General features: G+C 35.1%; 5 protein-coding genes across 7 annotated transcripts; 1 reads left to right on the forward strand and 4 right to left on the reverse strand.

Annotated features, from left to right (window-relative positions):
• The first annotated feature begins 4,952 nt into the window (after positions 1 to 4,952).
• LOC134671020 (T-cell leukemia homeobox protein 3) lies at positions 4,953 to 9,236 on the forward strand. The gene is made up of 3 exons (XM_063528837.1): positions 4,953 to 5,607; positions 8,646 to 8,815; positions 9,082 to 9,236. Exons 1-3 carry the CDS (start codon positions 5,133 to 5,135, stop codon positions 9,202 to 9,204), a joined length of 768 nt encoding a protein of 255 aa, XP_063384907.1. The 5' UTR covers positions 4,953 to 5,132; the 3' UTR covers positions 9,205 to 9,236.
• A 1,125-nt stretch (positions 9,237 to 10,361) lies between these two features.
• Positions 10,362 to 16,612, reverse strand: LOC134665306 (protein jagunal). 2 transcript variants are annotated; one of them, XR_010098355.1, is made up of 5 exons: positions 16,356 to 16,612; positions 15,620 to 15,761; positions 14,716 to 14,949; positions 13,307 to 13,987; positions 10,362 to 13,065 (listed from the first exon to the last, which is right to left on the reverse strand). XR_010098355.1 is itself a non-coding variant. In XM_063522224.1 (4 exons), the coding sequence occupies exons 1-4, from the start codon at positions 16,442 to 16,444 to the stop codon at positions 13,856 to 13,858; spliced, it is 597 nt and encodes a 198-aa protein (XP_063378294.1). In that variant the 5' UTR covers positions 16,445 to 16,612; the 3' UTR covers positions 10,362 to 13,855. The 2 variants fall into 2 exon arrangements, 1 of the variants encoding a protein (XP_063378294.1); XM_063522224.1 differs by having other exon boundaries at positions 10,362 to 13,987.
• A 3,625-nt stretch (positions 16,613 to 20,237) lies between these two features.
• On the reverse strand, positions 20,238 to 27,844 carry LOC134665317 (fibroblast growth factor receptor homolog 1-like). The gene is made up of 12 exons (XM_063522241.1): positions 27,742 to 27,844; positions 27,112 to 27,342; positions 26,090 to 26,290; positions 25,430 to 25,611; positions 25,058 to 25,208; positions 24,512 to 24,747; positions 23,988 to 24,234; positions 23,711 to 23,900; positions 23,509 to 23,608; positions 22,194 to 22,387; positions 21,325 to 21,462; positions 20,238 to 20,614 (listed from the first exon to the last, which is right to left on the reverse strand). Exons 1-12 carry the CDS (start codon positions 27,809 to 27,811, stop codon positions 20,506 to 20,508), a joined length of 2,049 nt encoding a protein of 682 aa, XP_063378311.1. The 5' UTR covers positions 27,812 to 27,844; the 3' UTR covers positions 20,238 to 20,505.
• Positions 27,845 to 36,456: 8,612 nt separating this feature from the next.
• LOC134665658 (fibroblast growth factor receptor homolog 1-like) lies at positions 36,457 to 41,347 on the reverse strand. The gene is made up of 12 exons (XM_063522600.1): positions 41,202 to 41,347; positions 40,952 to 41,086; positions 40,400 to 40,563; positions 39,606 to 39,735; positions 39,116 to 39,372; positions 38,536 to 38,779; positions 38,234 to 38,423; positions 38,034 to 38,139; positions 37,747 to 37,940; positions 37,452 to 37,589; positions 37,156 to 37,251; positions 36,457 to 36,671 (listed from the first exon to the last, which is right to left on the reverse strand). The coding sequence occupies exons 1-12, from the start codon at positions 41,305 to 41,307 to the stop codon at positions 36,617 to 36,619; spliced, it is 1,815 nt and encodes a 604-aa protein (XP_063378670.1). The 5' UTR covers positions 41,308 to 41,347; the 3' UTR covers positions 36,457 to 36,616.
• Positions 41,348 to 47,054: 5,707 nt separating this feature from the next.
• LOC134665498 (fibroblast growth factor receptor homolog 1-like) lies at positions 47,055 to 118,481 on the reverse strand. Of its 2 annotated transcripts, none has more exons than XM_063522479.1 (15): positions 118,211 to 118,481; positions 89,851 to 89,994; positions 57,848 to 57,998; positions 56,360 to 56,481; positions 54,518 to 54,811; positions 53,808 to 53,996; positions 51,670 to 51,854; positions 50,491 to 50,626; positions 49,313 to 49,572; positions 48,757 to 48,997; positions 48,443 to 48,632; positions 48,225 to 48,336; positions 47,914 to 48,107; positions 47,667 to 47,804; positions 47,055 to 47,546 (listed from the first exon to the last, which is right to left on the reverse strand). In XM_063522479.1, the coding sequence occupies exons 2-15, from the start codon at positions 89,951 to 89,953 to the stop codon at positions 47,336 to 47,338; spliced, it is 2,526 nt and encodes an 841-aa protein (XP_063378549.1). In that variant the 5' UTR covers positions 89,954 to 89,994; positions 118,211 to 118,481; the 3' UTR covers positions 47,055 to 47,335. The 2 variants fall into 2 exon arrangements, with proteins under 2 accessions (XP_063378549.1, XP_063378545.1); XM_063522475.1 differs by lacking the exon at positions 51,670 to 51,854 and adding an exon at positions 53,339 to 53,544 and having other exon boundaries at positions 47,315 to 47,546; positions 118,211 to 118,420.
• Between the last annotated feature and the right edge of the window lie 3,357 nt (positions 118,482 to 121,838).

Here is a 121,838-nt window from a genome sequence, read left to right on the forward strand (position 1 = left end):
TAGAGCCGGAATGGAACTGGCCGCACGCTGTAACGCAATACAAAGAGCAACAGAGCGGGAATCAATTACAGGGATCGCTTCATTAGCCGTCGATACAACCCCGAGCGGGCCGGGTTTGTTGGCCCCTGTCACATACACACAGTACATTGCGTAACGGAGTGAGCGCGCAAACGAACACCTCGCGAGCATTGCTCCGAAATGCAACGCAATACGACGTATGTATGTTACTAAGATAGATAGATAGATAAAGCATTTATTGTCACAACAAGGATTTTAGGTTACAATTATTCTAAGCATATAGGTACTTACAAATTTCAGGGTCCAGTTTTCATAATGCATTGCATACGTTGCGTGGGCTCAGTTTGTCCCTATTACCTTTAGGCCCACTTGCACCATTCCACTAACCCGGGGTTAAGCGGTTAAACCTAATAACCTAATGTCAAATTGTACTAGTAACCAACCATGGAAACTCCAGGTATAACCGGTTATCCCCAGGTTAGTAGAATGGTGCAAGTGGGCCTTACTTGGTTTGGCACAGACATGTCCACTGTCCAGCCTTGAAAAGCAATATTATTTAATTATTTAAATACTTAGTTTATTTCTTTCTGATTGAATACCTAAAGTAAAGTTTACGGTTAAATATAAACATATTTATAAGTTTAATTGAATACCTAAAGTAAAGGTCTTTGTGTTTTTTGTACGACATACTAAAAGAGCCAGCAATGTACGGTTAGCTTTGGTAACAACCGCTCTTAATAACACAGTAGGAGGAATCGAGAATCGGTGGACAGCGGCTGAATCGATATAGATAATGGCCGATTACTTAGAGCTGACAGCCCTACGGAATTATAGAGACGCCACCATTTAATTATCGATAAATTAATATTTTAATTCAAAGTATATACCGTACATGTTTTGTGATTTATACTATTTTGTCATTGGATTCTTATTTTTTAACTTGTTAGGGTTCCATAGTCAACGTAGAAAATAAAAGTGGCACTTAAATCCCCTCTAGCAGGGAAGAAAAAGTCCTTTTTCGAATAGGTATCGAATAGGTATGTAATTTATGTATGATGTAAAAACATTATTCACTGTCATCGCCTGCGATTTTTATTTCCGCAATAACACGTTATGTTCTTTATTCTACTAATGTGTGGCACCTGCACTCAATAAATGAGATGTATTCCACGTATATAATTTTCCACGTATCTAATTTGACATTCCTCTTTTCCTAACTGAAAAGTTTTGTCGCCTGTAACTCCACCGATGAACAGCTGCCAGATGGATAGCAACTAGACTAGAGGTTTCGTTACTCTCTAAATACTTAGTTAATAATTTCCGTGGCTGCCTCTTAAGACTTTTAGGTAAATTACTTACAAATCGTCGGGTGACGAGCAAAAATCACTAAGTACCACCACTTCATAGCCAGAGTGAACCTGAAAAATATTAGTACGGAAAGATGGTCGATTTTTGTTAAATTTTTTTTGTAATTAGGGACTTTTGCTTGTCACCTGACGAAACACATATAATAATATTGAAACAAATGAAATACCTAAATAATTATAAATATCGATAACGTCAACCATGTCTCAGCACTAATCTATCTTGCAAAGCATTGTATTGATTTTGTGCCTATTTTTATTTGGTCGCAGCCCACCTGGGGAGGTTAACCGTACGATTTAAGAAGTCATTGGGCTTTATTCAACTCTAACACTGATACATCATTTCTAAACCAGTCGAGTTGCCAAAGAGATGACATGACACAGGTTCATTGACTTATAAACTTTATTCCTATTGCCTTAAGGTCGTAAATTGTGTTTCCTTTTATTGATTTGAAAATAATTTGAGAATATTTTTCGGCTGCTATTTAACTGATCACCAGATTTAATAAAATTTAATACCAAAAAAATCTACTTTACCACCCTAAAATAATGAATGATCACCAAAATTATAACACCATTTTAATGTGAAATGATTACCAATTTTATTACATTTTACTATCCTATTAAAGGAAATGACACCAACTTAATCATTATTAACCCAAAAATTGTAAATAATTATCAAATTTCAAACCCCAATTTAATGTCAATTGATAACCAAATTATTACATCGTGCTATCCTATTAAATAAAATGACACCAAAATAATCATTGTAAACCCAAAAATAGTAAATGACCACCAAAATTAGAACTCCATTTTAATGTAAAATTATAACCAAATTTTTAAATCTTGCTATCCTATTAAAGCAAAGCAAAATTTTCTAGTAGCATTTCGTTTCTGTATGGGTTGCAGTTCAAACCTAACCTAACCCACTTTTCTAGTAACATTTCGTTTCTGTAAGGTTCGCAGTTCAAACCTAACCTAACCCACTTTTCTAGTAGCATTTCTTATCTGGAAGGGTCGCAGTTCAAACCTAACCTAACCCACTTTTCTAGTAGAATTTCGTTTCTGTGTGGGTCGGAGTTCAAACCTAACCTAACCCACTTTTCTAGTAGCATTTCGTTTCTGTAAGGGTCACAGTTCAAACCTAACCTAACCCACTTTTCTAGTAGCATTTCGTTTCTGTAAGGGTCGCAGTTCAAACCTAACCTAACCCACTTTTCTAGTAGCATTTCTTTTCTGTAAGGGTCACAGTTCAAACCTAACCTAACCCACTTTTCTAGTAGCATTTCTTTTCTGTAAGGGTCGCAGTTCAAACCTAACCTAACCCACTTTTCTAGTAGCAATTCGTTTCTGTAAGGGTCGCAGTGTTAACCTAGCCCACTTATTAACTGATAGCAGTACAAACCTAACCTAACATACCTACTTTTCTAGTAGCATTTCAGTATGCCTACCTAAGTTATGCGGTGCGGGGTACGGGGGTTGAGCGGGAGGGGCTAGTAATTTTGGCATCATTTTACTTTATTTGGTAATATGTATAAATTTTTTGGTATCATAGTGGTTTATTTAGGTGAAAATATCGCATTTATTTGGTCTTCAAGATTTGGTGATCATTAATGATTTTTGGTAATCATTCAATATATTTGGTATTCAAATACAATTTGAAGTGCAGTCGTAATTAAAATGGTGGTACATTTGTAATTTTAGGCCTTATTTTTTTGGTGTTCAGTAATTTTTTTTGGTAAGCATGATTTTTTTATTTAGGGTACCAAAATATTTTTTGGTGGTCATTATATTTGTAGCCATATTTTTCTGATAGCTGTTAAGGGAGAGTGTGTCTTTATTTTATGGGGTTTATAGATCAATAGTTATTTTGTTAAGTGTACACGCCTTTATTATTTTTCTGTAACAAAATAAACAACATACACGGTGTACGCAGATCGATGTGCTTTGATGTGAATACCTATTCTTGTAAATACCTTATATAAATTAACCCGGGTAATCCTAATTAGTAATTAATATTCACAACTTGATCACTCATCAAGTATGTAAGTACCATTGAGGCGAACATTTGTTACAGATACGATTTTGCCTAAGGGCCCGCTTCGGATTTTGAAATAGACATCTATTAGATACCTTTTAGACATCACCAAGATACGATAACGATATGTTTAAGATTTAGCCTGTCAAATTAGACATTTGCGCGATTCTGGAGATACTCTTGAACGATTTCCACAGGATATGACTTAGAGATCCAATTCACATCTAATAGGTAGATATCTTACTCTATCTAACGTAAAAGTGACATTGGAGTAAGACTAATACTCTAACGTAAAAGTGACATTGGTTGCCCGAATTGCGCTGCAAAAGAGAACTAGTTGATATCTAAACTATAACGTATCTAGAATGGATCTTGAATTTCGAATACGGCAGTATGTCTAGCTGAGCTGCCGGACTCCGTAAAAACAGGACAAGTAGACATGAGTCCGACTTGCGCCCCAAAGTTTCCTTAATTTACTTTGTATTCCTTAAGATCGACTCACGCTTAACCGTTCCTGTAGGTTTTACGTGTGATTTATGTAGGTAGTAAACGATTTTCTGTATTTTTATTTATTTTTTTATTGTAGGCCCAATAGTTTAAAAGATAAAGTGGGGAAGGAAAGAATCAATATTCACCTATCATCTTAAAAACCTTAAATAATTTTAAAATAATCTGTACCTTAAAATTATTTAAAAATATATATTTTAAATCCTCACAATAAGCCCTTTTATTTGTCATGCGATATATTAGTAAGATGGCAAACCAGTACCTACGAATATGACGATGGTCGTTGTTGTCTAGGTACGTGACAGCGTGATAAAACGGTGTCCGTCATTTTCTATCCCACGGTGTTAAAAAGTGACTGTTATTTTTTCACGTGGATAAAGATGGATAAAACCATCCATAATACGCCGGCAGGTTTTAGGTTTACTTTCCGTTCATGTCATACTGTCGACCCCTCCTCCTTCTGACGCAATCGGGAAAAATAGTGAACAAACTTCAAAAAGGATAGGCAACTGATCTTTAAAGTCGGTGCCAAGTCAATTAGAATACCGGTACTATTAAGTATTTACCTCATTAATTTCTTTTTTACTCCGACGCAAAGAGGACCCTCTCCGCACATGTCCATTTCTTAAAATAAATACATGACATGGACAGATAGCTAGCTCACAACAACCTTTTAAGTAAGTACCTAAGTGTCCGATCCTGTCAAAACTAAAAGCCTGAAAGCTAATAAGCTCAACTAATTAACGATTCCGCTGATAAGGCAATCACTGAGAGCTGAGTGCCATCAAAACTCTCAAAAACATGTTCAAGTACTAAATTGCGTCAAAGTGGTAGTAAAATTATAAAATGTGTAGATAAATCATGTGTACCATAAACACACCTACCTACATGTCTACATATGAATAGGCAGTGAAATCATTCCCATATTTACTTACTTTACCTACAACGGATGATAACAACGAAAGTGAGACAACTGAGATACTAACTTATTTTAATATTCAATCGTTATTGATCCGATCAAACTAAGATTTAGATGACTAAATCTATAAAGTAACGCATCTACAGCCCCTTTCATCTACCTATCACATAACACTAATCGTCACCTAGATTAGGCGTGTCCATTTAATAAGTAGCTATCAATTACCGAGTTCTACTGATAACGTCGTTCACGATAACAATTCGGCAGTGCCAACCACACCGCCACCATGTGTGCGTGTCGCCAGAAGAAGGCTTCGTTCTTCATCGAAGACATTCTGAAAGATGCCAAACCGTACAAGAACATTAGCAGTGCACCGAAAGAGCCACTAACGTGTTCCGCCCGAGAAGAACCGGTCCAACGCGAAGCTGACGATTTAAAACCAGAGACTGGCTTCAACGATGCAGCTCGATTTGAAAGAATCGAGAAAGAAACCCAATTTAATGTGATTTGCGAGGTTGAAAAAGAACTAGAATATGGTAAAACTTACCTGGAACACAGGAGAAACACTTTTCCACTATATCCCACAGCCCTAAAACCAAGTTTTCCTTGGCCGCCGTACAAGAAAGACACAGCCTTTGTTGACAGGTTGTTCAGCTATTACAGTGACTCTATGCTGAATTCGGACCATATACTGAGGAGTCAGCTAGCTGCTAATAGATTCGTACCGCCATATGTCCCGCAACCATATGGATTTAACAGAGGTGAGAATTAAAAGGGACACTTTTGAACTGAATTCTCAATATTCTCATCAATGCGTGGTTTAAGTAAACTTACCTACCATGTTTCACACAACTTCTTAATGATAGTACCTAGAACTAATTGCATCAGTCATTTCTTCCCAGACAGTTAAGTACGCATAAAGTTAGCTGTCTATAAAGTGCTGGTGGTGACCGATATTTCTTTATTGGTATATAAATAGCAAACATGCGGCTAATACGTTACCGCATCATTAATCGCAGACCCTTAAATAAATATCGGACGACCACCAGTTGAAGCACAATCCTCTAATTCTTCATTTCATTTTCTTCAATATAGTTTCATAACTGTAATTATACTATGTAATTATTTAGCTATTAGTGGGTAAATAATCGCGAGGAAGTGTTGTCTTGATGATTGGGTGGCCACCGAACAATCTATCCTCCATTGAATCCATGAACGGAGCGGTTGTTGGTAAGTAAATATACACACTATACAGTACATCTCCTCATTCACCTCTTGGGCTGTCTAAGGGTTAAGGATGGGTTAAAGATAACTAGATAAGTTGATAGAGCAGAATCGAGGTGCGGCCGATTATAAAATGATAGACAGTATTTGCGATTTTCTACAACCTACAATTCAATGGATAAAAGTAATCCATACTTTTTGACATATTAAAAGATAGTAAGTATTTATCTTTAAATAAATAAAAAATAGATGATTAAGCTATACCAACTACAGATAAGAGAGTAATAAAGTAATTCAGAAATGCTATCAAAATTATTAAAAATCACGCACTGTTGGGTATATAGGTACTGTCTGAAATTTGAGTGCACTTTACTCTTACCCAATCAAGGGCCCGATTCGGATTTTGAAATAGACATCTATAAGATATCTTTTAGACATCACCAAGATACGATAACGATATGTTTAGATCTAACCTATCAAATTTAACATTTGATCGATTCTGGAGATACTCTTGAACGATTTCGACAGGATATGACTTAGAGATCCAATTCACATCTAATAGGTAGATATCTTACTCTATCTAACGTGACATTGGTTGCCCGAATTGCGCTGCAAAAGAGAACTAGTTGATGGATCTAGTACGTGTCGTCTCTTGTGAATATCTTGAAGTTCGAATACGGCAGCATGTCTATCTTCATGTGTACCTAAGTATACGACTTTAGCTGACTGTAAATAGTTAGTGAAGTTAATGAGGACACCCTTTTAAGATTATTAATAAGTCGCGGATAAACATTAATTAATTTTAAATGAGACTTTACTCTTGACGATTTTTAAAATTAATTCATTACCTACTTATAGGTAAATAGATAAATTTGTTTCAGCTAATTTAATATCAATATCTCCTCACTTTTGAAGAAAAACAAAAAAAAACATAACGTTACTAACAATAATGGTAGATTAGATACTATTTAGTAAAGTAGGTACACGAGTGTGATTGTGAAATCTGTAACTAACAAAAAACCGTACAAGTGCGAGTCGCACTCGCCCACCGGGGGTTCCGTACTTTTTAGTATTTGTTGTTATAGCGGCAACAGAAATACATCATCTGTGAAAATTTCAACTGTCTAGCTATCGCGGTTCATGAGATACAGCCTGGTGACAGACAGACAGACGGACAGTGTCTGTCTTAGTAATGGTCACGTTTTTACCCTTTGGGTACGCAACCCTAAAAACCAATAATTAATGTAGGTACCTATAGGTAGGATTACCGAAGTGTCATTTATTTTGTTATCATATTTTATCTTTAGTACGTATCTGTAGAAAACTAATTTGGACACAATACTTGTACGATTATTGACTGTGACTGATAAACGAAGCCATAAGTAAGTCGAATGTACAATGTAACATTACCTATTACACACCCTCTTAGGTTCCTACTTGCTGTATACCTAGGTATAGTAGTGTACCCTATGATGGGCGTGGAACCAGTAATGGGACAAAAAACCAAAAATCCTGTAAAATAAGTGTCTAAAAGTAGTTTATAAACACTGCCTGTATATTATCATAAATAAGAGTCCTAGAGCTGTTTCAGTTTGAATTTTTATTAAATTTGGTTGTTTTTTAAGAAATTGGCGTCAACCCAAAAGTTGTCGTGTCACTGAAAAAAAATACCACTACGAATTCTTAACAACTTCGCTAAGAGAGGTGAGTTAATTTATTAAATTTTAAAAAAAATGTGTTTTGTTAATTGCATTTACCATGAGATAAGGTATACAACATACTATGTTGTGAGTCCACAGATGTAAAAAAATAGTGGTATTTGGCCCAATCCCATTATAGGAGCTGTAAAACTGCATACCTCCTATAATGGGAAATTTACATAATGATGCTTGCCATGCCATCATTTCATGTTTAAACAATACAGAAGTAAAATGTATTACGAAATATGTCAACCAGGAGGTATGCTCGGACTTCGGATAAATTAATATCGTTTTTTAGTGTGGGTCAAATCTTGGTAGCCGAGTTTGAGCCACTTTCCCGTTTTCCGATTGAGTTGAAATTTTGTATTCGTAATTAAATATGCAAATCGGATGATAATGCAATATTATGATAACATGGACCAGATCTGATGACCTATTTCAATATTTTATACTGATAGAGCAGTGTCCATTACTGGGGGGCCCATTACTGGAGCTTTGGTGTCCATGACTGGAGAAAAATAGCATAGTTTTAATTTGTTAAGTATGTGGAAACTAATTGCAGTATCTTTGATACAACATGCCTGAAACATGAAAGACGGGTAGGACTTTCATCTTTCAATACGCTAAGCGGTAGACCATTCACATGTATTAGGGAAATATCACAAATACTCCAAATTCCCTCTTAAATGTCCCATGACTGGTGCTGTTACTATACCTATATGAAAAAAAAAGAAAATGAAATGATAACAAAACACATCTTTATTACAAGCAATTAGTGGCCCATATTCTCTATGCCCATAGATAAATAGGTACTTAAACTTCCCCTAATGAGGGCGCCACTGTCGACCCACTCTTAAACATAGCTTCTCCCACAGTATCTCCTGGGTGGAACACTTGGTGGGTCGGAGGCAGACGCAAGGGAGGGCAGGTGCGGTTCAGCGCAGGGCAAACCAGCGCTCTGGAGCGCAGGTTTAGCGCCTGCAAGTACCTCAGTCCGGACGAGAGGCGAGCGCTGGCAGCCAACTTACGGCTAAGTGACAGGCAGGTGAGACAGTACTTTTATCTACAGCTTGGCAAAAAAGAGTAGAAATTAAAAAGTGGCAGCACTGTAGTGTCGTCCCGTTTTCTTATATATATTGGTTTGAAAGGGACGACAGTACAGTGTTGCCACTTTTTAATTTCTACTCTTTTTTGCCAAGCAGTTTGAGCTCGTGGGGAAAGAAAATTGTACATAGACACAAGGGTAACCACAGACTTATCAGAGAATTAAGCTAATACTACTTTACTAAATACTACGACCATTATTTTCAGGTCAAAACGTGGTTTCAAAACCGTCGTGCAAAATGGCGTCGCATGACACCCGACTCGTCGGATATAGGCAGCCCGCCCACAGAGGATAGCGACGACGACGTACACGTCGCAGATGGGAGCTGACTAGGGGAAATTAAGGAATGGACTTATAGGTATTGCACCGTGGACAGGCCACACAACTCAACATGCGTATAGACATGAAACTGGCCACGCTAATTAATATATAATCTGTTCGGAAAGAGAAGAGTCGTGGAATGTATTGGGCCCAATACATTCCACGACTTTTCTCTTTCGGCACAGACTAACGGTGTATCAAATTCCAATCATTTACCATTCGTTCCATTCGCACGATACGTATACTATGCACGATTATAACATTGACCAAAAAATTGACTTTTTTTTCGCTGATTTGTCATTATTCTAGGACTTTGGATGACCTTGCCTAAAGCAATCAACGCAATAACCGTATTTTGCAAACATTTATCTCTAGGTAAGTACTTAACCTCGTAAAAAGCAACGCAACCAGGCGTGTCTCACTCCGCGATTTCGTCGCTTTGCTACAGGTAGCTAAAAGATCATCCGTTCGGCCCCAATTTTGGGATTTGCCATAAGCCGCGCGTGACGCTGGCGCCACCTAGCGGCCATATCTGTGCTGATCGTAACAGACGCGTTTTGTTAGAGTGAGTCTTCTGTACTTAGTACTATTATTCATTCTGTGACGCAACATAAAATACTTAAGTAGGTACTTTTACCGTTTATAAGGTAAGACCGTCCACAAGCACTTTAGACGCTTCTAAAACTTGCATTTGTACACATACTCCTCTCAAATTGACTCAAAGGTAGGTAAAGAAGTAGGAGCGAAGCTCTACTTTCTCAGGTAGGTACTTGTCTAAGCGAAGTACGTCTACGAGAGTTCTTGCCCTATGGCGGTTTTGTGGGTTTTCCCAACCAAGCATTTTATACGCCGGTATTTCCCACACTGCCCTTCATTATGAACTAGGTAATAAGTAGGTACCTATTACCTACTTAGAGGAAACTATTTTCTAACAGTTTTTGATGTTGCGTTAGGAATAATACCTATGGATATTTGTTGACGACACCAATTTACGTCGATATGATTAGTCGGTAATAACTTACCTACTTAGTGACATAACATAATTACATTAGCGATCTAGCAATAACAAAGCATAAAATGATAAAAATAATAAGCTCAAACAATCCGATAATTAAATACCTAATACAACCGTAATCCACTTGGTATAGATAAAATTGATACAGTATTATTTTTTTAAATATTTTATTTTCATATAAAAAACAAGTTTAAGGAAAACCTCAAAACAAACAACACCATTAAAATCGGAGGAAAACATAATAAATAAACTCTTTATTTACATCTTATTTAACCTAATTTAAATTAGGCCCTTAGACAACTTGAACAGTCAGTATTAGAAATATACCTACTGTAAAAATATTATTAAATAATAAATAAGTAGTCGACATTAAATGTGCACACACATTTTTCGCCTTCATTGCAGGTGCAATAAAGTTTAATGGCATTATTCTTCAATCTTGTCAAGTACAAGCCCTTGATAATCGTTTGTCTTATGTTTGTCCATATCTGTCATTGTGACATTTGTGTTTGTTCGAAAAGGGACAAAATTTAATAGCGGTTTGCTAAGTTTTCTGAACAAGGGGGTAAAACGGTAAGCATTAGTTATGTTACATTTTGTGACGACTGTAGGTACTGAGAAAATTTTTCATTTCACTCTTTTCTACTACTAACGATGTTCTAGTGGAGATGAATTAATTAATTAATTATAATTAGTGATTTACCAACTACGTAATTTAAAAAATGTTTAAGGAGCTACTAACATTATTAAAAATATTTTGAGATATTTTTTTGTAGGTACGTATACCAACATCAAATTTTGTAAACATATTTTCCATAATGTTAATATCCAGAGAGGAAACTGCGGACTACGTTTGTATGGAGAAGCGGCCGTCCCCTTTCCTCTTAATGAAAATAATTGTGTTTAAAAAAAATGTTACACTGCAAATAATTAATTGTTTTTGTTAATCTGTAACTGTAACTAATAACTAAAGTTGGCCAAGCAGATCTTGTCAGTAGAAAAAGGCGGGAAATTTGAAAAATGTAGGCGCGAAGGGATATCGTCTCATAGAAAATTTGAATTTTGCGCCTTTCTCTACTGACAAGATTTGCTTGACCATCTATATTTATTAATCTGTGCCCTTACCAATTCAAATATCAAGAATAGTGAAATAAATGTGTAAGAGTATATCATGTTATTTGCGCTTCATAAATATCACATCTAATAAAATTCTACTTCATTTAAATATTTATCTAAAATAGACACCAATCTACAATGTTATAAGTGTATCCACTATGTAAAATTGTATTACATATATTAGAGTACCTAAGAGATTTGTAGTTTTAGCATTAAGTATAATTGGTTCATTTGACCCGGGCAGTTCACTTGGATTGCATTATTTGCATCTCTTTCCTATATATGTCAAACAAAACTAACACCACCTTCGCCACCCAGTGACAAGTGAAGGTTTAACGACGAATACATTTCGTCCAAAATACAACAACTATACATGTATATGTACCTGTTTAATAAACTTTAAACTTAAACTAGAAATAAAGTCGTCAATGATGTGCTAACCGTACCGTACTAATATACATACCTTCTTTTACAGTTTATTTACAAAATGGCTAGGATATAACAGACCAGAAATTGTAAGCTTAACATTATTGAAAGGTTATTACAAACCCTAACGTCTTAAGCAAATAAGTATCGGATAAAATAACAAGTATAAAAACAACGCACAAGTATTGAAAACAGTTATTAATTATTATACTATTATGGTATAGATATTTTACATGGATTCGTCTTTTTAAGTCAAGTGCTACATTACAATAAAATTGTCAGTGTTCGTAAATCATTCTCTCACTCATTCACACAGGCAGTAGTTTTTTTTCCACAAGGGAGGAAAAGCTTAGCTGTACTATTTAGCGCATAGTGGGGATTAGAGAATGAAATAAAAGTGTTTATCAGTCTGGGAATTATAGAATGTGTACTGACAGAGACAGTGCATATAATATCATACATTTGATTTAAAATGGCTTCAAGAATGACTGAGGAACTTAAGTACATTTTGAAGTAATTATCAGTTATGTCCATGTTAATGTAATGATCCGAAAAAAACAGGTCTGGCGCTCCAGTTGCGTTACGATTTTGCGTCACTTCGAGTTGCTCCTTTATAGTAGGTAGAGTCAGACCAAGAAAAGTCTGCAGCGGATTTGATGGCCCACGCAGTGCACGTGTTTTTTTAAACGTCAAACTTCTATCACATTATGACGTATAACAGACACTTACACTGCGTGAGCTATCAAATCCGCTGCAGACTTTTCTTGGTCCGACTCTATGAAAGAAATAATTACGAAAAATGTTTTTTTCTCAATTATTTCATTGACTGTATTGACACTTATCTCCCCAAAAACTATAATAACATTATAAGGTGTATTCGGGTAATACCGAATGTCGGATAATTCCGAAATTCAGATGAAAATCACCCTAAATTCCATCATAATAAAAGTCGCTTTTCAGAATTATCCGACAGTTTTTGACATTCGGAATTACCCGAGTAAACCTTACATACATTATAATTTGTACTTAGTCGGTACATAGAATAGGTCAAATATTTATACATTTGTAATTATTTCATAAATTACAGTTTTATCGAAGTCACGTATGTTTCATAGATATTGAGGAGTATTGATAGTACACCGCCCCATTGCCGGCATTTAGCAGATGGTGACGTAAACTTGTATCAGTATCACCAATGTTCTCAGAGCGCTATCAATGGCGTAGTATATTATAGTACCATATCAGGATTCAAATCAGTTTTAATACTATATAAGACAACCCGAGACTATAAAGACATGAAGAAGTTATAATCCTATAGTTCGTTTTTATTAGCATTAGAAAGAACTTGAAAGAAGGTAAGCGATCTTGACATGTCTTTTTAATTGAAAAACGCTTTTTACAAATCAGTAACTATTACTTATGAAAGCAGAAGAATAATCGTATTAGATTCATAATTGTTACATATTTGCCGTAACTTATTTTTAAAATGTGTTTTTCAATTAAAAGACACATCATGATTGTTTACCTTATTTCTAATGCTAAAAAAAACGAACTATACGTTGTCATGTGTTGGCATATTTGACCCGTTATACAGCAAATATATTTTACACCATCTAAATCACTCCCAAATTAGATGACTATAAGCATTAAGTTAACTCTTATTTTAGTACGATAATTAGAAAACCTAACTACTGACAATGTCCATCGGACTATTCGACAAAAACATTAAAATTTGTAAAGTGCCCCAAAAATCTGTCTGTCAGTAGACATTACCTAGAATACGGTGTTAAGTGAGTGTTCTCAGCGGAGTCCCGGTAAAGTAGGACTGTCCGCCTGACCCCCTGATTGAGCAACACATAGTGATCCAAAAGTCTCGAGCCTTTTCGCTCTTTTTTTAGGGCTCGCCTCATCTCTTGACGCCTAAAAGGCTAAAAGCCTATTTCTATTTAATTAGCAAAATAGGCTTTTATCCAAGAGATGAGGCGAGCCCTAAAAAAAGACCTAAAAGGCTCGAGTCTTTTGGATCACTAGCAACACATGGCGCAGCTAGAGCCGTCGCCCGTCGAGTCGCGGAGGCTCCACACACACTAACACCTCGAGCCCTATTCGGCTTTCCTGAGCGCGCCGCGCGCGCGCCACGCCTTCAGTAGGTTCATTGAGAAGTACAGCTGGAAGAAGTGCACCTGCGATGCCAGCAACACGAACGCGTACCACAGCACGCCATAAGGGAGGCCCTGAAATGTAGACACAACTTTTGAAGGATTTTGCATTTCACGTGTCTTTTTGGTATAAATAGGTCTGTTTGTCATTAACTTTGAATTCGTCAATTCACGTATTATAACACAATCGTTTAATATAACACACGGCCGCTGCGTCGCCAGTTCTTTTTTTCTTTTTAACTCGGCTTGACACGCTACCGCGTGTCTAGATACAAATCTTAACGCAACAGCGACACAAGGCGTAAATCTCTTGTTTAACCCTTTATAAGGCCCGTTGACAGGGACGTGCTATCGCAGAATTTGTTGCAGCTATCAGAAGCCTACATTTCAAAAATCTATTTTAAAAGCAAGTTGAATATTCAATTAATGCAAACGATTTTGAGCCCTATTATTAAAACAGTATGGTTGAATTTCTGATTGAGCGTATGTGGTCGATATATCGCCTCTGCCTTATAAAGGGTTAACTGCTGTTTTTTCTGTATTCTTGTCTTTTATCGAGGTGTGTAATCATAATAAACATTAATTGTATTGTATTCCTACAAAACATATAGGTATTTTTTATAGCTGGCCAAAGAAGAATTCTAAAATTATTCGTAATTTTTTTCAAAACATATTTAAGTTACAGTCATGCAATATACACTTATCCCTACCCCAAATACCAGTTTCTCTATACTAGAATAACCTTTGCGAACTACTTGTATATTATGTATACTTGTAGAGAGAGAATTTAGTAGAAGACCAACCTGCCACAGCTCTACCTCAACCTCTGAGCTGTCATCTTCATCTTCATCCCTAGTAAGGTACCGCCAGACATCCCCACAGTAGTATATCACGCAATACAGCAGGGGCCCGAAGCCCAGCACACCAATGCCATACATGTAGCGTCGCAGTTGCCGGATGTTGTTGCGCTTGATGGCAGCCAGGCCCAGAAATGAGAGCAGTAGGGACAGGCACCAGATGTACTCCCACCAGAGGGGCTGGAATTTGTAGAATATAAATTATAAACTCTATAAAGTGTGTAATTAACACTTTCAGTGCCAAGAGCCCCAATTCCAATTCAAAATGAACCCGACTATCGGGTTCTTGGCACTGTAAGTGTTAATTATCCATCAAATGGATTCAAGTAACTAGCTGCAGTGAATTGTTGATAGGCTATTTGTAACCAAGCCATATGGGCCTGGTAGTCACTTACAGTTATCAATCAAAGTTCTACATTAAACAAAATGAGCATCAGGTTTTTAGCATTTTAATTAATTATGTACAAGTGTGCCTTATGTTATGAAAGCTAGTCTTACCAATCCAGTCTTGGGCAGATATTCACATCTACTTTTCCAGTAATCAACTAGCTACTTGACACAACAGTAAATAATTTTAATATTAGTTTAACATATATTAGATAAACTATTTCTACTAGGCAAGTATTTGTAGCCTAATAGTAATAGTGGGTCTTTGACTTTGGCATTGGGGAGGTGGCGGCAAGGCTTTCCCCTCTGGGTTGGCATATCAGATGGCAGTCACTCTAGTACAAGTTGCCTATGCCAATTCTTGGGATTGCATTTCCCAGGCTCCCATGAGCCGTGGCAAAAAGCCAGGATAATGGATTTTGTGCTAGCTTTTTTTCGGATTCTACAATAAATTACTAGTCACCTGTGGTATCTGTAGTTCCTCAATCTCCAGTATGAATATGTCAAGTTTGTCCAGGATGTCTGCGGAGAGCTTGGCAATCATCACAAAGAACAATACATGGTGAAAGAACACACAGTACTTCAGCCGAGATTTGTTCAGCGCACTGCAACATAAGGGAAAAATATTGCTGCTCATTCAAATGTCAAGAGTAAGTAAATAAACTAGTAGTAGTAGAAAACCAAGTAAATTGAAACATGATAATCCTTTCACACACATTTTTTTCATTCTTTTTTGCTTTTAAGACTTTAATTGATGGCTTAAACCTCAAAGGAGACTTAACAGTAAAAAAGTTTGGAGAACCTGGTTAGTGGTGTGGAAAAGACTCTGTAAAAAAATAAACCCTAACTTGTCAACAGAAATAAAGTTGCATGTTTTATGCATTATAGTAAAACACATATGGGACATACCCATTCAATGTGATATATAGAACAGAAAATACAGCATACCATCTAATTGTTATCTTATACCATAACAATACAAATATTTTCATAACGCACTAGTGTATTCTATCTGTATTAATGTTTCAAATAAACGGTGCGAAATGTTTCTGTATCTTTGGCTTCTGTCTAAAAATAATTTGAGTGAGCGAACCGTCCCCTGTCACAAAGCTATGGGTTCTAACCTTTTAAATGATTTATAAACTTCTAAACACATTCTTTATAGGTCACAAAATGTTTAAATAACATTTATATCTCACCTTATTTGATACTGAGCCGCTATTTTCTCCCTATGTTCGAAGTCAGCGCCGTTCGTACCTGTTACCATAACACCACCTCTTGAAGCCATTTTCGTAACTTAATCGCTGCTCAAGGCAGACCGATGTATACCAGACCACTGTACAAAAACACTATAAGTACACCATTAATATAGATTCGTCGTGAATAAGAATTTTCAGTCAAATTATGAATATTTTCTGCCAGCCGAAAGAAATGAAGGATCGAACTGCCAAATGTGCCAACGTTTCAAGGTTTTTAGATCTCGTTCGGAAATAGTGACATATGTTTGACAACCAAATTTTTACAATAAGTTAATAAAACAATAATAGAAAATAAAATTAACATATTAAATTGTATCGTTAAATTAATATGTCTGTAAAACGAAGCAAGAATTAAATTAAGAAGATGAATTGAATAAAAAAGTCCTCTTCCAGATTTAGCGCTATCTACTGAGTATACCATTAGACAATGTGTAGACATGTCGACTGACACATGATCGTAGTTTGTGTGTTTTTCGCTAGGTAGCGCTTTTGGCATCTAATTGAGATTTGTATTGTATTGCCTAGAAAATAAAGGTTACTGCTTGTAACACTGCCGCCTTAAGAAAAAAAACCATAACTGACAAAAAGTAAGTTTCGAGAGAAAGCCAAAAAACTTTGCACTCCTGTTCAAATAGGTTAAATTCAAAGTACAAAGTTGAAACTTTTGTTTATGAACAAAGTAATTGTGTAGAATTTTTATGCGTTGTAAATTATTCGATATCTATTTATTTAAATAAGTTATTTAGAAAAAATAGTTACTGCCTCGTGATATAAATAAAATAAAAATATCTTTACTAACATTAAATGACATACGTGTGTACTTATGGTTTTTGTGTTAGTTTTGCACTACGATGTCTAAGAAATAAAAACACAAGTACACAGTTGTGCTTATGTTACTGACCGATCTCGAAGCTGAAAAAGCACAATTGGGTACTTTATGTTTTTTTTGCTTAGTTAACGTTATCAAATTATGATTTATCTCGTTAAAGGAGTTCTTAAAAATACGATAAATGCTTCATAATTATTTATTTCAAGAAAAAAAATTAGATATTTCATTTATAATACAATATAAAACTAATAAAATGCACAATTAGCTTGCACTACCTAAGTAAAAATGCTATTAGGGATCTTTAAAATGTCATGAACATGATGTAATACAAAATTGAAATGAGGTACAAGTAGATTGTACTAAGTACTAGTCCTTAATTTATTGAGATGATGCTGATGTTTGTGGCTAGACATTACTTTCTTGAATGTCACATCTGGCCATAAGAAGCAACCGTCTGCTCCTGGACGACTGCCGCATCGTTAAGGTGATAGTCCATTTCCAACGGCAGCTGCAATACTGTTTATTTTACTATGGAAATTGACAATGACAGCGACGCGTTCAGTACCGGTAGTGCAGCTACGGTTAGAAATGGAATGTGTTACCATTAGTAATCTGATAACCAAAACAAAAAAAACGCACCCACAGCCAAGAAGCAAGCACAAACAGCCTTTGCGTTCTAGAATAAAATATGGTTAGAATTAAAATGTTAGATACAGCTCAAACACTCAGAAAATTATCAATTTTATTTCATTATAACAAAACTTGCAATCATAAAAATAACAACAAAGCGATACTCATGAAACAAACATAATGAAAAATAAATAGTTGGGAAATGCCTGTTTCATGAACAAGTATGACATTGGGCGGTGTATCCCATACTAAAATTAAGCTATGTGCCAATGTAAAACTGTAAGTGTTATTTTGCAACATACATAAAGCTCGGTGGTGCCGGAGTGATCACACATAGGACCGAAAGTATAAGCCACGTTATTTTAAGCCATTGTACCTTAAATTCGTGGTTAGGGTTATAATATGTTTTAATCTCAATAGACAAGTTACTTAACACCAATATAAATAAAGAGATAATGTTAATTCCAGATACGCATATGTATACATTTGAATACGCGCGCCAAGCCTTAACTACCTACTAGAATGACCGTGACAAATATACCTAAAGTTATTCAAAAATATAGGCAAAATCTGGAATACGCGACGAGATGAGTAACGTAACATGGATATAAGTATACTTACAAATAATTTTTGACACTTATTACAATCACGTATACACATTAACACTTCTAATATTTTTTGAAGTAGTCACAGGAGTAATTAATACGTGCGTCGTACGCGCAACCTCTTCCGAAGGAAAGTAATCAGGAGTGAACCGGCCAAAATCTGTCCTTATAGGGGGACCGGAGGGGGACTACCTACTAGCCTGATAAAGCATAACTGACCACAACGTTTAATAAATAAAGCACAAGTTTACTTTTTTGCAACCGATAATAAGCAGAAAAAGCATAAGGAAGAGTCATACGAGATAGAAAAAACATAACGTGCAACTTATGTTTTTTCAGATTTCCAGAGTTATGACTAATAATTATTTTATACTAACAAGAATGAACACTTCTGTCAACTTATGGGTTTTTTACATAGAAATTTTGTAGAAAACCAATATTATGGTTTTTCTTCTTGTGAAATAATTGTTTGGCTCAAATTCAAGACAAAGGAAAAAAACACAAGTCGTCAATTTAGTACTTTTCTGTCTATGAATATATACTTATGCTTTTTCTTTCTCAAAAAGGCAGTAACTTTACCAAAATGGTGTGTAGTTATGCTTGTCTAAATCGTGACCTGTTACAGATAAAGAAATAACTGCTAGATAGAAAAATCACATTTTTCTTCCTGATTTCGAGGGTATCAATAACTCAATTTCGCAAAAATTGACACTTATGGTTTTTTTTCTTAAGGCGGCAGAACAGTCGTAACTATAGCTGGTCAAGCAAATCTTGTCAGTAAAAAAGGCGCGAAATTCAAATTTTCTATAGGACGATATAACTTCGCGCCTACATTTTTCAAATTTGCCCCTTTTTCTACTGACAAAATCTGCTTGACCAAGTATAAAACAACAATGTTTTCCTTGGGTACAGAAGTTTAAGCAGTTGCATTAGAAGCACAGATAACTTTCCAATAAGACCTCACGGTGTTTATTTAATTTAAGCTTAACCCTCGGAGAAGCTATGTAAGTGTGAATAATTAAATTACGATACACATACCTAACAAAATTTAAACTTTCGATGTTCGCGGTATACCAATCTACCTTTAAAGACCAATTTTACAAAAATCTAATTATATAAAGCGGCCAAGTGCGAGTCGGACTCGCCCATGAAGGGTTCCGCAGCAAGTAACATAATAAAATTGCGGTTTACGATTTATGACATATTAAAAAAAACTACCTTACTAGATCTCGTTGAAAGCAATTTTCTGTGAAAGTTTGCATAGTAATGTAGGTACATCATATATTTTTTTTTAGTTTTATCATTCTCTTATTTTACTTTACACTTACCAAGTTTCAACAGTATGGTTCTTATAGTTTCGGAAAAAAGTGGCTGTGACATACGGACGGACAGACAGACAGAGAGACATGACGAATCCATAAGGGTTCCGTTTTTTGCCATTTGGCTACGGAACTCTAAAAAGTGTCCAAATGCTGCCTATCTCCCCTAGGTACTATTAGGTAGGTATAATATTACCTATGAGGCCTATGAAGGTATAGGTAGATATTATGATATGAACGTAGGTGTCATAGGTAAAACATGGGTAAAACACATTAAACTTATTTTTCATATACTATAACCACAGCACAGAACTTACATACTTATAAGTAGGTATTCACCTACTAAAATTTCCACTGTTATCACTATGAAATACGTAGTCGTATCATATTAGTACAAGTTTTACTTAATATTTGCAATTGGGTGACAAAACAATAATCATTAAATAATACTGTATTTATTTATATAGGTAATTATAATAACATTTCTTATATACAATAAACAGTCATATCTTATGTAGATAGGTAGTCAGACCTAGATAAGTCTGCAACGATTTTGAGAGCGCACGTGTTATTTTAAACGTCATTAAACTTCTATGAAATTATGACGTATAAATTTATAACACTTGCATTGCGTGTGCTATCAAAATCGTTGCAGGCTTATCTAGGTCTAACTCTATCTATCTTTTTCCACTATCAATACGATTGTTTTATAAATGTTCTATACTGGCGACTGTCTCTTCCAACTTCTGCTTAAGCTCACTGAATGACGGCCGGTCATCTGGATTGAAGGAGCAGCAATGCTGTATCAACTGGTACCTGCGGACCACAACAATTATTAACATTCTTACCTTACTGAAGTAGGTAGTCACCTGCATTAATATGTTACTCTTCGAAGGCCTCAAAAATATCTGACACGATCTTATTTGTAGAGCCATAAGACCGTGTCACATATTTTTACAGCCTTCGAAGAGTAACATATTCTTGCAGGTGACTGTACTTACCCCGTTCACGGTTTTAAAGGACAATGATAGAGGGCCTTTCAAAAATTACCGATTTGATCCCGATGTATGTAAGTATGTAGGTTCCTAGCATGTAGTTATAAATGTCTGATCTAATGGTTTTATAAATGTATGGAGCCAAATTTATCCTCTTGTAGAACCTAATATGCGGATTAAATCGGCATCTCTTAAGGTCCCTTATTGCTCTGTACCCACAGAACGCGGCAATCTATATTACAGTAGTGAATGACAGGAGTTGCCTAATTTATAGTACCTATTTGTCGGGCTTGGATGAGCATCCGAAAACCTCCATTGTCATTCATAACAAGCCGACGGCCTGCAGGACTACAGGGACTATCGACTGATTGAGGGACTGCAGGACTATCGAATATCGACGAACTATCTTTTTATACTTAGCTCATACAATATTTAAGAGATAGAAAAGCAGATTGAGACTAATTTATTTTTAATGTTATTGGTAGCCCCTCTGAGAAGGGGTATTAGATCTTATAAGACACGAATACCTACATGTTTTCGCTGCAGTTGTCCGGCCGTTGCATTCGCTTGCCCTGTCTCAAATAATTGTACAGAAAGTGGACGGGGATTTTTGCATATGGAGTTTCCCCGTATGTCATTATTTCCCAAGTGAGCACGCCAAAGGACCATCTGCAAAGTCAAAATAGGTAGGTAAGTATAAAGTAGTTAAATACGATTGTACATGATAAATTAAAACTTCAAGATAATATTTTAAAAGTAAGTACATAGGTACCCAGTGGCGTAGCTAGGGGGGGGGGCGGCGGGGGCGGTCCGCCCCGGGTGTCACCCATATAAAAATTCGTAAAATGAAAGCGATGGAGTAAATCCTAAGCTATTTAACAAAAATTACAATTACTCTTTTTAAACCTTATTTTACAATTTTGATTGAATTTTGGGGTGACACCCACAATTTCCGCACCGGGTGCCACCCATGCTAGCTACGCCACTGTAGGTACCTAACCTAACATTACAAAGCGTTTTGACGAAGTTTTTGTAGTGCTCGTGGTAGAGCAGCGTACCTGCCGTGTAGTTCATGTAGTCATCAACATACCTAACATAAGTATGTACTTAAAATAACAAGTGTACTGAAGCATCGCTTGTACCTATATGATACACCCTCTAGTCTCTTCTGTATATACACTCTCAGTCACACATTAGACTTCGTGGTGTACCTAGTAATATTATAGTTGTGGCAGAGCGACTCGAGGCGGCCGCCATCATCCACTGCACACCACGGGCAGCTTCCAGGCCGTGCACTTGATGTAGTCAACATATTTAAAGTAACAAGTGTACTGAAGCATCGCTTGAATGTCGACGACTAACAGAGCATTTAGATGAATGATTAACTTAACTTCACTCACACATCTGACTTCGTGGTGTAGTAGTTGTGGCAGAGCGACTCGGGCGCCATCCACCGTACAGGCAGCTTGCCGGCCGTCCGCTTGCGGTAGTAGTCGGAGTCGCGCACGTCGCGCGCCAGCCCGAAGTCGGCCACTTTTAGCACGCGCGAGCCCGACACCAGCACGTTGCGCGCTGCTAGGTCGCGGTGGATGCACTAGGATAGGATAATGATACGTTTTTTATTTACCTATAAGTTGTCACGTACAATAATTTGTTACACAATGAAGGCCGCAAAAATATCTGACTCGAACTTATTTGTAGAGCCATAAGAGCGTGTCACATATTTTTGCAGCCTTCAAAGAGTAACATATTATTGCTGGTGACTGTAATCTAATCGAAGGGTGGTTGAAGAGATCCCTTATAGGGATAAGTTCGCCTTTGTACTTCCATTACTGTAATTTATTTTTGTAAACCTGTGTTGTGTACAATAAAGTGATTACTACTACTACTACTACTACTACTGTACCTAAGTACAGTTGGCGTTCAAATGTGCATGGACATGTTTGAACCGGAATATTAAGGCATTACGGTCGACTTCTATCCATGCACTTTTGAACGCCACTGTACTTACCATGTGACGCGGACAACGACTGATAAACTTTAACAAAAAAAACTCTTTTATCTACACACATGTCATTATTGCTCTATAATACGTTCAGAAACCGTAGGAAATGACAAGTTTTATTACAACCAATTTTACTATGAGAACTTTCTTATCTGTGGTAGTAGGAAAATTTGTACTTTAATGTACATAACGTTATAGATTTTTGTAGGTTATGAGTTTAAATTTGGAACAGCAGTCAAAACTCAAGTAGGTCTCTATTCTAGTATCCATAGATATTAAAACAGTTATCGATACGAAACGTCAATTTAGTATGTTTTTTTAATATAAACCGCACGACATTTGATCTCGAGTGACATGAGAATAGGGACTTCATTCTTTTGTCTAGAATTTTAAAAAAACTAAGGATGTGTGACATGCGTGAAAAAAGTTTTCATTCACCACAATTTGACGTACAGTTTATCTTTTAGTTAGTTTTAAGTATGTGTTTAGATAAAGTAGTGTATGTAACTGTACATAATTAGGCATTAAAACACTCGTGTGATCCTATTAAGAAACTCACTAACGTTCGTTTCTTAAACCCACACTCGTATTTTAATGCCTCTCATTATGTAGCAGTCACATAAACTACTATAAATAAATAAATTAATTGATTAACTGTTTTCTTATATACGTAAACGAAGAATTTTACACAAAAAATACAGCGCACTTACGCCTCGTGATGCTAGGTAATCCATTCCTCTGGCCACCTGAAGAGTAAACTGCGCTAACTCATGATGCTTCAGAGGCATTTGGTCTCCGCTTGGACCATTACTGCTCATGTAAAATAAAATAAATATGAAAATATTTTTTATTTTCTAGTTAAATACTTAAGTAGGTACTTTAGAAACTTGCTAGAATTCAAATAGAACTTACTCTGTATTAGGTTTATGTTTCTTGAGGTAGTCGCGCAAGCATCCGTTGGCTGCGTATTCAACTACAGCATAAAGCGGACCACCTTTGGTGCAGCATCCCAGCAAGTTAATGATGTTCTCGTGCTTTCCGATCATCTTCATTATCTCTATCTCCGACACAAACGATATCATGTCGGCATCAGAATGACCCTCTTAAAAAGAACATGTAATTATGTCACTAGAGAATATTAGATTTTCTGTGTTAGGTAAATTTTAGACTTTCAGTAACATACTCGTACCTTTCAGCATTTTAACAGCAACAGTACTGGGAAAATTGCTGTACGATTTTCCACGATATTTTGCCTGGACTACCTTTCCAAATTCACCTTCACCAAGGTCTTTTCCCAAAGTTAAACATCGTCTATCAATTTCCCATTTATTGTCGGGAGGAAACGTATACTCTGAACCGTTTAGGATATCATAATCAGGATACCTGTCAATTATGTCTGAGACACTTTGCTTTTCTATCCTCACCTTAGGCATTTGCTAAAAAAAGTGAATAGTTTACTCTCGTTTCGTGGGAAAATTAGATTAATTAGTACCTATATATTCATACTAATTTTGCAGTAGGTATACTCGCAGTGTTTCCACACATGACACATGTTAATTCAATGTTACGTTTCCTACTGCTTATAACTTAAATGGACTAAACATTTTTAATGCTCATTTGAAAGTTCAAGGAAGGAAGGAGCTTAGGAGGAAGGAAGGAGGAGAAGAAGAAGGAAAGTAGGATAAGGATCCTACATTACGGGAAGTTACTTACCAAAGTACCTTCAGGAGTATAACCGTTGCTCCTCTCCCTTTCTATAGAGACAACTTTCATCCATTGCTCAAACATCACCTCTCTTGCCGTCTCAACGGCATGCCGCTTCAAAAGCCTCTCTCTATTAAATTTTAATAATACCACTACCACTACTATGAAGCTAATAATCAGTAATGTTGACAAAATAGCTGTAATAAGCCATTTTGAAATACTTCTCTTTTTATTTCCAGCACCACCTTAAAACAAGCCAGATTTAACCTTAATTTAAATACATGTTTAATTACAATGTACCTATCATTTGATTTACATAAATTTATGTACGTATTATTTACATATATATAATTATCATAATAAAGAAATAAAGAGTGATAAATATTCTTGAAAATAGGTGAAGTACCTACCTAAGCTTGAAAAATAACAAAATAAAATTTTGCCTTAACTTTAAAGGTCTAGTCTAGTTTATTGCACTAAGTAATAAGTATCGACTCATCACGATTGTTTATGGAAAATGCAGGTAGGTAAGTAATAAAATAGTACTAAATTTACCATTTGACGGTTTGCCCAAAACTGTTACTTTAAGATAACCTGTAGCCTGGTCTGAGCCAATAGAGTTATTGGTGATGCATAAGTACCAGCCTTCATCCGTCTCCGTGGCATTGCGTATTGTCAATGTATTATCTGAAATAATGTATTTATCCTAAAAACAAAATTCTCATTAATACGATTCATTTTACTTAGAATAAAAAGATTAAATGATTTAAAGCGTACGGACAATACGGATGATCAACTTTTATATATATTTAATATATTACATATATTTTTAAGGCACAGTTCTAGAGGAACATTCAAGCGCGCGTGCATGCATCCAATTGATATAAGCAAAATCCAACATTTCGATAAGGTAGAAAAGTAACCAACTTCCTGAGTTAAGAACTCTTGTGTTGCATTATGTCCAGATCCAGAGATCAGCTTTGCCCATTTGACAGAATACTCTGTAAGGTTCACCGTGGGGCAAGCCCAAACAACGGAGTCCCTGATTACGACTGTTGTGTTTCCAGGATAACCTTTTCTGATGGACGGGAATAGTTTAGGGTAGCCGGCTAAAATACAGGTAAATTGTAATAGTTATTTGTTTTACAAGCGGGCAAAGTTGTTGTTTAACCATTCGTGATAATATTGATATCCGATCAAGCGAAAGGTTCCAAAATTTAACCATGAGCGCAGCGAGTGTTTCGAAAAGTGGAATCTTGAGCGTTGCGAGAGTTTCAAGGTACGAGGGTTAAACATACTTTGTCTCCGAGTGAAACACAAAATTTTTCACCACACCAACGAGATGAAATTACTATTAACTATGAAATAGCAAAAAAATTAAACCTAATCAAATCCAAGTGAACGTAATAAAAAATCATTCGAAATCATCATTTAAATGTAAATTCTAACAGTTAAGATAAGGAAGCAACTCAAAATGCACATCTAATAAAACAGATAATAAAACCGATAAGCTTGATAAATGTAGTACTCTCTGGTACTATCAACAAGGATATATGATATATGTTATTTGCGTATTTTCTTTCTTACTGATTATTAACCGATGAACATGCTCCGTGCAACCGAAAGGGTTACAGATACGACACGTGTAATTCCCGCTATCTTCAGCCACTAGATCATGAAGTAATATACTCCATACGTCATACGTTACTGGAAGAACTCCACCACGGTTTGTCCTTTTCACAGGCGTTATATTATCTTTGTACCAGGTAATGTTTGGGGCTGGTGTACCTGAAATAAAACTAATCAATTTTATTCAACTACTAAAATAACAACATCTTAGCCAAACCAATCAGTGTTTAATATCCAGCAACGGAAAGGCAGCTTACATTCACGCGGGTTCATTATACATTACGAGTTATACCTATAGGTACGACGAAATTAGCGCCTAAGGCCCTATAGCGAAAAATGAAAATCAAAATTTCTTTATCTGCATCTCTATCGCCCCAATACGCAAGAGAGATAGAGATGAAATGAGAGAGAGAAATCTTCCTAGGATAACCTGACATGAGTGAGTGCGAGTTATCCGAGGACGATATTGTGGACAGGGCGAAGTGGAGAAGGTTAAGCAGGAAAGCTGATCCCTCCACTCCATCATGTGGGATATATAGCTACGAAGAGATAGATATAAAATAATTTAATGCTGCATTTGTAACGTTCTTCTAACGCAGAAATTATATACAATATACCTACCAGGTAGGTATATAGGTAGGTCCTACCTATATCTTAACTCAACAATACCTCCCTTGAAATTAGAGTTGACACGGTGTATATCTTCAAAAATCCGCATGAATTCATATAATTAATTTGACCTTAGTAGGACATCTAGTTTATCGTAGGGTACCTAGTGCATAATTTATACCATGAGCTGTTATCCAAGTATATGGAAAAATAAACTATTAGCAGGAAAAAACAAATGAGTCGATTGTGACGTACCAATGGAAAAACCTTCTATTAACGATTCTGTGTTTATTATGCTATTTACCTTAACAAAATGCATCGAGAATTAAAATATTCGATCCTTATTCCAAACCAAAAGTTTAAGACAGTACCTTCAGGTTCACATTTCATTACGGCTGAATGTCCTATATCCTTATACTCTTCTTCAAATTCATGTTCAACATTTTTAAGAACTGGTGCTGCACTATTCGATGCTCTTCTGATTCTTGTTTTCGTGTCGTTTTGAAAAAAATCCACTTCTTCACCATAAGGTATATAATATACTTGCATCAAAGGTTTAAGTACACTCCGCGGTAACGAAACTGTATATTTTGCCGAATTCACTTAAATCAAACAAAAAATTATCAGTTTTTGCCCAATTCAGATTTAAAGCATTTTAAGGGGAGAATGGGAAGTTCTTTATCAATTATGAATAGATCTATAGAATAGACCTAATTGTAGGTAATTGTTATGAATTATTCATAATTAAATCGCATTTCAAATTGTTTTGTGTGGTCAGTTTTTTCCATTACAAATTATTTATTTTGATTTCAATTATTTAAATACAGGAAGTTGAAACAAAACTGTTAATTAAAATATCATAGGTTACTATTATGTGCTTAAGTGAAAGTGACCAAAGTGAAGTAGGTATAGGTACACCCAATATCCAAGTAATTAGAGTATTTTATTTATTTTATACTCCTCACTCATCGTCGTCAATACATATAATAAAAAAAACTTACCCAAATAGAAATGAATAATGAAATTAAAACTTATTATAGACACAAATGGTAGCATCTCCTTAAAAACCATAATAATCGGTAATAAATTTTACAAGGGCACAACAATAATCACTCAAATATAATTCAATAAAGGGCACAACTATATTAAAAATAAACAAAAACACATAACTTATAACAGTTATAACATGGCAGTAAAACATGCTGCAGCACTGGCAAAGAATAAATGACTGGATTTTACAAGGAAACTGTGACAAGTATGCATGATTCAAACTATGTAATAATCGTATATATACTCCGTAATTTCGTCGCACTTTCAAGACGGTAGGTTGGGGTGACAACCAGGTTAAAATTAGTATGAAGATCTAACTTTGCCAAGTCATTATACGTATTAAAAATTAAAGATATCTTATTGATACGGTTTAACACCCCCTGGCACTGACTAAAATAACCGACTTGGTTTCACATAATATCTCAAAACTTTTTTGTAGTAGATGAATTGCATTGCGAGACTTGCATCTTTTTACATGTAATGTTTTTGATGGTTTCATATTTATTTGACCGTAAAATAAATGATCTTCAACCAAAAATGGAAGTATATGTACCTATATTATTTGGTATCGAAATGATCTTTCACATATTATTAATCTTAATATCTGGGAGACCGGGCTTTGCTCGGAAAACATAGAAAAACTCAAAAATGCGTGTTTTCCCAGAGATAAGACCTAGCTAGATCGATTTTTCGGGCCCGACCTACCTACTATACCTACCAAATTTCATCGAAATTGTTAGAGCCGTTTCCGAGATCCCCGAAATATATATAAGTAAATAAATAAATATACAAGAATTGCTGGTTTAAAGGTATAATATCCTACCTACATATATAATCATATAGGTATTAAAACAAAAATAAATTCAAACTTTTGTTTTTTTTTTTAAGTAATTAGGACTTAAGTACCTATGTAGGACATAACATACTCAATACAGTTAGAGAATATTATCTTAAAACATTCACTGCCAGTGACCCGCCAGGCGGGGGTACGTAGGCGGTTTTTGCTACAAACGAGAAAGAACGTGCTAAGTACCGGCTACGCTCATAGCGCGTAGCTCTCGCTGCGCTGGCAGTAAATGTGTTAAGAAACGGTTACAACGATTTAATATAACTTAAAATTAAAATACATTACCTTCATTTATTTATTTTTCGTCTTAAGTTAGGTTATTTATAATATGAATATAAAAGTAAAATATAAAAACATTTACAAAACAATAAAAAATACATATAAACACATTATAAAAAACGTAGCCAAAACATTTATTATTATTCGATATTATTATTCTTATTTTCAATGGCTTAAATTAACCCATTATAAAGTGTAAAATAATAGTATTGATCCAACCTACCGTAAAATATTCAATAATAGGTACTTAAGTTTCGTAAGGTAGCTCGGTAGGTATATTGACAAAACCATGATGAACACAGTAGATCGAAGGAGAAGTTTAATTTATTGTACTTATATTTTACAAAATAAAAACAATGGTCGGTGCCGACAGTATTAAATATTTCATTACAACATTTATACATCTCTAACACTTTCGAGATTACGATACGTAGAATAAAACTTATATTTGGTAGTAATTGCTTTGGTTTATTTTTAATCATTAAATAAACTAAACAGAAGAGGCAGTTTATTTTATACATATTTAATTTAAGTATATTTAAGTTTCGTTTTTAATTCCTTTTAATTCGTTAAAAAGTTTATAATCTATATATATATAACGAGGAGTAGATAAATTAATGGTAATCCATGAACGGCACAGCTAAAACGATAGAATTCATAAAATATTAATTGTAGGAATGCAGCGAGGTTGACTGCGACACTTTTCCAATTCAAATCTGACTGACGGTTCCACTCAGGATGTCATCTCATTTCGGGCTGTCCTCAGAATCAGCCAGGAACCAATCCATTAAAGAAGCTGTTCGGGTCATTCATATAAAAGTCACTGTATCGCAGTCAAACACACTCAAGCATAGACTATTTCAATACTTGACATTCCATCAAACGCAGCCGTCATACATTCATTATGACGGTCTGCGACACGGCCATTCTGACCTTTCACACGTCCTCGTGGGAAGAATACTATCCAAGTCTAAACTCCACAGGAATAACAAGTCCACTCGGCTATCCTGACCACAATCATAAGTGCAAACAGACTTTACATACGTTTGCTCGATCAAGTTCATTCGAATTTTATTTATGAATATAAGAATTTCAAAGCCGAAACAAGTTCAAGTGCAAGTTCGCAATAACCTTATTTGCTTAGGGCTTTATTATCAGCAAAAATGGAACAGGTTATTCGACTAGTAGTATTCTGTCTGCGTCATTGGCTAAACCACCAATAAAAAAAACCACGACATATTGCGTAACCCGCAATCTGCATCATTGGCTAAACCACCAATGACAAACCACAACATAATGCGTAACCCGCAATCTGCATCATTGGCTAAACCACCAATGAAAAACCACAACATATTGCGTAACCCGCAATCTGCATCATTGGCTAAACCACCAATGAAAAACCACAACATATTGCGTAACCCGCAATCTGCATCATTGGCTAAACCACCAATGAAAAACCACAACATATTGCGTAACCCGCAATCTGCATCATTGGCTAAACCACCAATGACAAACCACAACATAATGCGTAACCCGCAATCTGCATCATTGGCTAAACCACCAATGAAAAACCACAACATATTGCGTAACCCGCAATCTGCATCATTGGCTAAACCACCAATGAAAAACCACAACATATTGCATAACTCGCAATCTGCATCATTGGCTAAACCACCAATGACTAACCACAACATAATGCGTAACCCGCAATCTGCATCATTGGCTAAACCACCAATGAAAAACCACAACATATTGCATAATCCGCAATCTGCATCATTGGCTAAACCACCAATGACAAACCACAACATAATGCGTAACCCGCAATCTCCATCATTGGCTAAACCACCAATGAAAAACCACAACATATTGCGTAATCCGCAATCTCCATCATTGGCTAAACCACCAATGAAAAACCACAGATGTACTACTAGTAGGTATCATTCGCGTGAGAATATTAAACATTATATCAACTTATTAATTAATGATTTATTAATTATTCGAAGTCATCATTGCGAACTTGCTCCAGACTGCATTATCAATTATCATCGTCTAGATTTCCCCTAACCAATAGTGAGCATACTTGTAGGTACCTACTGTAGGTAGGTAAGCATGAATTGTTTCGATATGCATCTATCACCTTTCACCACCTATCAGGTGATCAAAATTGAAATTAAGTTAAAATTGCTCAGTCGGGCCTTATCTTACATCCTCGGTCCTTAAAAATCGGTTTCGCAGCGACTATTACATCACCTCACCATTCCACTCACCGTTCGTTATTTTTTATAACCATTAACGAAAAGAAAACAATCGTACAAAACACTTATGCTGGCTTACTGTCATGAAAATATTTTTCATAAATAAATAACTAACATAAATAAATAAACTTGGACAACTTGCTTTGTTTGATTTTAAAAACAAGATCGTTATGCTTAATCATCGAAACACCACTTCAACTTAAAAGCACGGAGGTAGGTGTTTCATCATCACTTATATAGGTACCACATGCAACATATGCTATAACGTCTTATGAAAGTGAAAATCGTGAAGCGTGTTTCATCTGTGTACCAATAGACATTAAATTTCTAATTTCAATCAAATCAAACTTATTACAAACTTGACAAACGTATTACTTTCTTGATCGATCCATCCTACCCCTGGGAAAAAAAGAACAAACAAAGGCGGGCTTTGTATAAGTAATTGCATCAAAGCAATACAAATTCGGGAATGTGAATAGTTCTACACTAACACTCAGTGTCCAAAATATCTCCATATCATAATTAAAATCAAATTAAAATAATTACCCGATCGGTATGCCTTAAGTTAATTGACAGCAAATTTCAGTACCTAGTCCATAGGGCAGACGACGACGAGTTGACGTTACTGAAACACGATTTAAGTCGCTCTTTAATGTACATGTTCAAATGAAAATACACATTTGTCCATTTGTGCATCATTCTAATATGTCAAATCTGTATGTAACATTAACATTACCCATTATGTCAACAACATTATTTGTCGTATTGATGACAACTTCTAATTTCTACATGCGTAAATAGCTTTTCAGTTTACGGGTGGATCAACTATTTTGTTGCCACTCTGTCCCGCTGCTCAGGGGAGCAAAGTGACAGTTTGTAGGAAGGATTCTACCGGTCGTTGTCGTTTCAAGGAAAAATAAATAAATTAAATTAATTAACACAATCTTAAACACATGCCACACATGCATGCATACCCTCTGCGCCATCGGAAACGGGGAAGCGAATGCTAAATTGCAATCTATGTTTGACTCATATATACATTGCAAGTTAAATTAAAATTTGTCAAAATCCATTCCCAGCCCCGGACACTGGAGGCCTCGGTAATCGTTTGCTTTCGGATGTGACGATGACGTCTAGTTCAGTTCATAGTTTCGTATCAAATGGCAAAGAGACCACAAGATCAGTTTTATATGTTAAAAACTTAAGTACAAAACCTAAGTACTGTTACACGATACGTTTACCCCTTTCAAATCGATCAAATAGATAAGTAACTGATTAGTATAAGTACCCTTTGAAACCAAACAAATCAATCTTGAATTTTATATAGGAATTTTGGTGCATTGCTCCACATATCAATCGATACCATATATTTTGATTAAACTTTAAATAGCGAAAACTTGAAATAAATAAATTTTATTCGTAGTTTCGTAATTTAATTTGACATAACAGATCATCACTAAACAGACTTGCCAAATATTGACAGCATTCTAAATGTCCTGTTAAGAAAATAAAATGAGAACTGCTCACCAAATAAACAAAGTCTGTCAATGTCAGCTGCGATATACGCATCGTGGGCAGGAGCGATCCTTCAGCTCGGTCTCCACCACACCAGCCACCACCACCAGCAAATTAGAAAGCTGCGGCAGCAGCATCAGGCTAGGAGCTTCGGTTTTGTAAAGCTGGATTTCCTGGAATCGTTATTTTTAAGCCATGAATTCCAAGCAATGCGAATTGGCATTGATTCCATTACTTATGCAGATTTAACATATGCATAATGCGTGTGTTAATCATGATAAAACTAAGTTGATTATCCTTATTTTACCAACTTATACCAAAGGTCTTTTATATTGTTGCTCATGAAGTCATAAGAAGTAGAATGACACCTAATTTGTACCGTGTAAGTTGAATTAATGAATGAATGTTGTAGTCGTAGTAACCTTAGTTCCTTGCTAAGTTTACTACCAGCTATAGAGGCTATGCGCGTTGTAGGGCCCGCCATCCTGCGGCCCAAATCAGAAACATATGTGCACATGTACATTGCCAAAGCAAGTGCTACCATCAACTGTTCTCGCCAGCACGCCTCCTTGTGCACAGGCTCCGCCATCCTGCGGGCCACATCGGAAGCACAAACGACACACTCACGCCTCGCGCCAAAAATCTGACGGCTCCTATACTGCCCCCTATAGTTTATATATGCACGGGGCCTATCAGCATAATTACGTTATTTAATTATGTGTAGGAATAATATCAAATATAGCAGCTGCAATTTCCTGTTAAGTTTAGCCGTCAAAATCGGCCTAAATTTATGAAATTGGAACGAAACCTGTCCTTGTATTTTAGTTGTACAGGTTGCACTGCCAGAACACGGAGGCACGCAGCATACACGTTGTTCGAGTCCGGGGGTCGCGCTTGTCCGTCACAGTAGGTAGATCCAGTACGGGCAGCACCAGGCGAATATCACATTAAGAGATAGATCACTTTACCCCTGGAAGGTAAATTTTTACATGCGTAGCACACGTTTAGTGTATAAGCACAAGCACAGTATATAGGGTTATAATAGATACGGGCCATACCTGATCTTTAAAATTAATAGTGGAAGCTAAATATGCGTATCTGACATATTTATCAAAATAGTAAATAACAGTTGCTAAGCAACTATGTAACCTTTATGAATATAAAGGTAAAAGGTAGAAAAAGTACGCAATATAATAAGATTATAACCTTTTTAATAGTGCTAGACCCAGTCCTGTACTAATTGAGCAATAGGATTGCCTTCCATTACTTTATGGAAGTTTATGGAATAAACCATTGAATATTATATGCTCTAAAGACGTATTAACACTGTTATAAATCTAAGAAACATAAGCAGCAGAGCATTGAAACTTTAGCATTATTTTTCATACAGTTTAATGGGCTTCCAAGACTTCTTCTTCCTCGCGCTATCTCGGCCTTCTGCCACGGCTCACGGAAGCATGAAGTTCGCTTGACAACTCATCCCAAGAATTAACGTAGCATATGAGCGTAACGTAGCATAATGTATGATAGGCACTATTATTTTGAATCAAACTTTGACATGGGCAAGACGATCCATGACGATTCCATAATACCTTACACTCAATTTACTTATCCATATTATACATCGAAAACAGTTTCAACTCACCTGATGTATTTTCATAAAATATTTTCAAATTTTTACGTGTATACCTTACTAGTGGGCTCACCACCACTATATTTACTTCTATTTATACTTTTCTGTGGGAAAAGGGTAAAGGGAGCCACTTCTGATAACGAGGAGTAGATAAATTAATGGTAATCCATGAACGGCACAGCTAAAACGATAGAATTCATAAAATATTAATTGTAGGAATGCAGCGAGGTTGACTGCGACACTTTTCCAATTCAAATCTGACTGACGGTTCCACTCAGGATGTCATCTCATTTCGGGCTGTCCTCAGAATCAGCCAGGAACCAATCCATTAAAGAAGCTGTTCGGGTCATTCATATAAAAGTCACTGTATCGCAGTCAAACACACTCAAGCATAGACTATTTCAATACTTGACATTCCATCAAACGCAGCCGTCATACATTCATTATGACGGTCTGCGACATATAAATGCAAGTGTCCTGACTGACTGACTGACTGACTGACTGATTCATCAACGCAGAGCCGAAGCTACAAAAGCCAGAAAGTTGAAATTTGCACACCAGATTGCATTTATAAAGTGTACAAGAGATAAGAAGCGATTTTGAGAAATTCAACCCCTAAGGGGGTTAAAAAGGGGATGAAAGTTTGTATGGGGTTAAAGTTTTCTTTTAAGCTAGGAATTTAAAACTTCGTAAAAAGATATGTCATTAAAATACAAGAAAACTAATTTCAGAGTTTTTGAAAATTCATCCCCTAAGGTGGTGAAAAAGGGGTTGAAAGTTTGTATGGAAATCAAAAATTTTTTCGAGTGGTGGACTTGAATCTTTGTATTTAGGGATATTATTAGAAGACAGGAAAAGTAATTTCAGCGTTTTGTAAAATTCATCCCCTAACAGGGTTAAAAAGGGGTTGAAAATTTTAATCCATTACAAATGCTTTGAAACTTCTTAGAAAGGCATAATAGCCGATTACAAAAAAAAGTGATTGCAACGTTTTTGGAAATTCAACCCCTAAGGGGGTTAAAAAGGGGATGAAAGTTCGTCTTCGGGTGCAAATTTTATTTTAAGCTAGGAACTTGAAACTTTGTAAAAATGTATCAAATTCAAATACAAGAAAACTAATTTCAGCGTTTTAGAAAATTCATCCCCCAATGTGGTTAAAAAGGGGTTGAAAGTTTGCATGGATATCAAAATTTTTTTCGAGCGCGGGACTTGAGTCTTTGTATTTGGGGATATTATTAGAAGACAATAAAAGTAATTTCAGCGTTTTGTAAAATTCATCTCCTAACAGGGTTAAAAAGGGGATGAAAGTTTGTATGGGGTTGAAGTTTTCTTTTGAGCTAGGAATTTGAAACTTCGTTAAAAGATATATTATTAAAATACAAGAAAACTAATTTCAGCGTTCTTGAAAATTCATCCCCTAAGGTGGTGAAAAAGGGGTTGAAAGTTTGTATGGATATCAAAATTTTTTTCGAGCGCGGGACTTGAATCTTTGTATTTGGGGATATTCTTAGAAGGCAATAAAAGTAATTTCAGCGTTTTGTAAAATTCATCCCCTAACAGGGTTAAAAAGGGGTTGAAAATTTTAATCCATTACTAATGCTTTGAAACTTCTTAGAAAGACATAATAGCCGATTACAAAAAAAGTAAGCAATTGCAACGTTTTAGGAAATTCTACCCCTAAGGGGGTTAAAAAGGGGGTGAAAGTTCGTCTTGGGGTGTAAATTTAATTTTAAGCTAGGAACTTGAACTTTTTGCAAAAAAAAAGGTATTAAAATAAAAAACATGAAAACTAATTCAAGCATTTTTGAAAATTATCCTTCAAGGTGGTGAGAAAGAGGTTGAAAGTTTGTATGGAGATCAGATATTTTGTGAGTGCGGAACTTTAATCTTTGTATAAGGGCATAGGTACCTATTATGAGAATACAAGAAAAGTAATTTCAGCAACCAACATCAAAATCCACTTGAAATAAAACTTCATACAAATTGCTAAAAAAGAAAAGTACTTAATTTCAACATTGCTTGGATATGAAAATTATAGGTACTAAAGATGTAAAATGTTGAAGATAAGATTCCACGCGGACGAAGTCGCGGGCAACAGCTAGTCTAGTATATATGTATATTGAATAAAAAAAAACGGAACGTGCTAAATTTATATTGATACAGGGGGCGTGATATTTTGATTCCTTCTGGTTCCATAAGACAATATTAGGTTAAACTTGAAAGATTCGTTACAACAGCGTTACACAGTACCCAAGAAGGTAGGTATGTTTCATGACTCGGATTAGATTCGTTATTTGTTATGCCAGCATTGTCACGTATTCATTCATGTTTTCTGGTGGCGGCTCGTTTACCCTGAAACAATATAACAACTTCCTATTAGCAGCTCTAATTATTTTAGTCGGGAAGATCACTAAACTTTTCAGTGTTATGTATATGCATGATTCTAATCATCTCTTGTAATGTCTTCTTAAATGTCAAACGTAGAAATTCGTAGTTGTTTCTTGTAATGGGTTTATAGCATTATTATTATATAGTATGGCTTTATTCCTGACAGTCTTAATTGCTACACGCATTGGCCGTATGTATGACTATGGTGACACCTGGCGATCATGGCAACACAGGTCACTCTTATTTGACAGAACAGAGTACATTATGTACTTATGTATGACACATTATATGAGAGATTTGGAAAACGAAATTTTACATTTTGCTACGACGTGTATTTTTTGCTGTCCTTAAGTAGGTACCTAGCTTTATTAGATGCCATAAAAGACCAATATAATTATAGACCAGGTTGGTCATTTACTAAAAGTGAATAATACTTCAAGGGCCTTACGGAAGGTTCAGCATGGACTTCATAGTGCCGACGATTTCTTCGAATGTCGGCCGATCTTCGGGTTTGAAGGCCCAACAGCTTTTCATCAGATCGTACCTTAAAACAAACAGTCACGTTTTACTTAAATACACGTCCGGATTACTTTGTTTTTGCCTAAAATTATACCTATTCAAATATCGAATTAAAAATGGTATAGATATTTGCGTATTATGTACTCGAATATTTAAAGAACATGTGAAAAGTATATAAGTGACATAATTTTCATACGTGATTATCCACGATGTAAGTATACGCACATTTCATTACTGCAGTCAGCTGGCTTTTCGAGCCGGTTATTAGTTTCTAAATAGTTGTACAGCTTGTAAACTGAAACTTTGGCGTAAGGAATTTCGCCAAAAGTCAGAATCTCCCACGTTATCACGCCAAAAGACCACCTGCGAAACATAAAGCATCAGTAATCTAAACTAATAAATACTGCGTACGCGTGTTACACGTCTATCAAGAATTTTACTAGTCCATTTGAACACACTAATGGTTAATACATGTATGAAAATATTTTTCTATCACACTTGCAAAGACCTTCCAACTTACACATCAGAACGCTTATCATAATAATTCTGTGATATAGACTCCGGAGCCATCCACTTCATAGGAAGTTTGCCAGCTGTGCGCTTGCGGTAGTAATCAGTATTGTGAACATCGCGCGCCAGCCCGAAGTCGGCGATCTTCAGGACGAGGTCAGCCGATACCAGAACGTTGCGTGCCGCTAGGTCACGATGGATGCACTACAAAAATGTTAACATTAGAATTTCGTCAACAGATTGCAGTTACATAACATATTCATTTTCGTTATTTACACAAAACCTTTAATAACTTACACCACGCGACGCCAAGTATTCCATCCCTTTTGCCACTTGCCAAACAAAGCCTGTCAGCTCTCTCTGCGCTAATGGCTTGTTCAGCAAATTCTCCGTGGAGCCAGCGCTGTAAAAGTAAAATAGTCCATCAGCAAAGAAGACGTTAAATATAATGTTTGAACTTTTGTAGTAGATGTATGGTGACAGTTTCAGTAAATTACTTCTTGGGGGGTTTGTGTTTCTTGAGGTATTCGCGCAAGCTACCATTACGCGCGTACTCGACGACAACGTAGAGCGGGCCGTCTTGCGTGCAGCAGCCCAGAAGGTTGATGATGTTCTCATGCTTGCCGATCATCTTCATTATCTCCATCTCCGACACCAGCGATTTCATGTCTGCGTCCGTATAGCCATCTGAAATACGTCTATATTATAACAGCTTCTATGATTGTTGACCTAAGCATCTTACCTTTTAATATTAGGTAATAATAAATTTTTTATATAATTGTTGACTCCATTTTCTTACCTTTTAACATTTTTACTGCTACCACAGTTTTATCATCTTCTGCAACTACTCCATGTGCTTCAGCTTTTATCACTTTTCCGAATTCACCTTCTCCCAGCAATTGTCCAGTAAGAGAAATTTTGCATCTTGGTATTTCCCATTCGGCGTCCACAGGCATCTGATATTCTGACATTAATGTAGTGTCATTTCCCATGATCCCAACCTGGGTTAGTCTTTGCTTTTCTATTCTGACTATCGGCATCACCTGATTTATTAAAACTACATAATTAACAAGCTGGTTAGATTAGCAACTACTTATTTAATATTATACCTAGGTAAAAAAAAGATAGTATATCGCTCCTTGAGAAACATAGTGTCACTACATATACAAAATTAAGAACCATTCGAATAGTGACGTTCCATTTTTGAAATGTTGAATTTTCAAGCATAAATCATTTTGTATAGTGACACTAATATGTTTCTCAAGGAGCGATATTTTACGATCGCAGTATTTACTTAATTGAGACGGCAGGTTGGTCTCCATCACATATGCGATTTATTTTGTTGTTTGTATAATAGAGCTTCAAACATATAACTTTACCATTTCTCCTGCTACCGATGGTGGTTTCTCCACGGTAACTTTTTTTAGCCAATATTTAACAATTACGTTGCCATTTCGCCTTCTGTAGACAGTTATACCAATGATAATAATGATGGTGAGGAGCAACACTACAGCGGCAGCTATTATGCCGGCTAATTGTTGGGTTTGTTTTGCTTTTATGGCCTTGTTTATTATTTCCGCCTTTTTTCTTTCACTCTCATTGAACTCTTCGCCTTTATAGTGGCTTAAATCTTTATCTGTAAAGATTTCATTTATCCAATAATGTATATGAAAGTGATCTACTTTATTTTCATCAAACCTAAATTTATATTCCAATCATGTTAAATAAAACTTTAATATAATTTATTTTTAGGATACCAGTATTATTGACGAGTTATAAGGGGCCTACTCCTAGTAATGACTGTGGAACCCAAAAAAGGGATAATATGGCATATCTTATTTTTAAATTAGTAACGATACGTTTACTTACCATTTTTGACGGTTAGATATTGGTAAGAAATCTTTGCTGAGTTGTTTTTAACCAAAATACACACGAAGTATCGTTGTTGGTATCCCGTTAAATTTGCAAAGGATAGCTGGAATCTGTTGTGAAGATCGCCCTGAAATTAATGCATTAATGTATTCAAAGGTATCCAAAAGGTACCTTGACATCAAGCTGAGTGAAAACTTTTTAGTAACGGTATAAAAATTGGTGACATGAACTAGCTAAGTTTTTATTGTTTAATTTAATCGTCCTGAATAAAAAATATTCTATTATATTCTACTTAGGTTCTTATATTGAACACCAGTCTGGCCTAGTGGGTAGTGACCTTGCCTATGAAGCTGATGGTTCCGGGTTCGAATCCTGGTAAGGGCATTTATATATTTGTATGATGATGATACAGATATTTGTTCCTGAGTCATGCTTGTTTTCTATGTATTTAAGTATTTATTTATATATCATATATATCGTTGTCTGAGTACCCACAACACAAGCCTTCTTGAGCTTAATGTGGGGCTTAGTCAATTTGTGTTAAAAAAAATGTCCTATAATATTTATTTTATTTATTTATTTATATTAGACGTTACATTTAATTTCAACATATAGTTTCAGAATGATTTCAAATCCATATTACTTAAGTTATCACTGACTTACTCATCGATCATAATTATTCTAAGGTACCTACGCACTCTTACCTACTTATAGACACATAAGCTCCTGATGTTGAACTCTGTTGCTTTCTGACTGACGGTACATCCCTGTTAATAAGAGTATGCAAGTACCTTGTAAAAGTAACCTTCTGTCACGGAAAAGTGGGTGTTGTTGTTGGTGACATTTTCTCCTCTCGCACCAATCCAGTATATCATGGTATCGTTGCCAGAAGAGAGCGGACATTCCAGTGTCACGTTGCCTTGAAATTCCCTTGTAATATTTGGTCGGACGATGACTGTTGAAAAGAATTTCGCTTTAGTTATCGGCGTTATCTGATTACTATGGCACAATGCCATAGTAATGACTAATCGGCTATAAATACTCCTGAGTCATAAACATTGCGATCCTGATTTAGTTAAATTATGTTTTATCCCTTTCTTACAAATACAAAAGTCAAAATGACAGATAAAGACAAACGATTATTTGCTAATCGAGGTTCGTAGCGCATTTATGAATAAGGGGGTAAGTACCTACCTATATATTTTATTATGTAGGTATATGCATTTTTATTTCCGATAAAACAATTTGAAACTACCTATATTTCTTTTTATTTATCTGTACCTAGTATTTATTAACTGATTAAAAATTTCAAATTGGAGAAGTTACTCAAGATGAATACTTACTATCAGTGAACGAGATATTCTTCATTTTGAAACATCCTAACTCTCCACATGCCGCAGTAGTGTCGTTATTTTTATTAACTACTAACTCCACTCTACGATGTTCACCGTACATTGTCAGTTTATTCGCCTCTGAAACTACAACCATAAATTGCTAGTATAAAACAAATCCACTATCTTTTTTTAATTATATAAATTTTGTCACAAAATGAAATTTCAGAAATTATTTTGCACACAGCTGTAAGTAACTTACATAAGTTGTTATATATTTCTGCAAGCCCGGATAAAAGGATTCCAAAGATGAGTACATAGATGAAGAGGTTTTGGAGCGAACACGCCTTTTTATTGTAGCCAAACATTTTTCGCACCGACCAACTTTAGTTTAATTTGACTGCCAAAGCTTCCTGTAACAAAAACGAGGCAGATAAAGTGACAGATAACTACATATTTAGTCCTGTAATCTTTTGTCACATGTTGGTCCTTGACTGACAGAAATTATGTTTAATGCTAATAAGGTGCTGTGGGTTTAGCTAGCAGATTTTTTGAGTTAAGCCGTCTTTGAGACCTTGTTAGCAAGACCTGGGGCCCATTTATCAAAAGCTTGTAACTTGTAATACAAGTGGAAGTCCCTTTCTAATAAAAGCTGTTAATAAGTGACATCCGCTAGAACTTAGACGACAGTGGCATGCAAAAACGCGACACACAGTAGGTACCTACCCATACTAATTTCCAGAACAAAAGTAGTACCAAAAGCCTTAAGCAATAGCCTGAAAACACTTCAGATTAACTATACTACTACTTACTTAAGCTATAGGAACTTTACAAAAAGCCACAATCTTAAATAGGTACCTACATGTGACATAACCAGGAAGTTTTTAACCTCATCGACTATTCTGACACAGTGTATTTTTTTACCAATGTTGTTTATGACCCCTATAGTCTACTCGAGAAACCTAAAACGAATAAAAATAGAGATACAGCTCCTAAAAATACGTGTGATACCTCATTCGATTCGTAATGATGGCTAGAAAAATGTATTCGAAGCGTATATTAGCACACAAAAAATATCAAAAGTTATAAACAAAAAAGGGGGAAAAAAGTAGATGTTTTTATTTCCCCAATATCTCAAAAGTACTAATATTTATGAAACCAAAATTTATATTATAAAAGCGGAGGATATTTCCAATGAAATATTCCTTAACTTTTGTTTTTTTGTTTCTAACTTTTGACGTTTTTAATACACGCTTCGAATACATTTTTTTAGGCATCATTACGAATTGAATGAGGTATCACACGTATTTTTAGGAGCAGTATCTCTATCTATACAGTTTTCACCGTTTTCAGTTTCTCGAGTGAAAGATTCTAGAAATATAAAGTGGAATATTGAGCGTTGCGAGGGTGCCTTGAAGGCACGAGGATTAAACTTTGTGAAACACAAAATTTTTCACCACACCAACGCGATGACAAAACTACTGTAAAATATTACAAATCAAATCCAAATGAATACTATTAAATATTTATCATTTCAAAGTCAACTCTAGGTAAGGAAAAACAACTCAAAATTTGCATCAACTTACATTATTGCCAATTTCTCGGTTTTTGAAAAATAAAGAGAGCCTTTACGAGCTGGTGGGATGAAAAATATATTAACAATTATGCTTGAGATAAATAATGCTGTTTTAAATCCAGGTATTTAATCAATAAAATATTTAAAATAAAAAGACTCACCCTTCGTTCCCGTTTCAAGCGTCACTTCAACACACTGAACAAATGAGAACTAAGAATGATTGCAGCTAATTAATAATTTATTTTCCTTATATAAATTGACTCTTGCTCATTTGCTCGTTAAGTAACATTACATATATTTATCCAAATTATGTAATGTAGGTATATATTCGTTACCAAATATATCTACATTTATTAATAATTATGAAGAGTCAGACCGAGAAAAGTCTGCAGCGAATTTGATAGCCCACGCAGTGGAAGTGTTATGTTACTATGAGAGTTATGAGCGTCAAATAAAGCTACACAGCATATAGACGACCGGTCTGGCCTAGTGCGCAGTGACTCTGCCCGTGAACCCAATGGTCCTGAGTTCGAATCTTCGGCAAGGGCACTTAGTGTGCCTATTTGTGTGATGAAAACAAATATCTGTTCCTGAGTCACGGGTATTTCATAAATATATAAGTACCTATGTATGTATCTACTCGTATATATTACAACTTTGTTCCTTACGGTTTCGAGACCCTCAGTCGTTGGGGCCCGCTTGTTCATGGATTTGGCCAAACGGCTGGTTAATTGGAGGACGTTTAACACGATACAGTGTTAGAACGTGTCTGTTACCTAGCTGGTCAAGCAAATCTTGTCAGTAAAAAAAGGCGCGAAATTCAAATTTTCTATGGGACGATATAACTTCGCGCCTACATTTTTCAAATTTGCCGCCTTTTTCTACTGACAAATTCTGCTTGACCAAGTATATGTGTCGGCGGCAGATCGTAAAACCGGGCATATCGAGATATTCCTAGGCATATCATGAAACGCCGCCATTTCATGATCTGGCTATGATTTGCCCAGGCATATCACGATCTGCCTTATAAAAGAGGCGGCAGATCGATCAGAGCATTGGCATTCGTTGATATTCCTAGCTTCATACCGGGCGCATCGTAAAATAACCTCGTTAGGATTGCACGATATGGCTGGTGTTCGCTAGGCATATCATGAAATGCCGGCGTTTCATGATCTGCCTAGGAATATCACCCTGTGAGGCTTGCACGATATGGCTGGTGTTCGCTAGGCATATCATGAAATGCCGGCATTTCATGATCTGCCTAGGAATATCACCCTGTGAGGTTTGCACGATATGGCTGGTGTTCGCTAGGCATATCATGAGATGCCGGCGTTTCATGATCTGCCTAGGAATATCACCCTGTGAGGTTTGCACGATATGGCTGGTGTTCGCTAGGCATATCATGAAATGCCGGCGTTTCATGATCTGCCCAGGAATATCACCCCTTGAGGTTTGCACGATATGGCTGGTGTTCGCTAGGCATATCATGAAATGCCGGCGTTTCATGATCTGCCTAGGAATATCACCCCTTGAGGTTTCCACGATATGGCTGGTGTTCGCTAGGAAGATCATGAAATGCCGGCGTTTCATGATCTGCCTAGGAATATCACACCCTACTTATTTGATATGCCTAAACGTAGCCAGGCAAATCGTCAAACGTTGAGGTTTGAACGACATGGCTGGTAGTCGTTAGTCAGATCATGAAATGGCGGCGTTTCATGATATACCTAGGAATATCTCGATATGCCCGATTTTACGATCTGCCGCCGACATATGCACCAACTTATGTATGTCATAATAATACATTAAGTATTATATGTAAATTGATGTGTGTAAGTAGTCCACTCCTCCTCCTCTCTCGTATAGGGCTTTACAGCCACGAACGCAACTGTAGTAACCAGGATGCTGCTTAAAACATCTGACACAGATGATAAAGGCCTATTATTATTATTAAGTAATCCATCCAGCCTTACCAAAATCAACACAATGTTTTTGGCTTTGGGAGCATTTTCGGAGAGTCAATAGGTAATAAAACAAAACAAAGATTTTCAGGTATTTCATATATATTCCATAATCCATTTTTAGGTACAATATATGCAGGACATTTATTGTTTCCAATATTGCCTCTTATTCTAACAAAATATACATAACATAGGTATCGTACAACGATTAAATTTTTTTAACCCAATTATTATCTTTATAATAATTTAAAATAATAAAAGGTTTTTATAGATAATACAATTTACCTTTCAAAATGCCCTGACCACATGACACGTCAGAAGTTAACGCAAATACATTTAATTACAATTCATGAGGCAAATAAAATACATGGTATAGGAAAATAAAATACACACGAATAAAATGCAATTTATTTTGTTTTCATGAAGTTTTGGTGTATTCCCATTTGTCCCCGCTCCGCGTAACCGCCGCCATGCATGAGGCGGGGACAGATAGGAATTATTTTTATAAGCTCACCTATTCCCACCTGTTCCTGGCGGGGACAATTCAAAGGGGACACCATTCAAATATAATGCTACTTGTAACAAGATATAGACGAATTTGGCGAACTTAATTATAGGTCCATTATCGCGAAGCGTCTGGTTGACGTAACTGGTGACTGAAGAGCTGGCGGCTACCTCGCACAACGTATCAGTATTGCGATACAGTGGGGAAATGCCGCTAGCATCCTTGGTACAATGCCTCAGGGGCCTATTTTAGATTTAAGCTAGTCATTAATTTCGTTTAGTTGTACCACTGTAAATATATTGTATGTAAATAAATGATTTAAATAATACTTAATTATTTCATTGTACGAGTAGTAGCTGCTAGTTTATTTGATAAAAAGTTTTGATAATTAAATCAGATGCTAATACGTATTGATCATCTAGGTAATTTGTAAACCCTGGACGAATAATCACTACGCCTTATAAAACATAGTCCCCCGCCGCGTCTGTCTGTTTGTGTTTGTATGTTCGCGATAAACTCAAAAACTACTGAACGGATTGCCATGCGGTTTTCATCTATCAATAGAATGATTCTTGAGAAAGGTCTAGGTGTATAACTTGTCAACCCGTGCGAAGCCGGGGTGGGTCGCTAGTGTGTATTATTACCATATATGTATAGGTATAAACAAAATCGTACATTTTCCTTTCAGTTCATTTCAAGTCCGCAATTTTTGAACAGGGGCAGGGCTAGTTTACATACATGACGTTTGTTTTTCAAAAGTTATTGTAGTGTTAAGACTCTGAGATTTTGTAATAATTATTAAATAATATTTACAATCAATTTCATTGATAATCCTTATTACATTTAAACATATCCTACGAATACTAATTTTAATTAAAATATTTAAGTACAACAATAAACATTTTTGATGGTAAAATGCAATGTACTAGTCCATATTAAACTTGCCTAAATTCCTGATCATACAGATTGAAAAAATCCTGACACAAACAACCAGGCATATTACAGTTAATTTTATAAAAATGCTCTTAAATGTGTAAATAAGCTGCGCTGGTACAAGGAAAATGGCTACTGATTACAAAAATAATAATGGTACCTCATTAAATCAGGCAAACCGCAACACGGATGTTAACTACGTTATTAGGATCACCTAATTCCTAATATCACTGAAATCGTATAGACAACACATAGTGCTATACCTACTGTATATATTATGCATTAATTTGATGATGTAGACCAACATACATTGGACACTTTATTCTACAGAATATTCATTGTAAAACCGCATCCATAATTATTTATTATACTGAGCTATAGTTCGTTTTTTTAGCATTAGAAAGAAGGTAAACAATCTTGATGTGTCTTTTAATTAAAAAACACATTTTAAAAATAAGTTACGGCAAATATGTAACAATTATGACTCTAATACGATCATTTATATTCTTCTGCTTTCATAAGTAATAGTTACTGATTTTTGAAAAGTGGTTTTCAAAATCAAGGACAAGATCGCTTACCTTCTTTCAAGTTCTTTCTAATGCTAAAAAAAAACGAACTATAGGTACCTACTCATATTTAGCAAGGATAATACAGACCACATTTTTTTATAATCTTATACGAGTATTTCATGTTCATATGATCTAAAATTAATATTTACAATAATTTACATGCCAAATTGCAGACTAGATCCTACATATTACATATTCTTCTACCTATTCTTATACTATTCGTCATGGATATTATTTCGATAGCTTCTGCATTTTCACATCAAACAATCTTTAAATTACGAAACTACTTAAACATATATCGTAAAATAAATAAATGTATGTACGTTGTAAAATAAAGATTCATACTCGTATTATTTACACTAAACTAAAATAATAAATATAACATAATCCATAAGATAAGGTGTAACATTCAGGTTATTTACAATATTGTTACCAGATTTCATTATACCTTTAATTGCTTCTTTAGATTATAATATGTACACACCTTTCTTACACAAGGTGAAGCTGAGGTACTTCGACTATCAATTTTTCGTCCATAACAAACGTATATCGTGGTTTAAAACACATACACACAGTTACACATATACATACAGTTTCATTGACCGAGAAAATAGTATAAATAGGTATATATAGGTGACAAATGTCCAGCAAAAACTTAACTTGCCCAAATCTGAACCCGTTAACGTCATACCTAGTTGCCAAAATTCAAATAGACAAAGTCCACATTTTTGGCAGTGCTTAAACACAAATCGACGATGTTTTGTGCTAAGCGAAGCATTTAAGCTGTCAACCATTTCCATAGGTTGGATTTGATTTTCTATGTATGTCCTTTTCTCCTCGAAATGAGGTACATTAATTGTTAATAAATGGAAATTCACTATCGCTCTCTTCGTCTGAAGACCCATCGTAACTGGATGGTGGCGTGTCTAACTGCGGCAGGCCAAGGTCTAGGTACTCCTGATTAGCAGTGACTGTAAGGATCTTGTCCAAATACTCTACCAGCTCTGCGAAGGACGGCCGGTCGTCGGGCTTGAAAGACCAGCAGTCGCGCATCAACATATAACTGAAATTTAAAAAATACAACTTATAGCATTTGTGACTGTTATATCTAAATCATTCCAACGTAATTTAAGAGATTATGTTGTATCTATATAATACCTAGTAAAGATTTTATTTGACTTACATTTCCAGACTACAGCATGGTGGCTTTTCCATGCGATGTCCAGCGCTCAGGTGCTGGTACATGTATTGACCTGCGACCGTAGGGTACGGCGTGCCGCCGAGAGTCATGATCTCCCATAAGAGCACGCCAAATGACCACCTGCATAACAATAGGTTTAATATTAAGACAATTATGTATATCTTAAGGCTAAAATTCGAATTAAAACTACATTTTTCTTTTAGCTATTGAATAATTAAGCTGCACTTACACGTCAGTTTGCGTAGTGAACACCTTGTGGTAAAGCGACTCCGGGGCCATCCACCGCACAGGCAACCTGCCTTCAGTCTTTTTTCTGTAATAGTCGTTGCTTTGGACGTCTTTTGCGAGCCCGAAATCGGCGATCTTGAGCACGCAGTCGTCAGATACGAGAACGTTGCGTGCGGCTAAATCTCGATGAATGCACTATAAACACAAAAAAATACAGTGAGTTAAAAATAATTCGATTTGTTCTCTAGAAGTAGGTACCTATGTAATTAGTTAGGCGACGATTTTAAGGATATTAATTTGAATATTACTTACTCTTCTTGAGGCTAAATATTCCATTCCCCTTGCAACTTGATATGAAAATGATACCAAGTCCTTCTGAGTTAGAGTTTTCTTATCTTTTAGATCTTCTGTTGGTGATTCGTACCTGAAATACGGAAATTAAGATAAGACAAAGACTTGGAATTGAGCTTGATTTATTGAAAATAATTATTTGCCTTAATATATATCTGCCTCTTGTCATTAACACATACCTGTTCCCGGGTCTGTGATTCCTCAAGAATTCCCTTAAGTTGCCATTGGGCGCAAACTCTACAATTACGTACAGTGGGCCATCTTGAGTGCAACAGCCCAGCAAATTGATAATATTTACATGCTTTCCTATCATCTTCATCATCTCCATCTCGGACACTAAAGCCATCATTTCTGCATCAGTATGTCCCTCTGTAACAAAATTACGGCTTCTATTAACATGTTTTCTAAGTACATATTATGTTTTGTAACGCCTAACCTAATCAAAATTAACCAAATATTGTAAATTACATTTCTGAAGAAACAAAGCATTTACCTTTTAACATTTTAACAGCTACCACCGAATGGACACCTGGTTTCAAAATACCAACACATTCTGCCTTTACCACCTTTCCGAATTCACCTTCTCCAAGTATTTTGCCCAACGAGAGTGTTTCCCTGGGTACCTCCCAGTCAATGTCTACCGGCAACTCGTACTCTGACATTACCATAGACTCGCTTGTGTTACTTTGCACTTGTTGCAGTTTCTGTTTCTCGATTTTCACTACAGGCATCAACTGGAAACATATTATATATTAATTTATATATACCGGGTGTGGCCTGTAATACGAGCAAAAAATTGAACTGTTGGCTGTACTCCTCATACTGACCAACATTTGTTCAGCGACTTTTAAAAATAACTTATGGTTTGATTTTTAATACACTGTAAAGTTTATTCTAAGACGCAATGTATTGCGAATTTTGTTAAGTTTAAGGCGTGACAAGCAACGTTTAACTTGATCGTGATCTCGGAAAATTTTTATGATTATAGCCTAGTTATAGGTAAATAATTTTACATAAACACTAGTTCTAAAAATCTTGTCTAAGCTTACCAAAGCTTCTTCAGCGCTACTCGGTGATCCATCTATCTGTGGTTTTTCTACTGTAACCTTCTTCGTCCAATGCGTCACTATGACTGCCCTCGCAGTTTCCATGGCAAGTTGCTTCTTGATCTTTTCTTGTTTGAGCTTCTTAAATATCATTACGACTATTATGGCAGCCACAAAGAACATAGCGCCGAGCACAGCTGTCAGGATGTTAACGAGAAGAGTGTGCTTGCCTGCATGTTCTGGTACCACGGGAACTGGCATCGCTACACAAATAAAGATAAGTTGAGTATCAACTAACTATACGGATTAATGTATAGCCTACTAAGGCCCAAAGTCCTACCTATAGTACTTATTCAGTTCGATGAAATTTAAATCATATTCAATGGGAACAGAGTCTCATTTCTTTTGTTTCGTTCAATTTTCAAAACCAAAATCAACTCTATTCCCTGCACTAAAGATTCAAACTTCAGTGGCAAATTCTGGATTTTTCATTTGTATGGCTGGGCCTTAGGAGGATACGTAATGTCATTTCTGATATTAAGGTATCTTTTTAAGCTCAGGCGACGCAACTCAGTGTTGAATATTAATGTTTACGGAAATCTGCCATTCATTCCGTATGTATGTACATATGTATATTCCATACAGATTTTAAATGACTGACAGAAACATTATATCAGGGTGCGTGGACAAGATTCCAATCGTTAATGCTCTGTAGCGAACGAAATGCAACTGTCTGTGTTGCACTATATGGAAGAGTTTGACGACCGGTCTGGCCTAGTGGTTAGTGACCCTGCCTGTGAAGCCGATGGTCCAGGGTTCGAATCCCAGTAAGGGCATTTATTTGTGTGATGACACAGATATTTGTACCTGAGTCATGGTTGTTGTCTATATATATATAAGTATTTATATATTATATATATCGTTCTCTGAGTACCCACAACACAAGCCTTCTTGAGCTTACTGTGGGACTTAGTCAATCTGCGTAAGAATGTCCCTATTTTTTTCCTCCTCGCGTTATCCCGGCATTTTGCCACGGCTCATGAGAGCTCATAATATCCCTATAATGTCCCTATAATATTTATTATTTATAAAAGTGATAGAGAGAGATAAAACATTGCGCTCTGAATAAATCTTCTTTGAGCATTATTTACCTACATACATTATATAACTTTTCAACTTACATTCCAAAACAGTCAGATATCCTTTAGCTGTAGCTTGTCCCAGAGTATTCTTGGCGACGCAAATATACCAACCCTGGTCCTCTTGGGTGACGTTAGCTATGGTCAGCATTTCAGCTTTGTCTTCGGGATCATCACTCTGAAATATTTTGCAAACAATTGGCACCATTCCTAAAAAGTCTTTCAAATAAAGGATGACTCACGTTAGACCGGGCCGTGTCCGACCCAGAGCATCCGGCGCATTGTTTTCTAGGGAAAGTATCACGTGATCGCCTGTCATAGAAAAGTAAGCGCCGGAAGCTCACGGACACGGCCAGGTCTAACGGGAGTCATCCTTTATTCAACTGTCGTTAATTGACTAATTTGCAATAAAAAATACGTAAAGTATGTTTGGATAATTGCGGATAATTCGTGTATCTATACTAATTTTCAATCGAAAGCCAACACTTAACTGTCTAAAGCGCAAAACAAACAATACAATTACTAATAAACTTTAACTGCTTAATGCACTTTACACACCTTACTTAATTCAGTAACTGACGACAGGGCCGCAGCTATGGCTTAGACACGGTAGAGATACAGATATATTCTTTATCTCCTCATACCTACTTACTGCGTCCCTGACGTCCCCGTTCGTCAGTTACTGAATTCTCAGTTACTTCTTCAGTTATTCATACAGTTCGATAAGACTGTTCAATTTATTATAGAGGACGCCCGTTTCTCCATACAAACGTAATCCGCATTATACTCTCTGAGTAATATTGACGTTATGGAAAATATTTTTACCACAATTTGATGTATATCAACCATAGTTATGCTCCTTAGTTTGATTTTTATAGATTATTATAAAATTTATAAGAATTATAGTAGTCCAAAACTAATTTCATACAATTATAAAACTTCTGTTCCATATAATACTTATAAATGGAAGTAAACGAAACAAAGGCTGTGCTTAATGTAAATCGGATTGTGTAAAAATATTTTCTATAATGTTAATATCCAGAGGAAAATGGGGACTACGTTTGTATACTCGTAGAATGGCAGTTTCTCGCGGTCGTCCACTTTAGTCTTATGTATTAATGCATAGGACAATAACATGCAGTTATTTTATATAGTTCCGAACTAACATGCGACAGCTAAATAGCCCACTCTCGTGCATGCTTTAGTCAAATAGGCCCTCACCTTAATAGCATATGAATCATCGAAATCGGTAGTATTCTTGAACTCATTTTTGTCTTTATAGAACAGCCAAAAAACCACATGAACGAAATCGGACAGATAATCACAACTAAACTTAGCTGTGTCCCCGATCAGCACAGTTTGGTTAGTGGGGCCTTGCGTCAAGACTGGTTTCGAGAACAGACGCTCTAAAATAATAAAGTTTTATGATATACATATGTGTATAAAAAAAGATACCTGAGTTACATGAAACCAGTTATAAAAAAATGCGTTTTCATCTCTACTAATGTACCATTAAATATATTATACAATTACGACGGTTTTAATATTATACATATAAATACAGTTATAAAAATAAATGAATATCGATTTTTTTCTACAGAGCTTACTTTAACATAGAGGAAGTTGTTTAGAGTCTGCCCTTGAAGTAAAAATATATATAATAATATTTACTTGAAATAAAAATATATATGTATAATAGTATTTTTTTCTTTATTACCATTTGAGTCAAAAACGCTATTTTTTATTATTCAGTGTGACCCTGTGTAAGGATAAATATCTAAACCATAAATCACAAATAAGCATATAATATTACGATAGATGAAAATTATTTATTTATTGGAAGAGCTCGTTATTCCGAGTAAGATTACTTATAGGTAATTATTTTCCAATCAAATAAGAGGTATTTATGACTTAGCTATTTACGACAGGTTCTACGATTTTATCAAAGGACACCAATATAAACCGCCACCAGTTACATTTAAGTTTAATATGTAAATATACACCGTGTTTTTTTTTTATTTCCGTTAATTTCAGGGGTGCATTCCTGAGCTTAAATCAAGTAACTTTCTCAAAGACACCGATATTCTAATTAACTCCATTTCGGAGATAATCAATAATTTATTTTTTTCCTATAAGGCCTCTACAAGCGTGTACACTTGCCTTAGGGCCGGTTTACATATTGATTAGTGTTTAGAATGAGTTCATGCATTTGCTACTAAACTTAAGTACAATCTCGGTCGATCGATGTTCGAAATGGCATTGATATGTCACAGATTTCAATTGTTTGGTTGAGTTAAATGTAATGCCCGTGTTACAACAACGCTATAGGCTACATTTAATTACTTTTTAAACTTAATATTTTTTTCAAAAAAAGAAAAAAAAAATTTTTTTTTGAAAATTAACTATGCTAATTAGTTCTCTTAAACGTATAACCATACTCCGAAGTTAACGGAATTCAATAAAAACACGGTGTATAAAAATGTATATACCTAACATATGAGTACGGACATAGAGAAATAAGTTAACTGAGAGTACACACACTGTAGATAAATGAAACTTATTTATAATAAATAATTAGATACGAGTATGGACTGAGCACTTATTAATTACAGGAAACCAATCACCACATGAGAATTTAGTATGACAGTGAATTGATGTGATAATTCCAATTTAGATACGTATTTTCCCGTTACCATTATTATTTGATTATATAAATAGTGTACATGAAACCTTCAACTCCTTGATTAGTTAAATTGACGATGAACCGTAAAGGAACTAAAATGTGCTTAAGTACCTTGAATAAAAGATAAAAGTTAAGCTATTTTCCTTTGCAATTTTTAAATAACCGTAACCGACAACTATGAACCACCACCAGAAACGTAACAAAGACCTGAATTTCATATCCATTTGGTATAGTTTGCTCGTTTGGTCCAACTTCACCGTCTACTACAGTGAAATTATCGTATGCCCTTAGCCAGTACAAGAATGGTTCCAAGTCTGATATTGGCGGGCAAGCCAGTGTAACGGTATCGTTCACCACAGCAGTTATGTTTCCTGGGTGTCCTTCTTTTATATAAGGCTTCGATGGATATCGCTCTACGAATTTAACAATATATTATGTATAATGTATTTACTATTTATGCAATACAGTTTAACTATAGGTGTAAAATATAGTAAATGGACAGGAGCGCTATAACGTGTAGGTCTTAGGTGTCTGTAAAATTGTTACATTTAACTTATTTCTTCCAGAAATTTCGTATAAGAGTACATACTAGTATGACGAGAAATATTTGATATGCATTCCTGTAAAAAAGTATGCAGGTGTATAAAATAAATTTCGTGTTTAATACCAAACTCACCTTGTACTTGAAGATTAACCGTGTGACTGATACAGCCTAGTTCATTGCATATGAGGCATGTGTAGTTCCCGTTGTCCGTTTTCGATAATTCTTCAAGGGACATCCACCATTTACCGAATTTTGGTCGGAAATAAGACCTTTCTATAGAGCCGTTGTTTTTAAACCAAGTTATGTTCGGCATGGGATTTCCTGCAATTAACAATTGTACTCTTATTTATAACATTCACACATACGTAATATTATGCATTCCTTAAATTTAATTCGCATGAACAACCGGTAAATTCAGAATCAGTGAAGTCACTTTTAATTTTCGTACTCTAAGCAGAGACATCCGGTAGGAAAATATTTTTTTATTAGAAGAAAAATTGAAAAATTCATTGCTCGTAAGCAAGATTTGAACTTGGTTTTGAGAATGGATCTGGATGGTTTTGAGAATGGGATGGATGTTTTTTTTTTAATTTTCTCCTGTAAATAGGTAGGTATAGAAAAAACGGTGATTAGGTACACACTAATATACTCGCACCCGTATCTGAAATTGTTACAATTTTTTATGAGCCTTTACTATTGGAAGTATTGGAATTACAAATTCCAATTTGATATTTATTATGAAAAATCAAAATTGCATTTGTCTTGGCAAGGTTTGATGGATGAGCTAGAGGATAAAAACAAATTTATTCAACAAAAAATGTGTAGGTATAATAATTTCTTACCATCAGCAGCACATTTCAACTGAATTGAGCTTCCCGCAGGTTTCATGTCCATGTTGTATAGTTTAGATGGGTGCTTAAATTTTGGTGCAAATTTATTTTTTGTATCATCTATGTGGCCAGCAAATGCATGATCGTCTTCTTTCTTTTCATCGTCAGAATCGTTATTATTTTCACTGGCTTTTGTTACGTTTCTTTTAATTTTTTTATTCGTAGCAGATTCTTCAATTGTGTTGTTCTCTACAAGTGCCGCTGCTTGATTTTGGTCTACAATTTTCGCTGCATCGCCTTGAAATTCTGAAACATTATAATAGATCATATACTATAGGTATATTTATGTCATTAACTTGAGACACATCAAGGTACTTGAAACAGTAAAAAAGCATTAAAGTTTGTTATTCTCATATCGTGTTTTCACCAATGGAGATAAGTATTAGTTCTCGTTATAACAAATTTAATTTTAATAAATTATAAATAATTTAATAACCTCACTATAAAATATTTATATGTATATTAAAACAATTTCTTGTGGAAAAAACCTATTATACCGTCGCGGAATATCTCCAAAATGATGACCAATATTGAAAATGGTCATAGCTACTGTCAGATTTTCACCTCCCTTAATAACATTATATTTAATATAAAATAATCATAAATCAATTGAAATTATATTATAACGCCTAAAAATTGCCTAAGAAAAATGTAAAGTAGGTACTTATATTATTATCATATTTTTAAATTAATTTAAATTGTATTTTTAATGCCTAAAACTTATTACATTTGTATATTAAATGTTATTATGTATAGTTAGGTACTTTAGTTCTTAAGTGTATTGCAACACCCTCACAGGGTTGTGAGACATGTAATGATTTACACATAAGACCTTTTGTACTAAGCAAGGAATAAATGAAATGAAATATGAAATATTTTTTCAAGAGAGTGCAGATTCACTCTAAACTAAACACATTATTAAAGACGTTCAGGATGCATCTCCGCACTGGTCGGAATGCCTGCTGGGCAATGTTTACGCATCTGGACGCTCGTTAAGATGTCAATAAAATGTAATAATAACTAAATGCACTCTGGAAAATCGAGGTTGTGACTGACTTGTATGCAATGCAAGCACTTTCACTCGTTAGTTGAAAACCCATCTATTCGGTTAAGCTAAAAATAACTAAGTATATTTTTATATACATAGATTATTATACATATAAGATTTTTATGTTGGTAGCCTTACCAGGAGTTTGACACTGATATATGGCCTGTAATATGAGCAAAAAATTAAACTGTAGGCTGTACTCCTCATACTGACCAACATTTGTTCAGCGACTTTTAAAAAAACTTGCGGTTTGATTTTTAATACACTTTAAAGTTTATTCGAAGACGCAATGTATTGCGAATTTTGTTATGTTTAAGGCGTGACAAGCAACGTCAATCACAATGATATGGCGTGATTGGCGTGGCGATGGCGTCCATTGAAGATAATATTTATTTTGAATGAAAAATAGGGACTCTAAATACTTCATAATTTTCAAAAGTTGTTTAACAAAAGTGTCGCCGTTTGAGGAGTACAATCTATGTTTTAATTATTTGCTCGTGTTACAGGCCACACCCGGTATTCGCTAACGTCTGCGTAGCTTACTTTCTATACATCTCGCTCGCACTAATAATATGCTAGTACCTACGCAGTAGGTATGCATAGAAAGTAAGTTACGCACACGCTAGCGAACATGTAAGTGTCAGGTTAGTGTCAAACTCACAGTAAGGCTAGACATATGGAGTCGATTAACATCGCAAGTCATTCTCAGGGGGGTATTATAATTTTTATAACATTTATTTAGTTACCTTCTATATCGTAGACATCGGCTTTTAGCTTGATGGTGACATTATATTGCTTCGAGTCGTTAGCTTCGTTGATGCAAGAATATAAACCAGCGTCTTTTGCTCTGAATGACTTAATTCTTAGCCTGAAAAAAAAACATGCATATTAATGACACATCACATACGATTATTTGCTTGTTAACGACAATGGGGGGGGTTTTGTTTTGTTATTAGACAGAAAACCTGAAATATGTCGGTCATGCTAAGAATGCAGTTTAATTTTAGCACAAGCATTGATCCCCAATTCAATACTGTTGTCTAAACATTTCCAATCGCATAATGAATAGCTTCATAATCCAGCAACGCGCATGAGCGATGGTTGTTGTTGTTCCAACTCCAGCCATGTTATGCGATGCCTCAAATAGACCTGCGTGATGTACGACCTGCACAGGCTATTCATTCTTTGGACTACGTCAATGTCGGTTAAGTCTGTTTTAAATGTTGTCATACTTCGGCGATTATGCAAACGTTTATACGTGGGCCATACTGAAAGTTTCTGGATTCTGATATATGAGACAAGTTATTTTAGGGTTCCGTACCCAAAGGGTAAAACGGGACCCTATTACTAAGACTTCGCTGTCCGTCCGTCCGTCCGTCCGTCTGTCACCAGGCTGTATCTCACGAACCGTGATAGCTAGACAGTTGAAATTTTCACAGATGATGTATTTCTGTTGCCGCTATAACAACAAATTAATACTAAAAACAGAATAAAATAAAGATTTAAATGGGGCTCCCATACAACAAACGTGATTTTTGACCAAAGTTAAGCAACGTCGGGAGTGGTCAGTACTTGGATGGGTGACCGTTTTTTTTTTTGCTTTTTTTTGTTTTTTTTTGCATTATGGTACGGAACCCTTCGTGCGCGAGTCCGACTCGCACTTGCCCGGTTTTTTCTGAGTAGCTAGTTCCAAGAATTTTCAGTATGCCTTAAGTATATTGCTACATTTTCTACCAGGTTATCTGGGGCCTTATTCGAGATGTACAACTGTCAAATTTAGCGTTCACGTCAAATCAACACTTGATTTTATCGCATATTGATTCTATCAAGTGATGATTCGATCAAATTGCTTACAAAACGAAGAATGAAAGGTTTGATTCAATAACATGGTGCATTTTAACTAAATTAAATTATTTTAAATATTCGTTCAATGTGTATATAATAACATTTTTTGACTAAATTAGGTCGTAAAATCAAGGAAGCCAGAAGAAACCTTGCAAAAAAAAGAAACTTCAACATTTATGCAGCAAATAGGCCACAAGGGCACTTTTACACGTCAACATTGAATTTACATACAAGCAAAAATAATAACAATACATCAACAATTTTATAAAATACAACTACTTGCCGAAGTAAAACTAGTGTTGAGGACAAAGAGAAAAAAAATCGAAATATCACATATCACATATGTGACAAATATAAATGAATTGTTCCCTAAATATATATGCACTTACCACTGCCTCTGTTGCATAAATCGTCCGTGAATGTCTAGTGGTAGCCCGTCCTTGTACCACCTGATGGTCTGTACCGGACCTCGAGGCTTCGGCCCACACGCCAGCCGGATGTTCTCGTTCGATGAGGCTTCACTCACGGAGTTTGTATCGTCTGAAGACAAATTATACACAAATTAAAACATAAGATAACTACAAATATTTAGAAAATATTATTCGCTATAAGTAGGTACCATCGGTCACACTGTTAACTGTACGTGTACATCGGTGGACCTTATGCCTTTTGTAATAGGAGTAAGGTCCACCGATGTGTTGATGTTTGTACCTAATATTATCAGTTAGGTACAGTCGTAATCGACTATACCTAACTGATAACTGATGACTGCATCGGGGTATATCGGAGCGGCCGAGTTGCTCAAAAATATCTGAGCATGCACTGAACGCCTTGACAATAGTTACGTGTTCAGATATTTGTGAGAGCCTTGGCCGGTCCGATATATCTGATGGCGTCGATACAATACATGAACAAGAAAAATACACACTTTTTAAATTACAGATAGGTAAGCATTTTTTTTACTAAAATATCATCAATCTGTCTTAGTAAACAAAATAATAATAGGTAAGTACATCTGGTACATATCAACGATTGATTAATTATGAAATATTTTTCAGTTTGATTGGGACACAAAATAGAGATTGAGGTGCTTGCAATAAAAAACTACGATTTATTTAAATCGTAACTGCCCGCAAATAAGTATGTGATCACATTTAAATGTATAATTTATCTCAAAGTGAAAAGTGCTACTTTTGCTTGCCACTTTAACCAGGTAGCAAAGACGAGTAATGAGTTTAACTCGGGTTGCGGGTTAAAATAATATGCAAGCAAATTTATTGCATTCAGGTGCGTGCAGTTCTATATTCGTATGCATTTCATTCCGTTTGGTTTTAGTTTAGTTACAAACAAGGATGCATTTGTTTTTAAGGAAATTGATGGATATAATTTATATTCGATAAATAATGTACATATTTACTATAGGTATATAATGATTGGTTGCGAACACAATATAGTATTTTATGCAACAGTTTTATAAGAGGGGTCAAAAAATGTGAGTGGCGTGGGTAACAATGTGAGCCGAAGGCGAACATTGTTAATAAATACGCCATGAGCATTTTTTGACTACTTATACAACGTTGCATACAATGCTTTTTCTATGAGTAGGCAATATTAAATAAAATACCAAAAAATATAAACAAAATTTTATTTATGAAAATGTCAATGTAAATTTTGGATAGTAGGTATTACTATATGTATGTAGCTCTTGTCTGCGACAAGCACCCATAATAGCAAATATTACTGCAACCTGTAACAAAAAAAGGAGAATTAAATAATATTCAGTTTCAATGCAAAAATATAAAATGTACATAAATATAGCTCGTTGTACTGTGTACCCTAAAAATGTGTATCAAAAATTTTTATAACATATACCAACCTTGCTTAAAAGATAGATCTGATCCGGTGCTTCCAATTAGTCTTTGAAAATACACCAAAGACGTTTTCAGAGAATGACGAAGTTTTGTGCTCCAATCTCCACGCCATGCACTTCTCATAAGATTTGTCGTATAGGTGCTGAGATTTAGTACTTAGGCAACAAATTTTCGGTCGCTGCTTGTGCTGCAGCGGATATTTCTTCAGGTGTAGAAACAATGTAGTCCTCTTTGTCCATTTTCAACACTTTTTATGAACGCAAAACAAATAGTAACGCAAAGTACTCAAAGAACAAGAAATTACCGGGAAAGGCGGGAAACGAGAAACAAACGAGTAATGTCTATGGTTATGTTTTTTTTTAAAGCCGTTACACACTACCGCACCGCACAAGGGTCGTGGTGCTGTAGGGTATAAAAGTATTTTTTATTATGTTGGTAGCAATGAACTCAGTACAAATTTGTTTCTTTTTTAATAAAAACCGTATGCATTCAATCGTTTGTCACGTTGGTAGCAATGTACCGGTATGTGCCACCTGCTACCCTGCACTAGCTTACCGTATCGTAATGTCTCTAAAACGATACAAGTGCTTTTTTGGGCAATAGACTATAGACTTTTAAGGAGTATTAATAATGTACGCCCTTATATGTTCGTTCGTGACTATGTAAATGACAGATAAAAGTACCCGAGTAGAAAAATTTAGTTATCCTCGTATACTGACAAATTTAAATGAATCACAAATTCGCAAATGCCAAATGGTAATATTTTTTTCCCAAAACGATAATATTTAATTAAGTAAATATCTAATACCCGTAGGTACCTTTAAACGAGCAATTCTTGTATATTTAATAATTTATATATTTCGGGGATTTCGGAAACGGCTCTTTTTTGAAATTTGCTACATGGGGCGAATAATCGATCTAGCTATTCTAGGAGATTGGAGGTTGTCTATTGGCTATTATTTGTGAAACCCTATTTTGGTTTATTTCGCTAATGGACTACATAAATCATGCAAAGTTAAAATAAATAAATAGGCATTTGGAAATATCATATCATAATACATACATACTTATAATCAAAAATTATAATATTTTTGTTCACATTTAGCAGAAAACGGAATGATTAAGTAGCAACTAAAAGCACAGTGGAACTTTAATTTTCATTTTAATGGGTGTCAGGTTAAAATGTATTACGTACCTATTATATCTAGGTATATAGGTAACATAAGTCTTCGCATTTATATCTATACGTCCTTGTTTAAAACCTTCGAGGTTATTGAGTTTAAAGCAATAAAGTTTAAGGTCTTAATTTTTGGCGACATTAAACGAAATGTACCGTGATGCAGGTCGCCCATGTGCGGCACGTCCAAAGTCTCTTGTTGCAACTTAATTGGCTTGAAGATATTTTACAACTGTATAGTTAGAATGGTTAGTAATAATAATAAGTGAGCTAGAAATATATCACTTGCAAAATTAGAGATAAATATCGTACATAAGTAGATTTGTTTTAATATTAGGTACTTCTTAGTGATTTTAGATTTCAAAAATGTCATAAAAGTTTTTAAAACTCCTTGAATTCTTATTTATAATATACAAAACATTTTACATTTAATATGCAAGGATATATTGTAAACGTTTCGACAGAATGTTTGTGCCTTGTTTTGAAAGTGGACGCGGTTGAAACTTTAACGGGCAGCGAGATTTGTGGCCTGTGAATTATGGCTCCTGTAGGGCAGTGGGCGAACGCCACAAAATTGCAATATCGATATCGATGCATTATTATTATTTAGAAAAACCATTTAATGGTTTTGTACAACAATAGTATATTAAATTAATTTACAAAAATCTCAAATTGTTAAAATTTACTTTTTTTTATCATCATCATCATCATCTCAGCCTATATACGTCCCACTGCTGGGCACAGGCCTCCTCTCGAGCGCGAGAGGGCTTGGGCTATAGTCCCCACGCTAGCCCAATGCGGATTGGGGACTTCACATACACCTTAGAATTTCTTCGCAGATGTATGCAGGTTTCCTCACGATGTTTTCCTTCACCGAAAAGCGACTGGTAAATATCAAATGATATTTCGTACATAAGTTCCGAAAAACTCATTGGTACGAGCCGGGGTTTGAACCCGCGACCTCCGGATTGCAAGTCGCACGCTCTTACCGCTAGGCCACCAGCGCTCTCTTTTTTATAACGGGAGGAAATTAATCTTAAACCACACAGTGCGCGACCATTTAGGCCACACGATACAATATAAAACATAGTTATTATATCAAATAACAAAACCAAATTAAAACAAAATAAATGAAATACTCGTATATGGCCCGTGCAACAGTGCGTTCAGCAAGGAAGCTGCCAGTCTTTTTAACCCGGCAAATGGAAACATGGTCGGCCCTAAATTTACTTTGCGCTGAAGCAAGAGTTCGACCACTTGGATGTATTGGGGATGCGGTGGGAGGAGGTTACCCAAGCTACCCAGGACCGGAGTCAGTTGAAGAATATGATTCGAGCCATAGGGTAAGCAGTTCACTAATCGCCAACGCCAAGGCAGAAAAAAAATAAGTAGGTAAGTATAAGAAGAAAATTACACCTAAGCATTTCTGTAATGAACCCTAGCTAACCTTAATATATCATCTATATTAAATAGCTATATCGTATATTAACATGGCCGTAATGCCAGTCTACAATGCGGCGTATAGTGGTAATGATACAGCACTTATCGATCCAAAATATCGATATCAGATTGGACATCCTTATTTTCTTTTGCAAACTCCTTAAAGGTCGATTTAGTGGCTGCATGTGTCGAGCAGATGTAGGCACCCCTGAGCCCAAAAATACAAAAAAAAAAATTTGCCCTCAAAACTCAATCAGCGTTTTCTGTGTTTTTGGAAACAATAGAGACAATACATGTGCGTGAGAATATAACGTTTTTACACGATGTTTTGCATACTAACATTTCGTAAAACAAATATAGGGTAAAGGCACCAGTAGTCAGCCTTATAACGACTTTTTTAAGTTTGAACGTTCGGCATTTCTACAGGATTAGTCGGATAATTAAACAAATGACATAGTTAGATCAATTGTTTATCATAATTTTAAAACAAAATATTTAAAAAAATAACAATCCTCTTTATAATATATCTAATTAAGTTAAAACAAAAAGTGGCACTTTTCTCCAGTAGTCAGCCTCCAAAATCCAGTAAGCAGCCTCTGTGTACCCAGTACTCAGCCTTTATAATATTCATAATAATTTGATCAAAATCACATATATTTATATCAAAACCAACAATATGATTAAAATCATTATTTTTTCTTATAAGTACCTACATACAATTCTTATGACACGAAATTTGTTAGTTAAGTACTATGTAAGTAAGTACTTAACTAAAAAAGTTGTCAAGTGGACTCCAGGCTCCCATGAGCCCTGGCAAAAATGCCGGGATAACGCGAGGAAGAAGAAGGTACCTATTCTAGGTAACTTTCTATGCAGATCTAATTATCATTAATAAATAAAGTCATATACCTACCGGGAAAAAGCAAAATGATAGTTATGTATAGTTAACGTCATAAATATGTATACACTTTTGAACCTTATTTCAATGAGATAGGGTTTAAAAATGTGAACATATTTTTGGCGGTGACGCACCAAGCAACGTCAATGGCTGAGTATTGGATCCGCGAAGTGAAGTGTAGAAGTTCCAGTGGTCAGCCGCATTATAACGTAATTTCAAATGCGGCTGACTACTGGATTTTACTTAAAATTGACTAGGGCATGCCTAACTAAATTTGAAAATGTAAATTTAACGGTCCTAACGGTCGCATTGGCTCGAAAATAATAGAATAAACGAATAACCCAAAGGTCAGCCGTGGGGGGCTGAACACTGGATTTTTTGGAAAAAAGTGTTATCCAGTGGCCAGCCCCCTCAATTTATAAGTGAAATATTCATATATTCATCAAAAGATGATCCAATTTAATAGATAAACTAATAAACAAACCAATCATTAACAAAAATAATAACTTATAACATTAAAACATACTTTTTCTTGCCTGTTAAGAGAACACCACGTGCAGTAAAAAATATGGCGGACATGACACTTTTGCACTTGTCGACAAACAGCACCTGTATGAACGAGTATATTTCTTCCCCCCGTTCCCTCACCACACCTGTGGTGTGACGTATTAACCAATAAGGAATCAAAGCTCCTATTTGAGTACTCGCGATTTGTTTAAACGAATATACCAGATATTTATGACCAATAAACGACTCAAAAGGCTGACCACTGGTCCCTGGCTGGCCACTGGTGCTGTTACCCTAGGATTTCTCGATAAATATTATGGTATCAATAATTGTACGGTTGTTTAATGTGTGTAGCGGCATTTTCCTTATGAAACTTTGCCATCAAAACAACACTGGCAAGTAATAATAATAGATAATGTTCAATGCCGATATTTGATATTTGCATGTAAAGTCTATTCTTTTATTCGGTAGAGTAAAATGACATTTCACAGTATGAAATGACATTTTATGTTCATACTATGAAATGAAATTTTAGTCTACCGAATAAAAAAATAGACTTTAGGTACATAATATTAATAAATTTGTTTCATGTTTTGTGAATTAATTTAATAATAATACATCTAATATCACCACGCAAGCCTATCAAAAGACCGGGATTTATAGGCCCGTGAAGTCGAAAATGGAGTACAATACATATAATGTGAAGTGCGAGTCGGACTCGCTCACCGAGGTTTCCATACAAATTTAATTTATTTCTTATCTTATTTATATTTTTACATTTTATACTTTTGAGATTTTTCCCTGTACATACGTAGTGTAAGACGATATTACTTGCCAAATTTAATAGTTCTAGGTCAACGGAATAGATTTTGATTCTCTTGGGAGTGTCGAAATATAGGTACCTACGTTTTTTTACGTTAACTTCTTAGAAGTTAAAGTGACTTGACAGACAGACGGACGGCCGGACAACATAGTGATTCTATAAGGGTTCCGTTTTTTCCTTTTGAGGTACGGACCCCTACGAGCGAAGTGGAATTAAAGTTAAAGTACCTTACCTTATAAATACTAAAGGATTGAAATGAAAAGACAATTGGAACTCTAATATGTAATCCGATTTTTTTATCCCATAAACAAAATATCAAAATTATAGATAAAGACAAACGATTAATAGCTAATTGAGGCATCTTAGGGATTCCATTATGATAGTATTGGCTATGTTAATAAAAACATTCTTGATTCTACAAACCAAGATGGAAAGAGGTTTAAGATTTACATACACTTACAACAAAAACATACACCAATTTCACGAATCTTAAATGAATACTTTCAACATTCTCATTATAATAAGCACTGTGAGACCACCAACACAAAAGATTAGATGAACTGAAGGTCCCATTGTTTCAAAATCCCATAAGGCTCCCTTTAATGGAGGCAGATTGTATGGTATAGTCCGTGTAACAATTAGCATTAGGAAACAAAAGGTCCTAACATTTCAGTTGCTTATTGTTTACATGGGTCGTGTAACGTTGGTAAAAAAGTGAAATTAATCGTGTCAAAATTGGCTTTAAACAGACCAGGGGCCTTACCATGATGTCCTTACTGCGATTCTGTTTAGGACCTAAACTAAATCACTAAAGGACGGAGCTATATAACTTACGCATATAATAGGACGCGCTATTCAGTTTTGTTCCTAAACAGAATGGCATCATGACGAAACAGAATAAGGACATCATAGTAAGGCCCCAGCTGTAAGTATACTCGTGGTATACTCGTTGTCAGTGTTACGCATGTAATAGTTATTTTTAATACAGTTGCTCAAAAAGTGCTACTTTACGTAGCTGTTTAGCGTGCGGAAAGTTGGTTATCTCGAACTAGTGCTTTTTACTTTTCCAATTTTTTTAAATTTATACTTGTTCCAATTCACGACTACTTATTGATGAGTGTTAATATTAGTTTCCTTTAAACGTCGTAATCAGCATAAAAACCTACCGTTAATGTAAGAATACGAAAAATATTACATATTTCATATTTAATTACTTACCTCTTCATCATTATAACACGTTTATTTTTTAATATTCAATATTGAAAATTCCGTTCTTAATAAGTTGACTGAATGGAACGGAATAGCTGCCAAACGCCCATAGATATAATATACTTAAAGACGACGTCTAACCGAGCTGTCACTGTTACCACTTTTGTTTAGTGTACGATGAACAATGTTTTTCTTATTTTTTCGCAACTGTATTAAAAAACGTCGTTCGATACACGTGCGGAAATGTCATTCTTCACTCGTCCCGAGTCTTGCCACTCGCCTGCGGCTCGTGGCATATCTCGGTACTCGTGAAGTAATGACATACCTTCCGCACTAGCATCGAAATGTACTATTACGATACAAGTGCGAAAAAGAGGAAATTCGAAACGAGTGGCGATAAATTAAAACACGACCGAAGGGAGTGTTTTAAATTGACACGAGTTGCGAATTACCTATTCGCACGTGTATCGTACAACGTTTTACAGTACATATGGCCCTTTAAACTTTTGACATCGCACGAAAAGTGCTATTTTACGCACTAGTGCGGAAAAATAGGACCATATGTACTGTAAAGTACATATCATATCATAGTAAAGTACATATTTACAGTGCCCACTTACAATTAGATTGATGAAGGTATCTTAGTTTACCACTATTGTGCAAAAAGAAAAGGATAACCAAGAAATTAATCGTAATCCTAAAATCCAAAATGTAATGTAACGGACTGCCCAAATAACTGGAACGCGTTCTTTTTCAAATTGTTTTTCACGTATGGCTTTTTGATTGCTTGGATCTTTGCCAGGAAGCATTATTCGCGCGGCCTGATTTAAAAAGCCGTCTATCACATGTTTTTTATATAATGTTCGCCAATACAATTCTTTGAAGTAGATACATTTACGTAGTACCCAGTGCACCCATTGGTTTTTTCTTACGTCACGTAGTTGCGGTATCAATTGCGTCAAACCATATCGAATTTAGGGAACTGAAAACATGTTTGTATGACAGGCTGAGTAACAGAAATGTTTAAATATTGATAAAATACATTATTATTTATAACTTATTAAGGTCGAGAAGGAAAGTATGGCCGGCCAATTAGTTAGATGTCTACGAGGCCAGCTATCTCTTTTTACGCGTGTTTTTAGTGTTTTTGTCAAATAAATGCGCGGGAATAGAAATATTTAACCTAAAAGTTCAATGTACAATAGATCTCCCGGCCTCACGTAGTCACACTCTGGATATGCTGGCGGGTTGCACGCTCTAGTAACGTATAGCAAACAACTTCTGCAGATGACAGTATTATGGTGGTAAATGTAGTGTGAACTTAGATTAAACATATGTACTTATATCACGAAGCGCCTGTAACTTTAATGGAGCAATGAAACACTTGCACTGTATTTTAACGATTAATGCATGCAGGTTATTTGTATTTTCTAAACTAAATACATAATGAACCTGTTTTTGGTGTTGTATGCAAATACGCATGAGTATTAAGTGTGTATTCAACGTTAGAATTTATAAATTCTGCCAGCTTCACTCGAAGTATGAGCGGTACCAATATATATGTATGTACAGTCAGCAGCAGAAGTTGCTATAGTTCGTTTTTTTTAGCATTAGAAAGAACTTGCAAGAAGGTAAGCGATCTTGACATGTCTTTTAATTGAAATACGCTTTTTAAAAATCAGTAACTATTACTATGAAAGCAGAAGAATATAAATGATCGTATTAGATTCATAATTGTTACATATTTGCCGTGACTTATTTTTAAAACGTGTTTTTCAATAAAAAGACACATCAAGATTGTTTACCTTATTTCTAATGCTAAAAAAAAACGAAGTATAGGCGGGCGAGGTGTTCAAAATTACCTTGACACGCTCTTATTCTCTTAGCAATAAAGTAGCGTCAAGATCATTTTGAACACCTGGCCCGTTTAGCATCAACTGCTGCTGACTATAGGTACACGCAGCTGCAAAAGTGCATAGATTTAGACCACTCTAAGTTGGGAGCGATTTTGATAGCCCAGATTGAATGGAATTAATTCATAAAGTGGGCATGCACTTTTGCAGCTGGTTGGACCTAAGCTTTCAGACATTCAGTGCGCTCGTAACATTTAAACGAATCAAGATAAATCCAACTGTTTTAATTGTAAACAGATTTTATACAAGATATGACAACCGTTTAAAAAAATACCGTAGATGCCCAAGTTCTTGAACGCTACGGTACGTACCTTCGCAAATATATCGTAACTCATCCTTATTTATAATTATAACAAAAATGTGCTGCAATATTACTTATATAATATATTATTTGGGCACATTGGCCGGCCGTCCCTCTCCTAAAACTATTGCTACTTCTGTCGCACTCAAATCACATATCATCAAACGGTCTCAAATATTTATTTGTTAATTCTTTAAAACCGGTCATCGTAATTCATGTTACACCATTTACACCCTATTATTAAAAATATTTACACGTTTGATAAACAAATGCTTGTTATTATTCGAAATGTCTGAAATATTTTATTGTGTCTAGGACCGTGAGTTGTTTTGATCTAATGATCGCTTTCTTGATATGCGACGCATTAGGATGATGCTTTCTAAATATAACATTTTCTGTAGGTAAATAATATTCCGTTGGACAGTTTTTAGTAGTAAATTCGGAGCAAATGGTTTGTTTTTTACCACAACAGAGATTGAAAAATATTGAACGAAGTATAAACTTAAAAAGATGTAGCATTGTCAATGAGTTACATTATTACAAGTAAAAGAACGACGTCCATTTTAATGCGCCGGAAAAAACATGATAAGGTAAATTGACTTAATTAAGAGTCTTTTAAGGGCTGCAAAGCAAGTAAAATAAAGGACTATCTATATAAAAAGAACTATTTAATTCCTGAAAATGTAACTTCGTTTGTCTTTATTGTCTGTCATTTTGACTTAAGTATGTATTTGTAAGAAAGGGATAAAACATAATTTAACTAAATCAGGTCCGTAAAGTTTAATGAATAAGGGGGTTAGTCTCTAGCGCAAAGGAAGTGAGCCCACTTATTATGTGGCACGCCGCGCCGCACGTCTTCCCTTCGACTAGGCGAAACAGCCGAATATGGCCGGGGATTAAAATTATGATCAGGCTCCAAGCTCCGTGCCAGAGTGCGATGATGATGATCCAATTGTGATAACTAAGCCTGTTGTAAGCAACAACTTACCTAATTGTAAGAGCAATAACTACTGAAAGATCAGCATGAAGATAGGTGCATTATACATATTAGTAACAGTATGTATAGCCTCAAGCTGCCCATACGTCAGACCTTGCCAAGCAAAATGCAATTTTATTTTGTCAACACAAAGTTCAAATAAGAATGGAACAGGAGACCTTTTTATAGGTCTCTGGGCGGCTAGAGGATAAATACTTATGGCATGCAATGGAGGTGTTATTCACAAATCCCATCAAAAACATAAATGTAAAAAAGGAGAGCCAAGTTCAATACAAAAATTATGCTTGGCTGTGGGGTTCGCGGCAAAAAGAATGGAGATCTAAATGAGTGCCAAGTTCTATGCAAAATCCAAATATGTATTTATAGGAACAAAATAACATTATAAACAAGTATTAAACTCTATTTCTTTGCTTTATTGGATACCTATAACAATTGCTGTTATTTAAAAAAAATGCGAGATCTTAAAGCAGGTTAGATTTGATTTGGCCAGTTTTCATTACATCAGTCATTTTATAAAGTTATTCAACATATATATTTTGTAATTCTGATAAAAACTGGCCAAGCCAAATCTAACCTACTTTAAGATCTCAATTTTTTTTTAAATATCAGCAATTGTTATAGGTATCCGCAAAGAAATAGAGTTTAATACTTGTTTATAATGTTATTTTGTTCCTATAAATACATATTTGGATTTTGCATAGAACTTGGCACTCATTTAGATCTCCATTCTTTTTGCGGCGAACCCCACAGCCAAGCATAATTTTTGTATTGAACTTGGCTCTCCTTTTTTACATTTATGTTTTTGATGGGATATCAATACTTTTTGTAAAGAAAACTAGGCAGGTATTGAGATTTAATGTTTTTTCTTGTGTTTCCGCTGCATGTTTTTTACTTCTGTTCTTTGTATTATGTGGTGCCGCGCGCCGCCAACGACACACCGTTGGCCGGTTGTTTAGCGCGTATTACAGGTTTTTTGTATGGGGGCACCCCCTATTTTTTAACTTTTTTTATTTTTAGATTTTTCCTACGCTTACACACAATTACCGAGCTGGATTCCAAATTTCATCCTTCTAGGTCATCTGGAAGGTTAGGTTTAGGTACTATATGTCAGTCACAATAAAAAAGAAATTTGTATGGGACCCCCCTATTTATTAATTTATTTTTGTTTTTAGATTTTTTCCTACGCTTGCACACAATAACCGAGCTGGATTCCAAATTTCATCCTTCTAGGCCATCTGGAAGTAGGTTAGGTTTAGGTACTTATATGTCAGTCACAATAAAAAATGTTTTTTTTTGTATGGGGACCTCCCCTATTTTATAACTTTTTTTTATTTTTAGATTTTTTCCTACGCTTTCATACAATAACTGAGCTGGATTCCAAATTTCATCCTTCTAGGTCATCTGGAAGTAGGTTAGGTTTAGGTACTATAAGTCTATCAGTCAGTCTTAAAATTTACGACTTTTTGACCTTCATATCTTTATAACAGTTTGAGCTAGCTTCATGAAATTTGGGCTTCTAGATGTCCTTATGGATATAATTAAACACACGTAGTTTTATGTGTTTACGTTAAAGATGTTTTGAGTTATAGAAGGGTCAAAAGTGGCACCAAGTGGTTCGTGTAATATTACACTTGGCGCTGGCTAGCCAATTCCTTTGCTTGAACTTGGCTTGACACGCTGCCGCGTGTCTAGATAAACAAGTAATAACAACGATTTCAGGGGAAGTATTAAGTAGGTCTTTTAAATAAAATCTTATTAACGTAATCACTTAGGCCAAGTTAGAATTAAGTATGGAAAGTTTTGCAATAACTAAAAGAACAAAGTTTGCACCATTTTTGCTCCCGCTGACGGAACCAGATTCAACGGGACTCAATTAACGCGCCCGTAGAAAAACTGCTTACATTTCTTGGATTCGCTTTTTAGTTAGAAATATAGGTAAACATTTTCATTCATGACTAAGCTTTTCATCCGTGACCTATTTTATTTTTATAACAAAATCACCGGAAACCGTTTCCAGTGAGGAATTCTATGAAATCGATTTCCCACAAATCAAACTAATTGAACGCAACTGAAAGAAACGCACGCGCACCTCTATAAATAACACAAAATGGCGCCCCTCGCGCGTGGGGGACAAAAAATACAAGTCAGGGAAAGGTATTAGCAGTTATGCTTGAACTTTAGCAATACATGTGTTTAAAATTAAGATGGGATGCCATTGACTGTTTGAGATGCAAATATATAGTGCGTCAAGCAAATCTTGTCAGTAGCAATGTAAAGCAAACCAAAGTAGGGCAACACTCAAAGAGTAGTATTGCGCTAAGAAAAGCAGCAATGTACAATGTACATCGAACCAAAACTTTTTTTTCCGCTGAGCGCGCCCTGTCACGTACGTCAATTCAAATTGTCACTCGCGGATTCTCTATTGAAAATGTTTGAAATTGTTATTAATACGTATGGACGGACAATTTAAAAGCGGTGTGTGATGTTGATAAAATTGATTAACTAATTTGAAGATCTCAAAATAAAATTGTAAGTGGACTATGCCGTTAAACAAGAATGTATGATTAAAATCATTGCTTCAGCAGGTAGATGTCATACTGGATTTTCATATTTTATTAGATTTCTCAGTTGGCACTGTAGGCATTGTAGGCACCTTAGCTTTAATTAAGCACAGTCTTATTTAATATATTGGTATTTAATGGTGACACAGCAGAAATATCTCTTGAAATAGAATCGATTCAGAATGTAAACATTGTAAACCATTTGTAAACAAACAAGATGATGGCTGTCATTCGCGATCCACATTCCACAGATAAAACACAGATAACACGCGATTTTCGAATTATTCGAACACAGTGTTGCTAACCCGCGATTTTTCAAATTTGCCGCCGTTTGCTACTGACAAGATTTGCTTGACCCAGTATAAATAATTAAAGCATCTTTAGCAAAGCCAGTTCATCCCGCCAATAATTCATTTTTGGTATACAACATTTAAATATTCTTACTCGTACAAATATTATTTTAATTAAATTAGTCGCCCAAATCAGGCATGGTAAAAAATTAACTGCCGTACTTATTTTAAAAGTTTAAGTTAGAAATTAATACGCACAGACATTAAAGAAACATAGGTAACATATATCACATGAAATTACCAATAACAATATTACCTATAGGTAATGCAACCAAACGGTAAGAATTATTTGGGACTCGTAACATTTGCTGGCCACATTTTGAAAGTAGACATGCATATTTGACATAACTACAAACCGTTACAAACTACGACTACGACGGAAGCTATGTATCACATTTCAATTTGGCGACATTGCCTGAACAAGGAATCCTATGCGATTTATATTTATTTATATACGTGACTTGAGAATTATTTTGGTGAAAGACAAAAAGCACGTAAAGTTGCTTTTGTGAAGGAAAAGATAGTGCAATAGGTAACTCAAACTCTACCTAAGTACCTACTTAAATAATTTATAGTCTGTGCGGACAGAGAAGAGCTGTTATACATAGAATGTATTGGTTCCCTTATTTTCTACGAATCTTCCCTTTCGCAGAGAATAACTACAGAAGGTTTTGACTACATTATAACCTTAACTTCTGGCTTGTTTGACTGGGAAACGTGCATCTTCTATATTTTCAAAAGAGGAAACGGACGTCGGTGTCGTCTTTAATAATATTTTATATTCTGAAAGTAGAATGTTATTAAAAATATGGCTTCTTTCATCTATGCGACGACCTTTGAAGTTTGATGAAATGTCGTAACATGTCGTATTTTTGTGACATACGTTTGTGATGTGGTTTGTTTAGCATCAGAATTCATTGATTTTAAAGATGAAAAAATACAGTACGTGATATAAATGCTATTATCTATAATAAAATTTAAAACATCAAAATGTAGGTATAGTACGAGTACGTTAAACATATGAAACTGTTTGAAATATAACGCAATTAAAAAACGCACGTGAAAAGGGCGTCGAGTATCGATGACGATTCTAAAATGATACTCTACTCAATTTTACAGTCCATTTATCGCCATTTTTAATTTGAACCTTATTCTATTACCATAAGGTTCATTATGTATAGGTGGAGGTAGTTTAGCTTGATGAGGGTGCGTAAGGTGTGCGTAGGTATCGCATGTCACACGTCACTTCGTTTCAGTGTATGACGTTTAAAAAGCGATGTTTCCTGTATAAACACAAATTTCTCAATCTATTTACGTAAAATAACTAAGATAAGAAACGAGAAATAAATACAATATTTAAATGACTGATGGCCATTATTCCACAAATTTCGCACCTACCAGATGTAAAGTAATACAGCCATAATGGTAAACATTTTAGAATTTCTAAAAACATTTAAGTATTTAGAGCATAACCTGCATCTGTATAACTTCACTAAAGTAGGGCGATAAATTTAATCAAACTGGATCATTGAAATATATTCAACGAGAATATTTCATAAATATAACATGATCACGAGGGAAGTTTCAAATTGAATCCAAAGATATCAAAAAAGAATTTCAATAAGAATATAAATAAATTATATGTATGTTACGAGAAATACCAAAACCGTATGGTTCGCTCGGATTTACATACATATCAGAATTGAGATTAAAACGAAAGTAAAAGGTAAGAGTAAATTGATTGATCGAAAGGAATCCTGTTTTTTATAACCTAAAGCGCTATAAGTACTTACTGTTTTTATTAAACGTTTACCCTACCTAACCTATGAGTACAACAACAACAAACACACTGTAAATCATTACAAATCCTTTATTCAGCATCATAATAACACTCATTGACGCAAACGCATGCAGACGCGAATGATTCAACTCTTTATAATTCCTGTCGGTTAGTTTATCCTAAAGCCCGATTTAGATTTTAATTTCTTGTTATGAAACGGTTATGGACATGTCAGCACTTAGCAGTCAACAGTGACATTTCTCGTCCAGAAAACTGGACCAGGCTCCAGGAAAGTTATATTCATGTATGCTGTAGAATTTACCCCAAATACTTTATTTATTTAATTTCTACAAAATTGGGGAAGTTATCTAGATACCTACCTATTATGATAGATACAAGTGTGGATATTTGTACATGGTTTCTGATTCGTCACAATAAATTAAGCTTCGATCTAGGAGAACTTCTACATATTCTATTTATTGCATGAATGTGAATTACAAAGTACATACTAGTATTTAAATCAATTCTACGTAGCACGTTAGTACGCGAATCTAAAAATAACGAACTAACAAATGTCATCAACCTCCCGGATTGTGGAAAATAAGAACACAGAGTAAACATAGTAGAGTCTGTGCGGAAAGAGAAGAGTCGTGGGATTTGAGGGCGCGCCAGTGCTATTTTATGGTTTTTGCTATGCTGACAACACTGGTCACGTGATTATAGTACGACACTAAAGGTGATGATACTTGAATCCCTTTTGTTCCGGTTTTTTACCACGGCTTACTAAACGGAGCCTGGTGGTGGTGTCGGCTCGTCAACTCAATCCTCTGATTTAGCGCAGGCACTAGTTTTCTTTTTAAAACACACTTGTTTTTATGTCTCAGATACTAAAAAGTGACTGAGATTGACAAAACTTGCTAAAACTAGTTAAGAATCTGCCCAATACAACTGTAATTTTAGTACCAAACAAGATAGAGTCTCATTTATGTACTGCCTAATCTGTGCATTCCAACAGTTATTTAAACCGGGTAGATCGGGTAGAAATTGGGTAATAGAACTGTAATTTTATCTGGGATATATTTCACCCATTGTAAACTTGACTTGTAATGTATGTGTACATTATTAATAATACATATGAATATGAATAAAAATAGTGCATAAGTAGGTAGGCCTTATTGGGATATGTCCGGTTCTCTCATCTCACATATTACGCCGTCAATCACGATACGAAAAGTCACTGCTAAATATGAAATATAATTTCGTAACTAACATAACCTACAAATAAAGAAATATTTGATTAGAAAAAGTTTTATTCAGAACCTAGTAAACGAACTTACAAATAAAGAAATATTTTATTAGAAAAAGTTTCATTCTTTGTAATCGAAGTCTGCATTAAAATATTCAATGTCACTTATGTTTGAGCTAGCTTCAAAACAACCAGGGACACTCATAGAACTATCTTCATCTGAACTGGATGTGCTTGAATCCGGCACGTAGATTACGAATTCTTGCATATCACCTACTTAGCGGTCTTTTATTCGAGATACCGTAGGTACTTTTACACAATCCTGAAAAAGAAATTACATATAAATATGCAGAAAATGGCAAGTATCAAGATTATTTGTCAGTTATTTTAAAGATCATGAATGACCTGCATATTTATGAAAATTAATATATTTTGAATGAATATACTTACCGATTATGTACCGGAGACAAGTTACTTAGGGGGCTTATTAAATAGGTAATTATTTAATATTAAATACAACATCAATACCCGCGAATAGCGGAAACACGTTCCGCGACTTTTTGTAAGTCGATAGTCGGCTTTTAGCCGTTTTCTTCCCGCTGACAAAACCGAACAATGTTAAATATAATTTTCCTTGTGGTTTTATGTACGGTTTTATCGTGTTTTGAAAATATTTTATACATAAAACTTGCGGTTTTTGTTAATAAAAATATACATTGACAGAAGTTTGTTTACTTTTTACAAGACAGGTGTCAAAGGTTTGATTGCCATATAAAATTTAAAATGTTAGTTCCCGTTTCTGCCACGACTCTTCTCTTTCCGCACAGACTCTAGTTATTTAGGTATTAACAAAAATCGCATTAGTACGTACAGTATACGTTCGTAGGTATGGATATGATAATAAGCACTATTCCTTATTTTGTGGTACCTATAGAAGAGTAACATAAGTACATACTAAGTACATTATACGTAAGTAATATAAGATGCTGCAATGCAAATACATACTTACATATGGTATTAATGTAGAGAACAATACGCTTTCAAACGGTAAACTCAAAAACTGTTACTCATACGTGTATTCAATATACAATCGATCAGTCATAGTTGTGATCAATAAAACGTAGACACGAGAGCACAATAGAATTATTAATTTACCAGATACGTATTATTGAGTAATTAAGTACTTATACATAGTATCTAAATTCGTATTGTTACCATTAGTATAGTTACTTTCATTCCATAATTACTATTTACTGTGATTGCAAAACTGACTAGATATTAAGCAATAGATAATATTATGTTTTTTAAGGTACCTAATTTTAAGTATTTAGCTATTAAGGTTAACTTGCCATACCCTATTCTGGGATTTCTGGGTCCATGCCGTTACAATTTAATTTAAAATAACATTTGTATATACCATGGAATGCAATAAATAAATGAAAATAAGAAGAATGCCTTTACCTAAAAATATTTTGAAAACATATTCATTCATATGCCTAAGTATAATTATTAAATTTTGTTTATAAGCATTCCTTCATTTTCGCTATGGGACGTTTAATATATTAGGTGCGTGCTACACATATTATGCACTCACATTTCCTGCTCCTTTAGTTCCTGAAACTTGTATTTCAATCCATTTCGTCCATTCCGAACACAATTTAGCTGTCGACGCCGCCGAATAACCTGACTGTAGGAAGTTATTAGTCAACGGGTCCGGATGGATAGGATTTTGGACCATTAAGTTAGCCAAGGAACTTCATAGTGTGCATTTACAGCGGAAGTTTTTTTAAGAAAGAAAGAATGAAGGAAAGGAGGCCACAAAACAGTGCTTCCGTCGTCGTTCTAACTAAAATAGTGCACCTAAATCCATACTAAACCATACTTCCATACTAATATTATAAAAGGAAGTCTGTCTGTCTGTTACCTCTTCACGCATAAACCACGATTTAATTGAAATTTGGTATAGGGATAGTTTGAGTCCCGGGGAAGGACAAAGGGTAATTTTCATTCAAGAAATCACCCTTTAAGGAGGTGAAAAGGGGGGTTGAAGTTTGTTTGGGGAATCAGCAAAGCGCAGATAATTCCACGCTGACGAAGTCGCGAGCAAAAGCTAGTGATATAATACGTGCGACAAACTATAACAACGTTCTATATTAATCAGTTCCGTACAGGACTAAAAGAATATGATAAACGTTGGCCAAGTTCGGCACAATAATATTGCGTATAACAGTAATCGAGTGCCTCATACGTGCATCGAGTACAGTTCTCAACATGTGTTCTGTAATATTCGGCACATGTAATCAATTCAAGTAACGTTACTCTTTCGTAAAGAATTTCATTAAAAAAATGGATATTAAAGGCACTATAATATTTATAGGTTGAAACCGTAAAATGATAAAACTTTCATAAGACGAACAGGGGACCAACATAACAGATATTTTCAACTCTTTTGGATAAAAGTTATTAATATTTTGCTAGTGATACCGTCAAATTAGTTAATCTCAACGAAACTATAGAAGTATATTAAATAAAATAACAACGCCCGTTAATATGACGTGACACGGAACTCGATCAACCTCCTTTAAATAAGTTGATCGTAGTTTTAGACAAGTAATTTAATTATTGTTTTTAAACAATTTAATAAAACGAATAGGCCTAATTTAAAACTGCGACGGATTTGTATCGGTTAAAAAAAAATGTGGTTTGTATCGGTTAAAAATGGTGGTTTATTTATTAAAAAAAATATCCCATAACAACAGCTCATGCAAGCCCTTTTAAAGATTTAATAACCATAATGTATGCTGACTGTATCGAGGCCTCAGCTCAACACGTAATGCACCACAAAAGGATCGACCATGAGTGCAGAATAATAGATGCAGTTTCATTCGCCCGGCGTTGCATGGGTTCGCATCGTAGTTAATATAATTTCATTTATATATTTATAACCTAAAGCGAAATACAGGAACGCTAAATTTCGTACCAATGTGATTTCAAGAGTAACCCAGCCAAACGGCGCTATTAAGCTATCAATAATAATGCCAGGTATGTAAAAAGCGTGTAAATAGAAATTGTACAATGTATTCGTCTATTTACAACCGCACTGAATCTGGCAAATTCCTCTGCCTGCTGGTATCTCCCGCATCGGCCGGAACACAATTATTTTCCAAAAACATTCCAGCACATGTGCGAACTAAGTGAAGCTGCTAATGGTGAGATTAGGCATTTCCGCTACTCCTGCGCATCTCAGATGTTAGCCGTGAGTCAGCCGACTAGTCTGCGGTGCTGTAATATATTAAAAAGACGTATGTGTCTTTAGACAACTAAATAATAAGTACCTTTTGGTTTAGCGCATGACAATAGGCGACAGGCAGAATTGCTTTATGCTTAGTTGTATATTAGGTAAGAATCATTCAATATGAAAAAGGATTTGTTATACAGGTCGTCGGTCAGATGAAAAATTATCGTATGAAATGCTCCGTTACAGTGCCAAATGAAAAATGTTATCAATAATACATTGACTATATTGTAATTAGCCTAGCAACATTTCCTTGGAAAGTGGTTAAGATTTTGATCAGTGAAACTTAAGCCACTCTCACTCACGCTAGCCGACTGCCAACGTTAATTAAATCAGGTACTGTGCACACACTTAATGTGTAATATCCTGAATGAGTTAGAGATCTGGCTCACGTTTCATTAAAACGCTTATAAGGTAATATGATTAGAAGTCTTACGAAACGCGACCCTAGTCTTAAATTATTATTACCTCACAAAATCACAATACGACCACGTTGCATAAACCGGACCAATTTCATATCTCCATCCCAAGTTGACAGAGATTCCGCTTTAATACCCTTTATTAGTTTATTACACCGTAGGTAGCAGTAATAAACGGTTTCAATTGAGATTTAAGATTCATTCACTAACAAATACATATGATAATTTAAAGAATCCAGGAAGTCTCGACACACAGTGCTAATGAACGTGCTGCCAACTTCGCAGTTTAATAGTATGTTTGAATTCATCTATTTTTATCTGATGCCGGTTGATTGAATGATACAAAATACTAACATGACAGTAGCTAATATCAGTGGATATTCGAATATTATAATAATGTTTTTTTTAACTTAAGTATTACCATTTGTAGTATAGGTATAGATTGGCCAGCATCAATATAGTATCATAACACTTTGCAGTAACGTTATTTAAAATTCCCTATTGATACGTACGTCACTATAACGGTATGAAGTGGTAGTACTACAGGGCTTGATCGGATGCTGACTGTACAGTACAGTTTCAGCGACACTTATAATAATGTGAATGAGTAACAGCGCGGTGTCTGGCGGGCGTCTCGCCGAACAAGGTCATGATTCATCTCGTCGTTAATAACGGAGCTACAATCACAGGAGATGCAATTAATTTCACTATTATATTACACTTTATACCTATTTTAATTTTCTTAGCGACGCTGTATCCGTACATTCATAGGAACATGTATTGAAGAAATATTTTGTTTTACTTTTATCGCTCATTGAAATTTTTACAGTTTTAGCTCGTATCCTGTCACACAGCTTAGTGCATTATGTGAATTATAATTATGTTTTATGTAACTAGACTTTTATTTTTAACTCTTAGCTACAAACATACGAGTACATATAGGATGTAACAATAGTGGGGATCCCTGTAAGGGTATTCTTCTGATTAGGAAAAAGTAGAAGAAAAAGTCGACCCTCCGTAGATACAAAGGCCAAAAATTATTCGCGTCAAAAATATGCTCTTAAACACTTCCCCACTATTTTTGTTATACCTTGTATTGACTGACAATTCAATATTAATTACATACGCTTTTTCTAAGCGCCAATCATAAAAAAAATACAATAAACTGGTTACTATCGACTATATCCTTATTTCAATTAACCTGTACCGTATACGTGTAATAAACTTAAGATGACCTCGGAGAACCCGCAAATAAATTGCACAATTCGTCAAGCATATTCTATAACAAATTACATATTATATTCAGCTTTCCCACATTTGCGCTTCATTAATCTCCATTATAATAATATGCACCTTCTCAGTCTTTCTAACGACTATAGTCTTTCGTTTCTGTCAGATATTGAGGTCTAGATAATTTAACCGTCCATTGCCCATTGAGACTAGAAAGTTGTTATTCTAGGTATTGTCTATGCTATGCTCTATTATTAAGCATTAAATTATTGTCTCTAACAACAATAATGGTCAATCAAACAGTATCGTAGTTTACTTCATTTCCTGACTAAGAGATAAACCTAGAAAAGTGGTAGTTTATTAGTAAGTACATAATTAGATAATGTGTATGCCTTAATAAACAACGGACTTTTTACGTACGTATAACCTAGAAAAATTTGACAACAAATATAATAGGCCAAATATATAAATGCAATAATTAATAATATTAGTATCCATACAGAGGGGTGTTGTCTAAACCATCACTTCGACTGTGAAGATAATGGTCAAAAACTTAATACTCACAAAAACCATCACAAAATAAAGAACAGCAAGTAAAACCAGTCAAGACAAATACTTATGTAAAATAGTTCAACTGAGTAAAAAACGTCTTCAAAAAGTGTAAATCAACATGGCTTCCGTTGTTCATACCGTTCACTGTAAAGTGGATGACAAACATCATTAATGAGAGTTGAAGTGGCCTACTGATGTACTGTCAATCCAACGCTATTGGTTCTGTTTTAAATGTTAGGTAGTGAGTCAAACTGTTTGCCCATAGTGATTAAGTGTGTAAGTCAAATAAAAAAAATGTAGGTACCTCCTTAATGATAATATCTATATGCTTAATTATTGTTCTGTAGTTGCGACGATTCCTATGAAACTACATAGTTCAAATACATATCAGTTTACAGGTAGGAATGTAAAGAATTCCAACAAACTTGTTACCCTCTAAATCTCATGTACAGTGATCGTTAATTTTCCAGCAATTTTGGTGCAGCATTGTTGGTCAAAAGCATCTGTACTTATGCCCTACTCTATAGTTAGTTTTTTTAGCATTAGAAAGAACTTGAAAGAAGGTAAGCGATCTTGACATGTCTTTTAATTGAAAAACGAAAAATTTTATTTTAAAAATCAAAAACTATTACTTATGAAAGCAGAAGAATATAAATGATCGTATTAGATTAATAATTGTTACATATTTGCCGTGACTTATTTTTAAAATGCGTTTTTCAATTAAAAGACACATAAAGATTGTTTACCTTATTTCTAATGCTAAAAAAAACGAACTATAGGTGGAATAGATAACAGTAATATTAACCTTAACCAATCCTCTCCCTAGAAAAAAATTGAAGAAAATCCTTTATTTTTACTATGCTGCACCAAAATTGCTGGAAAATTAACGATCACTACCATGTAGTGATCGTTAACATTAACATGTAACATGCTGTCGCTAGTAGTGAAACCAAACCTAGGTAAGTATGTACAAATTTTGATGATAACTAACAATGTGACAAACAATCGAAAACCCTGAACCGAATGTTTATTTAGAAAAATAATGAGCTTTTAAAAAATTTACAGCGACCACAAATTTATTCTTCTATCCAAGTTTGACCTCAACCGGCATAGAAAAACCCAGACACAGAAAAAGTATACGCTAATTGCATGACTGCATTACTTAGTACCTAGCTTTTTTTGGAGCGTTAAAGGTCTTTGATCGGCTGTATATTGAACCTAATTTACTTACACGTTTGATATGTAAATGAATAGCACTAGGCCACAATTGTGCTTAGTCAAGAATACAGCTTGGCAAAAAAGAGTAGAAATTAAAAAGTGGCAACACTGTAGTGTCGTCCCTTTCAAACCAATATTTATAAGAAAACGGGACGACATCACGACACTACAGTGTTGCCACTTTTTAATTTCTACTCTTTTTTGCCAAGCTGTAAATGTCTTGAAAAATTAGTAATAAGAACCCTATCTATACTTATACTATAATGCAAAAGTGTGTCTGCCTGTTACCCCATCACGCTTAAACCGTTGAACCGATTTAGATGAAATTTGGTATGTATATAGTTTAAGGTCCGAGTAAGGACATAGGATAGTTTTTATCAATCATCATCATCATTTCACGCAGACGAAGTCACGGACAGAAGCTAATAACCCTATAGCAATTACAAATTGTTCACAATTCGTGGTTTCTTCCCTGGTTCCCCGGGCTGCTAGCGCATATTACTAGGAATCTTTGCTTGTAGAGTAAACAACTGATCGGGTTTCCTAGCCGTAACTAATTTTGGTTTTATTTACTACGAAAACACATGATCGCTTTGTTACTGTTAAGTCAGGAATTAGCCTTTTTAATCACAACAAACCGGTCAATAAAGTGTAGGCTGCACTCTACTTAATAATCCCACATATTAATGACTAATTATTACCGTCAAATATCGAACGCGATACTATCAATCTAACGAGTTTTCGACACTTTTGGTACTTATTCCACACAATGCAGATACTTATAGAAAATCCCAACCATTCAAATTACATAGGACTTGTTAACACTGCATTCAATACAAACTGAAACAAATAAATAGTTGAATTTAAGCTGTTGTGAGACATACTAACATTAAATAATTTTACGGGTAAAAATAAATAGTTAATAGAAACCATGGATGGCGTTGATTTCAGCGCACTACACGGCTACTAAGTAAATATTTGTACAGAAAGCTAGCCTTGAACCCGCGCTAATGGCAAGGGACAAGAGCTGGAAATAGCCGCAATGTACGGTGGTAATAATAGACAAAACGCCCTCGGTTTACCTCTTTGTTTACTTATCGATTGGAAATTAGTTCATGTTATTGACATCAATAACTTTTATGGACTTAATAACTTATGCGTATTTAACATAGCGGTCACAAGTTCTAAATAAAATACCCATTTAATGTTTTTATTAAGACGATTTCAGCAGAGATTTACACTGCACATAGGTAGTAATACGTATTAATTATTTATAACCGTAAAATTTTTCTGCATTTGGTGACATGAACACCCATTCGAACAAGCGTTTGTTTTTGTCGCTTGTCTTATGGACTTATATGTGTTTTTTTTTATGCGTAACGCGACCCGATGTCTTTTTGGACATAAACAGTGACAACAAAAAAAAGAAGGCAATAAATCTGCTGGGCCGATAAATTTGCACAATGGAAGCAGTGGAGCCGTAGATATGCAAGTTTAGATAAAAAAATCGGACAAGTGCGAGTCGGACTCGCCCACCGAGGGTTCCGTACTTTTTAGTATTTGTGGTTACTTATAGCGACAACAGAAATACATCATCTGTGAAAATTTCAACTATCACTATAGAGGGACGGACGGACGGACAGCGGAGTCTTAGTAATAGGGCCCCGTTTTACCCTTTGGGTACTTACAAAAAAAATGTATTTTACATAATGTCCAAAATAATATAAGGTATATTCGGGTAATTACGAATGTCGAAAACCATTGGAAATTTCGAAAACGGACTCTTATTATGATGGGATTATGGGTAATTTTCATCTGATTTTCGGAATTATCCGACATACGAAATTACCCGAATACACCTTAAAGTAGGTACTCGTAGATTTATCTACTAAAACTCTGTACTGTATAACTATAAAATCGAATAAAACTACACACCAGTAAATGTATACTCACAAGTCTTTACAATCATCCAAAAACTTATCGTTGTATATCTAAGTCGCTAGAGATCTTATTTTGGTCTAACTCTATATATTCACTAAACTCTAGTGCAGTTAATAGTAGAAAAAGCTTAGCCAGCGAGATATTCAAAATTATAAGCAATTTTAGCTAGTAAGCTTACAATGATGAAAGTTAAAATGACAAAAGGGCAGACATTATGTATTCTCAGTTTCCTTTTCTTAAATAAGTATCGCTTATAATTTATAAGAAATGACTTTTCTTTGCATTTATTGATAAATGACGTCCATTTATCAATAAATGTTAGTAGATTCTTTAGTAGCTGTTTATTAAGTTGCAGATCTTGACAGATATCTGCTAAAATTATTGGCATTAGGCACTCTATGCGTTCCTTGTCCCAACTAAACACATGTGCTGTGTGAAAATCATAACAGAACTGCACCGCTTTGTGCAGCCGCTAACAAGACGTTTGCAAAAAAATGTTTATTGATATTATCATTAAAATCCAGCTACCGGAGAAAAAAATGTGGGAAAAAATCCGTTTTAAAAGACACTAAAATGCTTTGGTTAAATACAGCTAATTGAATAAAGAAACGGTTACGATAAGGTTTACTGCGCTATTATATATTAGAAAGCTGTCAGGGTAAAAAAAGAGATTCGTTTTCAGGCAAGTTGGCAGGAGCAGGATAAGTAAAAACTATTGTAGATAAATATGTTTTTTTTTTTACTTTTTTTTTACTAAAGTAGGTATGTATAATTGTATATACATACGTAGTTATAAAATATTCTGAGTCAAGACTACTGTATTTAATTTTTCAATCTGAGACACTGACACAAATAACCCTCTAATTTTCAATTAGTCATTGCATTAATTAAGCCCAAGTTCACTACAAATTTAACTAGCACAAAATAATACTCGAAAACACCAGGCTAATAAATCCAGACAGATGCATCCAAACCGAAACGACAAATTGCATATATCCCTTTCTGAAATTTCAGCAAAACGAGAAACGCAACATCGACATCTGGGCACCTGAAATATACTGAAATATGGCGGAATATATTTCCTAGAATAGCAACAGACTGTAAAATGAAGACGACATCTGCTTTCAAAAAGTTACAGTAAAATATATTTGCGGTAACGAAGAGTTACTTTTAGGAAAACCGATCTTACTGTTGTTACAATAAGGGTTACTCATTAGTGAAGGGCCCATATCGGGGCCATATTTTGGCTGTAACCGGTAAGAGTATAATTTGTCATGTGACTTGGACAGTGTCGATGTTGCGATACCTACATTTTGGGGGTAGGACCATTACCGCTTATATGAAAATTTGATATCAAAAATACTTAAATCGTTACGATGTACATAGTAAATAAAAGGCAGAATATATTTATTTACGCACTATTTTGTAAACCCATGCAATATATCTTAATTCTAGTATGAAATAGGATCAGCTTCCCTATGACAAATATAGCTGGAGCAACGAACCGGGTATCATAGCAAATATTTACTGAGGGCAGCTGCGGCTGTGCAAGATCGCTATTCCCACTGCTTTCTGAGCCAACCTTCTCGGTTAAACCAAAGTATGTGTGAGCTTGTGACTTCTAATATTTATGCCATAATCAGAGATCACATGGAACCTCTGAAGCAATGCTCTTGCTACGTGAGGGAAGCAGGCGAGGTCGGGTGGCTGCGAATACATCAATGCCACGCGCGATGCAAGGAGCGGCGCATATGACTTGCTACATGTACAGGGCGGGACAGGTCATGTTCACTGCTCCCTGTAATTATTACTCATTACTCTTTCAGATATTTTTCTCCCTAAATTATATCTCTGAAACGAGTAGAGGAATTTAAATACCTTGGATCCATAGTCAACACTGAAGCTAACGCCGTAAAAGACCTAGACAATAGGATCAAGATAGGCTGGCTCAAGCGGAGGTCACTCTCTAGGGTCCTGTGTGACCCAAAAATTCCTATTCCAACTAAAGGCGCCGTATACAAGCAAGCGGTTAGACCGGCCATGCTATATGGTTCCGAGTGCTGGGGAGTCAGGAAAAGTGAAAACCAGAAAATACATGTTGCCGAAATGAAAATGCTACGATGGGCAGGAGGAGTTACGAGGCTAGACAAAATTCGGAACGCATACATTCGAGGGACTTTTAAAGTAGCTGACATAACACAAAAAATGCAGGAAAGCCGTCTACGCTGGTATGGCCACGTCATGCGCAGAGACCTGGATCATATGACCAGAAAGGTCCTTGCCATAGATGAAGTGAAGAGGAGAAGAGGCCGCCCACCGACAACCTGGACGAGGACTATTAACAATGATATGCTGACCATGAGCTTAACGCCAGAACTGACTCAGAATCGCCATGCTGGCGCAAATATATTAGGAGGGCTGACCCCGAATAGGGAAAAAGCCAGGGGATTGGATGTTTTTCTCCCTAAAGATCTCCAGATTTGCACTACTGCCGGTAATTTTCTGATAATTTCTGATGCCAATCAAGGTGTTCAACATTTTTAATAACATTACAGACGTACCTATCACACACTAATTGCATTGTGTGCGACTTCGTATTGGTATATATGTATAAAAACTGCTATTAATAAAGACAAACAAACGAACCTAAGCATACTTAACCTATTCAAATCAAAACTGACGTATGTATGAATCAGCTGATGACGTGTCGTTATTTATGAGCGCATTAAATTTGCGCGCACAAGGAAAGTGACATGCATATTCTTGCGCATGTGAACATGCCCTTTCGGATGACTTATTGACAGCTAACAGAAGTACGCAGCTGCTAGGTAATGTAGAATTATGAGCGACACTCACATATTCCATTCAAATAGGAATTTGTAGGAATTGTACACAGCTAAGTACTAACGGTACTAAGCGATATATGAAAGTACCAGATTGATTTATGATTTTGTTGTTATTGAGGCATTGATCCCAGTAGCATCTAGAAATCTAAGTTAGGCAGCATGCTGCTGGCTTAATATAGTCAATAATTGAAAGATATTGATAATACTTATACCTTATCTTTCATTTCTATTTTATTATGTGGTACATATAACATAAATTTAGTCAATTCATAAAGTTCTAAGTAACTCTATATATAACGCTCCACAATGAAAAAAAAAACGCATTACAAAAATTCAAACAGCAATAACTGCAACATTACTTTAATATCTAATTGAACAAATAGGTAGGTAATAATGACGAATGACGATCTCAATTTCGATTACTAAGTATAATAATATAAAGTGTTTCGTCTTTACTTAACCCAAGAAGGAGCATACAAAAATGACATCTATTCAAAGGAATTAGATTCACATTCGCAAGGAAATTTACACTGGTGCTGTTTGGAGAGAAAATAACATAAATTTATGAGGTTTATGTTACAAGTACAAATCTGGCAAATTTCTCTGCGCAAGATCGTGTCCAAGTATATTCCCGGAGTTTATTCTAGAGAAAACGATTTAGAACGTTTGTCCGGACTTTGCAGAATTTGTTTCTTAGAATCCGTGTAATCGTGATCCAGACTTAGGATTGCCTAGAAAACAGTTACACACAAATATAATGAATTTACTTTGTTTCCTAGAATTCAATACTAATGGTTTTCCCTCATCTCATTTACTTTTGGAGTCGTGTCTTTGGCTGACTATCTAAATACTTATACATTTAATAACTTTACCGGTTCCTAAACTTACTATACTTCTGTAGCTAAATCTCAGGATAGTTACTAAGTGTACACCTCCCAAAGTTATGAAGTTTAGTAAATAACTATATATTCAAAAAATATTACGAACCTCTAAATATTAGGTATTTGCACCGTGAAACCAAAGAATGACAAACAAATGACAATCGTTAAAACCACACTAATTCCCAACAACAAACAAGCACCCTGCTGACTGGGTTCCATCACGACCCGATCCCGAAGTGGCGATGATGCTTAAAACGCCGTAAAAATTTTACTGTTTGAAAGGAAAATAAATAGTTTTTCGCCCGTTCCACTTAAGACTTGTGCAATAAAATCTTTACAACTGTAAGAAATAGACTTCGGGTTACAGTGGAGTAAGGAGTCCATTGTATAATGCTCAACGCGCTGACTACTTTCGTAGCAGGAATATAAAGAAACATGCTTTATTTAAGTAAATGTAAATTTTGCTTAAAATATTGTAACGTGATATAGAACCAGAAACGAAGCAACCTAGAGTTTTCACTGAAATTAATTTTTAATAATTAGTGAAAACTAGTTCTGCCGTTCCGGAAAAAGTTCCTGGTTAAAACTAAAGTTTTCACCGAGGCCTTACGGAAAACTAGTTTTTTTTCTAGCCTTCTTTGGTGTCCCACTGCTGGGCAAAGGCCTCCCCTCGTTTTCTCCACGCGACCCTGTCATCGGTATTTAACTAGTTTTAACTTGGGAAAACGCGTTTGCACTTAAAACGGTTTTTTTACGGTAACATAAAATATATACTTAATATACCTGACTTAACCGATTACTCTGCTATAAAGGGCTCCTGAAAATGCCCTGACTACCATTCACAATTGTTTAATTAGCTGCCACCTAAACTGCGGTAGGGCAATCAGCTGTCGGAGGAGTGGAGTGGGTTGTAAAAATTTGACAGTTATCGTTGTTTACTAAACTGGCCGTATTTATTGGGAGGGAAATAGTTAATTGTGTTCCTTGTGTGACGAAGTTTAAGTATAGCGACGTATAATTAGTAAGTTGGTGTATTATTCAATTAATGTCAGTAGGACGTCAAGTTCATATCAATTATAAATTAGTATAATTTCAAATATTTAATAGAATAATAGACCACTCTACACCCGCTTGTTTTCTCTAAGAATTCTTCATAATCGCTTTTCTATTGTAATATCGAGCTTGTTAAGAATTTATTACTAAAACATACAAAAACACGTATTACATCTCACGAATTTACATTGCTAGAATACAAATAGTACCCTTGAGCTTAAAAGAATAACATCACATGTAATTAAAGCGTGAGAGTCATATACGATAATATTCTTCCAACAATACGAAATGCATAATAGGTCACGACAGACGAAGTCTGCGTGAACGCATCACGATTTATTATGTTGGTACACAATCAATAGCCAGTTTCCCAGCAAATATTGCCGATGCAGCAGTCGTGCCAACTTTACAGGAGGCACGCACTGCTCGCGTCCGTCAGGATGGTAGCACTTGATTTGCAAAGGCACCGACTTCCGTCGATGTACGCGCGGCGTATTCGATACGATTGTCTTAAATAAATACAGTAAAAAAGTGCTTTTAAAACCAAATTCCTATTTACACTTTGACAATAATAACCAAGAGGCATCAAAATGCACATAAGGCGCTTATAAGATTTTAGGATTTCAATATAATGTACATATTTATGTCTTTGTTGGCCTTGCATCAAAACATATTGAGAGTAAAATTTAGATTTTAAAATCATAAATTTAGTCTTGAGGCGCCATCAAAACACGCAATGTTTATTTAGGATAAGATCAGGGCAAATATGTATTGAACCATCGCAGAATATCTTCATAGCAAATACAAAGTGAAGCATACAATGTAGGTATGTATATCGACCGATAAAAAAACAGGCCCAAAAAAAGTGATAAGAGAAAGTGAAAAAAAGGTAGGTCCCGTGATAAATATTTTGCTATAAACTTGTTTGTTTTACATTTCACTATTTATTTTTTATTAGGTATAAAATATCGATCAATGAAATCTGACGAAAGTACCTAAGTTACCACTATGTTGCATTACATGATTTACAGGCTCGTTAATACCAAAATATATCCTGTACTGCCTTTTGTAAAGTTGCAATAAAAAAAAATGAAAAACTGTTGCTTGTGCTAAGAAATATTTTTGCAAAATGAATAAAGTTTTTCACAATCATATCAATTATGCGTATACCTGTAGCTTTATATAAAGCATCCGGCAAATCGAAGGTGAAGTGAAGGAGTTCATGGTACTTCGCCGTCGAAATACCACTAACGTGGACCAGCTTAAACTGATCTGTCCACCTTCCCCCGACGTTACCAAAATAATCAAAGTTGACTCCCAAGACGACAGTCAAGGGATCATTTTGGTTGGCCATTATGATAATTGTCGCAGCATCCTGCGAGTAATTAGAACCAAATGAAAGGGTTGAGGCACAATCGATTTGTCCCCGTGACGGTGTTAAGGTTTCCGCTGGTAATTATATTCTGTGTGTAAATTTGTTAATTTAATATGTGTGAGAAATGATTTTATTTACCATATGAGGACAGTATGGGTATTGTAACTTCACCCTCATTGGATGATTCTTTAAATTAATAAATAATTTACATTACACAAATACACGATGTAGATACATACCCACATAGTGCATAAAAAGCAATAAGAATCGATTATCAAAAGCAACAACTCACGATCTGCCATAAATTTAAATTCAATTATTTTGTATGCAAAATGATACAGCCGAAAACTTTAAATTCCGGTCAACGTATCGAGATTTTTGTCAATACGTTAAATACGTATGAAAAAAGAATACATAATCTTTTGGTTCCGATTAATGGCAATAAAAATTCCGACTGCATTAACAGTCATTGTTTAGTGTAATGTGTACCTATGGTTTTAAAAACTTACCTAAATTAATGTCTCGGGCTGTACACTCGCAAGCCATTGCCAAAAGGACGAAAATGACAGCGATTGACATTTCGCGCCAAAACATAATGGCGGCCTGCGTCATGTTTCACGATCTCAGCTCTTCTTATTGGGATCCATTAGTTTCTGGAACAATGCAAACGGACTGTTTATACCTTAGGTACTTTAAATAGAACTGAATGCACTGAATGAACTGAATATTATATTGCTTCACCCCCTCTATGGCGAACCAAAGAATTTAAGCCAATGTTTCACTCCACAACAAAGTTGAACTCTCGTGTCTTAAAACTCTCTCAAAGCACAAGATTCCTGTTTTCGAATTTTCACTCCCTCAGGTCTCAGTTATTTACTACAATTTACACGAGGGTAAACGACAGTTTTGTCCCCTTTTTGAACAAAATAAATAACTTTTTGAAAAAGGTTAAAATACATAAAATGTAGGTAATTTTATGTATTTTTAAGCAGTTTAATATTTAGGCTACACACTGGTTTTACTAACCTATAGGTATACCTACTTTAGTTTTACTTGTCTACAATAAAGATGTGAGATTTCAAATATTATTTATCGTTATGTAACTATTCTATATATAAATATTTCAGTTTGTAGGTATTTCACTCGTTATACTAATGCTAAACGGCCATATTTCAGAGATAATTGACACTTGGAATTGTGGCGATATCGTCCGAAGATGATCTGGCTTAGCGAGATGGACCAACTTGTCATAATCTCGGAACATGTAAAACTTATGATATTTCTAATTTTTTTTAATTTATCGTACATATAAAAACGTAAAAAATAAGTGTCGTAAAAATGACAACTTCATTATGGAAAGGCATTTTACAAGCACTCAAAATTTACTGAGCAGATGAATATTTAGGCCCTCCGAACATCTGTATCCATGCCAGGAATAGAACTCATACTCGTATACTCGTAGCAATAAAAGCCCATACGCAACGCAGTGCGAAGTCGTCTCGAAAAGTGCGTGAGGGCAATAAATGTCACAATTCAAGCCCTTTAATAACCGACGAAAATATACGAGTATATGTACCTACTTACATATAGAAGAATATCCGCACGTAGGTACCTCGTGTGCATAATGTGTATTGCGATGAATACATTATGGTTATTGGTAAGTACCTCTTCTTATATGATATTTTATTTATGGCAACGCATGCCCTTATATGGACAAATTCCGCTGAATCGTTTTTCTTTGAAACTAACGAATTCGTCTTGAGATTCACGAAACTAAATAAGTAATTAATGATCTAGAAGTGGTTGGTATAGCTACAAACTTCCAAAAGCAATTTCATTGGGTTAATTTTAAACAAAGAACTTTACATATAGCTTTGCCATGTTCATAAATAAATCCAGGCACAATTTCTTGCCGGCCTGCCATCAGTCATAAACAGATTTCAAAAGATTTATGCACAGAATTAACAACAAAGTTTACAAACGAGGTCATCCCAAATGCCGCGAAAGAAAAACATTTTCGTTGGTATTTAGTCGTATATTTTTAAAATAATTTAACTCACCGGCAGTACACGGAGAGAGGTCGTTGCCTTTGTATAAAATTAAACATTAAAATAAACAAGCATATAAAATAACTCGGTTTTGATTCAGACCGATGGGTTTGGTTAATGAAGGGGTTGATGCTTTTATAAATGTTCCGTATCGCGTTTCATTTGTTTTTGGATTGAGGTTAGGACGGTGATAAAGGTATCATAATCGTTTAGGAAAAGAATTTGGTAACAGTTTCCGCGGGTTTCTACCCGTAATTAACTAAAATAACTTTTTGTCTGCAAAACAGCTTGCGAGAAACCCGCTTTCATATATTTATAGTAGCCCTGATCGCAAATAAATATTACTTCTATAACAATCAAACTACCAGGTATTTAGCTGAATGCCAAATAAATATTTTCATACTACTTAATCGCTACCTAGTATAACGATTTATTTTCTAATTCATGTCGTTTTCAGGTACTTGACTAAAATAACTTTAAGTTAAAAAACACGGGACCATAAAATATAAAAAAAATTACGACCCCATCATAGACGTAAATAGTTTTTATAAAGCAACTTCTTTCACACCTAAGATTCTGTTTAATGTTATTTTTCATTAGATCGTATACCACGCGCCCAGTATAACAGAAGTATAATAAAAACTTGTAAACAGTATAATCACTTCAGACTGTCGGAATCCATGTAAGTAGGGTATAATACAGTCACCAGCAGCAGAATTAAAATAAACGAGGCATTCAAAATTATTCTAATTACGTATTTATTGTTGCTGGAATAAGAGTTAGAGTCAGCACCAAAAGTAACAGCACCAAACAACACGACAAAAGTATCTGCCACCTTCCAATACTTTTCCAAATAGATGTACAATCAGCAAAACAAATAACTTAGCAATATGTATGCAGGGTATACATATTTGTACATCGCCATAGTTCGTGTTCAAAAGTATCTGCAACAGTTTAATTGTTCTACATTTAGAAAGAGAGGTACCTATGCCTGTTTTTGTTGTATATAAACAGGCATTAATATCTCTTTTTGTTCATCTATTAAAGAATGGTAGAACTTTTGACACAGTCTCTGCGTTACTTTTGATGTTGTCATTCATTTTAATTTACCGACCGAGTAACTAAAAGAGCGATATAGCAAGAAAGTTAGGTATGCTACTTTGTACAGTTTTATATTGACAGTCAATGTGCTGGTGATAAAACTGTACTGTGCCTGCTATACTGCAGTAGTATATCACGATCCCTGAAGGGTTAGACCGGTGTTGCCACATTTAAAAATGGATACATCAACCGATTGCTTTTTTATTGTATTGTAACCCGGTGTTAAAAATAGCTTTCAATAAGCTTTTTCTGGTTGATTTATTTGTAACAAAACGGGGCAGTTTTTTGAGAGATCTCCTCAGTTTATTATTAACTTTCGGCGTTGTAAGGCTATTTATAATTTAAGCCTTTTTGTTTTACAAATTTTAATGTTAGGTACCTTTGCTACAAATGTGTATTGACTATTATTATACACAGTCATAATTAATTATTATACCTCCTGAACCTAGTACCTAATATATTAATATTAATTAAGTACCTATATTACATTTAAGAACATAGATACCTACTGTTCTTGTTGATGGAGAGTTGTTTCAAAGCCTGTTCTTTTTCATGCTATCTATTGTTAGTTTTCTGAATAGAAAATGCACAATGTGAATCATACCTTTACTACAAAAATATTAGCTTTATAAAAAAATACAAACACATTGAAAAATTTAAGGGTTCCGTACCATAAAGCAAAAACAAAAACGGAAAAAAATGCAAAAAGAAAACGGTCACCCATCCAAGTACTGACCACGCCCGACGTTGCTTAACTTTGGTCAAAAATCACGTTCGCTGTATGGGAGCCCCGCTTAAATCTTTATTTTATTCTGTTTTTAGTATTTGTTGTTATAGCGGCAACAGAAATACATCATCTGTGAAAATTTCAACTGTCTAGCTATCACGGTTCGTGAGATACAGCCTGGTGACAGACAGACGGACAGACGGACGGACGGACAGCGAAGTCTTAGTAATAGGGTCCCGTTTTACCCTTTGGGTACGGAACCCTAAAAAAGACTGTGCCAATGATAAATAACGTGAATTCTTACTTCTACAGCTATCCCTGAACTCCGTAAATGGTCTGAATACCAATACCAATAGTTCCACTGAATGCGATCAAACGTTTCAATCAAAACTGTAATAATAGAAACAAATGCCGATAGTTGCTGGTAAAAGTTCCATTCATTCAGGACAGGTTACATAATCTTTAGACAGGGATCTGCAATCATTTGGACGTTTGTTTATAGGTACGACAACCACCAAAAATGTGCGTCTGAGCAATATTGAACCTTAAGGCGAGACAGTAAAGGCCTTTCACTAAGATTGCATTTTGGTGGTTCTGCTACTGCGAGATGCACTGGGTGCAATGTTTTCTCGTTCACACAAATAATTATATAACGAGGCCTCTAAACAGCAGATGGCGGCGTTTTTTATATGAATATTAGTAAACAGTATGCTTTATTGAAATATACAGCGTGTTAAGTTTCTTAAGGAGTTTCTGTAAAACCCTAGCTGTTATTATTTTAATATATTATTTTTTTATCTTGTTATAGCTGTTTACTTCTGTTCAATATAATCTTTCTTGATTAATGCTACGGGTTATGCCTAGGCCTAATCATGTATTTCTGGTCCATCTGCTCACAGCGGCTCGAGTGATGACTTGATGATAGCACAGCATCTATCATGATAAACAGACTTAACAGACAAACAAATCCGCCTCATTTGTCATTGCCGGCCGCCTTAAATAAGCACAGGCCCGCATTAGCAACAACAATAAACAATTAACGGTATATTAACTAATCGTGTACAATAATTACTCGTACTGCTAATAATAACTATAAACGGAACAAGGTATCGAGTAACTGAAGTTATGGTTATTGCTAATTTTATAGCTTACTGTTATTGCCCCAGTGCCAGCTATTTGTCAAGCTGATAAGCCTGATAACTTTAATAGATTTTTGATGCTATATGTTTAAAATCCTGTTATGTTTTATCTAGAATCTAACTGGATAGTCGTAAATACAAGTCATAAATTAATAATTAAAATGTTTATTAAACCACAATTATCATCAAATTGAAATATCGTTTTAGCTTGGGCAAAATAGTTTTTATATGTGTAGTTGTTTGGTTTTCCTTTGTCAATTCAGTTTTTGGACTTTTTTTTAACTGAGCAGTCATGGGGTTTCGCGAGGTCTACAGCTCACGGAGTACCTACATTAGTACTTAGTTTAATTCTCGTACTCTGCAGGTAACTAGACGTAAAATAAAATATTCTGTACCCGTCAATCATTACTATAACATAACCAACAAAACTCACCGCAAACCACAATCAATCAAATGGCAATACTACACCGATTTAACCACAGTTCAACGTATGCGCGGTTTGAATTTGCGTTCGAAATTTAAAACATCCTGTGCAAGGAAGCGCGCGCACGTGCCCGTAAACTTCCTGTGCGCTAGCGCCGCGCCGTCGGTTGGGTTTAACGAATAGAACGTAGCTTTTACTTTTTAATCTGTAATGACTTTAAAACTTCAAGCAATGTCATAGACAACCCGATTTTTTCACTGTTTCACGGAAATGTTACCGAATTGCTCGCCTATATTTTGTTTTAAAGGAAACTAATTAATCCATCAAAACTTTCCTTTCACGGATTAATAGGATTTCCTACTTACGCCTTTGTATTTATTTAAAAGAATATATAAAAGTCAAGTTTGCCTATCCTGTATAACTAAGCAATAAAAAATGTTTATTTAATTTGTTCAAGTTCTCAAAACCGGATTGGGATAATTTTCTGGACTATTTCTTCCTTTTTTCCTTAAATTCACAGTCATTCTGGAACATACAATTAATTTCGGTGCTAAATCGTTTATTTTGATCACTCAATTTATTGATAGCCGAATTCAACTTTCTCTTAGCGATAAGTTTCGAGAATCCAGACGCGTGTAAGGACAAAGCAAACTGTTGGACAACAGAGAGATCTATAGAGGCTCGTCGGTGGTCTCATCCGTCGGAACATTAACTCCAGCGTAGACGCTTTAGTTTTGAGTGCTCTTCAGCTATTAATGGAACAGGTACCTGTATAGGTAAAACCTGGCCGTTATCATCGTATAAGCATTCGTCAAGAGGGAAAATAACATTATACTTTTGTTATTTGTGAGGTAATTTAATTATTGGAAAGAGCCTGCGTTCGACATCGACAGTCATTAACTTCAAAAACGTCACCAATCACTGTAATCTCATAATTCATAACAGTGATAGCAAATAGTAACGAACATAGACGAATGTCGATTTTTCAAAGTTCACGGGAGGCGAACGAATATGATTACCTATGTATGTATTATGTACCGCAAGTTTACCTGTAGATACGTATTCTTCACGGTATTAACTGGTATTAAGGTCATATCTTGTTTGGTCTACGGTTTCGCAGATAGCACGGACAGACAGTAAACAGCCCCGTTTATATATAGTTTTGTTTGGCTTGGAAGGTTGAGTGGCCAGCGAATTGCTTCGATGAAGGTAATCTTTGTTCGTGGAGATCGTTTAAGGTTTATATTTGAAAACTGTTTTTTTAAACGATAACTAGTTCTGAAGCACTGTAGATAACATGTTTTTAAATATCAGTCATAGTAAAGTTCTGTCGGACCTTACTCAAGAACACACACATTACGTTTTCAACGCAGCACTTATAAGGTTCATTTATAATCGAAATACAAACCAAGCTTTTAGTCATCTAAGTGCTTTCTTTCTCAAGTACCGTAACCCTTTGTGGTGTACTCCTGCTGTTGTACCTTTAAATGTGGTATTTTTAGAGTGCAACCAGACATTTACCTATCTACTATCTCAAGAAACTAAAAGCACAGCTGCATTGCTCTGTATTGTACATAAATACTTATAAACTTGACATTTTTAACTACCTATCTCGGTAATGTAAGTAATATTGCATTAAGAAACACATCACATAACAAATTTAATAGCCTAATCACCATTATTACATTCCTTTCATATTATAGTTAATCATAATACTTATGGAGTATTTAGTACCCGTATAAATGTATTTTTACAATAATAATCCCCAAGTTTCTCACATTAACAATCGATAATTCCTATTTAGTGGCAATATTGAGACCCTATTGAAATTGCATATACAATTAAAAAACTGTAGTTGTGGGGTACGATGCAACAGCTTTCAAAAAAATAACAAAACAGGAACAATTCTTCTAGAACAATCGTTTGACAAACAAAAGTAATATTTTAATAAAACCTTTGCGAATGAGTATTTTCATTAACTAGTTTTTGTTTGCCTAAAACAAGGTTTAATAAATTACAAAAAGCTATGCGGTATGTACAGAAATGAACAAAGATCTACGAAGTGCGAAGAAATAGAAATGATGTCAAGTGTTATTGGAAGTATTGAGAACAGAAATAATATTAAATGATTACGTAAATTATGTTTTTATCACCCACCGTTTCTCCTGAATACAGCTTTTGGTATTTTCCAGACCACTAACCTTATCTACATTTTGTTATAAGTATTTTTTTATTAATCTTTGGCCACAAAGATCCCCTAATTCAGGTGGAACATTGATTTGACCGGCCTTGTTCTAATTACATTACGGGTACCCCAGTGCGACCTCAATTGTCCCAGCTATTTCTATGGGGATATTAAATGTAAATTGAACACATACATCAGCAATACTTTTTCGAAATTTTATCGGAATCTAGAGCCCTATTCGAAGTTTGAAAATCTTAAGTTGATTTATTATTGATGTTAATACAACGAGTACTAAATTATAGTACATTTTCTATCTTAAAAGACACCTGGATACCTGACAATCACAATACTTCAATAGCAAATGGTCACCGCCGCAATTGGGCACGCTGCGGCCGTAACGGCCACCGCCCTACGTGGTCAGAATTTACGCGCGCGTACGTACCTCTGCTGGGCTAACGCTATTTACATGAGAATATAACATGTGCATGAGACATACTTGTTGTACGTCTATTTGTTACGTGTATAAAATGTCATGTTCGAAGATTTCTTATGGCAAGATTCGAACTTTAAGATACGTCAATTAATAGATCTAGGAACGATATGTCAGAGTCAAATGTGACATTTCTTCAAACAAAAACGTTTTTTTTGACACACCCATCTAATCAATATCTATTAATTGACGTATCTTAGAGTTCGAATCGGATAGTTAATATCTTTACCTACATATATAAATCATATTACCGTAGTAGTTAACTTCATATTATGTAAGTACTTATTTTTCATTAACTTATGCAATTGTTTACGAATTACTCATGAACATTGCGCAATATCTTAACGAATCTAAATCCGCCTGATATAAAAATAGAAATTGCACACTACCCAATACACAATCCGAATCCAGAAAATGCAAAACAATTTATATCATGCGTCAAAACATAAACAGCGCTGATTTAATTCGCATTAGTGGTTCAGACCAGTTGAAACAGCCGAATGACTATTATGTGCTGTGCTGAATCTTAAACCCATAATTAAGTATAAATGAAGAGTTAATTATATAAAAATCAACTGAATACATTATCTTCATCCACTGTATCTCTCCCAATTCTTCGTTTTGCGTAAAGGCATAATAAAATTGGAACGTTTTATACCAAGTGAATAGTCTGCCTCTATTAACTCTGGGCTTACATTATTTATGGCTCACCCCGCCGATATTTTTACGTCCGATATATCGAGTGAAATGTAGTCGATATAATACCCTTCGACATAAACTTAACTCATATATATTACTGCGCTATTTCTGTCAGTGCGGCGATCACCCGTGTTCAGCGGAGACGGTTATCGACATTAATTTAATTTATCTTATTGATTGTGGTGCAGCTCTCGTTTTTATTGAGACGTTAGTTCCCAGTTTATATTAGTCTCGTAGAACATTTTGAGGAGTTACGACTACCTTGTAATTTGCAGCTTTCAGCATCGGCATGCAGAAACGTACAGATGATATCCGGACTCAGTGCTTCTTCAGTCCATTAGTTACCGCGATAATGTTAAAATTACCTCTGTTGTCTGCACCTAATTAATTACAATGTGATGTGCTTAATACTCGTACCTAAATCACTTTTATTAACGTGCAAATGTGGTTGTAAGTCGAAGTGTCGTATAAATTTCGTGAAAACAGCAGCATAATTTACTCTATATCACTATGCAAATCCCTGAGATATTTCAAAAAAGAAATTCCAGTAATCTCTGTTCTAATTTAAAGAACACAGTAAACAAACCAATGAAACGAATTAATAACTTGTATTTTAATATTTGCTGTCTGCTTTGACAAAGACAAGAAAGAAAGACTTAACATAAGCAACACTTATTGACCTGTTAGAGCTACTACGAGCTAGAGACTAAAGATCAAAAATAAAAGATTGAAGCTATACTTAAATAATGTGCTTTAAATCTCGACATTGTAACGGAAAAATCAGATATTTTTGACACATCCCCTTTACATCCTCTAAACTACGGATGTCCTAACCTTGGAGATCGTCTGGCTATGATTTACTATTAAACACACTGAATCTAAGAAACTCTTTGATTCCGCTTTTATGTTCGCCGAAAATAAATTTGTGTCATACAATTCAAAGGATCAAGGACTAAGTGTTTTATCAGATAATGTTCAAGGATGTTTAAATCATATACGTCTTTATTATGATACCCAGAAATACTAAATAAGCTTTATTTTTACTAAATGAGCTTTTAAAGACACTATGACACTGCTTTCAGGTTTATATACCAGTAAGGCGAAGGGGACTACTTGATGATGATTTTAGGGATTGACATTAATCAAATGTTTAAAAAATGTATATCATAAAAACTGATAACAAAATTAACAAAAAGATTATATGTCTCAATTGAATAATTTGAGTAAAAAATAGGAGTAAAATTTAACACAGGATAAGAAGGTCTTCCTTAGACTAATTTTTCACGTGAAATCTAAATTGTTCCAGATTTCACGAGAAATATTCCTGGCTAGCGCTATCATCTTTATATATAGCTAATGTTTACGCCGCAGTGTCTGTTCAGCCATCGGTTCCCCGTACCGTAGTAAAACTGTTGTGGTTCGGACTAATATTAGCTGTAATCAATTGTGGATGAGTCAATCAAGCTTTCTTTATGATTTGTTTAACCTGGAAAGGATAGGTTGGTCAAGGGTTTTGTTTATGGCTTTGGCTAAGTACAGTCAGCGTCATATAGTAGGTAGCATCCATAGTACCTATTCAAATAGTTCGGTACGCTATACAAATAATATGGTGTACCGAACTATTTGAATACTTTGGATGCTACCTACTGTATGACGCAGACTGTACAAGTTACCGATAGCACAAAACAGATAGGTACAGAAATCAATCTACATACAAAGCGCGCTCGAGCAACGCACACATAGACACTGCTCACGGACACGGTATCTCGGACCGGTTGGGACCACTGCGAGCGCGAGTGCCATCGGCTTGAGACACGCGTCTGTCAACTTTTTTGTGCAATAATGGAGAAACAAAACAAAAAGTTATTATAACTGTACAGTGGACGGTTGTTTAAATTCAACATTAACCAGTGAATTGTCGTTTTTTAAGCTACCAGTGGTTTCAGAGAGAATACGTATTCGAATTTATTACATTGTAGGTACATGAGAATGCGAATTTATTACACTTTAAAATATAATAATCGTGCATTTCGCCAATCTCAAAATCATCGCAAGATATTTTCTATGGCAAATTTGTAATATAACAATGACATTAAAATTCAAATACCTATTTGAGTTATTAATGTTATTATTAATTTATATTTCCATTCTTCCCGTTTCATCCTCAACAATAAATCAAACAACTAGATACGAGATACGATACGATGGATACGAGTGCCACTACCACGATAGTTTTTTGTGCATAAGTCATAGTTCGCAACAATCGCAACCCTAGAGCGACCGCCGAGCGTAGGTATGAAAAGTAAAGTACATACATGTGATTGACTTCTGTACTTATCTGTTTTGTGCCGATAGCCTAATGATGGTCTTTTTTCGCGCACAACAGTCATGAACAGAACATAATGTGTCGTTTCCAAGCAAAAAGTCCCACGTTCTCGCTTGCCTTAAAGACGCTTTGATAGGTTATTGGTAAAAAGATACAAGCGAATCTTGTCCTTATGGAAAGTACCTATGCGACATAGTGGGACCTTTGACTAGACTTCGTCACATCTATAGATTTATTAACGAATAGTTAATGTCATCTAAATAAATAGAAACGTATAAAAATGCATATATGTCCCGATTCCCATTATGACCTAATACCTACCTATCAAGTTAATATGCAATTATAGGCTCATCGTTGTTTGAACAACTGTCCAAAATTGATTGCAGTCATAAATTAGAATGATAGATTTTTTAGGACGCTCTGATAAGGTAAACTTACTAGTGCTCGACATGCTAATGCCCAATAGACCTTGCTGTCACCTCTATTGACAATGACTTAAGTTTCAAGATGACATGTACTGGGACCGCGTCGAGCATCAGTACGTCTACTATACTTATTTATTTCTGCTTCTGCAGTCATACTTTTTCCTCAAATATTACCAAAAAAACATATTTTCGTTCATCGGTTAGACTTGTGGTCACATTAAATACTTTCTGCCTGTGATGTCGGCAATAAAAGCAAGCTCCGTTTGGATATCCGTCAGATGTTTATTTCGGTAACCACGGGGTCTTCTGTTCCAATATAATCTATCATTTTAATGGCCGAGGCTAGGAAGTGGAGAGTGGTTTGATTTTTAATTCATGTTGATTTGAATTTGTCTAATGTCAAAATATAAAACACGTGTGTGGGGCTGTGGGGGCGTCCATTCGTCACGATCATATTCGTTAAGTTTAAATGCTTCTGAGTACGTCACTTGTACATACATACATGTTTCGATTTAGGTGCCAATTTCATTCATATTTTAAGACAGCAAACTAACTTGCTTATTAATCTCTGACGTAGGTGTTTCATAGTAATCGAACTCAGTGAAACTTCAAGAACTTTGCCTAAACTGTGTATGATGTCTTCCCAGTAGAATAATGGGATCCAAACTAGCCTAAGCAATAGGGGCGGTGTATGTGGGCCAAGCAATACGCTAGATTGGTTAACTGGTGTGCACAGCCAGCAGAGGTATTGACACGCATCCTTACACATAAATATTAAATATACTCATGAGACAGGGGCTGTCCATAAATTACGTCATCGATTTTTGACGATTTTTGACCCCCCCCCCCCTAAAATCATCCAAAAATCATGCTTCGCATGACTCCGTTTCCTGCTACAGTCATCCGATGTCCAGCCCCCCCCCCCCCCCTAATTTGAAATGACGTAATTTATGAATATCACAATGTACTTAAGTATATTTATTATTGTTAAAATTTTAGAAGCTTAAATAGTTACAATATAGCAAATTATTTAAGATTCCTAAATTTCTAAATAAAATAAACTCAATATGTTCGTTAACACGGTTGGTTTATTTTCATGAAAGCATAAAAAAGAAGCAAAAGTACGCTTACTCGGGGAAAGCAGATTTATTATTTGCATTCAGTCGTTACTTATAAGGCACTCCTTCGTGAATGTCATGTGCAATTTGTATCTGATAGATCTTTTAGGAAACGTTATCTTTAAACTTTAGCCAATACCTTTCCCATCTGTACCACAAACGGTGGTTAATAGATTACACTTATTTAATACAAGTGCTTTATTATTTAGACATTTACTAATTCACTTTAACTTGATTCTTGTCAGTTGTTTGGTCGTTAGTGATAATATTAATAACTTGCTTAACTATTTGTTTGGCTGATAATATGTAATACATTTGAACAGTGATTTAAATTAAACTGTAGGATACATAGTAACATAGATGAACTATTTAATAATGTTGTATTTACACTTTTACTAATAGCACAATCACAAACTGTATCCTGTTTTGATGACATTCAAATATTATACGCGGAAGGTTTATTTAGGACATGTCAAGTGTATTTACTATTTAGTAATTATACCTAGGTAGATAATAGTTGTTTGATTTACAAGCGGCCAAAGTTGTTGTTAAACCCCTCTTACTAATACCCGAGCAAACGAATGCTTCCAATTTTTTTGGAATCTAGAGCGTGGTTAAACAAACTTTGTCACAGAGTGTTTTTTTTTAGGTTTTTGATATAGAGGTTCTGTTTGGCCTTCGCAATCATTTATTACAAGGTAACCATGACATTTAAATTGTTAACATTGCAAGGGTAAATTTGTGGTTTTTCATAGTGCCCCCAAAGATAATTCCGCTACTCGCTGCTAGAATGTCGACTATGAAAATAATAGTCGAATTGGTACCAAAACTGATGAATACTCAGTGACCACGCTATGTATTTTTTTCTCTATGATATAAGAACATTGAAGTTCGTGTCACAAACAACACCCATCGCTGACAAAATCACTCATTCCGCGCTCGTACCGGCTCAGCGAAGTTCTTTACGGGCATCGGCGTTTTTCTAGGGTTCTGTCGTGTTAAGGAAAAACCAAAACCTACGTGGCATGATATTAACTTACTGTATTTTTGTAAATATGCTATAAAAGTGTTTGGTTTTTGTAAATAAGTTTTTTGTTTAATGCCTTCTGGCTGAATGAACTGATAATTCAATAGCTTTGAAGATATCCTAGATTATGTAGGTAGGTAAGTACTACGGGTATTGGAGAATGTAAATTTGAAGTTTAAATAATGCGGATCAACACAAACGAAATAATTAAAATGTACCTATGTTAACATTCGTTATATTAGTTACAAAGCATAGCTACACTAATTATTTGGTTAATGATCATAGGTACGCGTATAATGTTAATTCTGAATTCCGAGTTATCTAACATTACGCTGAATAATAGCAGGTGTTGCGCTTTAACTTTTTTTATTCTTAAACTGATAAATATAGCAAATACTAAACTCGGTATTACGTATGTTTGGATGTACATGCATCCTTATCCTTAAGTACACTTCTATGTAATTCTAATTATTAATATATTCTTTGGACGCGGAACACTCAAACAGAAAGTGCTGGACATACTTATCCCACTTTTTAAATCAAAGCAATTCTAGGAACCAAAGGGGGCTATTCTCGATTCGCCTCGTGTTTGTAGGCACGAGCACGAATGTCGCATGACAATCGAGAGATAACATCTCGGAGACAATAAGTGTGGTGTTGACACCTCGGGAAGCGCTTATCTACGGCATGGGTGGTAAAAAATGGTGTGGATATAGTGAAGATAATCAAACTCAAGTATCAAGAAAGTTTTTTTGCATTAATCTGTGCACGTGCCGTTCTTTTTTTAATGTTTAAATCAAACATTTGATGCCACTTTTTTTTACTGGAATAAACATAACTTTACTTAGAGAATTGCTTTCTTGGCGCAAAATCATTATACTACCCAACAGTAGAGTGCGCCACTTGATTTATGTAAATGCCACCCACAGTTAATTTAGAGACAATTTATCCAAATCCTTTAGACATATCGTATCTTATTACGTACTAAGTTTAAGTGCTGTCTGGTCTGGTATTTGTTAGAGTTGCAAAGGCTAAACAAAGCCCTATTGTAGTTAATCGCTATAAATTAATGTAAACGAACCCAGTAACCTCTCCAAATGTAAAGTACAACGGGAACAGTGTACAAACGAGCCGATTTCACGCGACAAGCAGACATTAGCATTCCCTGGTCGTTAATATCGAATTCCTCAAGCTTGTCGTGACAATGGTATCTTGTGAGTCGGGTGCTTTACAGAATAGGACACCGAATCCTACTTTCGAAACTAGAGTGCATCAAGTTTGAAAATGTTAAATTTAATTGTTTTCGATCTTATTTGTTGTAGATTATGTCTAAAGTTGTATAACACGAAGAAATTTAAGAATACTGTCCGTTTAGTAGTAGCGGCGAAATGTAAAAATAAACCGTTACAATGTGTTGCAGCAAACTTCTGGGAATATTGTGATTGGTTAGTGATTACTAATTGGTGTTTGTTTTGAATAGGTATTTATTGTTTTTTATACTGGTTAGCTGACTTGCCTACTAAAAATATGGCCATGTGGATCGTTGAATTTTTATTGTTTCAATCTGAATGACCATAACCATGACAATCCAAGATATAAACTTTATTTTGTTCCTGCTGTTGTTTTTTAATAGTACTTACTCTGAAACAACGAACTGTAAATAAGTAAAAAAACCTAAAACCTATAACCTATAATAAGGCAAATCTTTCTACATTTGGACGTTTAAGTTTCTATTCTATTAATTTGGCTAGAATTTAGCTCGCATAAAATTTGGTTAGTTGAAAGTTGATACGGGAGGGAAAAGTCAGAGAACTTGTAAAACGGTACGTCTGGACATATAGGTATATACATACTAACATACCTATTTAATTATGTTTATAATTGCAGAACTTAAGAGTATTGAAGGTGACATTAGCCATCTAGACAAGGACTCGGCCACAAGGAGCTAATTGTTTAATTAATATGATTGATTATTCAAACAGCGCGTTTACGGCATGTTAACGGTGTACGTACTATGTATGTGACATACATATGTATAGTTAGCCTTAGGTATTCAGTTTATATCAATTTAATTCATAACAGATATATGTATAGATTGTATAGATATAATAATGCCAACCACTTGTTACCTACAGAGGTATAGCCAAACGCTTTTATATTTAAGTATGATCAAAATAAAAGTGAATGGGAGCTACTGGGTCATTGTGGGGATTAAGTTTCACATGTTATAGGTCAAAATACTCAAAATATAGTATTGGGATTATAATAGTTGGTCTAATACTTACTTACAATTCTTGTTCTAATTAGGTACATACGGCTCGATTCGGAAAATGAATTAGATCTCTAATTTATGGATAATATATAGATATTTGTCAGATAGATATGTCAAATTTGACGTTTCCGCGATTCTGGAGGTCCTCTTGAACGATTTCGACAAGTTATGACTTAGATATCCATGTCACATCTAGTCGATATCTAATGTAAATCTAGTTGATCTCTATATCGTCTCTAGATCTTGTGATTCTCGTTTCCCGAATACGCGTGATATTGTTATAGTACCTGAACTGAACTTCGGTCTTACCTGAACAAATAAATTATTTTCAGTAAAGACCGAACTTTTTTACAGGTGGTGTAAAAAAGTTCGGTCTTACCTAAACATAATTTATTTCCTTCTCGGGTAGTCCCAAATAATCGAATTATAGCTTTTAAATAAATGATAAATATTTCTATTTTTCAGTATGGACTGAACAGTCAAATATCAGTTTTTCGAAATAAATATAACCGGAGCTGTGGGTAGTGTGGGTGTATTCAAATCAAGGCACAAATCACGACTTTAACATCTTGTAAACACCTACTAAATAAGAAGTTTAAACCGCGGACGATGCCGTCGGCAATATTTTACCCATTTACATGCAAAACGTCATTTGATTACCATTTAACAATGTCGGTATATTTACAGCAGGATGATTGACGCAGCTCTCTCATTTTAATTTCAACGTTGTGTACTTACGAATAAAGTTCAATTTCAAATGGAGAAATAAATAGCGAAAAATACTAGGGATGTGAATGTATTGCATAAAATTGACATGGCCGTTTTGTTTACCATTGTTATCAGAGTTGTTTATTATCCTTTCATAGCACATAGTTATGTTCACAATAGTGTTATGGTCATAAATATTACTACGTACTCGTACCAGTAATTTTTTTATTTTGCAACTAAATGGAAAACATGCTATACTTAACTTTCTGTTTAAATACGTTTGATTTTTGAAATGAAAAGTCAAGAAATTTTGTCGTAATTTAATGCTCACAATTTTAATAGGTACTTACACCTGAAAAATATGTCACGTTTACATAGGTGTGGCAGATGGAAATCGCAACCAGAATGTATGCTCCATTATAAGTAGAGGTCCTTAACTTTCGGGTACTGGAGAACCATTTGTTATTTTTCTGCCTGTATTGAATTATGACACGAATAAATATTAATTCCACGCCGGCTTCATTTGCATACACGTCCATTAACATCAGAGGCTACTAAATTTTTCCCATCAAATCCGATTAATATTTCTAGCTATATACCATCTCCGCTTCCTTGTACGTGATGCGCATGCGCTGGTCTATGGTGGACGCTCGGCCAGGACGGGAGAGAGGGTCTTTGGTCACAAGGTACCATGTAACCAGTATTTTAACTCTTAGAAAAACGCTATCACTAGTACCAGAGTAGGTAGGCTTGTAGTAAGTTTCTAACTTTGAATTATAATTAATACAATCGGCGATGTTTAAAACTTCTTTCCTTGGATAGACTATACTCGTGCTGTCCGCAAACCCAACTGAGAACCAGAGCCGTTTTAAGGCTTCTAATTCACACTTGCATTTTTGCAGTAGGAGTGAAAGAGATAGCAATATGCCCCCGGCGGTCATCAGCTTGGTTTGAAAATACTATAACTGTGAAACTAAGGGGTTTTGCCAAACTAAGTTAACTTACTTTGTGCCTACTACGCATTGCGCACTGTGAACATTTTATTTCGAGTTAAAACTCTGTTTGCGATATTTATATTGTGTTTCAACCAATCATCTATATTCGTGGTAGCCGGTGGAATATTATCGAAGCTTCCGGCCCAAGTCGTTGACTTGCTCCTCGGTCGTTTTTGACTGTCTTGACAGACGTTATTCTGAACAATGGAGAGGAAACGTCTGCCATTATTAGAACTGTTTAGCGAATGTTTATATGTTAGAGACAGGTTTGATATGTGATTACCTAACACTCAAGTGAACAGTCAACGAAGTTGTTTTGTATAAGGTATACTTCTGTTAACAAACTTCTAAATATACCTACAGGAGTGCATTGCATATCAAACTAGGCCTTGATGCCTGTACCTAAGTAACTCATCTCATATAACATTTAATTTTAAGCATGTGGGTAATAATCGTGTTCTATCTAAGCTTATTGGACCACACTGGCGTCTGAAAAATCGTCTTCACATCGGCTCCAAAAGCTATTACAATCGCAAACAAGTATGCTCAAGCGAGCCTAAGTACTTACACTCTCCCGCACTTCAGTTTTAAATTCCATTCGAAAACGTATAACGTGACGAGCAAACCATAAAAGCCATAAGTTAAGAAGCCATAGTTAGTGGCCACAATTTCGAGAGTGAGAATTTTGTCCAAACGGGATGAATAAATTGACAATTTGATCAGAACAATAAGTATTTGGCTTCAATCTCCACGTCCACCACGTTCACAATTTTATACTGGAATTGGCGAGCCAATGTCCTTCAATTTCATTTTTGCTCCCTTAAATTTCATTGGGCGGAACGGTCAGTTTGGTCAGAACTGCCACTTCACCACCGATCAATGTCTTGGCCGATGGATTTTGATATCACAGTTGCACTCGACCGTCAGTGCGCCGGACTTCTTTCGCGCTAAGTAATGGAAATTAGGTGTTATCGCTAAAATGTTAGGCACAAAAAATAATAAAATACAATAAACTAGACTCCTACTTATTTCTACTTAACTATTTAATTTGGAGCCGCGTTACATGTAAAAATAGGTATAAGTTTGGAGGGTTGACACTTATAAGTTTTGTTCTAGATAAATATTTCCAATTTTTATCGCCTTTCGAGCAGCAGCAGGACCAAGCCTCCTGTCTAGACAGGACTTGTCAAAAAGGTCACAAGGATCACAATGGCGCCTTGACACAATGACATTTCACTGCAGGACACTTGTAACCAGACGGTACAAGTGCACGCACAATGAGCCTCATTCACGGCGCACAGTTTAATGTTTTAGAGGAACATGGGAGGCATAGAGCTTTCATTAATCTCCTCATCTAGAATAATACCTGTCGTATTTATAAATATTTTGTCATATATTTCCAGGTGCAAGAAATCTTATATTGTAAATAGTTTTCAAAATCCATTACTTACCTACATAATTAATTGCACTGAGTGTTAAAAAAAATCTTGTGTCATACCTACGCTTCACCTAACTTATTATATTAATAATTTCATGTTTATATTGTTTTTATAGTATTTATGTATAGTAATCAATCATATCAGAAAAAAGCAATTACATTTTAAGATTTAATCTTAAACGTGTAAGATTTAATTTAACCTTTGTTCACTGTACCCATACAAGATGATATGACAAAGTCACACGTCCAAGTATGCTTCCACTTTGAAGTTGTGAACCCATAGTGGAAGCGCAGACAAATCGTCATATGGTATCCTTTTGCTAAATGCTAATATTATATTACTGTTTTTAATATGTATTACTACGCCTATTACTACTATATGTAAATAAATATATTATAACAATATTGCGACTCTATTCATGACGCAAGTATTTGTAAGTCACTACTCTTAATCTACAGTGTCTCTGGGCAGGGGACAAAAGTTTGTCATCCTCGCTTTTAAACATTACAAAGTGTTCTGTATCTCCAGGTTTTTGGGTACTAGTCGTAACTAATATATTTACACAAATTAGGATAGGTACTTAGTAAGTACAGTACAATACAATACAAAACAATACAAATACTCTTTATTGCACACCTCAATAAAAGAAGACAATACAAAAGAAAACAGAAATACAGGCAGAGGTAAACAACAGGCGGTCTTATCGCTAAAAAGCGATCTCTTCCAGACAACCTTTACAGTACAAGACAGTACAAGTGTCTTAGAAACTTGCGTTAAAATTATATGTATAAATTTATCACAGATTTATGTAGGTAGCGCAATTGATCGATGTTTGTTTTTTAACCGACTTCCAAATCTCAAAGAAGGAGGTTATCAATTCGGTTGTATGTTTTTTTTAATGTTTGTTACTCCATATCTCTCTATAAGTGGGTTAGGTTAGGCTAGAACTACGACCCTTACAGAACAGAAATGCTAGTAGAAAAGTGGGTGGTTTTACCTCCTTTTCTACATAGTGTAGGTACCATCTACAATAATCTTTCACCGGCCCCCATAGAAGTCGGTTCTTTTTTCTTAAAAATTATTTAATTAAGTATATAACTCTTCTCGCATAGTATATAGTTAATCGGCGCGACCAATATACGTAACTTCATGTCCATCTGTAGGAAACTAAAACTATTTCTTACTTGCTACTGGACAGTGGCTATGAAATTTGTTGAAAATTAAGACTTTTTTTATTTCACTGTTTGGTTCTATATAATTTATGTTTGGACATTCAACAAAATCGGTCTCAGCATACCTCCATAAGACTAGCTAAATCTCAACCACGTCTAAAGACAATGCCGTGCGACTGTCGACAGAATTAATTGAAATTTATTGCGTCTCATCCGCGATTCGGACTCCAAACGACACTCTCCGCTACGACCGGTTTCTTCAAAAATGCACTTTAACTTTTGAGTGACAAGGTTACATATGGCTTGTAATATAACTCGGCTAAAGGTTTTCTCAGCCTATATAAAATCAAACTAAATTCGATTTTATGCCCTAGATGACAAGGTTAAATTTAGTGTGAGATATATGGACGTGTCCGGTCCGTATTGCGCGTCTTAATATTTACGGTCGTTGGACAATCGAAGATAATGGTGGCACTCATGTGATTTGAGGCAATCGTGGTTGTGTCTCATTGAATTAGTTTGACGGTTGTTGTCCAGAACTATTTCTTTAGTAAAATCTAAAAAGTTCAGGAAGACACCGGTCTATTACTTAACAATGACCATTAATACTAGCCAAATACGCTAACCAATTGTGTTTTTATTTTGCATCAAAACAACTACGATGACTACTTATATAATGATCTTTGAATGCATCAGTGCTTTACTAAACATTTCAGTAAACCGGAAAAAACATCGCGTTCTCACAGTCATAAAATTCTAAACAAGGCAACCCCTTTCTCCATAAAATCCGGAAAAGTCCATTAAAGAGAGATTTAGAGACATTATACTGTCCCTATTTTAATGACATCGTGATGCACGTTTAAATGCATTGAGTTACATCGTGACGTGTGGTCACCCTCAGTCGCTTATTAAGTAATCGTATAAAATTGGACTTAGTTCAGTAGTTTTATGTTGTAACCAAGAATGTTGTCTTTGTTACACTTAAGACACTTTACTTTTGAAGCGCTCTTTGAAATGTTTTTGAACATTTTCGGCTTTTAGTGACCATGCCTTTATCGGTGTCTTGTAGGAAGATTGTTCTGCCTTTAAATAATCAAAATTAACATGAGTTACTACTGTTATTCATCACAATGGCCTTTTTACAAAATGAAAAAACCTCTTTCGAATTGTCTGAAAGTAGAAAACGGAAAACTGTATCCTAATTACTAAAGTGTACGGCCATACGAGTAGGTATAGGTACATCTATTTTATGGGCATGCTGTTGTCTGTTCTAATTATATTTTGTTACCTTACGGCACGATTCGGGAAATGAATTAGACTTTCCCTAGATATGAAATAGTAACGATATGTGACGTTCCACGGCAAAAGGTACCCTATGGCGGTTGGCGCTTACGCTATTAATAAAGCCGTACCCCCATAAGGTACCCTTTGCCGGGGAACGTCACATATCGTTACTATTTCATATCTAGTGAATGCCTTATTCATTTCCCGAATCGCGCTGCTAGTGTTAAATAACTGAACTAGCGCTTTTCTTCCTTCGTCCTTAACCATAAAGTTTTCCAAGATATAAATGGATTGACATATATTTTGGAATAGGTCCAAAAGAAAGCAATAAGAAGAGCTTAGGTAACCTTAATTTAACTATGGAGAGTTAATAACCTTCCTATTTTACCAGTTTCGTGTAGCCAGTTACATAAACACCTAGTATGATTTCGGTTGATTGTTTTATAAATATGTAATTAGTTGTGCTAAATCGTAATTACTACCAAAATGAGTAGCTACGATGTTTCAAAGAAATAAAAAACTTACAAACAAAGATTATCGACGAACGACGGTCCCATCTAATATAATTTCTTCGTAGTGTCGCAAACCGCTAATCGTCGTAACTGCACACAGAAACAGAAATTCCGTTCATATGTCAATCGGTCAGGTTGAGGTACATACTAACACGTCCAATTTGCCACGATTATCATTCACATCGCTCACTCATTCATTCGTTCATATCGTTCAGCCATGAGGAAGCAAGGCGGATATCGCGGGGTCTTGATGGATTATTGCGTCTAGACTAGACGTTAACTAAACCTTAGGATCTCAACCTTTGAACTGAGCATATATTATAGGATTTACCTACATTGATAATTAAATAGTAACTGTGATGGCGTATGAAAACTTTGTTTCTTTTAACATTGTAAAACTGAAAGTATTTTTATTTATCTTAATTATGTCGTAGTACAGACATTAACTAGTTAGTTTTATTTCATCCATAATACGATGTTTAAATAATTTCATAAGTATAAAAGAAAGGAACTTACCTAGTTAGAGTAGTTCCCCTAAACATGTACAGTCACCTGCAATAATATGTTACACAACTAAGGCAGCAAAAATATCTGACAAGATTTTATTTGTAGAGCCATAAGAGCGTGTCACATATTTTTGCGACCTTCGAAGAGTACATTATTACAGGTGACTATACACCTAAGTAGATGTCTAAGTTGAAGTAAGTAGTACTAGCAGCTCTTTACGGCTCAATCAAATTAAAAATATTTTTCATCACACTCGCTCAGTAAATGTCAGGTTTAGCGGGAGTTAAGGAAAAAACGTTCTTCCTAGGGAGTTATGAAGTTTCTAGTGCCATAATTAGTTAACAGTTTTTTGTCTTTATACTAAATTTTTGTATCGCAAGTGTGATGAAAAACATTGTGTGGCGTAATAATTTATTGCAAACTCGAGTCTATAAATCGCTCCGGCAAGCCGTCGCGATTTAACTTACTCTCATTTGCAATATTCAACTTACGCCCCATGTTGCACAATGTACTATAACGTCCTTCCTGAAATATCTTTGATCATTGAAGCTATATGTGTTTGTTCTGCCCACCACGAACCAGAATAGCAGTAATTGACATCAAAAAACTCTTCATATTCCCTCATAATATTGTATAAATATACTTGGCCAAGCAAATTATGTCAGTAGAAAAAGGCGCGAATTTCAAATTTTCAAGATTTGCTTGACCAAGTATATTAGCGTACTTTTAGTAATTTTACATAAATATTTTAGGTTGCACAGCCTCTAACTTCCCTGACTACACCTACATACAAACAAAAACTTTAATCTGACTATAGTTTTTCGCTATTTATTTACCTACATACTACATAATACGGCGGAATCCTACAGTCCAATAAATTAACAATCGTTAAAATGCCCATTATTATTAGGGATGCGACGCATGTCCATTACGTGGCGGAATCAAAACCAATGCTGCATTCCATATAAACTACGTATTTATATTTTAGGCGAATTTAAATTCAAGGTAATTCAATGAACTTGTACAAAGAATGAGTTTTAATAGCCTAACGAGAGGGGGCGCGGTTACAATATAAAAAGATATAATATTGTTATAATTTACGCAACTAGAAAATGAATAGTAAAATAATAGTTAATATAACAACAAAATTTTAATGGTATATATATTTTTAATTCATATACCTACTTAAATAAGCAAGTGAAAAAAGTCACAAATATCTGAAAAGCGTGAACGAATATATATCTAGACTCTAGGCAATCCTTATGATAACTAATTTCACTTTACCTACCTATAAGTTTTTTTTTTCGAAAACACACCTATGTACACACTCAATCACTCTATAGGTAAATAAATATATATATGAAGGTAAATAAATATATATATAGATATGAAGAACGTGCAATAAATTAAATAAAAAAACCATAAATAAAAGACTCATGAAATCGAACGACATTTTATGAATAAGCAATACAGTACCTAGGGTATGTAGAGTAGACATGCAAAGGGCGATCGTGCTGGTCGCAATGTGTCTAAAATAGAACGCCTACGACAATGAAAAGAGAGATAAACAAACATAATTTATATTAAATAATAATCGTCGGTACTTTAAAAGTAAAAAAGTCAAGGTATAATGACTTTCAACAAAGTATTTTACTTATAACCTACATGGTTCGTATAAGTAAATTAGTATCATTATAAAAAAAATCCTTAAACCCCATCTTTTTTTTACAATCCATAACTCCAAATACTCCAAAGGAACAATATAGGCATTTGTCCTTCAGTACACCTACATAAAATAAGGTCTTTTTTGAGCAAGTGTGATGAAAACTTACTATCCAAAGGTAAAAATAATACAGCTTTCAATTGTTTTATGGTAGGTATAACAATTATAACAAATTTCTCTTCATGGTGCATAACCTTAGTTATTTTCACTCAATGCAAAAAGCGATAACATCATACTCTTATTTACCGGAGCTAATATGATTCAAATGCGTAGGCGATTCTCTGAAACAGTATAACTCCCAATATCACGTTCATAAACTTAAATATCTATAAAAAGTGTATGTTCACATCATGTCCAATTATAAAGTTGAAAAGACAAGCGTAAGTCATAGCAAGAAGATTGAAAATCGACAAGCGCAATATGTGTGATACGAGTTTGCGACAGTTGTTGGTTCACTTGGGAAAACCAGTCTATTTTCCAATTTATTCATAATTCATTTCTTGGAAGGAAATATAAACGTAAATAACACAGCTACTCTTAGCAATTTCAAACGAAATTTGTAAGTACAACATAGTTTGGGAAAACTATTATCAGAATTCAGCTGTTTCCACACTTTTATTATACAGACACCCACTTTATTTCTTTCTTGAAAACAATAACAACGAAAACACAGCTCACTATTGACAATTAAAATGTATGAATAAATAATATTATAGCCTCAATAATTATATCTAACCATCACACTCTTGACTAGCCTAGCCAAGCCAATTCAAATCCTGAACATTAATTACATCCCAACTATCCCAAGTGAACAAGAACTTGGCACTCTTAAAGATCTCAATTATTTTTCCGGTCTCATTTCACATTTATGTTTTTGATGGGATGGGATGTTAATAAACATTAACATACTAAGTTATTAATTTACGTATTTAGAGTAATGAGAAGTATATAATATAAATGTTGAAACGAAGAACAAAAGCTAACACTTATTAATTAGGCAATATTTTTTGTTAGGACTAATCTACGATTGCGAAGGCCCGTACGACGATTGACGGATAGAACTTGATTACATATAAACGTGAAGATTACTGACAGATGTGACGATGTGAACGTTACTCTGATGACGCTCGCAAGCTCGTATGAGGCTTCAACGTACAAATATCATAGCAAGCTTATTCCGCCATGCACAAGATTCAAGTTCAAAGATTCAAGAACTTGAGTAAAACAAGATGTTGCAAGTATGGTCCTCAGTGACAAATGTAAAGATTATCAAGTTTTGTCTGTTTGTGCCTAGCTGCGGAACCCACGTGCGAGGCACACGTTCCCCTGGTATTCAGATAACAGAGTAATCGTAGAGTCTTATTCAACACTCAACATTTTTTTTTATTATTTAGAATGAATTAGGGCTAATTTAGCGGCATTTTAATAATATGAAGTGTTATTTTAATTGTTTAGGTACTGCACTGCAGTTTAGTGCCTCTTTATGCCGAGTCATATTCGATTAGGTGAGACTCAAGATATTGGTTAAAGACCGTACAAATTACACTCCAGATAGCCAATTAAGAACAATAAAACCAGGTCATTTTGAATGGGGGTCCTATACAAAACCATCCCAATACATTGCTATTGAGTGTATGTCTCAAAACATTTAAACAAAAGCAAACATTGAACGTTCACTTGCTTAATCACATTTTAATTAATTTTACTGATAGATGTATGCTGGTAATCTTTTATGTATGAAAGAGACACCCTAAGCATATAAACGACATGTAAATTATATCTATTTGCGAGCTGTGTTTGCTTGTTTAATTAATAGAGCTGTTATCATAATTGTTAAAAACCCATAATTTTATAAAACATTTTTTTTAAACTTCACAAGCAATCATAGTGGCTATAGAAATAAAAAGCTGTGGTTACAACATTGCAATTATCATTTTAAATATATCGGTCGCTAGAAATAGAACTCTGCGGAGAAAGTCGAGGAAGGCAGGATGTAGGTAAGTACCTACATTAAAACAAATTGATTTTTACTTTTCGCACTAAACATTAAATAAAACGTCTTATTAATTTTTAATTTATTTAGGTATAACAAGTACTTAATTAGGAACGAAATAACCGGCTGAAAAAAATTAAAGATGGACTTACCAAAAATGTGTTTCTTTCAGTAAGTTTATTTTATGTGATTAATTGGTTAAGAAAGAACAAAAGAAACATTCCTTTTTGGTAGTCTGGAATTTATTGTTTTAAAAAAATAAACCGTTCTGCTCCACAGCTCTCCCTGTCCGAAGTAACAAAAACACATTGTTTGCCACGTGTTGCACGCGGGCCGAATGTTAAGGGCCCATGTTTGAATCCCGGCAGAAGCCTCAGACCTTGCCAGCCCTATTGAGATGTAACTTTAATTGTTTAAATGTGTCAATGCCGCCTTTTTGCCGCTTAGGTCTTCGGACGGTTGGTAAGAAAAAGGGGCTGGGTGGGTATCCCCATACCCACCCCCGTTAAAACGAAATGTATACCTAATTCGTATTTTTAAATTATTTAGCAATGTCGAACAGCAAGCCCTGTTCAGAGAATTAGGTAATACTTTAAATTATTTAGATTTTGGGATGAAGTAGTTTTTTTTACCTCTGGTCTGGCAAACCAATTATGCCAGTAGAATAAATCAGAGACTGAAAAATGTTGGCGGAAGAATGCGGCGCCATTTCTACTTACAGTTTGGTTTGCCAGACTATTTAAAAACCTACAATGGTAATTCGACAAGTAATTGCGTTATCACTATATATTTATTGCGTATGCTCCATAGAATGGCGACATTTACTGATGTGCCGGAATGTCGGCCACCCCTCTCAATATCGGCACATTACTCGTAAATGGGCAATAAGTATTTAGGTACTACACCAAGAAACTACGAGACCATAAAGTATAAACTACGAAAATACATACATATATGTGGCTCATACCCACCTAGTTTTAGATGATATCAAACTAGATATCCATGATTAATACGTTACCTAGTTTTAATTTCCGCTGCACCATTTATATTTTCCTAAGTACTAATTAAAAACGAAACTTTAGTTTACGTTTTTCCATATCTCAAAACAGAAAATATTTTAATTTGGAATACTAAATACTTATGAATAAACGTTGTGACTGCTGAGATTAATGTAATCATCCGGTTTACGAAAAGATTAAACGTTTGTAAAGGATGTGATAGAATGCACATCCTTTATACTTTTAATGATGTTGGGTTTATCTGCCAACTTCGCGGCAACAGGAAAGGGGTGTCACAATATTTTCGGATGGGTGTTTTGGGCAATACCATTACCTATCTTCCGGTGACTAGTATTTACACCTGTATTTTTAATACTCATCGTGAAGTAACCACAAGTCTTGTTGATGTATTTGGCGCCATTTCGTTCGTCCTCTGCCAAATTACGGATTTCTCATAATACTCAAGTGCCTATTAGGAATCTCTCTGCTTTGCCTTGGTTGTCTGGTAGAGAATGCTTTTTGGCATTAACTTCGCCTTTTGTACGATAAGTTTTCTTTTGTGCAATAAAGTTTAAATAGGTAAATAAATAAAAGTAAAGGAAAAACACTAGGTACAATAAGGAACAATATGAACATTTTTTGTAAAAAGTGTAATGTTTTGACTCATTACTCATTTCAAAATTAAAAAAATGCGGTATATTTTACGGAACTAGATCCAGTGTCCATTATTTACATTAGATTTTTAATGTCCGACAAATACTATGGTCCAAAGTTTTGGCAATAGGTACCAACATTGTGCCAGTAGAGAATGTGAGGCATGTCAAATGTCAACATTTATAACACATTTGACAGACAGTTCTACAGAAAGGCATTTTTTAGGGTTCCGTACCTCAAAAGGAAAAAACGGAACCGTTATAGGATCACTCGTACGCCTGTCTGTCTGTCCGCCTATTTTCTCGGAAACTACTTTAGCCAATTAAGTTGAAATTTGGTACACATATAATATGTAAATTAGTGAACCAAAGATGGACATGTTTTTTATAATTTTAAAATACATAGGTTCGAAATTATTTAAGAAAATAGCAAAAAAATAACCACCCCCCCCCCCCCCTATCTCCGAAACTACTGGGTATAAAATTTTGAAAAAAAATACACCAAATAGTTTTTTACCTATAGATGACAGGAAAACCTATTAGAAATGTGCACTCAAGCGTGAGTCGGACTTATGTACGGAACCCTAGAAACGCGAGTCCGACTCGCACTTGGCCGGTTTTTTAAGAAACAGGTATAAAGGAAATAATGCATTATATAATGATGTACTTGCAAAACCGTTGATTTTAGAGATAAACCCAACTTTATCATGGAAACAGATTTAATAAACAATATATGTAGAATGTATGCTGAAAACGTAACTATCTTAAATTAAACTTACAAAATATGACTAAAATCAATTCCTAGAATTATGAATCATTGTTTCTTAATTACGTTCACACATAAACATATGCATGCCAACGTTCTATATTTAATTATATCTTAAAATAACACAAATCGACTTACCAGCTTCTCGGAATGAATACAATCCCCGTACGGGGCATCCGCAAACACTGAAACGTCTGAAAAATTCACTTTCAACTGTCAAAATAGATATCAAAGTCACTTAGTAAGTACAAGAATACGGCACCAACCCACGAACACTTCAGTACGGTTTAGTTCTTAATCCGTCGAAACGAGCGAGTTTTTTGCAGAAATAGTCGCACTTACTAACGTCCGCACACCATGAGCTTTAATTCAAGACTGAAGATAATCGAGTCGAGAGCTTTCAGCGTAGCGATGCGTATGCGGCGTTTCACGAGCGCACGATATGAATACAGCTATCCTTTTCTTCATCATTGCACTCGTGCGGTGGGGGTGCTAGTTGTTGTATTGCTATCCTTTGCATACCTAATGTCAGCGGGGAAATTAAAGAAAACGTAACTGGGCGCGTTACGTAATGCGTGTACGCGATGATTTATTTGGCTCGTGATTAATGATTTTCATGTTTTCCTTAATATTTTCTCGCATATTTTGGCTATGGCATTTATTTTCGCGTTGCGTTAACTAATTGTCGCGAGTCGTGGGTTTGAGGTGATGGTACAAGCTTTCAACAAGTAGCTTGTTATCATCACAAATTATGACACTGGAACTAGAAGTATAAATATAAATATAAGTAGGTAGATTTAAATTAGTGTAACATTTTGTTGCGTGCAAAGGTGACCGTACCCCTTGATATATGTACCTAGTCATTTACCTCTATACATATTTTGAATCAGTTTTTCCACCTTTTTAAATATCTATATAACCAGAGATACCAAGTCAAATGGGTATAAGTGAGTATATAGTAGGGGTGTATATAGTAGGGGTAAATTAAAACGCACGTTTTATGAAATCTGTTCTACGGAACCGCAACGTCGATTGTGCATTCTGCACTCAAAGATTAGGAAAGGTGGACATCTCTCCCTAAGTAATCCAAAAATCTAAACCCAGAAGGTAATTAATTTTGAAAATTAATATTGTAAAATCCTAAAATTTAACTTTTTTCGAAGGACGATTTACGTAGTTTAGCTAAAAGTTACTGAACTGAAAAACGTAGATATGGGCATTGGAACCCCACTGACAAAAACGGTCTCAACATCGAATGACATAAAAATATTTAGTAGCTACATAATATATCAAGTAATAATAATATAAACTGACATATATTTATTAATCCATTATTTCGTAGTTTTAACTTCAACATAGGTTAATATTTTATAGAAAAAAAAGTAATTAGGAGGAGTTCGTACGTACGTTTATAGGAAACTACATTGAAACGCGGAAGTGAGTTTCCTCCGACCGTCCCAGGAAGATCATTTGTGGCATATGTCTGTCGTTACGAAGAAACTGTTATGGTTGCATTTCAATAGACATTTCTCGGTAGATGGAAATGAAGTTTGGAAATAATCCATTTTTATGACAACTTTTATTCACGTTGCGGGTAAAACTAATAAAAAGATTCAGTGCCTATAGGTACTGGACTAGAAAGAAACATAGTAGCATATCTAATTGTGTACCATCATAATCTTTATTAAAAATATGTCAAGCAAACACATTACAATAAATACCTATAAACTAACTTATATACTAAAACTACAAATAAACACAGCACCTTTGTGTACCTATATCTAACATATATAAACTAACTTAGCTGCCTAAATACTAATTTAATCGTAACTACGAGTACTAATCCTTACTTAATATAATAATATCACATACTATAAATGACAGCTCGATAGCTCCAATTTGTGTGATTAACCGATGAACACATCAAATATTTGTTTTATATATATTTATAAAGCTTTAAATTATATCGTTTATTATACGCCTACAACAAAGAGCTTTAACATGTACCTATCCGACAATATGTATCTATTTGTTTCATATAAATAAGATGAATAGCTATATATCTGGCTGTATATTTCCACAAGTCCTCGCATTGGATATCATATGCCAGTTGTCCAGCTGTCTCTCTACGACCCACTTGGCGAGCTACGAACACGATCTGAATTTTCATTAATATCATTTATAATTAGAATAATTTAATGTCAGTAGGCAATGAAACTAAAAACTCCGTATCTATTTATTCATTTGGCTTGTACCTCATAATTCTGAATAATCCCAGAGTTTCCAGATTGTGATACTAGCGAGTGACTATACTACAATCTCTTCACATCACACGGGACGGGTCTACGGGTGTCTAAATATTTTAATATCTTACATGCGATAATATTATTTACTTACTTAGTTATTTATTTACTAATTACCTAATGCTACAGGCGTAGGTACGAGTACTAGTACTAAGTACAATACAATACATACTCTTTATTGCGCACTTCAATAGAAGAAAATTATAGAGAAAGAAAAGAGTAACAAAAATAGAGGTAAACAACTCTTATCAGTATCACGCGGTTACTTGCACCAGAAATCTTCATTGACATAGCCGCATCTAGGTTAAAATCACCAATTTATATATTTATGGGAACCGGACGCATTGGAGTTTCCTTAAAAATAAAATAAATAACATTCTTTCTTCCTTAGCGACGCGTCCCGCTATTATATAAAGCAAGCATCCGCCAAAAGCTATTGATTAGTTTCTTTCATTATTATGTGATTTTCTCTAGTTTTTATTTGCCAATTTAACTTAAGGCCCCGTAGGTTTGTGTTCTTCTCTCACCCTCACTGAGCAGTGAGCGTAAGTGTGAGCAAGATGGAGGTGCGTGCTCGGCTCATTCTGAATTTTAATTTGCTGTAAATTTTAACAAAAAAAAATTAATCGATGAATTCCCTCAAAAACGAAATTGCGCAAATTCAGATGCATATATCATATTTTTAGCTTTTGTGCACGAATTGTTACAATAGTTTAAAGTGCGTTTTAGACCTATTGTTCGTGATTTTTTTCCCTCTATTTTCTATAGAAATAGAGGGAAAGTCAAAAAATCCGTGGATACCTACCGTAAAACGAGGTGAGTAGATTTCGCGGGGAGAGGTGGGTTATGAATGGGGAGAGAAGATTTGAGAGGGGGGTGAGAAGGGATTTTAAGGCAACTGCTACAAAAATAATGTATTCCAATTTAAAATGGAGCTATAGTAATACGCATAATAATAAAAAATCGATCCAACAATCTTCCAAAATCACATTTGTATGAAAACCCCTCTCACCCCAAATACGAGGCACTACAGGGTGAGGTGAAAGTTATGAAATGGAACTACCCAAAATAAAATAAAAACTAAAATACAAACGTCCGGAACACTTATTATATACACCACTCAGTTTTCATATGTAATAAGTTTTAGGCAAAAATTCCATTGGTACAAGCTTTTATCGCTGACTGTACTGTTCTTTCCACAATTCCACAGACAACTAATATTCATCGAGACCATTCTAACAACCCCAAACACAATTAGGTTTCGTTGTTTTATCACAGAGTTCTTATGGCCTCCTCCTGTCTCCATCATCATATCAGCTCGATGGTACCATAATATTGCCACCCGACTTACATATGTATGAAAATTTTCAGCTTCATTGGAAGTCAGAAAATGGGTCAAATTTACCTTGTAAGATTTGACCCGTACAAAGATAGTTACATATTTACATAGGTACATCGCAAGT

This window comes from Cydia fagiglandana, chromosome 1, assembly GCF_963556715.1.
Source record: "Cydia fagiglandana chromosome 1, ilCydFagi1.1, whole genome shotgun sequence".
NCBI lineage: Eukaryota > Metazoa > Arthropoda > Insecta > Lepidoptera > Tortricidae > Cydia > Cydia fagiglandana.

Bases quoted from the DNA above. Each gene is read 5' to 3' on its own strand.
- LOC134671020 (XM_063528837.1), top strand. From the start codon at position 5,133: ATGTGTGCGTGTCGCCAGAAGAAGGCTTCGTTCTTCATCGAAGACATT. The intron at 5,608-8,645 runs GTGAGAATTAAA...CTTCTCCCACAG, and splicing joins ACCATATGGATTTAACAGAG to TATCTCCTGGGTGGAACACT. The intron at 8,816-9,081 runs GTGAGACAGTAC...CATTATTTTCAG, and splicing joins TACGGCTAAGTGACAGGCAG to GTCAAAACGTGGTTTCAAAA.
- LOC134665306 (XM_063522224.1), bottom strand. From the start codon at position 16,444: ATGGCTTCAAGAGGTGGTGTTATGGTAACAGGTACGAACGGCGCTGAC. The intron at 15,762-16,355 runs GTGAGATATAAA...CTTATGTTGCAG, and splicing joins GCGGCTCAGTATCAAATAAG to TGCGCTGAACAAATCTCGGC. The intron at 14,950-15,619 runs GTGACTAGTAAT...TACAAATTCCAG, and splicing joins AGGAACTACAGATACCACAG to CCCCTCTGGTGGGAGTACAT.
- LOC134665317 (XM_063522241.1), bottom strand. From the start codon at position 27,811: ATGGTTTTTAAGGAGATGCTACCATTTGTGTCTATAATAAGTTTTAAT. The intron at 27,343-27,741 runs GTAAGTTTTTTT...GTTTGATTTAAG, and splicing joins CATTATTCATTTCTATTTGG to TGAATTCGGCAAAATATACA. The intron at 23,901-23,987 runs GTACGAGTATGT...GTTCTTTTTAAG, and splicing joins TGCTGTTAAAATGCTGAAAG to AGGGTCATTCTGATGCCGAC.
- LOC134665658 (XM_063522600.1), bottom strand. From the start codon at position 41,307: ATGTTTGGCTACAATAAAAAGGCGTGTTCGCTCCAAAACCTCTTCATC. The intron at 40,564-40,951 runs GTAAGTATTCAT...TCTTTTCAACAG, and splicing joins GAATATCTCGTTCACTGATA to TCATCGTCCGACCAAATATT. The intron at 39,373-39,605 runs GTAAGTAAACGT...AAATCTTTACAG, and splicing joins ATATCTAACCGTCAAAAATG to ATAAAGATTTAAGCCACTAT.
- LOC134665498 (XM_063522475.1), bottom strand. From the start codon at position 89,953: ATGACGCAGGCCGCCATTATGTTTTGGCGCGAAATGTCAATCGCTGTC. The intron at 48,337-48,442 runs GTATGTGTTAAT...TCCGTATTTCAG, and splicing joins AATCACAGACCCGGGAACAG to GTACGAATCACCAACAGAAG. The intron at 47,805-47,913 runs GTAAGTGCAGCT...ATTGTTATGCAG, and splicing joins TTCACTACGCAAACTGACGT to GTGGTCATTTGGCGTGCTCT.